This window comes from Paramacrobiotus metropolitanus, unplaced genomic scaffold, assembly GCF_019649055.1.
Source record: "Paramacrobiotus metropolitanus isolate TYO unplaced genomic scaffold, Prichtersi_v1.0 Parri_scaffold0000148, whole genome shotgun sequence".
Classification (NCBI taxonomy): domain Eukaryota; kingdom Metazoa; phylum Tardigrada; class Eutardigrada; order Parachela; family Macrobiotidae; genus Paramacrobiotus; species Paramacrobiotus metropolitanus.
This window is the reverse complement of record NW_026570368.1, coordinates 10193-120598: the sequence shown is the minus strand read 5'-3', so window position 1 is coordinate 120598 and position 110406 is coordinate 10193. Positions and strand designations below refer to the sequence as shown.

The 110406-nt window shown below is 44.1% G+C and overlaps 9 protein-coding genes and 2 long non-coding RNA genes across 13 annotated transcripts; 5 read left to right on the top strand and 6 right to left on the bottom strand.

The window, feature by feature from the left end:
* Positions 1-8099: 8099 nt before the first annotated feature.
* LOC129599562 (uncharacterized) lies at positions 8100-9989 on the top strand. The gene is made up of 3 exons (XM_055497849.1): positions 8100-8360; positions 9361-9648; positions 9720-9989. The coding sequence occupies exons 1-3, from the start codon at positions 8143-8145 to the stop codon at positions 9850-9852; spliced, it is 639 nt and encodes a 212-aa protein (XP_055353824.1). The 5' UTR covers positions 8100-8142; the 3' UTR covers positions 9853-9989.
* A 5941-nt stretch (positions 9990-15930) lies between these two features.
* LOC129599553 (uncharacterized) lies at positions 15931-18693 on the bottom strand. Of its 3 annotated transcripts, XM_055497840.1 has the most exons (4): positions 17883-18693; positions 16634-17416; positions 16450-16527; positions 15931-16377 (listed from the first exon to the last, which is right to left on the bottom strand). In XM_055497840.1, the coding sequence occupies exons 1-4, from the start codon at positions 18537-18539 to the stop codon at positions 16180-16182; spliced, it is 1716 nt and encodes a 571-aa protein (XP_055353815.1). In that variant the 5' UTR covers positions 18540-18693; the 3' UTR covers positions 15931-16179. The 3 variants fall into 3 exon arrangements, with proteins under 3 accessions (XP_055353815.1, XP_055353813.1, XP_055353814.1); XM_055497838.1 differs by having other exon boundaries at positions 15931-16527; XM_055497839.1 differs by having other exon boundaries at positions 15931-16527; positions 17907-18693.
* Positions 18694-29339: 10646 nt separating this feature from the next.
* On the top strand, positions 29340-34610 carry LOC129599546 (uncharacterized). The gene is given in 7 exon segments (XM_055497824.1): positions 29340-29671; positions 30490-31437; positions 31784-31902; positions 31987-32079; positions 32081-32112; positions 32509-33101; positions 33682-34610. Coding segments are annotated over 6 exon segments (2415 nt in total). The 5' UTR covers positions 29340-29671; positions 30490-30542; the 3' UTR covers positions 34365-34610.
* Positions 34611-35210: 600 nt separating this feature from the next.
* Positions 35211-39098, top strand: LOC129599547 (uncharacterized protein DDB_G0271670-like). Its single transcript, XM_055497826.1, has 5 exons — positions 35211-35318; positions 35483-35961; positions 36483-37001; positions 37667-38134; positions 38650-39098. Exons 2-5 carry the CDS (start codon positions 35853-35855, stop codon positions 38853-38855), a joined length of 1302 nt encoding a protein of 433 aa, XP_055353801.1. The 5' UTR covers positions 35211-35318; positions 35483-35852; the 3' UTR covers positions 38856-39098.
* An 11568-nt stretch (positions 39099-50666) lies between these two features.
* Positions 50667-55600, bottom strand: LOC129599558 (uncharacterized). Its single transcript, XM_055497847.1, has 6 exons — positions 55398-55600; positions 54347-55161; positions 52823-53453; positions 52149-52460; positions 51083-51865; positions 50667-50996 (listed from the first exon to the last, which is right to left on the bottom strand). Exons 1-3 carry the CDS (start codon positions 55437-55439, stop codon positions 53351-53353), a joined length of 960 nt encoding a protein of 319 aa, XP_055353822.1. The 5' UTR covers positions 55440-55600; the 3' UTR covers positions 50667-50996; positions 51083-51865; positions 52149-52460; positions 52823-53350.
* Positions 55601-63889: 8289 nt separating this feature from the next.
* Positions 63890-64906, top strand: LOC129599569 (delta-type opioid receptor-like). Its single transcript, XM_055497854.1, has one exon. It carries the CDS (start codon positions 63890-63892, stop codon positions 64904-64906), a length of 1017 nt encoding a protein of 338 aa, XP_055353829.1.
* Positions 64907-69141: 4235 nt separating this feature from the next.
* On the bottom strand, positions 69142-69681 carry LOC129599568 (serpin B10-like). The gene has a single exon (XM_055497853.1). The coding sequence runs from the start codon at positions 69679-69681 to the stop codon at positions 69142-69144; it is 540 nt and encodes a 179-aa protein (XP_055353828.1).
* Positions 69682-72778: 3097 nt separating this feature from the next.
* On the top strand, positions 72779-75497 carry LOC129599556 (uncharacterized). The gene is made up of 2 exons (XM_055497844.1): positions 72779-74518; positions 74980-75497. The coding sequence occupies exons 1-2, from the start codon at positions 72938-72940 to the stop codon at positions 75190-75192; spliced, it is 1794 nt and encodes a 597-aa protein (XP_055353819.1). The 5' UTR covers positions 72779-72937; the 3' UTR covers positions 75193-75497.
* Positions 75498-76033: 536 nt separating this feature from the next.
* Positions 76034-82936, bottom strand: LOC129599567 (atrial natriuretic peptide receptor 1-like). The gene is made up of 22 exons (XM_055497852.1): positions 82604-82936; positions 82357-82420; positions 81214-81515; positions 81034-81116; positions 80611-80691; positions 79968-80114; positions 79830-79880; positions 79503-79685; positions 79292-79427; positions 79106-79190; positions 78917-78980; positions 78691-78840; positions 78455-78625; positions 77943-78219; positions 77574-77865; positions 77442-77516; positions 77307-77376; positions 77160-77234; positions 76893-77080; positions 76634-76782; positions 76370-76453; positions 76034-76098 (listed from the first exon to the last, which is right to left on the bottom strand). Exons 1-22 carry the CDS (start codon positions 82923-82925, stop codon positions 76034-76036), a joined length of 3114 nt encoding a protein of 1037 aa, XP_055353827.1. The 5' UTR covers positions 82926-82936.
* Positions 82937-85335: 2399 nt separating this feature from the next.
* LOC129599564 (uncharacterized) lies at positions 85336-87286 on the bottom strand. The gene is made up of 3 exons (XR_008691922.1): positions 86872-87286; positions 85893-86651; positions 85336-85821 (listed from the first exon to the last, which is right to left on the bottom strand). It is a non-coding gene; the product is annotated as an uncharacterized LOC129599564 (long non-coding RNA).
* Positions 87287-93471: 6185 nt separating this feature from the next.
* On the bottom strand, positions 93472-96654 carry LOC129599578 (uncharacterized). The gene is made up of 3 exons (XR_008691925.1): positions 96519-96654; positions 96262-96369; positions 93472-94098 (listed from the first exon to the last, which is right to left on the bottom strand). It is a non-coding gene; the product is annotated as an uncharacterized LOC129599578 (long non-coding RNA).
* Between the last annotated feature and the right edge of the window lie 13752 nt (positions 96655-110406).

Genomic DNA, 110406 nt, shown 5'->3' with positions numbered 1-110406 from the left:
GCGCTATGAGTTTTGGCTACGCGCGAGAGTATCTCGCGCTATGAGTTTTGGCTACGCGCGAGTTTTTTGGAGCCACTATTTATGAATATAATCAATGTATTGTATTTCGACATAATTTCGGCTCTTGACATAATTTCAGTTGTTTATAGTGCATTAAATTGTCGCATCAGTCAATTTACTTCAAACCAGTCACACCGCAGTCGTTCGGAAACCGGTAGGCATTCCCAGCCGGCGAATTATAAGCAGTACATCAGCTGCCGTTACGACAGTATTATTTTTGGTCACAGAAGTTTTCCTTCGTGCGTTTCTTCCCTGTACTCGAGAGGAGGTGTCAGTGTTCCTGTTTGTATGATATCTAAGAACCGCTGTCGGAAATCCTCGTCCGGGCGTAATTTGCGCTCTGGACCTGTTTCTCAACAAAACGTCATACGCATACGCAAAAGCATATACCAAGCAGTTGTTACTGCCGGGAAACTGGGCGTACACAGGGACGTATTCGATGGCCATCTGGCCTTTGGTGTCGGGATAAGAGAACAGGAAGTTAGGTTTCAATTTCAAAGCATCGGTGGGCATTTGTGGTGGAGCAGTTCGCACCACGCCAGGGTTTTGAGAGTTAAAGAAGGCGCACACATAATGATTATCACCACTGTACAGCGATGATACCTCCATGCATGCGGACATGAAAGCGAATTCTAGCGTAACACTAGTCGTTATGCTGGCACAGAGCCAACTCTGCAGGAAGTTCTAGCCCGCCTCTCTGAGGAAATGCATTGCGTAGCAGAAAAATCACTTTCAACCAAAACGTAAAACAGGTAAGTTAAAGCTCTGTAGCAGTTATTGCGCAGCTTGTGTTATATGTAGGTCACATCAGGATTGCGAGAGAACGTTGGCTTCATGGTAGTGGTCTGAACGAAAACGATGCGCAACGCATCTGTTCCGTCTTCCGCCACGACTACATCACAAGTGCCGGTTGCATATCTCTGCCTGTGTTCCCGCAGAAATTCCGTGAGAATTTCGTGCTCCTCCCGCCCTTGCCTCTTGTCCATTCGTATCTTCGTTCCCCTGTTGTATATATCTTCGTTCCCCTGTTGTATATATCTTTCGTGATGACAGTTCCGGCTGTCCCGCTCGACAGACGGGAAGCATTAACAGTGCTCGCAATAATTCTCGGTGGCACTCGACCGAGGATCAGATGCTCCACGGTCTTCTCCTCCGTGACAGCCAGCCGTTTCCTTTCAGGGAAGTGCTGTGCTAGCGCCTGCGACACCTCGTGGTTGTGATTTTCTGCAGCCGGCACGTGGATGACTTCCAGCATTCCGTTGGCCAGCTGCGGGCGGATAGCTGCTTGACAGTCGCTCTTCGGAGTGGCGGTGATAGTTTTTTTATTGGAAGTGAGCCTCGCCGATGGGGACGATAGACGCCGGCTTTCATGCATACCAGTTTCTCGGAACTGTACGGGAAGGTGTCGTGCAGTGGGTGCGTTTCTGAAGTCTTTGCGTTGCCACCGGGATTTATAAAACTTGTTGCGTTGACTCACTCCATTCCTCGATAGCGCGCAAAGCCGCAGCGTAGGATTCGAATTGATCGCCGATCTTTATTACTGTGTCATTGTGTGGCTAATTATTACAGAAATGCCGGTCAGCGCAGTGTGCGAGATGCCGGTTCGATATTGTGTTACTTCATTTTGTACTTTATGATACTTACCTTCATGTACAAAGGTGACTTTTACAGCATTTAATAACAGGTTGTCATGACATGACAAATATTATAAACTACAAAGTATTGAATACTTTATAACGTTTTGTTTTTAATTTCGTTCGGCCCGAAAACTCTCGCGCGTAGCCAAAACTCATAGCGGGAGATACTCTCGCGCGAGATGCTGTCGCGCGTAGCCATTTCGTTTATTTTTACTGATTGCTTCGGAGGCTAGCTGATCCCGGCTTCGCGGGTCAGCTTATTATCGTGCGTTGTGTCGTATAATTAACTTAAAAATTAATAAGCTATTGAAAATGTCGCATAGCATATGATTATTAGAAAATAGCAATAACAGTAAAACCAACAAAACTAAAAACATGACACAAAAAATGATGTATGTAGAAGGTGCGGTTTCGGTATTCGGCTGAAATTGTGCCAAAGTCTTTAACGGAGGAAATATTAACATCTCACTGCCCAATATACTTTATCCTTCAAGGTTTAGTTAAACAAAATTGTTCAAGCTGAAGAACAGCAACAACCCACAAAATATCACAACGCATCACAATTATTATTTGGTATCCGCTTTGCGTTTCCATAAATTTTGTGTTGAAACAAAGCAAAAAGTAAACGCGGACACTATCCGGTTCCGGGGGTTTTATGCAACCTTTTAAATGTAAATTTATTACATATTCAGTTCAAATTGCTTCGAGATACCAGACAACATTTTCAAAGCGAACTCCAACATATGTTACGGAGATTAAGTTTTACTTGCTTTTAAGCTTTACTGCTGTTAGAGACTATCAGTGGCGTTCTCAGAGCCAGGCTCATTTAGTCACCCGTTTTATCTTAATAGGTCCAGTGTACATAATAAACCCTGAAGGAATCGTAATCACATAATTTGTCCCGGAACTGTGCTTTGCTAGAACTGTTTCCCGTTGCCATGAACGCGACATCGTTGTATTTCCACGAGCTGCATTTGGGTGTGCGCCATGTAAATTACGGCAACACGGTGCTGGTCCGACGTGACAACGGCCAGTGGTGGCTGGGTTACGTTCAAGATATTGACGGCGAGAATTTCTTCGTGGATTTTGATGCGACGGCAGTCACAGCAGAATGGATTCATTCTCGGCAGATCTGGCCACACCATTTCTTCCATGAACTCCCTTGGTTAAGCAACAATTTGCCTGTTCGAATAGCGTTTCGCAGTGTCAGTGGGCAGCCGATGATTTTCCGACCCGGGACGCTCGTTAAGATTGTGGCGCGGAATTTCTATTTGGTCAGCGTGGATGATGACCATGCCACGGGTTCAACGGGACACCACGTCGTACACTATTATCAGTTCGTGAGACATCTGCCGCCGCACGCCAACGAACGGAGTTTCTTCGAGCGATCCAGTGGAATCGTGTACCGCAAACACGTCATTGCATTCGCGAAAGCGCCTTTGCTGTGTGACGTCCATTTTCTGCCGCTGTATCTAGTGCGTACGTGCCGGATAGTGCTGGGCAACGATGATCCGTGTGATGCCAGCTGCCCATTCACAGCATCGGCTGGAAAGGATAAATTTATATTTCGCTGTAGCGGACAGCACCGACAGTTGGGACAGCGCTACGATTTCGATGTTGGTTGTCGCGTGTTTGCGCGAGTAGGCGTTGACACTGTCACCTTTATTTGCGCGGAGGTGGAAGGAGCTGCCGACGGACGCGGTATGTACTGGACTGAAGAGTCCCTGAAGGCTGCCTGCGAAAAACTCCTGACCGAGCATCATTCACCGAAATTAGCCACGTTCCAGGACGGCATAACGGAGACCTTGCGGAATGGTAATGATTCACAGAGCAGCACCCGCCTTTGGCACATGCATGGACGACCAACGTTTTCCGTTTATGTTGCAGGTCCGCAGGACATGCGTTTCGGGCAGCTTTCGCTGGAGCTCGTCCGTTGGATTCTTGGAAGTTTTGACGTTGATACCCAGTTTCGCATTAACCGGTAGGTCGGCAACAGCAACTTTGAAAATTATTGTGGCCGGGTACCGGGCCATTTCCACTAAGTAGACAGCTACTTTACCACTTTGCGATCGACGCAGTTGGCGATCGTTTGGTGGTAAATGGCCGGGTAGGTTGCCAATAAATATTGCGCGGTTGACATTCAGGGTGTGCACGCTGTGGATGCTCCTTCTGCAAGAGAGGGAGAACAGCCGGCATATTATCATATATACTGGCCGAATGTGCGTCCGGGAACAGTGGTCGGAGGGCTTCATAGAACCCTGGGAATCAGACGATCTGAACAAGTACCGAATTCTGGAGGTTGCGGATCGTAGCATCTCCCGCCATACACAGACTGTCCTGCTGCTCGATGAAGAAGGATATTACAGTGATAGCAACGACCGCGGTGATCTCGGAGCAAAAACGTGCAGCATGGTGATGTTGCTGGTGGCCAAGGGCATCCATCTGCGCCGGCTGATTGTCAAGAACGGCTTTGATGGCCGGATGCAGTCGTACGCTGGGTTCCTCGGGCTGTGCATGAGCCCGTTTAATGGGAATAATTACTTCACCTGTCGAGTCTTGGATCTAATGAAGTGTGTGTGTGAGCGGTTGGTGTTGATCAACTACATGTACACGGCATGCGATCGTTCCGGCATCGCAGGGTGTTTGTATCTGCCGGTTCATGGGACTGTTGCTCCGCGGCCCGCTAATGAACGCAATTTCTCCCAGCTGGATGTGGTTATTCCCTTGTTGAGATTCCCCTTGACAGGGACATGTGCTCTTCAATATCAACTATTTTTAATGGCAGTAAGCAAACGATGCCCGGCTGTTACTCAGCGAGTGTACGATAAGGTCGCAAAAGTGCACGCTGGCCGGGTGCAGACGCTAGCTTATCCCAAGGAGTGGAATCGTATTCGTCAGTTTCTCAAACGGTTAGTAAGTACGAGTAAATCCGTCGACCGTCACAATGTCGTATGAATACGGCGCCAACCCGTCAAAAAGTCGAGCAACCGTTTTGCTAGCTTTTTAAATTCCCAAGTTTTCCTAAAACTTTTAATTTTATAATATTCTTTGGTTTAACAGTAGGACGTGGCATCTTCACAATATGGACTCACGTACATACCGGGTATCGGAGGCACGGTATTCTCTGCGTTGTTCCACATTAAAAGCTTGGCACTTTTTTTATTAATCTCGGTACATGATTGTATAACAACCATACTTAATTAATAAATATCGCGTAAGGCAATAATTTCAACCTTTCTCTACACCATTGTAATCAAAATATGCAAGCGCAGCACCTGCGCTTTCATACATATTTTGATTGCAATGGTGTAGAAGAAGAAAATACATTATTCGATTTGAGTATAGTGAACAAGAACTTAACAACATCAAATAAAAAGGTAATGGTTCGAGCGACAAGAAAAATAGCAAAATCAGCTACGCGATACTACGAAATTTCTCTAACTTGAGCGCTGAATCAAAATGGTGCATATGAATCTTTTAATGTATTAGGTGCAGTAGTTTCGGCCGAGATGGTGCAGAATGTTGGACGAATGCCGATTTGCGGCAGCTGAACGTTAAACGGCTGAGCCGGTTGGCTTTGGTCCTGCTGGACGGATATTACGCTGACTGAACCAGGCTGCCAACCCTTGCCAATTCTTTCTGCTGGCAGCAATCTAGCGAAATTAACTTGATAACAGAAAGAAATGTACTGCATTACAGAGTGATGATTAATGTACTTTTTTCAGTGCGTTGTATAACATTCCATGTCTGTTGGGTATCGCTTGTTACCGGGACTTCGCTACTTAGTAATTACTGATTATTACTAGAGTACTAGTGTAATACAATTTACAGTTACATTTAAGCGGATGAATGTTGTCTAAGCGGGTTGACCATATTGTTGTGTTTAGGTGTTACGATCAGCTCACCGTGAACGCAGCATGTTTTGGAATGATGTTAACGAGATATACGTATCTTTCTATAGCATGTCAGCCTTTATGACTAATTTGAAAATTTGTTGTGTGCCTTGGTTTGGTTTGTTCTTAAAATGTATAGGTTCATTAGAAAGCTCATAAATCGCGCTTTTTAACAAATAGAGTTTCAAGATCAGCGCAATAGTACAAACGCGGTAGAGATTTTATGTTGTGTAAGTCATAAAAAAACCCAGTCAAGCACCAGTTTAAGGGAAATCTTCAGGTTTGATGTTTCCAGTGGAGACATACAGCTATTATACACGCTGAGTTTTTTAAAAACATCTTGAACAAAAATTAGAAAGATCTCAATTTTTGGACATTGAACTAATTCTTCTTACCGAAAACCACTTAGCGGTGGAGCTTGAATGCTTTTCCAATCAATTGGAATGCGGCGTCTTAACCGGTCATACGTGCCGGTATGTCTAGCCATATTAGCTGTCAAATTTTTTCAGTTCAGCAATTATGGCGTGAATTATGAATGGCAAACAATTTAGCAGTTGCAAGTTGTACGATATTATGCGCTGACTTTGTTCGTACGTGTAAGCGTTTTGCTGGCTCTGCTAGCTCTTCAGAATTCTTCGTTATCTTCAGTATCACAAAAAAGCAATACTTCGCTTTTACTCGCGTTCCGACCGCTTACAGATTAGACCTTCACGTTCCGTCCACCCAATTGCATTAGTAGCCCCTGCAATGAGCGGCTACGTGGTTATTAACAGCTGACTGCACACTTCACTTTGTTTTTCCCCAACACGTAAAATTTAATCCTTCAAGTCCAAAGTATATTTGTACTTCTATTGTTATAAAACGCCGCCAGTCAAACCGAACAGTTCGATGTGACGACTGACGAGTCTTTCACATGCTGGTTAAATTTTATTTTTACGGTGATTAATTCTAGTAAATTAAAACCAAATAAGGAATTGGTAATTATTAACTAAATCGATGATTTTTAATTGGTGATAATTCCTCGTTTTTATATAGCAAATGTTTTGGATGAATTCGTTGATCTCTAAATTATTCTTGTAACTTTATTTTGTGATAAATTTTTTGTTGTTCCTTGTTGCATTCGGTTTAGAAATATACGTTCTTACTGGTTAAAAATTACTTGTAAAGTATTATAAATTAATTTGTATGTGGGCCGATGCAGGCAAAGTGAAATGGTGGGTGGACGGAACGTGAAGGTGTAATCTGTAAGCGGTCGGAACGCGAGTAAAAGCGAAGTATTCAGCAAAAAGCAATTTCGAAAAGGGCTATTTTGTTGACTAAAAGCAATGCAGCTAAAAGCAATTTCGAAAAGGGCTATTTTGTTGACTTCCCACACATTCTACAAATTAATTATTTTGTACCACGTCCATACAGTCTCTGCTTACTGTTTGGTCCGTTTGATGCGACGAAAACGAGATTTATTCGTTGCGATAAGTGTTCATAACATCTGAAAGACTATATCGGCAAGGGTTCGAAACTTATTGACTCCAATTTTTGACCGGTCGTCTTTTGCATTTAGGTACATACTGCAGTGTTCTTACGCTTCATGACCTCACAAGGAAATTTATGTCAGTGCGGTCAATATCCCTGTTTCTGCTGTTTATGGGTAGTGAATTTGTCGCCGCACTGTCACTGTTCCCAAATGTGCTCACTATCGGTACCCACTGCAAGGCAGTGCTGGTCCACTGTGGTCCCTTCCCGTCGAGGTCGAAAGTTGTGCGTGGTGAACCAGAGAGGCGCATGGCCGTGTCAAACAACCGGCAACTTCAGATGGTTACCAACTTGCCGGTAATACTGTAAATGATTTTGCGTACATTTTCCGGCTTGGTGATTAAATTTTTTATTTAATGTAACACATCTTCAACGCTGTTTTGCCAACAATTAGTTCAATAAACAAAATTTTCTTTCGTGACGCATCATATGGCTCATATCCTTAAGGAAGATTACGAAAACCGTTGCGAGAATGCTACAGCGAGGGAGATACACCGCTCGGAAAACCACTTCTTTGAAGTGCCGATGCAGAGTGTTGAGAATCTTTGAGAATACCAGCCGTCTATCATTCCGATTCGCTACCGCTGCGCCCTCTTCCACTGCGGCACATACTCCGTCGCTTTAACGGTTTCATAGTAGTCTGCATGGCCGAATGTGCGCGTCTCAGAGAACTCCGCCCCTGCTAAACGGAAGTCGGAGCCTTTGTGGAATTGTGGCTGAGAAAAAGAAAAGCCGAACACTGATGCGTTTCGTATTATTATTATTATTAAGACTTATTAAGATCGTATTATTAAGAGCGATTTCGTTCCAAAGTGCAAAATAATGATGCGCCATTCTACAAAACAGGTTTACTTTTCCCCGCGATGTATCGTGACAATTTCACTTCTTAAGGCACTGATTTCCAAAGATAAACATCTTGAATAATAAACGATAGCATCTGTAAACAGAATTCGAAAATATTCACACTGGCACTGCGCTGCAAGCCTGCATACTATCGTTTTCTGCTAGATCGCTGTCCATGTATGTACTGGAACAAAATGGCATTTATTGCGCATATTCTTCTCATGGTGGTATTGGCGCTGTGTACCGGGAAGATACGGAGCGAAGCATGCAGTCCTGACCAGATTTACAAATGCCAGGAACCATATTTTCGGCACCGCAATGTGCTGAAATTGTTGGAGTGGCCAATGGCGGATGCGGTTGTCAATGCCTCGCAGCAACTGGTTCTTAATTACTGCAGGTGATATACATAAGCTTACTTGTTAGTAAATTACTTAGCCTCTTAAATATCTCGATCTGTTAGTTGAGCGTCGTCATCATTGCTCATTTAAAACATTCTCTCGTATTTTAACGTAGCGTGCAGTTAAAATGACATTCCCCTTCCACAACTATGTGGCAATACGGCTTAAAGCGCAATCAAGGGAATGTGTAGAGTACAGTATCTAAACACGTCATGGGCGTGCGAGCTGCATTATGGCACATGAAGCCGGTTTTTTTCCAGTTTTCAGAATTTTGCAAAAAGTATTTTCGTGTCTTTACTGAATTTAATTTATAATGTACATTCGTAAATGTAATAATCAAAACAAAATAGTCAAATAAACTTTACATTTATTCACAATATTTACATCAGCGATCATCACTCAGTAAACAAAATCAAATAAAGAATTTGTCCCAGTTAAGGTGATGAAACAAAAGGCTTATGGTCACTTTGCTAAAAAAATTATTACCGACCGCAATAAGTATAAGCGTTTTGAAACATATTAAAGCATTTCATATTTGAAAATGGCCGAAGTAACCGTTCACCGCAGTGACCACCGCGCACAATGACCCTGCAATGGTTGGCAACATCAGCTGCCCAAAAGTACACAATACACTCATAGCATTACCACGCAAAATCAAATAATAAAATAAAAAATAATAATTTAGTTTAAGCCCATATTTTCGTCTTTGTACTTAATTTATTTTAGTTGTAATCAGAGCAGGTAGCCCACTATCGACTGGTTGACAATCGCGCATTGTTATTTAAACCTGATTGAAACTGCACAAGGACTAAGTGTGGGTATAAATTTCGAAGCGAATCTTGTTGCGGTGCAGCAACTCCACCTCGCGATGTGGCTTCGCCTACCGTATCTGTAGGCGCGGCCACTGCGAAAAGCCACATTGCGGTGTTAAATAACTGCACCGTTACTAGATTCGCTTGGAATCTGAAACCCACCCCAAAAAGAACTCTGGTATCACAGAGCATCCAACGACTCCGCCCACTGCCTGCTCAGTTTACCGGTCCGTTGTGCTCATGACGCGGCGTTTCTCCAGCAGTTTGCACATGAATCTTCCTGGTACGCAGCGGAAATGCTTGGCGTCACGGCTAGGACATGTCAGCTAGACATCAACCCGTTGCGCTTCGCGCGCGCCTCATCACACTGTCAAGAGCAACTTCCCGGTTTCATCGGCGTGCTGCTACAAGGGAACTCGTCCGAGCTCGCGAGGGCCTCGCACAGCGCCACCAGCGCCCAGTATAACGCATGCGAGTAGGTGAAAATCCTGTGCTGCCGTGTTCCCACAACAGTATCGAAAGGCACCGTGTATGTTGTTCTTGCAGAGCACTGCGCCAGATTGCTGCCGGATTTCAGGGCGCGGTCAGAGCGGACCTGTTGGAGAAATGTGGCAGGGAAGCGGTGGAGGTGCTGCAGGATGGTCATCAGCAACTGTACGGTCTTCACTGCGTCACGTAATATTGTTGTTTTGGGACAAGCTTGCATGCACGCGTGTTACAGTATATGCTAGTACGATTGTGCGTTATAAAGATTCGTTGTACAGTGTTGTACTTGAACGTTGGCTATCTCCAGGATACACATAATTAAACTCAAAATTCTGCTGCTACGTATTTCGTTCGCCGGTTGACAGATAGACTATCCACCCAGAATATATAATTCGACTCCTCTAACTTTAGCGTACGAGTGGTCATGACAGGCGAAGTACGACTATAAGGGAAACCGCGACCGTGCCAAAGTATCAAACTTTCAAGGATAGATAATTTGGGGCGCGAGCACAAAGACATTTTTCCAATTTTAATCCGCCATGTGTAAGCAGTCGGATTTTGCGAGTACAAACGTTTTTCACGCCAGCGTATACAAATCGTCTGGCTACAGAATGACAGAAAACAATGCTCAAGGTGTTCAGGCTGCACGAAAGCGCTAAGCACGATTGTTGCCGCCTGCTGTTCTCGTAATAAACACCCCACGAGCCAACGGCCCAACGCTCTTTACTAGCGGAGCCGGTTTGCTTCTGCACTACCAATATCAACAGAGGGCTGACAAGATGCGTGTGTTTTCACCGTTTTAAACGTTGTCGCTCTGCTCTTCAATTGGTATTCAAATTCAATTTGGATTCAGATTTATATTTGTATTCGTGTTGACTTTCCCACACAGAGCAAAGGATTTGCTTGGACTAGAAGTATTGAAAACTGTTTGTGCGCACAACATCTTGTTGTATGGGGCTGAAATCCACGAATGACAATTCCTATTTTTAAATGCATTTCTGCTACAACGACGTGATCTGTTCTTTCCGGCTAGTTCCTCCAGGCTGAGGCTCCAGCAATATCAAGCCGGAGATCCGCGTCCATCGTTATATTAATACAGTACAATATGGGCGTTGGACAGGTTGCAAAGTTTGAGATCGCGAAGCGGAATCAATTACCATAATATGGTAATAGCTTTAATTGGCAATAGCCACCCAATTAACAAAAAATGCACGCGCTGACACCCTACCGCCTACGTAATGGTAATTGATTCAGCTTCACGATCTGATTTCTATATATTATGTTTAATTACTTTATCACGTTCCGCTCCAGTCAGTGAGCACACATTTGACAGTGGAAACTCAGAAACGGAGGAAGGATTCGCCGATTTAAGACAACGCCTACATTAAACCAGAGGCAGAAAGTGACAGCCGGGATGATACAGCCAGGATTTGTAAATCGTTAGAAGCTGAATTATTTAGCAGCTATTTTGTGACACCGTAATGTCGGCGTACGTTAACTTAAAGGTCGCTATGATGGATGCGAGCCCAGCATTCATTTCTCAAGTTAAAACAAAATAAAGCCAAATACGGTTTGCTAAGGACGGCGAAGGCCGCCCTGTGGACCACAGCAGCTGAAAATATAATTATTTTTAAACATCATATGTACTACGATAGTGAATACCTTTCTATAGAAGAACAGACATTTTGTATACGGAGCCTGGCTCAATAATTCCTTAGATGAGCTACTCTGTGATGTTTTACGTGCCGTTCATAGTATTTGCTTCCAACCGTTCAATTTCGTAGCAAAAACATCGGTGCGCAACATTTATTAATATTTGTGCCTTTTTAACGCAGGTTGGTAAGTACTCACAATTACGGCGGAGGCGGTCAGGAACTCAAGCTGTCTCACCTGGGAGGTCGGGACACTGTCATGGCCCCAGTCGAATATTTTTCCGGGTACACTTTTTTTCCCCGTCGACTGTTGGTGCAGGAATAACTAAGCTTTGTTCATGTAAAGTACTCTGTATGAGCATTCTGCCGATTGCACATGTTAATTTTTTGAATAGCTAAATTTTTCCGCTTATAATTCACGACCACAAATTATTAAAATCTGCAGAAACCACAAAATTCGACAACAACATGCTACCTTGGTACGAAGACGGCAGCCGTTCGGTACACGCATGGAATTCGGTGGATGTTGAAGTCAATGGACAGCTGCAGCGTGGTCACGTGATTGATATACAGGAGAACGAGGGCCATGGGTTGCGTCTGCTCGTGGATTTCGGATGCCCGGTACAAGAGCCGGTGCTGGTGGATTACGGGAAGGTTTTCGATGGCTCAAGCAGCGGAAACGATCGGTGGGCAACGGAGCGGGGTAACAGCGGCGCTCTCGCAAGAATGGGCCGCTTTGCGGAAGCGGAGATACCTACAGCCGAGGTGCTACTCCGCGGGTCACGATCAGCCATGGAAATGGTACCCAGCGAAAGTCGTCATGTTCCAGTTGGCCGGGCTGGTGCATTATGCTCTAATGGAAGTGGTGTTAAACGGACATACAATTCGTGAACTGATTCCATACGTGCAGATTCGCCAACCGCTCTTAGTGGAAGAACTTCAGCACCGAGCGTTGAAACCGGGTCACTTCTTCTTTCCCCGAAACAGTGAGGAGGAGTGGTACTGGACGATGATGCGACCAAAATTGAAGCTGCTCGACTGCCAAGGTACGGAGCGGCAGCACCTGCAGTGCCGGTTGATCGAGTCTCCACTGCGCCGCGTCTTGCCGGAATTAAACCAAAATTTGGTGAGTCTCAATGGCCCTAGTACTTCAAGAAATTTTTATCTTCGATCCCTTGGTAATGCGATAGACTCCCTTTCTCTCGCATATGGGGTACACCTGAACCTTTAAACTTGTTGAATTTTTTTACCCTGATTACTCTGCAACAGGATGTTATGCGCGAAAACGAATTTCACGCCTAATTGTGAAAATAATTAGCTGCAGAATATTACGATCTAAATCTAATCCGAAAAAGTGTTTGGAAGTGCGCGAAACGAAAGTTTCCATAGATGTATACGAATTTAGGGCTTAGGTACCGGGTCACGTCCCTTAATAGCAAGCTGTCTTCGGGCATAATTGTAGTCGGTATTAAATTGCCGTCTCGGCATGGCACGGAAAACAGGCAGTCCTGGTTGTGATAGTGGTAATCATGGTAATGGCACTTTCTTATCAATGCCTTCATATGTTTTTCTCAGTAAAAAACAATTTATGGCCAACCCGAAAACCCTAACGCAAACGGCCAGAACGACTTCGACACCACTTTGTTAACCGCCCCTGAGGGCGGCCTGCTACTTCCAGTACGAGGATGCACGCAGTCAAACCGACAGTAAATTTTTTCAGCGAGACCAACCGTGCATATAGTGCAAGCGACTGCCAGCCATCCACGGATGGCTGTCACCTGTTCCAGGCATACAGTGCAAATGATACCTTCCTTTCACGGGTGGCTGTTATATGAAAAAATAATTTGCCCGTATGCGTGGTTGTCGGTTGGTCTGACTGAAAAAATTTGCTGTCGGTTTGAGTGCGTTCATCCTCGTACTGCTTTTGGTGGAAGTTTTCCATTCACTGGAAGTTCTCGATCGGCTGCGCTGCCGACGCACGTGTTGGCTGTGGGACGACATCCTTGCTTCCCCGCAAGTGGCGCAACAGTTTTGTGTGACGCTGCCGCTGTTTTGTATGACTCCATGTGCGCATCATTCGCGGAGTACTACATCGCCACGTACCTTTCCCACAGCTGTATTTTCAAGCAGATCACTCCCGCTACCAGAACAATCTGTCTGCGGAATCATCGAGATCTGAAGGGAGGCGGAAACACCCGGCACCAGACACCAGCTGGTGCCACGATCCAGTTCATCCAACAAATCCTAAAATATGCCGGCGTCCGCATCGAACGTTTGGTGTTGTGCCGTTTATTCCGTGTCGCCGGCACTGATGATCCGGCAGAGTTGGGTGAGAGCATTTCTCGACGACATAGCGCGGCAGTATTTCACTCTAAAGTCTTGCTGTGGCCGGATCCTGTGGAAGAACTGCAATCCGTGGTCTGCCAAAGATATTTCATTCCAGTTTCCCAATGCCGCTTTCTGTTTGAATGACGTTGGTGAAGAACTGCCCTGGAATCGCTCTGAAGAGTACCTGGCCTGTGGTAATCTTTTGGATTTGAAGAGCGTGTCGCAGTTAACAGCGAGGTCGATTGACCGGAAAACCAAATATGGCTGCATCCGGCTACTCAAGGTCAGTGTCGCTTTTGGCTTCATCACAGCCGCGTGTTCGAAATGCCTGATCATACAGTCTAGAACGTTGATTCTCGTTCCGCCGAACGCCAGAGCACTAGTACTGCTGCCCAGAATTTTAACGTTAAAGGACTTTGTGCACGTATGTGCACATATCGGTTGTCGCACTGTTGTGCGTGGGTGCGCATTCTACTGTATTACTGATTATAAAGGAAATCAGCTTACGTACTAAATCAGAGCGCTTTAAGCGGCATGATGTGGCGGAAAGTAAAATTAATGTGGTCTTTTGCAGTACACGTTGTATCTTTGCAGAGTCTACAGCAATGTGAAATCGATGGTCCTCGTTCGTTTGCGCATTATGCCGCTAAAATCTGGATATTGGACAATCTTGGGCCCTTGCTTGAAGTGCATGATTTGAAGAAACCCTGTTTGGACACCTTGTGGCGCTACGTTTTGAGCGACGGGTACGATTTTATCGCTCCGAAGACAGCGAAGGCAGACCACACCCTCGAAAGGGCGCTAACGGGCAGCATTTCATCAGGAAACAGTGAAAGCTCCCAGAATGACCCAGTGCCAGGGGTGGGAGAACCACCGCTGGGCGATTTATTCCACGGTTGGCTCAGACTCTGGTGAATAACGGTTGGGGAATCTGCATTCTAAGGACAAACCATTAAAGCAACAACGGAAAACTTGTTATCTGTTAAAGTTGCAGTTAAAGAAAAAGCTAAAATGACCTACAACATACCCCCGCCGCCAAATAATTCAGTTTGTGTCACAGTTGGTCGCTGCCCATATACATCGCATAAAAAAACTGGCTGAAAGGGAACACCACGAAATGTGCAAGTTGACGCTATTCTCACTGAGAACAGCAAGAAGGGATTGGAATTTCTAGCAAATTTCTTTCAATCATTCCGTTGGCTTCCCGTAAAGGGGCTCCCCAGTCCAGTTTCTCAACTGAGCACAAAAGACATCGTTTGCTTAGACAGCTTCCACAAGTATCCGTAATCTCGAACATTAATGCAGAAATCGATAAAATCTATATGAATTCACACCAAAGGTCATACATTCTTTGATTTTGCTGCATTTCACGAGAAGGATGTTAGGTGGCCGGATACCAGGCCCGTCGCGGGAACCCCGCCCCGCTTTAATCTTGGAAACTCTACAGTCCTTCCAGTTTGCATCGTACATTTTACATCACTGAAATTGCTGTAAAATTAAGCCATATGCAGCAAATACGTGAAGTACTCGCACATGTGGTAAATCCAAAAAAATCTTACGTTGCTGATGAAATTCGGCACTTGCATTAACACCTATACCATCCGGACGCCCGGTCTCGTTCCGCTGACATTGCTGCCTTTCATTATTCCCTGCGTCGTAAGAAGGCCTGTTTTCTGCCTACAAGCGCTCCCTTGTTGAGCACCGGTGTATCCGCGGCCGCCGCGGCAAGGTTGTACTATTTTGTCAGCTATTTTTAGCATCATTGTGTTTGTAGTGCCGTGATAACTTTATATCAATGAATGTAACCTTGACTGGCGGCCTATAATATGTGTCACCTAATGTCATAGAATTAGTCAATAAATATGCGAGCCAGACTCAAAGAACACAACATTGACGATCAAAGAATACATTCTGACACAGAGGCGATCGTGCAGGCTATCATTATCAGCAAAACCGAACAACGTGCAATCATTTTCGCGTGATGAGCACATATGAAATAATTATGTGATTATTCTGTAGCAGAGTGATGAGTCGTGTAAGAAAATACATGCAGTTTTTCTGCTCATCAGCTGCTTCTTCTTCCTTCTTACATTTGATACAGTTGTGCTTGAGGGATTTCTGAATTACCAAATCTTTTTAACGCGTTCTTTTAACGCGTTACGTGCAACATGCAATGACAAGCATGCTTTTTCTTTGCCTCGTTTCGTTGTTCAAATTTAAACGACGAAATAGTGGCTCGTTCTCATATTCCGTATTCCGTGCCATCGGACGCCGCACAGCGTATAGCCCTTTATAACTGCCAATCAACGGTCGTTCGCCTTCTCGACCTGGTTAACCCCAAAGCATATTTTATTTAAAAGAAAACACCAGTGACACACTTTACAGAAAGAAAGTTGCGTTAGCAGTATGGTATACAAGTTGTGGAATCGTTTTTATAACTTTGTCGCAAAGAAACTGTGATACGAGTAGAAACAGACATCATTGCGTACGGTATATAAATTAACCTGCTCAGCGCCTCGAATGCGGTCCTCAGTATCTACTCAGTACTGCATTTCTTTGTCATAGTCGTCAACTTCTTCGTTGGGTTCCTCGTCGTAAAAATCAGTATTAAATTCCTCATCCCAAGCGTCATCATTGGCTTCCTCACCGAATGCGACTACATTGAATTCTCTGACTACTTCCTTGGCTTTGCTGGCTTCCTCGTCGGAATCCTCTGGATTGTTTTCCGCTGATGCACCCTGCTCGCAGTGCACATAGCGAGATACAGCATACAAACAGATTCTATTCAGTTTATCCAGTTCCAGACTGACCAGATTGTCTACAGACCACGTCTGAGCATAATAGTGCGCAAACGGACGCGGATCGCATGTCTGATACATATCCAGTATCTGCAAAGCACACCCTCCGTTAATGGTCACGCATCTTTAAATGAAGCCATTTGCCTATGTAATACTCGAAAGCATTATTGAGTGGGTTTTAAGGTCACTGGAATACCTTCGCCAATTCCAGGCAATGTTTCGCAGATTTCAGTTTAATTTGCTTGTTTGTCCAGCGCGTCAGAAGCGATAAACTCAGTGGTTTCTTAAGCAATAGGTTTTCCTCAAAACGATCCCACATATCTGCCACATCGATGCAGCTCAGGTTGAAAGCCGTCTGCCGAAAATGGAAACTCATGAAAAGTTCGTTGTTACGACCTTCGACGAAGCGCCTGTAGCAATCAGCCCAGACGATGCGTTTACAGCATGTCGCGAAACCGGCATACTGTTTGACCACGTCGTGCAGGCGTTGACTGAAAGGATGGCCGTTCAGGTTAATATCTTGCCAACGCCGGTACATTACCAACCGTTCAATGCGAACACCGGCATCGTCCAAGATCTCCTGAATGAGCTTCAACGCGAAGACTTTCGCATTTGACGGTTCGTATCCTTCTCGTCTGTCTCTGTAGTTGGAACGAGGAATCTCTAAGCAGATCGTGCGTGTTTCGGTGGTAATGTGCTCGAATACGCAGCTGTACGCCATGTAATCTGGATGCCAAACCTGCTGCGCTTGCGGATAAAAAGTGTCCATCACTCTGGCACGAACGATGGCACACAGTTCCGGGGTGTGAATAATTTCTTCCCACAGTACACAAACGCGGCAACAACGCTGCTGGTCGACGGTGTCCAGCGACAGAAAGATCTCCTTCAGTAACTCTACCGGTAGCGGTATACCGTATCCATCGATAACCGCGTTGTTGGTTAGCTGATCGCCATAAGCCCCTGTGTCGTCGCTTTGCGTCTGTGAGGAACAGTGTTTTGAAATAATCCAGTTAAGCAAAATTGCGGATGCTTACTTATTTTTCTTATAAGATTTCTATCTTCCATAATCCTTTCTGGTTCGGAGACTGTATGACTTAAAATGTAAAGAATTAAAATTTATTCTTTATAGAAATTTATTCTTTATTTTAGTTTATTTAAATTTTTATTCTAATCACCAAATAAATCTTTCAAAGTCGAGAGTTAACACTCATAGTTTCAGCATAAGCGTGAGTTTGGGATCACACATTTTCCTTGCGCGAGCTTATCAGAATTTTGCTTATTTTAGGTGCTGAAACATTTCTCAAAACATTCTGAAAAGATAATTGTCGTGCGGATAAAATTGTTGTTTTCCATATTTATGTCTGAACGTTTTAACATCCTTAGAAAGCAAATCGAACCATGGTGAAAAGTTTTACCATGACAGGGTGAAAACTGCAGCGACTCACCAGTCGCTGATTAACCATGCTCACCGCATCGCCACGTGGCCGGTGCACAGTCATGGCTAGCAAGCGGCGTTTGGGCTTCCGTTCTCCCATTCTATAGCGTTGGGCTCGCTTCTTTTCAATGGTAACCGTCGATAAGTATTTCCGAGGAAGATACGGACCATCGGTCTTTACGAAGAAACAGAAATGACCGGGCAGTAGCCTCCGTATCTCGAGCTCGTCTTTACCCGACCGCAACCGGATCTGCTCTGAGGGCAACAGCTCCCGATAGCGATGCCCAGCCATCATCACGTCCACTACAGCGTAATCCGAAGCCAGTGAGACGCGCTTAACAATTGTGGCAGGATACCATCGCCAGGGATGAAGGGGGTGATCCCGCAGCAGCACCTCCACGACCGCCTGAGACGTTGACGGGGGTTCTTGAGATTCTTCCAGCCAACTTAGTCCTGCTTCCTTTGGGACGGAGCAGTCAAAGATGTTTCCGTATTCCACCAATACCGGCTTTTGTGGCGGACTTCCGAAATCGACGAGCAGACGCTGCGAGGCACCTTCAGCCTCGGTGATGTTAATCACGTGGCCGTGCTGCAGCCATCCATCGATCTCGACATCTACAGCGGTGGATGAGTACACAGAACGATCCGGTCTCTCATAAAGATGCATTTCAACACTGGTATAAATTTTCAACAAAAGGGCATAGAATATCACTCTTAAACGGAAACTGGCTGCGTTTTAAGATGCAATACTCTGCAGCTGTATTAGCGAATCTCAAAAAGCGGCGTGATTATACAGTGCGTATTGAATGTAAATTAACCGAGTAATGTACTGTAATGAAGGGGGTTGCTTGCGGATTATGCAAGTATATGCATGGCGGTAGATTACACTGATATGGAGCGTTTTGATTCTTATCAGCTGCTTAAAAGCCTTCGTATGGGTTGCTTGTTGTGGAGATGACTTGATAAATAGTATCAAAAGCATGAATTCATATTTTTTTCTTGCCCACTTACAACAGAAACCTTTGCACCTTGGGAAATGTTAGGAGTAGTACTAGGCAAGCGGCGCAAACTTGTATCGTGGCTCAATATCCCCGACAGGGATTCGAGCTGCCTAGTATAGACGCGCGGTTATCTGTGCTAAGGGTTATGCATTATGCATAATCCTGATCATAGATAACTTGCAGTAGGTTCATTTTGTATAAACACAAAAAACTCCAGCATAAATACTTCCTTCCCAATAAAATTCGAAGGTTGCATAGGAGGTTACGTGCAGTAGAACCTCCCTGCATTAAACACTATAAAGATTTGCCTTAAACACTCTTGTGCAAGATTCGGAGTTGCTCTAGATTGTGAAGTGTTCAAGTTATTTATGTAAATTCAAAACCATGATGCCGGTGCATATTTGAATAACTTGGAAATTACTGGAGCAGGTATACTGTACCAATGGTAGTAAAAGGTTGCACAACGGTGACCTCGTATTGCTTTACGCACGAGCTTATGCATTTATGCAAAATGAAACCATTACGTTTGTCTCTGCCGAGGTTTTTGTATTTATGTGTCTGTGCATTTGGATGCAAAACGAATCCATAGAGTGTACTTTATGCCAGGTTTATGCGCGTATGCAAAGTGAACCGTTTATGCAATGCAATATGAACCCAACAAGTGCATCTATGCACGGGTTTATGGCATAAATAAAAAAGACAACACATCGTGGCAAGCGCAAGATATTCATCCAGTGCTGGTGGCTGATGTCTGTGCAGTACACTTTTCGAGTGAACTATCAGTACCAATTATTTGCAGAGTACTTTACTCGTACTTACTAACATGTGCGACCGTCTTGATCGTAATGCAAATGCCCCGCATCATCTAGCGCTGGTTGGCCTGGAATTAGAGAATAGTACTTGTTGCTCTTGGAGTTTAACGAGATTAGTTGTTGAGACAATTTCATGTGCAGAAGTCAAATGCATTGTTACTAGGAAAATGCACTTTGCGTGCATTGGCAGACCGGAGCGCAGCTTATTAAAGCTATATGTTTTACTAATTTTGGACTCGTTAGGCAAAAAAACAGTCAGTGGTTGGTTGCACTTTCGCATAACATTAACATTTCCGTTGTTGTAAGCTGGGTATGGTGCAACTTATTTTAAGGGACAAACGTTTTAGAAGAAATCCATTTTAAGCGATTTAACCGCTCTTCTTCCTTGATTCGCTGAATCGTGGTTTTTTTTGTCTTTATACTGGAGAGGAGGGAAAACGGAAAAGTTGGCTCGAGGGCTAATCTCTTCCATGACTTGACACGTGATAGAGCCACGTAGATTAAACCTGAGGCGAATTCTTTGAGACCAAGGTGGACTACGGCCCGATCGCAGGTGATACCTTGCGCTTTGTGAACAGTAATTGCCCACGACAACGCTAGAGGAAACTGAGTGCGGTAGCACTTTGACCACCGTCGATCCATTCAGATGTTATTGGACAAATCGGTACGCAGTTATTTGCAAATGTCGGGCCTTTGAACTTATCAAACTCCACGAGAACGGCAAGCGGCATTGAGTTGTCTGGAGCCGTGCCAGGCGCATATATAATGTCCCGAACAAAACCCAACGCCCCGTTCACCAGGCCTTTATGCGTCCACAGGTTGCGTTTAAGCATAACACGAGATCCTCTTGACAAATACAGTATCGAATCTACCCCCATAGCTTGTTGATCGCTACCTATAAAAGAGCATGAAACCAAATTTTGAGAAGTTGAGATATAAGTTGTACACTATGTATTTACCCCTGGCGGCCGCCTTGGTATTGTGTTTGGCTTTAATCTTTGCTACGGGCATTCGCAGGTCAGTGATGGCTTTAATGTTGTACTGGCGCGCTGGCTCACGCTCAGTAAATAGCCGAATAGCAGTTTTAAATGACTCTCGTTCATCTTCCGGAAGTAGGCCGTAATTGCGTGACATCATTTTGTCATAGTCTTCCAGGGTTGACTCTCCAACACTTAGCCGGTCTAGTGCATCTCTGAAATGAGCCTGTTCAGGTTCTGTTCCGCTCTGACGCTGTGACGTGGTGAATATAAAAGCTTTGGTGAATGCTGATCGATAGATCAATTGCCCGTGGTCAGCGAGGTCGCTCTTATATCCGTCCCCATAAAGTGGATGATCCAACACTGGGGGCAGCTGCTTAATATCCCCAAATAGGTAGACTATCAAGCCACCAAACGGTAGATCCCCTTGATCGGGTTTTGCTTGCCGCAGCCGTTTGTCGACTTTTCCCAGTAAGCTGCACCCAATCAAACTGAACTCGTCAATTAAAATTACCTTGACGCAGAGCATTTCTTCTTGAAAACGATGAAGTTCTTCGCCTTCCAGTTCTCTGAAAGGTCGATTGACTGGAATTCGGAGCTTAGAATGAATTGTGATGCCATTAATGTTATCGGCGGCAACGCCCGTTAGCCCAAGTAGAAGATAGGATGTGGCTCCATATTCGGGCGTTGTGCACAGTACACTTTGCATCGATGATAGGAGAACAGATTTTCCGCTCCCTGCTTTTCCTTGCACGATGCAGCATTTATCGGTCACTTCCTCTGCTATTTGTCGTTGGAAAAAATTAAGTGCATTTTGCTGTTCGTCAGATAGCTGGACATTAGGCATTGCCGATGGACCTTCGACAGTGTCAGAATTTTGTCTAGCCGTCTCCAGGAAAGAACACATTTCACCAATATTTTCATATTGATTTGCCGCTGCTGACCAGTCCGTCTCTCGGTCGATTTGTCGTGTGCCCAGTTCAATGGTTGGTAAAGTAGATCTGGGGCCCAGTCCTTGTACCACCATATATTCGTCTTGCTCATGGTCTTGTTCTTGGGCAACAATTTCCTCATCACTGCTGTCACTATTCTGCTGGTCTGCGGCTTCAGGAACGTTAATTTCAGGAAACAGTTGATGCTCCTGATATATCTCTTCCCATGACTGCCCGTTTGCATTAATGGAAGGATCCCGCCATGGAATTTGCAGAAGTACTTGCTGACGGTAATATTCTTCTTTTATGCCAGTTTCTTCGGTCAACTGTAACTTGGGAAATAACCGCACGACTGCTTCTTTCCCCCGGATTCGTTTCTTCCAACTGTTTTTTACCCACGTGTATTGCTGAGCAATTTCCAAAAGAGAAACATTTTCTAAAGAAGGATGGCGCGCGGAATACTTTTGAAGAATGGTTTTATTCTCCTTACTTGCTTGACCTTCTTCGGTTTCCAAGTCTGCCACTGGTATCCATTCATCGGACTTCAGAACAATTGAAACAAACGTACGGGAACTGCTGTAAAGGTCATGTCCGAGTAGCAAGTGACAGCATTCTTGCGCTGAGTAGTCTCGTTCAGATACCGATTTTATCAGAAGTTTCTGCACTGCTTTCCTTCCAAGATCGGCTTCAGTGACTTCTGCGCGAATAATGTTTTGCAGAATTTCGGAGTAGGTTGCAGATCGAGGCTCAGATTTGGACGCATATTTGGAAACGTAGTTCAAAACGGCATACCGGTCAACGATTGGTGAAAAATCAATGTTAGCTCGCCAGATTCGTAAAGTGAATTCGTTATGCCGGTTAACTCTGGGATCATTGCGCTTCAGCTCCAGTTTCCATTTGTTGGAAATTTCCAGCAACTCGGACAGCTCCTTAATATCTTTTGGAAACTCATAACGACAAACCAGCTGTCCATTTTTCTTTCGCAGACAGGCGCCAAGTTTACAAATTGTGTGTCGTTCTAGCCGATTGACGAGACTAATGTAGTCTGCTTTGCTGTCGGTTACTTCAGACAGCTTCTGTGATGATGGATGGACGTTGGATGGTGGACTATCAACGCCGGGATTTATCGAAGTAACCAGTTTGTCGAAGTAGCCCACGACAACCTGTCTTTCTTGAGGAGCCATCTCGCTCAGTCGTGCTGTATCCGGTGCACCCTCTAGCCACAGTAATCCGTGCAGATGGACGCTCCCCCGGTGTTGAAACTCAAACCGGTACCAGTAGTCTACAATGTGTAAATGCGGTTTTAGAACGTCGTGGATGAAGGTTTTCGCTCGTTCAACAAAAAACCAGTCTGCTAAAGCTGGGTTGTTCTGCAGCAATTTGTTTCTTTCTGTGTATGACTGGGCGGAATTGTCGATTACGACCTCACTATCTGGCGCCATTATGTCAATCAATTCCGGCCAGTAAAGATCTGCTGCCGATAGCGTGAAAAACAGTGTGGGCATGCCGATGTCGTGGACCATATCCACTAATTCGCCGCTCCGTTTCATCCAATAAGAGCGAGTGCCACGGAGGTTTGACCCAAAACTGGTAATCTGCTTTATCAAGCCTGGCGATGTCTCCAGTCTGTGGCGGAGTTCAGCTACAGTGACTGTCCCGAAGATGTTCTTCCTTACGAATAATTGGCCAATGCTCATAGCCTGCCATCGCAGTAGACTGTTGAGGGCAAAAAAACGAAAAGTCGGGTGTGATGCAAACCGTCTATCTTTGTACCTCATCAGGTGCTTGAAGTATTCTGATTCTGTAACTTTATGGTTTCGTTCTCGTAAATCGCGAAGGTCAGCTTTGCCCGAGGGAAATAGGCAAGGAAATGCGCAGGCAATGTAACCGGCTGTAGTAAATTCATCTACAGGTTGGGTGGACATTTCGGGATATGGTACAGTAGGCGGCTCAATTCCAACGGAATCTCGAATTTGGTCCGACTGCTTTACTTGGTGAAGCACAGGAACACCAGTATCGTGCAGCCTTTCATCGTCCATTAAAAGCTGTAACCCTGCTGGCACCTGTATAGTCGGTAATACCGGATGCGCATTCCCGGTGGACGGCAGCTGTGACAGAACTGATTCGTTTATAACGATGTCTTTATACCACGGGTTATTGCGCTTTAGGAAGTTTAATGCCCGTTTTACTCTACTGGCGGATACGTTGAATGTAGAGTAGTTGTCGGCGTCATCCCGGTTGACCACTACTACTGAGAGCAGTGTTGAAGGATGGTGGGGCAAACTTTTAGCGAACGTGGTTACATCCTGTCGAAAATTAATAATGTTCCCTGAATAAGCCAGCTGTTGGCCTCTTTGGAGTTTATAAACAGACAACACCGGGTGAACACGGGCAATAAGCTGTTCCTCCAATGGTGTTAAGTTTTTTAATTCTGGTGGTACATCTCCTGGGTCCATATTATTGGTCCTTGTGTATTTTGAGTTACCTTTTTTGCAATGAGAGCATCTATTCTGTGCATCCACTTTCAGCCCTGGCCAACCTTCGCTGCATATAACACACGAGTTCCACTTGAGCTCTGCCATTCTTTTCTCTAGCGTGATCATCTGAGCACCTTCGAATCTTGCTGCGCGTGATACCGCGCGCTTGAGTCTGTCAGCGGCAAGTCGGCGTGATCGCTGGCTGCTAGTTTCTTGGTCTCGTTTAGCTGCACGGCGAACTCTGTCGCCTTGTCATCTCCGTGACCTTTGGCTTCGGGTTTCCTGAATTCTTCTTTCCGCACGTCGGTTCCGATCATCTCGACGCCTCTGAGACTGCTGCGAAGCGGTTTCCTGTGCACGTCTGGTAGCTTTTCGTAACTTATCTTTTTTCTTCTTTGCGTCGGTATCTCCTCCTGCAGATCGTTGGCGATGACGTTGCATGCGAGTTCTGGGTGAATCCGAAGATGTGCCTGGTTGCAGAGTGTCGTCTGGGTTCCCTGAGCACGCGCGTACAAATTTATGCGTGAGAAAGATAACATAACGGGAATTATCGTTCCACTCAAATAGACTGTACCTGCGACTTGTTCATCGTTTTTCTTTCGTTTTTGATGCCGTTTGGAACGTGGAACTTTTCGTTTCATTTTACAGTGCGGTGGAAACCACTGCAGTCAACATTACTGACAAAACCACAACAATGAATGTATTACTTGTATTACTATTGTAATACTTAGTAACACATATAATTTACTTCATAGATGTTTTAATTTAAGTAAGAACTTCATATACAGCTGCGTACGCTTGTTAGTGTTGGCTCCTGTTGTATTGAAGGATTAGTGTTGGCTCCTGTTGTATTGAAGGATAATGTTTATAAGGATTAGTGGTATCCAAGGTAATATTACTGGGTCTCAATACTTCAAAGTATTGTTATCCAGTTAATGCTTAAGAGTAGTGTAATACTGGATTTTGGACTTCCTTGTACTGTCCCGTTACTTCCTTATTTGACCACATTTACTTCCTTGTATGACGTCATTTCCTGCTTCCGTAACGGACAGACAGACAGACACTTTGTTATTTTCTCTGTATTAGAGGACCTTCGCTGCGCTCCGGTCGATAATCAATAATTTTCTATGTAAACAGCAATTGAAACTTCATAAGAAGTACTTACAGTTACAGCGAATTTGAAAGTAACACCCAAACTTCATTATGCGAACGCAAACAACGCATTGATGAATATAAAGTTAGACAGGGTACAAAAGAAAATTTGGATTTACCGTTACCGCTAAAGTGTCGCTAGTTAATAAAAAACTTATACGCATAGGTTCGGGAGAAAGCATTTTTCTAATGCATGGCTGTGTAACGAAATAAAGCGTGGTAACGCAGCCAGCATTCTTAGAACAGTTTAGTGTAGCCACTCTTTTATTGAGATATTTCTGATGTCTTAGTTTAACATTGCATACGTGTTGATGCTATGCGGTTCGTGCATAACATGTAAGACTGATATTCGTACAGTTATTGCGCGCAGCAAATACAACTGTTTTCGTAAAAATTGTAATACTACGTACGTAAATACTTCTACTTAGTACAGAATATTGATAAGTAGATCTGCTATACTTGTATCATTTATAGAGACAACAGTAGTACATAGTTTTATTTACATATACATAACATAGTTTCATTTACATATACAAGGGCCTCTTACAGTGCTACAACGAATCGCAAGCCCTTCCACTCTTTTCCAGGATAGGCAACCGTATTCACCCAGTGCGCATGGACCTGTGCCAGCTGATCGACAACGCACTCGTCAAATGGAGGCCATGAAGGCGCCAATGCCGCTGTCAGGCGACGGTCAACGGTTTCCGATTTGACGTCAGCACACCCAGCATCCTCTGTGAATTCCAAACTAGAAACACGCACTACCAGCTGTGGACGTGGTTGGAAGTCCACATATCCCGGCATTTTAAACACCTCACCGCCCTGGCTAGTAGACAAATACTGGTCCCATTCGGTCAAATCCAGGAGCGAATCTCGAATTATCACCCGTCCGAAAGCACGCGCCGCAAAATTTCGGATACTGAAAAAAACTGATAACCAGCCCTTTCGATACCCTGAGCATCGCGATAATTCAAATGCGATGGCGTTAGAGTCGGGCAAATGGAAGAATTTTTCAGCACTGTGGCTAGCAAGTGAGTGCCGCGCAGCTGCAGAATCTGAGTAATAAACCCTTTCTGCGCTGAAGGTTTGTGGAACAAAACAGGGGAGAGGTTGATCAGAGTGAGGGTTTTGGTGTGTTGGCTGATGGTGCGATCCAGCAGGAGACCGACGGGGTACAGATCGATGAGCGCCGGTAGGTCCGATGGCGGACGGAAGTTGTTGAAGTCAATGGAGATTCCAGTCAACAGCGCAGGTCTATTAGACAGCTGTCGCCATGACGAGCACACTCTGCAGAAAAAACACTTGATTACATGATGCCGATTGTAATATGAATTTCTCATACAATCATGAATCCGTTATTTTTACCATAAACTACAATTACGCTTGAACTGGTCGCTGCCAAGTTAATCCAAAAGCAACCAGGTCTTCTACAGTTAACACGAAAGCATGCGATGGAACTGTTTTAGGCGAAACACTTAAAAGGTGTAAATTAAAAGGATGTGCAACACTAAACAATTACCGCTTGACAGCAACGTGAGAATGGACATCCAAGTGCATCAAAATTTCAGCTAAGGTTTCCAACGGCAGACATGCTAGCCGACGTTCGTCAGCTCCTGTTTCAGGAAAAATTATAATTATCCTAATTCAGGTTTATATAGCCACGAATGGGATACACCAGAGCCGGCAAACCAGAAAAGACTGACCCAAACCAATATTATATTCTGAAAGCCCGTAGTCGAAAACCCGGCCAGATAGTATTCATTTCTTTCAAAACCTCTCCCGCTTTAAACGCCAAAGCGGAGGAGTTTTGACTACCTTCACCAAATGCAACTAAATTATTATAGTAATAACTAATAAGTATTATCGAGGTATTTTTAAGCAGGCAATGTTGCCACGTAAACCAACTAAGATATAGCTGGATGTGCAATGCAGTTCGTGATTCTGTACATTTGCCGTGATCAGATGCATACTCCGCCATGCCAAACGAAGTGCTGGATGCGAAATACCACGGAAAGGTTGGAAGATGGAGTACGGAAGTGGATTTTTGGTTCAAGCAAACCGACCTCTGGTAACCACGGGTCGTCCTTGCCGGTTCATTTGGTTGGATCTGGTGCGTATGCTACCACTATCGTATGCGAGAATAATGGTGTACTACTGTTGTATATCAAAATGATTGTCATTACGTCGACGGCATTGTCAGGGTGCCTGTAGCTATTCAAGCCATAGTCGTAATACCACCCCCTACTAGTTATTATTATAGACTGCAATGGCCAGCACATTTTAGACAACAGATTTGAAATTCAGAGAAACATCACATGGACAGTAGTTGTGTAAAAGCATCGGCTGCTTTCTCTTATACACACTCTGTGGCCTAAGTTGGACAAGAGGCTGCTGTCCAACAAGAAACAGCCTCGGCTTCGCCTCCGGGTTTCTTCTGGTCAACGGCCACTTTATTTAGTTTTCAATGAATAATTATTAAAATAAAATATTTCACCGAAGCATAACCGGTACATCGTATTAGCGCAAAAAACGGATTTTATACCATAAATTCTCACAACTGAATTCACGATTCCGTGAACCTTAACCTAATCAATCTGGGTAGTGGAAGCTCGGTCACTGGTTCTGTATGTTACGAATCTGTGCAATGGACAGAACTGCCAGCTTGGTCACCCGCTTGCCTAACGGGTGCGGTACACTGGACAGTACCGGTAGCTCGGTCACCCGGTCACCTAACGAGTGCCGTACACTAGACAGTACCGGTAGCTCGGTCACCCGCTTACCTAACGGGTCCCGCACTCTGGACAGTACTGGTAGCTCGGTCACGCGCTACCTAACGGGTCGCGTACGCTGGGCTGTACCGGTATATTAGTCATTCGTTCGTCTAATGGGCTCTGTGCACTGGACAGTACCGACTGCTCGGTCATTCGTTCCCCTAACGGGCTCTATATCTGTGCACTAGTACCGGTAGCTCGGTCACCCGCTTACCTAACGGGTCCGGTACACTGGACATTACCGGTAGCTTGGTCACCCGCTCACCTAACGGGTCCAGTTAAAAAGTATCGGTTGCTTGGTCAATCGTTCGCCTAACGGGCTCCGCACATTGGACAGTACCGGTAGCTCGGTCAATCGTTCGCCTACCGGGCTCCGCACATTGGACAGTACCGGTTGCTCGGTCAATCGTTCGCCTTACGGGCCCCGCACACTGGACCCTGGCACCCTACCGGTAGTTTGGTCGGCCGGCACTCGTGTAGAAATTGTCCTCGATGACAACGTTGCATACATAGTCGTTCTTGTCGTAATAACGGTCTGCTAATAATTAAATTCATTCTGATAATTGCAATAGTAAAAATGACTTTCATTTTTGGTTGTAGTTGTCGCCACACTGTCACTGACTCACTGTGCCCGAATGTGCTCATTATCGGTGCCCACTGCCCACTTCAAGGCAATGCTGGTCCGCTGCGGTCCCTTCCTGACGAAGTCGAAAGTTTTTGCGTGGTGAGTAAGTGAGCTGCATGGCCGTGTCAAACAACCGGCAGTTTCAGAAGTCTATCAACTTACCGGTAAATACTGTAAATGATCGTGCGTGCATTTTCTGGCTTTGTGATTAAATCGTTCATTTAATCTTTAATGTAACACATTTTCATCTGCCTTGCCTATAAACAATTTTAAAAAATTTTGTTTTGTGGCGCATCGTATATGGTTTGTATCCTTAAGGAAGATTACGAAAATCGTTGCGAGAATACTACAGTGAGGGAGATGCACCGCTCGGAAAACCACTTCTCTGAAGTGCCGATGCGGAATGCTGAAGGCATCCGCCATAATCAGTCCAATTCTCAACCACTGCGCATCTCCCACTGCGGCATACACTCCGTTGCTTCAACGATCTCCTAGTAGTCTGCAAGGCTGAGTGCGGGCGTCTCCGAGAACTCCGCCACTGTTTCTAAACAGAACCTTTGTGGCTGAGATAAAGAGAAGCCGAACACTGATGCGTATCGTATTATTAAGAGCGATTCCGTTCCAAAGTGCAAAATAATCACGCACCATTCTACAAAACAGGTTCACTTTTCCCCGCGATGTAACGTGACAGTTTCACTTCTCAAGGCACTGATTTCCGAAGATAAACATCTTTAATAATAAACGATAGCATCTATAGAAACAAAACTCGAAAATATTCACACTTGCACTGCGCTGCAAGCCTGCATACTATCGTTTTCTTCTTGATCGCTGTCAATGCAGTGGAACAAAATGGCATTTATTGCGCATATTCTTCTCATGGTGGTACTGGCGCTGTGTACCGGGAAGATACGGAGCGAAGCATGCAGTCCTGACCAGATTTACAAATGCCAAAAACCATACTTTCGGCACCGCCATGTGCTGAAATTGTTGGAGTGGCCAATGACGGATGTGGTTGTCAATGCCACGCAGCAACAGGTTCTTAACTACTGCAGGTAATACCGTAACATACATAAGCTTACTTGTTAATAAATTACTTAACCTCTTAAATATCTCGATCCGGTAGTTGAGCGTCGTAATCATTGCTCATTTAAAACATCCTCTCGTATTCTAACGTAGCGTGCAGTTAGATAGCATTCCCTTTCCACAACCATGTGGTAATACCGTTTAAAGCGCAATCAAGGGAATGTGTAGAATACAGTATTTAAACACGTCATGGGCGTGCGAGCTGCATTATGGCACATTGAACCGGTTTCGTCCAGTTTTCAGAATTTTGCAAAAAGTATTTTCTTGTCTTTACTGAATTTAATTTATTATGTACATTCGTAAATGTAATAATCAAAACAAAATAATCAAATAAACTTTACATTTATTCACAATATTTACATCAGCGAGCACCACGCAGTAAACAAAATCAAATAAAGAATTTTTCCCAGTTAAGGTGATGAAATAACGGCTTATGGTCACTTTGCTACAAAAATTATTACCGACTGCAATAAGTATAAGCGTTTTGAAACATATTAAAGCCTTTCATATTTGAAAATAGCCGAAGTAACCGTTCACCGCAGTGACCACCGCGCACAATGACCCTGCAATGGTTGACAACATTAGCTGCCCAAAAGTACACAATACACCCATAGCATTACCACGCAAAATCAAATAATAAAATAAAAAATGATAATTTAGTTTAAGCCCATATTTTGTCTTTGTACTTAATTTATTTTAGTTGTAATCAGAGCAGGTAGCCGATTATCGGCTGGTTGACAATCGCGCATTGTTATTTAAACCTGATTTATCCTCTGCTACGGATCAGAGAAAGTTCCAGTCGGCATGGGATCGACCGTTGATTGACCAAGAGTGTTGTTAATGAAGCGGACGACCACCGACGAAGCGAACAGAGCCGCACTTTTAGCTGCACTACACCGTGATTCGGGCGCATGGCTAAATGCTTTGCCTGCACCTAATTTGCGCACGTTCTTACGGGATGAAGAAGTGCGTATTGGCATTGCACTTAGGTTTGGACTTCCAGTCGTAGAAGAGCACAACTGTGTGAACTGCGGAAGCCATGTGGAAACAAATGGTCACCACGGCTTATCCTGTTCCAGCAGCCGAGGAAGATGGCCTAGACATGTCGAACTCAGCGACGTAACAAAGCGGGCTCTGGAACATGCTGGGTATCCATGTCAAAGCGAGCCACTGGGACTGTCCGGTATAAACAATACGCGGCCAGACGACATGACTCTCGTCCCTGTACGTGATGGCAAAGCGCTCGTTTGGGACGCTACAGGTTGGGACATAGTAGCCTTATCGCACGTGCGGGCATGCGCGAGTGCATCCGGCAGTGTTGCGCTTTTAGCCGAAGACAGGAAACGTCATAAGTACGTGTTTGTGGAAGAAATGGGATATCTTCTTTATCCCCTGGCGGTCGAGACCTTTGGAACCTTTGGTCCGGCATTTGCGGAGCTTATTCGTTTCGTTAGCAGATATGCCGGGCAGGCGCGGATGCTGGACGAATCGTCGACGGAGTGTCATGTGGGCCGGATCCCGTCCAGCCTGTGGATTACGCGACAGAGCTTCCAGTATGCCCGTTATGCGGCACAGAAATTCTGGGAAATCCATCTGTCGTATCAGTCCAGCGGCCAGCAGAGACCGCAGCGGTTGACCAGCCCCAGTCTCTTTGTGGGCAGCTACAGGGATAACGCACAGCCATCTGGTGTCAATTTCAAGTTTGATACGGTGCTAACCGTGGATAATCATTTGGGTAAAACGATAAAAGTACCTTCTTGATCGATCTGTAAATAAATAGAATAGTAAGGAAGCCGATAGTCGTCACTAATGGAATAATTATGCCAAAAAATTCTAGATATACAAAGTTAATAGATGCTAAATAAATTAGCAATGGTCATTGTCTTTTAAACCCGAGCGCGCATATACAACATATCGGTTGATACTTGATGTTTGTAAACTGCCTTACAATCAGCCTCATAATTTTTCAGCCTCACAAGTTTTCTCGTATCAGTTAAATGACCTTTTATGCTGAAAATAAACGATTATATTAACAGAAAATAAAAGAATGGGATTTTAAATGTGTTCTGTACTTCGTTTAGGCTCGTATAAGGCGTATCTGGAAGATCCTATCGTCTGCAGTGCGTCCGAACGTGCCAAATTGTGTACTACTTCCGCTCTGGAGCTGGAGAGGTGCGGCCTAATGAAGCCAGCGTTCCAGGTAGACTTCATGATTTCTCGCATCTCGGACAGGCGGGTCTACAGATGTATTTATAGTTGGGTGATTTTTAAACCGTCTATTCAGGCACATCGCATCCGCCCTGAACTCGAATGTCAACCACCGGTGAAGAATCCATATATCTGTCTGACTAAAATCAACGCCAACCAAACTGATATTTGCGATGGTCGATGTTGGTGACCTTGCCGGAAGGTATGTAGTAATGGATAGCCACCTCTTTCTTGCTTTAGAAAGAAGTGTCGAGCAGATCAGTCTGCCATTTATTTTGTGAACAAATTACCGTCTTCAATCGTACTCCGTTTAATTAAGCATAAGCAAATCCCTTTTATCAATTTTAATTGGGCGTAATATTTTAATACCTAAATAATAATGATTTCTTTCTTATAGATAGCAAGTTATAATCTTATAATAATCTTTCTTATAGATAGCAAGTTATCCCGATATTAATAAACAATAACTAGTCTTGTTGTTCTTATTGATAATTTTCATTTTTATTTACTGAAGTACCCAATATTATATCGAATTTTACAGTCAGTTTTTCAAGCATCTCTCAAATGTACGAGTATAATTAATGTCTTGTGTCAACAGTCACTTCAACGCCATCCAGCTGGCTCAGGAGCGCTTCGTTAGCCGTGACCGCCTGGGCAGCAGCAGCTCCATCTTCGACGAGGCTTACTCCGTGGCTCTGGTTCGCGATCCCAACATCCGCAGCCTGAATGACCTCCGCGGAAAGCACGCCTGCTTTAGCGGTGTTTTCGAGGCTAACGGTTTCATGCTGCCCATTAACGCGCTACGCCGCAACGGCCTCCTAGGACACAGTGACTGCCAGAATATCCGAGCGGCGGCAGATTTCTTCGGGGACTCCTGTCTGCCATGTCTGTCGGATGCCGAGCTCAATACTAACGTGTGGACCGACGACAAGGCCAAGCTGTGCCGCCGGTGTCAGCGCGGTGAGCAGTCGTGTGCGCGGGGTGGGGACAATAAGTATGACGGGGAGATGGGCGCGTTGAACTGTCTGCGCGACGGAAAGGGGGATGTGGCGTTCGTGTCGCACACGGTGCTGAACGAGATCCCCGATGAGCAGCGGAGGATGTTCTGTTTGGTGTGCGGACAGGCGAATTCTGGAACGGCGCAGGGGATCGATTCGTATTCAACTTGCAGTCTGGCGAAGGCGCAAGGTGGCGTCTAGGGCTGGGAACAGGACGGCTATATTGCCCTGAACCCGTACTTTTTCAATTTTTCTCTTCCTGAACCTGTCCTGTCCCTGAAACTCACCGTGTCGATCAACCTGAACCTGTCCTGAACCTCATGCCCTTCACCCTGAGCCTGACCTGAAAACCTGAGCTTGTTGAAATTAAATTTTAGTTTTAAAATTTTTTGATTGGTGACGATGACGCCACTGGCGTCATCGTCACCAACCGGTAAACTAATGCATTGTTATCGCAGTAAAATTAAATTACAGAGTAGAGAGCTAAATTACAGTCACAGCTTATAAACAGTCTTCATCAATTATTACTTTTTAACTGTATTTGCAGTAAAGCAAGAAATTAGGCATTGGTTTTAAAGTGGAGTCATACTGGTACAACGAAAAATAATGTACATACGTAAAATGATTATACGTTGAAAATTCTGGATTAAGTCAAAATAATGCGGAAAATGCAAAACTGCAAATGATAAATCTTATTACGCTTCGTACATTCTCGAGCACTTGTAGGTACTATGTGAATTTGGCATGCCGGTATAGCAGTTAAATCGACAAAGCTTTATTAGTATTCCATTACTCTTTGCACTGCTTCAGATACAAACCGTTGGCGGAGAAGCGCCGCTTGACGGACATGCTGCTGACCGCTAGCAGCCTCTTCAGTGCCGACCTGACCATCAACAACTTCCAGAACGTCCGCATTGATCTGCCCTCAGGCGCCATGGACCGTGCCCGCAAGACCTACCACATGTTCGGCAAGCGCAACCGCAACGACTCTTACCTCACCTACTCGTCGTCCTCCAGCTTCTACGGCCAAACTGGTCGGACGGGCGGTAGCCAATACAACAGCGGCAACAACCAATACAACAACCAATATCAGAGCAACCAATACCAGCAAAGCACCTCATCGTACTACAACAGCAACAACAATTATCAACAGCAGCAGAATCAGCAACAGCAATCCCAGTACAGCAATCAGCCGCTGAGTACCCTCAACACCGCCGGGCACTACGCCATCTTCAGCCCGTCGGCGTACGATCTGCGCGGTTTCGGTGACGATAACACTACCCACGTGGGACTGGCGCTGGGTTCGTACCGGGAACTGGCCGAGCGGAGTAACTGGCGGGTGTGCATTGATACCGGTACGGCCGGCCGCCCAGCGGTGGCGGGGATGTTTAGTGTTCTTGTGATGGTGGTGCTAAGCAGGATCCTGTTGTTTGAATGGTCAACGGTGGGAGTTTAGTTTTGTATTAACGTTTTTGTCCAGGATTTTATTGGGAGAATATGTGCCACTGATACCAAAATGCGTAGCGCGTTGAGGGGTTCTTCGATTTCGTTTTTTTGTTGCAGGACTTTTTTGTGGAATACATTTATGTACCCAGTAAAAACTAATATTAATGCAATCGCCGGTTCATACGAGATACATATTTGTGCCGAATAGTCGTTGTAGATGTTGTTTCTTGTGTAATTAATAAAGATACTGTCACGACTTGAACGTGGCGGCATAATGTATTTATTATGAACCGCCACTGAGGGCGCAAACAACCAACTGATTGTTGTCATCAGGACAACAGTGGCACACTGCAACCGCAGTTGCCATGCTGGACAACACACCAGATAGAGGTCACAGAGGACACAACATTCTCGTGACGTCAGTGCCACTGCACTACGCCACAGATACCATAGATCGAACAGCCGTTCGGTGTATCGAAAAATCGGGAATGGGCCGGTCAATCTTCGGTCAAAAATTTAATTAAAAAATCGACGAACAATGTGCGAATATATCAGTCTCATAACGCATAAAGCGTTAGAACTGGTCGAACAGGGAAGCGGTTGTTTGCGCATTATGCGTTAAAATGTAATAAAAGTATCTACAGTTTACAGTTCTACGTTGTACCCACCTTTAACGTATGTACAGTACTTCCTGTGCATTAATAATTAAGTGAATGTATCGTACAAACATGTTCCGTGTTAAAACTACCGGAGGCGACAATGCAACGCGCGCGCGCATACATGCTTCGGTTTTTCCGGTTCCGCATAATCGTCGGCTTAAACGAGCGTTTCACACTTTCACTGACTTGGTGATTGTGATCGTTATTTAAGGTTGATTGCCGATTGTCAACAAACTGTATCTGTATTAGCCATCTTTCCGACGCATCGATTTAATTTTTTAATAAATCCACGAGGGAATTTTCCTGTAATTTACTACACAAGCTCTAAAATAATTTCTGTATTTACGTTACAGTTTTTATTTTAATTAAGTATTTATCCTGCATAATTCATATGGCGGAATAAAATTCTACGTGCATGTGAGTCACGCATAATTATGGAACATAAACAGTTGTCTGGGTGTTTTTGTAGTAATATTCATTAGCTATTCTGACATTCGGCGAAGACGTTTGCCAGCGGCGCGGAATCAAACACCAGTGAACGCAGGCCGAAAGAAAGTACCCTGCTGAACAGGATCTTAACGCGTCATGTTTCAGCACTTTTACTGCTAAGATACCGTCGCACTCATAACGCGTGGAAAATCAACCAACGATCCATGAAATTCTGCGCAAAATTCTCCTCTGTTATTATCATTTTTCCATCCGCATCATCCGCGTTTTTGGAACCGGATATCGCATGTTCATCTGCTAACGCCGGTCTCAGCCATTGGCTTATAATTTAATTAAAACAGAAACTCTAAAACGGCGCCTTAATATCCGATTAACTTGTTGTATTATTCAGAATGATTTGCCGATGGAATTATTACCAAGCTTATCTTTTTACATTATTTCTTCCCTTCCTGAAGTCCCATCCCACCGGAAATGTATATACACTTGAGAATTCTTTATCCGGTGAGAAAAACTTTGTGCATTTCGGCTAATATTTACGTAAATCTGAAAAAAATGGTTCAATAAATCTAATTAAGGAAAATCCAAAATATATTGGGAAATCGATGTTTCGATATTCTGCTAAAACAACAATTACGCCTAGAAATTTTCAGTGATTTTTTTTTTAATTTTCAAGCGGTGTTACTCGGAATGCTTGTAGTCAGCAGTACCGAGCGGTCGCCTACATAGCCGTAAATTGCCTAAAGGATTTGGCGGCTTAATACTGTATGTATTACAATTTGTCAGCTTCACTTTAATGACCGATACCATATTTCCGCGACCACCTTTTTTCTCACACTATATTACGTATGATGGCGTGAGATCTGTTGCCCGGTGCGTTGTGCACGGTTCGCCCGACATGCTTCCGCTCAAGCGCTTAAATAATATATAAATTATACAATTTTCGCTCATACTTTATCCTGATTTATTTTGTAACGAAAAATCGGAAACTGTCATTGGGTAAATTCAATAATTATATTTCGCAGGTTATTTAATACGGCATTCCCGCGATCTGACGTTTAAGCCCTTTAACATTATGACGCCGCTCAACTTCAGCGCCCCACACCAGATCTCCATCGAGGAGCTAAAGAAGATGAACCAGAATACCGGCTTCTCCTCGTCCACCTTTACTGCCCAGGCCCAGCGCATCGACACCAAGAATCCCAGACTGGATTTGGGGACATCGTTGTCCGTGGCCATTGATATCAATGGTCCGTTGGGGGAAGTAGGCAGCTCCTTCAAGGGATCACAGAACACCGGTGCGGCGACTTCCCAGGCGGGGGCGTTGACCGGGACCAAAAAGGGCAGCAAGGGACCGGCCAACGCACAGACGGCCGCCCAGGCCAACATCCTGGTGGATGATCCCAACGCGGAGGCCTCGGCATCCGTGCTCAACACAGCCAATGTGATCATGTCGGGGAATGCGAAGGGCAACGCGCAGTCAGCGGGTTCGGTGAACACCAAGTCGCCGGATGAGACAATAACGACGGCAGCGCCACCAGCAGGTAACTGACTTCAGCAGTATGTATGGTCCGAACACCGCGTTCATAAATTTTGATAAGTTTATATAGGTCTACCGTAATTAATTTAACTCTACGAAAAGTAGTTATTAGCTTTGCAAACTGCTGGCCCCTCCACGATACCAAAGGTGCGCCGTCACTCGTTCAAAAACACAAGCGTGATACGAGGTTCTGCCGTTTCGGCACGATCGATCGTGCAAACTGCTGCGCTTAAGCGTAGGCATAGCGCGAAGCGTCGGGTAAATAATCAGGAAGTTTCACTTATCGAAATGTACCCAAAACCCTACCGCGCACAGCAAATTCAGTTTGCGAATGCCAATACGGTTTTCATTTGCCCTACCAACCGCATCGCCGTATTTTCGGCTTTATAAAACCTTTTTGAGGCGTAGAGAAATTGCAGCGCTTCGTTGTTTGGCTTGCTGGAATCTTCTTTTCTATCGCCGGGCAGGCGTTAGCTCTATGCCGTTTTGCGAATTTTACGTTGGCTTGGGGAAACTTTCCTCGTTGTTCATTTTACGGCGTATCGGACAGAAAGAAAGCACGATACCCTTTGTTCCATTTGAAAGCAACCACATGGGAAACGGGGATGGAGGGGCCGGCATAACATCCATATATCCTCTATATGATCCTGAGCTGTCATTTTGCTTTAGCGGCGCCTACAAAATTAGCTGCATTGGAAAGCCCGAAGAAGTTGGCCACGGTGGAGACCACGCAGAAACCGATTACCGTCGCGCGCACTACTAGCACAACAACGACGACGACCAGCACCACCACAACGACAACAAGTACGACGACGACGCCTCTACCAGCTCTGCCTTTAATGAATACCGAAACACAAGGCACGGATGCACCAGCGGAAGGAGGAACCGACGCTGATACCACCACTTTGGCCAACTCAGATCAAACCACCGAAATCGGCGGTGGCGGGTCCGTTGACTCTGAAGACCAGGACGAGCGGCCGCACCGGGGTCGCCACCGTCGTCCCCCACCTCCACCGCGACGACCCATGCACGGGGGCTTTAGTCGTGGAGAGCAATTCGGCATTAATCGCTTCGTGGGACAGCAGCTCAACCGGGGCTATCTCCAAACCGGACCCAACTTTCCCACCAACAGAAATGGTAACATGGTGTTCGTATTGCAACTTCCTTCTGGCGATCACCTGGCATCTCTTTTACTCAGCGCAAATTCAGCCACATTTTTTAAAGTAGACTCCGTTAACAAATCAGCGCCGCTGATGTACCACTCACGAATTACAATTGTCAGAAACTTATCGACGAATATGCTGACCCAAGGTTGTGGAGGATTAGCTTGATATGTGGTTCCTGAAGATACCACATTTCATAAAACGGCTTAGCCATTCCTAAAAACGGTTTAGCTATTCATAAAACGGTTCAACCATTCCAAAACGCTTTGTGCAACACTGAAGCACACTTCGCGCTGTACATTTAGCAGTGCTATAGTAGTATTAGTGTGTAGTTCTAACTGTGTCATTCGGTATTCTTATCGGCTAATCCAGTTGCTTGTATCTGTACAGCAGTAATTTAAGTAATCCTTCTCATACTACTCATAAAACTGCTGTATATGTACTCGTAGCACTTGCAATGAAACAGTTCTATGGTGTTTATTTTTGCAGGTAACACGCCGGTTATGAAAACCTTCCAGCTTCAATTCTCCCTAGACAGCCCGAGCGGTGGCCAGTTTCAAAAGCAAGAAATGCGCTTTGCGCCAGCACCACTACAATTCGGCGCAGCGCGACCTCTTCAGTTCGCTCCGTTTCTATCCAGTTTTGCGCCTCTACCCAGCATTTCGCGTTCCGCCGATAGCGTACCACGTTCATAGAACGTTCCACGCGGACTGTGTAACTCCGAAAGCAGATGTTCATTGCTATCTAACATTTTTCCCGTTTTTCTGGTTGACGCACTACTACACATACTGAATTACGATTGGTTTATACTGCATATTGTATTTACATTCTATATAAGCTATGGAATCACAATCAATCAGTCAAAGAAAACCCGCTGAACCTTACGTAATCCACGGAGAAGATCGGACTATTAGGGATCAATAACGCGCGTTAAAATGAACAACATTGTGCTTATCTTCCGTCGCAATCAGACAACGTGACAGAAACATACACTACTGAAAACCTTCCAGATAAAATTAAAACATTCTACGCACGGCTTCGCGGCCTTGACATTCCCAACATGTACACATAATATTTATAATATTTACCGCACATGTACTGCGCTAAATTGTTTTACGAACCAAATCAGTTCATTCGCGCTGTGCATTACCCAGTATTGGCATTGCATAAAGCACATAACAAATTTAACATAATGCCGGCATCACCTTTTCCTGGATTTCATCTGGTTGTTCTACTTTGTTGTCTGACTATCAGCACGGTGCTAACGAAACCGACGGAACACGATGAACGCGGCGGATATTTCCCTCTAACGGAATTCATCCGCAGCGCGCTGGAGCAGCCAACCTGTGCGCAAGGGTATCGTGTCTGTGACGCAACATGTGTTTCTACACGGATGCGCCGTGTCTATATAAGTCCGTAAGTGGCAGTACTTTCATAATCAGTTCTGGCATTCTGAGTTTGGCAGTGATCGGAGTTTAGAATTAAATAATTATGGGACACAAATATAAATATGCAAAACCAGATAAGCACTTTTGTTTACGTCACAGCGACCTCCCCTTTACGGCAGTTGGTCCATATTGCGTGACGCAGATATGCAGAACTTGCATATCCCGCCCAGGATAAGCAAAATAAAGAAACTACTCCGGAGTAGTTTTTCTGAAATGGCAGATCTAAATAAGTTGCTTATTACTCGTACAACAGCGTAAGCGCGTCGCGTGCTCTTCCATAATTTATCTAACTTACTTTTGTTTTGAAGTTCTCCTAATATTTCTATATGCCATAATAATTTCCTCATAATAAGAGTACTGATTGACTGATTTGATTAATTTGTTGTTGTTTAATAACTTCAATGCTGGCCGTACGCACAGGTGCTCCCAAAGTTAAAAATTAGCCTTGGAAGATAGGCTGCTGATTATTGGATGCCTGAACTTAGGCTGTGACGTGACGAAAAGTACTTATCTTGGTTTGCATATTTATATTTGTGTCCCATATTATCGTCCGAGATGCACTTCTCGCTTCGCGTAGATTGTTAGGCTTAGCTATGCCACATTGATATATTAGCTCATTCTCTGTCGTTGAGTAAGGTCGGTAGGATAGATTATTACGGTAATTATTCCTTTCGTACTGATCTCTCCGTCACTACATAATATAGACATATACGAGTAAAACCACACTATTTGTAGGTAGTAGGTGTGCGAAAGTCATATGCGACGAAGTAGCCGCACCCGCGACAACGTACTCGGTGACCAATCACACGCACAGTAGAATGGGAATACGCTCTGGACTCCGGTGAAGTCCGGAGTCAAACTTCGGTTCCGCTAGTTGCAAGCGGATATCGTGCCTCACGGAAGTTACCGTAACTAACGATATGATATGAAGTTACCGTAACTAACGTTTTATTAAAATTAAACTAACGATATGATTCGAAAAAGCACACAACAAATTTCGACTTTTTTTTAATAAACTGTAATGTTTCTCCACCTTATAAAAAATCTGTTTATCATATTTCTAATTTTTGTTATCATCACAACTCACAAGTCTGGCAGAACCGCTATTACGCCACATAACTTTCTTTTGATTGGTTGTCACTTTCGCCAGTTATCGGGCGTGTTGCTTTGCGAGTTTTTACCATTAGTCGCAGTACAACGAGTTAGATACACTTCGTAGGCGTCAAACGTCTACATTACACCTGTTTCGTCGATTCACTTATAAAGTTATAATAACATTGTCATCTCTCTCACTTATAATTTTATTCGTTATTATGATATTATTTGTGAAAAGGACCAATTATTATTTTCTTAACTACTACTCAGTCGGTTAACTGACAATCTTTACGTAAAAAGACAAGTTCTATTTTCTATAACGGCTACACTTAACTGTTAAACAGTCTAAACTGTACATACTAACAAACTCGCAGCATTACCAAGCTGTCGTTCCACAGCATGACAGCACTACATTAGAAAAATGCTTCAACCGAATTTCCATTTCAACCGAATTTCTTGCTTCCGAATACTTTTTTTCAGATCGAGTACAACCTTTTGCTGCACTCTAATGAATCTTCCATTTTGCGCTTATCAATAATGTTATAAGTAAAATATTGCTGCATAATTATAGGACCATCGAAGCGTTTAAAATAGAGCATACTCTCACATTTTTTACACATTCTATTTTATAGGCATATAAAATTTCTACGTGTTTTTCGAATTCAGTTCTTCATTGTTTTTTTTCGCTTGCAGTTTCGGGAAATTCGAACTTGCGTCTCTACCGGCTATTGGCGCGATCTGGACGTTCGCAATTTCAACCAGTTGCCCTTGACAAATTTGCTCCTCACCGTGCTGGCCAGAGACTACCTGCCCAATTTCTGAAAGATTTGCTTAAATTTTTAAGTTGAATGTTGCATAACTTGTATGTTTTAATTTTTTTCGGCTAGCGGCCCTGCAGCGTTTACAGTAAATTCGAATTCCGTTTTTGGTAGCGTGGGACCCATAACTAACTCTTGGTTCATGAATTCACTGTCTGTCTTTGCATAAAGTTTGGAAGATGCCTTGCTGAAAGTGCTGAAGCTTCGATTAAGTCAATTGCTTTTCTTCGTGTTCACCTGACTTTTTCACATGAGTGTACTTGTACTGATCTCAACTGCTAATCTCGTTCTGAAACGAAAATATCGACTAAAACTTCCGAGCCAGTTGCAAAACCGTGCTAAAGGTGTTACGACCAACTTTTCATCGAATAACAAATAAAAATGCGGTGCGCCGTACTTCTGATTACATAATAATTATTATAATTATACGAAAGTCGGATGAAATTAATTTTCGTATGAGAAGTTGTGATTATGTACTGTATTTACATCGCGATATTAAGGGTCAGAGGAGTCCCCGTTTTTATACCATATTAAGGGTCACAGCAATTCCCTGGACCCAGCGCACTAGCTATAGGTTCCTTTGACGTCAATGGAGCCGACAAATAATGCGGACACTCCAGGTGATTCCCCTGAACCTTTAAATCTGATAAACTCGGGGAGCCCTCTGACCCTTAATATCGTGTAACTACAAGAGTTGCACGCCACATTTCGTTACACAGCATGACAAATAACGCCAACGACGGTACCATTAATTTTTGATGCCATGCACAGAGCTCGGGGTTCGTTGAATATAGAAACTACTTGGGCTACTCGGTCTTGTCAAGGGACCATTGGCAGGGAGAAAGGTTGACTCCCCGTATTAACACGCCATAAAATGTAGACCAAAATTAAAATGTGCCCTTTGCGCAAGTACTCTTCAGCTCGGACATCGGCGGTTCGTCGACGTTGTATCCCGCCAGAATCCTAGATTTCCGCTTGGAATGACTCCGACCGTACGTTATGGGGAAGTAACATGGGCGGGGCAGTTGTTTCACGAAGCCCTGCCAAACATCCAGATTCGGCTGCCGGCAACTTTGGGAGATCTCCGCAGCAGACAACTCCAGCCGGGTAATTTTTTCATCAAGATAAACAGCAGCTTAGGGGGCAAATTGCTGACGACATTGTTCGCCAGGCAGGAAAGTAGTATCCTCGCTATAATTGACCAGTTTTTTTTATCCGGGGGGTCTAAATTGTTTGCCCTAGGGGATAATTAACGGTTTGTGTGTTTCGACCCTAGGGGATAATTAACGACGTATTTTTTGACCGGGGTAGATTTTAACGAGTGGAATGTTTTTTAATATGTGATTTTGTTAAAATACGTCATGAAATTGCAGACTAACTATCGTCTCGTTAGATGGTATTGTGAAAATGGCACACTGATTAGTACATTACCGCTTATTTTTGAGTGAGAGAAACAAAAAAGGAAAAAAGGAAGCTTGTATCTGTGGTCGGGTAAGTATGCTATTGCGGTAACACACGTTCCGAACGACCACGACCCCTGTTCGACCTTGGCTTCCCTATTTTTTTTTTGTTTTACGCGTCAATAAGTTGTACTTAATGGTAAAGCATGGTGACTATTTATAACACGTTGACAACGGGATATTGTAATAAGGAATGACCATGGCTTTCAAGGATCATCGGAATCGGTAATCCCTGCGGGATCAGCGAAATATGGATGGATTATCGTTTTCGGTGACCCATACGAGTGCAGCGGTTAATCACGTACGGACAACACCGTAGCAACAGTATGAGGGATCACCAGAATCGGTGATCCCTGCGGGATCAGTGGACTTTGGATGGATCATCGAGTTCGGTGATCCATACGAGGGCAGCGATTAATCACGTACGTACAAAACCGTAGCAACAGTGTACTTTCAGGTAATCTCTTGATAAATAAATGTAGATATTTTTGCTAGGGAACTGATCTGAACAGCCAAGGCCCATAATGGATTTTTTATTTTTTTACTGAAAGTGCTATAAATCAACAGAAAGATGCATTATTGTATGTGGCGCCACCGTCAGGAAAGAACAGTTTCGTTCCGGAAAGTTGTTGCAGCTTGTTATGTTTTCGCATATGGGTCGATTCAAAAGGTATGACCGGCGTTGATGGTTTAAAGGCACGCCCAATCTTACACTGCTCCATGAAATCCGACCGTTGTATTTTTGCTGTAATATGAATGATGATATAAGTTTCCGGTAAAATTTTCAATCAGACAGAACCACGTATGCATCACTATCGTTGAACGAAATGCTGTAAAGTTCTTACCTAACATTGTCATATTGTTGGATTGTTCGGTTTCGTAGGGTGCTGTTCCAGTAGTCAGTTTGCATAATTTTTCCAACGCTTTCGGTGACAACAAACGCAGCAAAAACTACGAAAACACAACGTACAGATTAATTAACAACACCTTCTCGCATTTTTGTTCTATGTTTCGTGCATAGCACAACATGTGCTGGAGGTTCGCCATTGTAAATTGTGAGTTATTATTGAAACACATTAACATCACTTAAATAGACTAGCGTTGTTTATTTTCCACGAGTAATTAAATCTTTTAAACGCTTTATGAATTATTTTGCATTATTGGTTACTGAAACAATACCTGTTTTTGGCTAAAAGTTATTTAAAATACCCGTTTGTAACAAAGCCTACTTAAGCAGAACATGTTTGGTGCACAAACATTATGTGTTTGCTAAAATTGTTTAGCGTGATAAACGATTATCCGCGCTTTTGCGCTCCCTTTGGAATGTGCATTTGTGAGCCCACAATGTCGGGCAAAACAAACTTTGTATTTACGCTCCTAAAAATCAGCAACTTTGTTCTGGATCAACAACCAACGAGGATATTATACTGTTACGGTCAATGGCAGAAGGGTTTTGAAACCTTACGTAAACAGGCTACTCCAGTTGAATTCCTGCAGGGTCTGGACGATATATTCGCAGTTTTGCAGTCAGTTGACACCAAGAAACATACCTACGTTATTATTGACGATTTGGCTACCGATCTGTGCAAAGATTCTCGATGTTCAAACCTGTTTACCCGTGAAATTCATCACAAGAACGTTTCCGTCATCTTGCTTCTGCAAAACCTGTACAAACAGGGAAAATCCAAGCGCGACATCACATTCAATTCGCAGTACCTGATACTATATAAGAACGTCCGGGATGTCAATCAAATCGCATTACTGGCACGTCAAACCGGACTGAAACATTTGGTCGACGCATACAACAAAGTGACATCGGAGCCTTATCAACCTTTGGTATTGGACTTACGCCCAACGTGCCCAGATTAATTAAGAATATGATCCCATGTTTCACCAGGTGAATGAATGCGGATTTATCTGAACCGGAACTCAACAAACACTTTACCAAAATGTTCAAAAGGGTAAAGGCCTTAGCGCCCTTCATCATCACGCTTCAGCACTTGGAGACAAAGCAGCGGAAAGTCCTTGTGAGCTACCTAACCAAATCGCAACTTAAAGCGCTGGAAGAAGTGGCTGTCAATTTGTAAAAAATACAGTTAACTTATCTCCCGCCGAAGCAGATAAGTGCAAACGGTATCGGAAAGCATTAAAGCTGATTGCCTCACGTCACTACCCTTTGAAAGAAAAACGCAAACTAATTCAGCAAGGAGGATTTATTGGAGCCATCTGACCAGTCATTGCCAGTGTTCTAACTTCTCTTATCGGAAACGGATGAATACATTATTGTTCCACGCCGAGTAATGGAAAGCCGGCTCCATGAAAAGCTACAGATAAACAGAGAACCCCCGGAAGCACAAAGTGTTTTATCGCTGGACGCTCTCGTAATTCGAACCCTCCAACGTACTGATATAAGCGAGTATGAAAAAGCCAGCCAGCTGAGTAGGATCCTGGAACGGTTACTTGCCTTAAAACAGAAAGCCATTCCTGATGAAAATCCGTTACAACTACCCACGGACGTAGTCACACATCCGCTTCCAATAGCTACGGAAAGGAATCCACAGCCCTCGGTATTCCGTCCGTATTCCCGACTGCCACCGCAAGCTATAATTGTTGAAACACAAGAGTCTAAACAGCCAGCTTCTCGAAAACGAAAGATACCAGAAGAATTTGAGGAAGCTGCTCCTACGAAGCAGCCTCGACAACCTTCATTCCCATCCGATTTACCCTAAGGACACAAGCGCGACCCCGAAAACGATCCTGAAGACAGCATCAAACCGCAGACCGCGCGCATTGCTTTGTTTCCGGCATCGCTGCCGAAGAAAGGTTCCAAACACCATCAGGACGAAAGTACCGAATCGCGACCAGCAAAAGCAGCACGCGTAGCATTGTTCCCCCCGACCGCACCGAGGAAGCGTCGAAAGCGACCGACTGAAGCCAACGACAACCAAGGGTCTTCGCGTAAGCATCCTCGTAGATCTTTGTTTCCGGTTACTACTCCCCTACGTGGGAAAAAAAGGAAGGCGGACCAGATTGAAGGCAGTGTTAGAAAACTGTGCTCGAGTACCATCCGAAAAGGAACGGGCCAATCCAGAATTCAGTGGATCACTGTGACGTAAAGGCCGGACTTATCCCCAGCGTTTTACGGTTATGCCGTATATTTAAGATCAACTGTGTCTCTACCTGCTGCAACAAAGCCGATGGAGAAACTAATGAAACGATACCTCAACTCGCGCGATTCCGGCGGACTTGGAGGCGTGGAAAGGTTCCGAAGAAGTCATAAGACCAGAGCCAACAGACGGAAAGCACAGGAGATTCTGCAAGAGATCGATGCATACACTGTGACCAAGGAAAATCGGCGTCGCTTTGCACGCAACCGGATCGTAGTGACCAACCTTCGTCAGTAGTATCAAGCGGATCTGGCTGACTTATCGAAATATTCCAAAGAAAATGATGGGTACAAACACCTGCTGTTTGTAATTGATTGTTTCTCCAAAAAGCTGAGCATTCAACCAATGAGGTCCAAAACGGCCAACGAAACCATGAATGCCTTGTCCAAGGCTTTTGAAGAGCTCGGCGAGCCGGAAACGCTGCAGTACGATATAGGCACCGAAGTCGTTAACGCAAAGGTCAAGACCTTGGAAGAGAGAATTATTCACTTTTTTACATCGGAAAACAAAGACATCAAATGTGCCATGGCCGAACGCGTCATCTGCACCATCCAAACACAAATGTTTCGCTTGTTTCGTGCGCGAGTTTCGACCCGGTATATTGATAAACTGCAAGATCTGGTGTACTCGTATGACCACTCTAAACATCAAGCACATGGACTGCGACCAATAGACGTTACTCAGAACAATTCTTTGGTGGTATTCAACAAATTGTATCCAACCAGAGAACTTCGACAACCTCGATTCAAGGTCGGCGATGAAGTCCGGATAGCCGTGCATAAAACCAAGGTGGAAAAAGGCTATACGTATCAATTTAAGGAGGAGGTGTTCTACATCATTAAAGTCATTTCACATACCGTACCGGTATACCAACCAAACGACTACCAAGAACAACCTATCCAAAGAACCTTTTATGAACACGAGCTCTCCAAAGTATCGCGCCCGGAACAGAAAGAATATACCATCGACAGTATCATTAGAAGCCGTGGTGATAGAGTACTAGTTCGGTGGTAAGGATACGGACCTGAGCACGATTCCTGGATAAAGGCATCATCATGTACGAAGGAGCACCATTCTACGTGACGTTCCCGAGCGATGTCGCTACGGACCCCAGCAACACACCTTCAAACTGGACGACCAAACTGAAACATCCCATTACCTTGAAGGGAAAATGGGAAATGGCCCTTGTCGAACTACAGTGCCTCAATTCCTTTTTCACTCTTCCCGTCGAGCAGAAGATTGAAGTGCACATCGTTAAAGAATTCAGACTAAAGAAAGACGAAGCAAACTTTTTGGAGTCTGCGGACCAAGTTGTGCATACCGACGAGATTACCATCCCTCCTGGAAATTACAGGGAGGCCAAATTGCTATTAAAAACCATCAATTCATTGGTAACCAAAGTTGGAGCGTACATGGTGGACGAAACGGTGCACGCCGATAAGAGCGCCTTGACTGCCGACAGAGCCTTTACCGTTCAGTTGCTGAACGCCACCAATCATCGAGTCCGAATGAATATTGGCAACGGGTTTCCGTCGTCTTTCCCCCGTCGTCGATAGTCTTGCAAAAAATGCTGGGATTTGAACATAATGTACTAAAACCGGGCATACCGATGGAGAGCAACAGCAATGCATTCATTGGCCCATTTCCTATGGAGACAAAGAACGTCAGTATCCAGTACCTGTCATTTCTGGCCAAGCCTCCGAATCCAAAACTGACCAGCTTCATTTTGGAGCGACCGGTCATTACCCTACTGGGGTATTGACCGGTCGCTCCACGAACTCACGAAGAACACTTTAATTCTGATAAATACACGAACTCACGAAGAACACTTTAATTCTGATTTCCGGCCTCGGGTAATACGAGGATCAGACAAGGGCGAAGGTCGATTGTGACACGAGCATACTGCGGTATCCTATGCTAAGATCAGACTTGGATCATGAACATCAAGATAACCTTCAGAACATGCTGTCCCTTTAATCCAATTCACAACGCATTCCTCAACACATGGAGTCAGAAATAAGAAAAGTCTCAAGATCAGTAGTCACGAGAAGGATGCCGATATTAGGAACAACATGAGAACTTATAGGCTAGAAACACAGCATCATACGCGTTAAGAGGATTTAGAGAATAGCAAATCAAACACGAAAGAAAGGACCAGATAACAAAATCAGCAGTGGCGTAGGAGAAGGCGTACAAGTAAACAGTAAGATAAACGGATGAGTACGTACTATCCACTCCTCCCATGTCACTACATACTCTAGTAATTGTTTCCTGCTTGACAGCGCAATTACAACAGTAAGTACAGCAACTGGAACTTCCGCTTAAACTGCTCCCGATCAAACGGGAGCAGCACTGTACTGGTGGGTTTATATTTCAGGACCCACTAATCAGCACTGTCTTTCCGAAATGTTTCGTCTTCCCCGACCATGCAGGATGCTAAAGCGTGCAAACAAATCTTGTTCAGCTTGCTGACTCTCAAACTGCCCAGATTGTCTGATGACCATTGGTGATTCTTGTGATGCGCAAAAAGACGCGGGTCGCAGCTCTGACATCTTTCCAATATCTACAAATGCGGTTCCAGACGACAATGCATACAAGTGAAACTATTTACGCCTAATTGTGCTGTCTTACCTGAACAAGATCGCTCTCTGATTTCTTCCTTATTCGTTCTGCTATCCATTGCGATATCCGCTCCAGATTTACTGGTTTCGGAAAAAATAGATGCTCCTCAAAAATGTCCCAAACCTGTAGGACATTAATGGATCCCAGATGAAAAACTACCAGCGGGAAACGGAACTGAACTGTGTAAAAAGGATCGTCACTGTCAGTGAAACTCATGAAGAAATCGCTCCAAATGATGCTCTCACAACAGGATGCTAATCCTCCATACAATCTGACAATGTCAGAAAAATAGTGTTCCAGTGAATAATTTAATAGTTCGGTAACCAAATATTGTCGGCACAAACTCAACCGCTGAATACGCATACCGGCTTCAGTCAGAATTGGTTTATTAAACCTAATCGCCAAACCGGCTGCCGTGGGGTTCTCGGGTTCGACAACCCGACCATCGCCTTCGTTGCAATCGAAATCGAAGTGATCGAGTAGCTTATCTGGTTCTTGTGCATTTTCTTCTTATCTACTACGCGTGGATATAAAATCTTGCTAGTCGCACAGCAGGTAGAGAGGATGATTACGATATTTTAAAACGTTCCGATAACATAACATTGTTTGTCATTATGTATCACATGGTTATGTGTTCCCATCTCCAGATAAGAAAATGTCTATTCTTATTTTCTGTAATCTTTATTTATTTTTGTGCTTACGACAGCTGTACGGGGGTGCTACGCCAAGTTCGGGCAGTTACAAAAATTCCTCTGCTCCAACCAGTCAAGTTTAATAATTTTATTCTTGCAAGATAGTTCTTGCCCAGTACCAACTTTGGTAGTTTTTGTGTATAATCAAACAGCTGATGTACAAGGAATGCAAGTTTCTAATTCCGCTTTTGTGCAAAAAGCCGCACTGCTTAATAAGAATTAACATGTTTCTTCAACAGAAATTTAAAAATTGGTGGATGTTGAGAAATGTGAGATGTGATGTATGGGCTTATGCCGATCCCATTGCATTTACATAAGGAGTAAGCCATAATCTTTAATTGGATAGTGAATGAGTTTTTATTTCACAAAATGCGGTAACATCACAGTTTTAGAACAACAGATTAAAGAACAGAATTTCATTTAATGCTGCCGCTCCCTCCATTGTTCCGAGCACGGAAGCAGCGTTGCCTCGCTGAATTTCCAGTGACAATCGTTGACGGAGGTATTCATGAGAGCGAGCTCACCCGTATGTTGTTGGAGTCGCTTCCCAATTTCTTTCACTAAACGGCTAGCTGACTTTCCCCATGGTCCAAGAGTTTCAAATGCCAGCGGTACGAAGATGTATCTGCCCTGCAGGTACAAATACAATCCCGCTTTTCTATCCTCCGCCTGAGCGGCGGCGGATCCCGCTGTAACTGAAGTGGACTTCCGATGAGAGACAGCGACAGTATCCACGCAGGTGACGTCCCATGCCAAACACATGCCGCGTTGCCACGCGAACGTGGTGCACCCGTCCGGTCGACGATCTGACGTGTGAGATGTATCTCGCGGCTCTAGTTTTGCGGGGATACCGGCTGAAACTAACGCTCTGCACAGAATGCTGTTCAGGCCGTCGTGGCGTGCATGTCTTCCCGCGGAGAATGCACAGGACAGGCCGTGGTGACCATGTACATCTACGGGCTTGTGGCATTTGGAACATGAATGTGCTTCACAGATATCAACATATTGGATAGTTGTTGTGCATGCCCACGAATTTGGTACCATGTACCGGGTCACTTCACTTAAGCGCGGCGGCATGGGCGTGATGGGTAAATTTCCTTTTTTTCTTAACTTCGATCTCGAATAATGCGAACCCAACCCGTTGCTACAGCGCGACCTTACGACTTGCATAGTTTTGCTTCAAGGTAGAAATGGATGTGGGACTCGTACCTTTCAACCTTCTGATTATCGTATAAGGTTTATTATATCTGTACGTAAACGGTATAATTTTATTGAATATCTGCTAGGTTGACTCTTCTGTCAATTCATCCTTCAGCTATGTCCTCTATCTTCTGCTTCTGAAGTACTGGTGGCGGTGACGTCATCCGGTTCATCCTGTTTCAGAGCTTCCGCTGTCCTCGCCCTCTGGGGAGCAGCGTCACACAGCATTTAAGCAGATTTGGTTCAGCTTCGTGATCTCTAAACTGCGCACTTCGTCCAATGTCCATGTTTTCACAGAAAGAGGTGGATCTCTGGATTGATATTCCCGGAGCATCTGGAAAGAACGCAACACAAGCTGATATAAAAATAGTTTAACAGACGTCGTAGAAAAGAAAATTCTTCGAATTTCGTAACAAAGACCTTGAATAATATTCTCTGTTTTTCTTCGGTCGATATGATCGTATCAGTGCTGCAGCGCAATATTCTCTCCCAATCTAGATGTTCGTTAGAATCCAAATGCGTCTCAAAAATTTTCCAGAGCTGTGTAATATTCACGTCATCAAGATCGAAAGCAGTACGAGGAAACCTGAAGGCCACGCCGACGTAGCGCAGATAACATTCCTTCCATATAATGCGATCGCAGCAGACCGCCAGATTAGAATACAGTTTCAACGTATCCTCTATGTTTTTCGCTAAGGAATACCCTGGATGCATTTTCGTCCAGCGACGGTACAGCACCAAACGCTTAATGCGGACGCCGACATATTGCAGTGTTTCCTGGATGAACTGCATCAACTGATCAACCGGTCTGTCGCCGATCAATTCGCCTGTGATTTCGTGCGGAAGATACTCTCGATCCCTCAAACATATTGTTCGTGTTGCGCTGGTAATCTGCTTCAAGATGCAACTGTACACAACGTAAGTAGTGCTCGAAAAACTGTAACGTGCTATATATTGATTGTATAGTTTCGGCGGAGGTAGGGTGATGCAAACATGTTGCGCAAACTGTGGAGAAACGAGAATTTCCTCCCATAGACGGCAGGCACGCCGGCACTGTTGCTGATAGTTGGCATCCAGTGACTGGAAGACTTCCACTAACAGAATAACAGGCAATATTAAACCGCGCTCGCTGGCGATAAAAGTGCTAGTTTCCATCTCTTCGCAAGCTGGGGCGTCCGGATGACTCAATTCGCTGCTCTTGACCTGCATTAAAAATGTGCGTAAGAAATACGGAGAATTCGGGAATATGTATCAACACGAAATTAAATGGAAAAAAGTTGATATATTTGAAAAATATGCTTTAAAAAGTATATGCAAAGCGCTATCGCACACTACTATGCATATAGACATAATAAAAATACACTGAAATTAATTCTAAATATTGAAATGATTTTCTTGGTACACGGCGTCGCAACTTGCGACTCGCAAGCCGAAGGCAGCTACCTCAATTACTGAAATCGAAATACATAATATAATTCTCGATTACCATATTTTTCTGCTTTGATTTAGTGTAACGGCGGCGTTGCCTATAGCGAAGATGAGCGACCAGTTAGCACTGCTCCTGAACTTCGTCTCCTCTACGCGAAGAGACTGAGTTATCCGCCTTCACTGTTAGATGCCGGTCACCCACGCTGTTCAGCGTAATGAAAAAATGTCCCGGCTGGATGATTCTTTTCCGAAGCTTTGCTGCCGAAGGTGGTACTCGGATCTGTGCGTCTGGGAGCATCTCACGAACTAGTTGACCGGCCAACGTTACTTCCACCACAGCGTCGTTTTCCTTACCTTCCACGAGGGCCACCTTCCAAATGCGTCAAATCGACACAATGAACACTATCTAGCTTCCATTCATTATGCATACTTCGAAAAATCTTTTACATTGTATATGGGCTCCCAGCACATCACAGTCAGATATCTGGGCTCCCTACTCGTTAAAACGCCTGTGAAGCTGCAGGTACAATTTAAGACGAAGTGCATTGTACGACTAACTGGTTAAAGTCAAAATATACGATTCGTGCCAGTTCACTGTGCCTCATGCGTACAGAATGCAGCCGTTTTAATGAGCAGGGAGCCCAGGTATCTCAGTGTAATGTGCTGGGAACCCATATATAAGATTTTTCGAAGTACCAGCTGATGCAAAGATGAAAGGATGCAACAGGTTACCGGGCGCAGATGCAACTTATGGTCCAGTGCTGCTCCGGTCGGGCGGCGATAGTGCACGGAAATGGTACTGTACTTTGCTAAATTAAAACAGAATCACGATCTATATTAATCTTGTGTGGTAACGAGTTAAGAATGCGGTACTGTGGTACTGCAAAATGTCCAGCGGAACTGCAAAATTACACCGCTCTCCAGTCCAGTGATTTGATTAATAGATGAATGGACTTTTTGCACAACGACGTTGATACAGTGCTGCCTCCAGAAAAGTCTGAGTTACGCTCTAGTTATTTTCTCTGATTAGATAACATTTATTAGCTGTCCTGAAAATGATGAAAAAATTAATATAGACTAAATGCAAGTTAAAAGGCTGCTACGATCATCTTGTAATCCATTCATCTGGCCAGTAGCAGCAATTGGCAAAATGACGTTTCGGTTAAGGTTTCAGGTCTGAGAATTGGCGAATCGGCATATCCCACCATGGTTTCCACTTGTTGCGCATCCAGCTGGACAATACATGCAAGCACAACTTGTTCAGTTTCTTGACAACCACACCAGCAAGATTGTCATGTGTCCATTTCCTGCCAAAATACTCTGTGGAGGGCCGAGGATCGGTGCTCTGATAGTACTCCAAAATCTGAAACAATATAAAGCACATTGTTATGTTATTGCGAATTTGCAATGAGCATATCACAATAATACAGTAAATTTTTTTTATTCCAAAATCTTCTCCATATGGTTATATATTTCGATAAAATTAGTGTGGAAATCCAGCGCGGAAACGCGGCTTCTATTTTAGGAACTGTCGGCTGTTCTACAGAGCTACAATGTACGACAAAAAGAGGTTGAACCGATCAGTCGGTCCGCGGTTCAAAACAACCTCGCAACGACACGCCCCACTAAAACTTGGACGCTTACTCAGTACTTTCAGACGCTCGCGCTCCGTGAATATCAAAGTGCCGCTATACTAGTTGCATATCAAAAGGAGTAGAAAAAAATTTTAAACTTTTTGATACTAAACCTGTGGCTGTTTATGGCGAACAGCACAAATTCTAGCCATTTTTGCTTTCCCATAGACTTAAGCATTGATTGCAAGCCAAACGGTTATGCGCACAGATCCTATGCTGTGCCTACGAGAAAGCAAAATGGCTAGAATTTGTGCTGTTCGCCATAAACAGTCACAGGTTTAGTATCAAAAATTTTAAAATTTTTTTCTACACCTTTTGATATGCAACTAGTATAGCTGCACTTTGATATTCACGGAGCGCGAGCGTCTGAAAGTAGTGAGTAAGCGTCCAAGTTTTAGTGGTGGTGTGTCGTTGCGAGGTTATTTTGAACCGCGGACCGACTGATCGGTTCAACCTCTTTTTGTCGTACATTGTAGAAGAGTTATTTTACTTGTTTTAGTTTTTGGAAATATTTGTCTAAGTGTTAAATGGCATTTGCTTGTACAAGTATGAAATTAAAAAAAACACAGTTCGATAACTGCTGAACAGTTTGAATAATTTGCTAAGGCAAGTCTTCTTCTACCTTTGCGAGCTTTTTGCAACCTTTTTACTTTTTGACTTCTTAATTCGCTCGGCTATCCACTGCGTTAGCCGTTCCATATCCACTGTTTCATCCGACAACAGGTGCTCTTCAAAGATGTTCCACATCTGTGCCACCTTAAGGGTTTGCAGGTGAAAAACGACCAACGGGAAGTGAAATTCCGCGACAACACCACACACATTTTCATCATTAAAGCGCATGTAAAAATCAGTCCAGATGATACGTTCACAACAGGAAGCCATCGAGGTGTAGACTTCCACCAAATGTGCGAACCATGCCGGCAAAGAAGAACACGCTAATACGCTGCTCATTTCTGGACGGTAGAAGACCAACCGCTTGATACGGACCTTGACTTCATCCAGTATTGCTCCTGTGTCGTGGATCGCCCAGTCGCAGCGCGAAAAGGTTTCCGTATTGTTATCGGTTTGATGTGTGTCGTCTTGAGCACAGGTGTCGTCGTATAAAAAGATGCTGCGGGTATCGGGCGTTATATGCGTGGAGAGCCAAGACAATGAATCTAAAACGGCAACAAACGAGAATCGTCTTCGCGGAAGATTCGACGGGTAGATATCGGTGCGCAGTTCCGGGGAATTCGCAATGTCGTTCCACAGCGCGCAGACGAGTCGGCAGCGCTGACGATAAACGGTGTCCAGTGAGAGAAAGATCTCTTTCAACAGCTCCAGCGGTAACGGCAACCCGCGATGATCGGCATCGTTCGTTTCCTCCGCTGCTTTGTTATCGTTTAATCCTTTGATCGTATCAGTTTCAGAATTCCCGAGCTGATCCTCGCTGTACGCCTACAGAAACCGGAAAACAGTTATCCGTTCTGTGGTTTAACTATGCTCTACGCGGAACTTCAGAATCACATTTTAATCTGACTCTGCAGTTTTTTTTTGGTACCTGAAAATTTCAAAGCTGTTTATGTTCTGGTTTCGTATCGGCGATTACCAATGCAGCTTATGACATACGCAGATCATGATCAGTTTTCTGTTCTAGAGGTACTTTCAGCGAGTCGGATTTAGAAACGACTTACTGTGCTTTTAGTGAGCATCAACAAATCGTAATGTCCGTTCATTCTTCTACTAATTCGATTTTTCAGGGGTTCTCCCACGCAACGGATGATTCTACCATCAACGGATAATGCTATCAACTATGTTTAAACGTTGTGGATAGTCTGCGTATACTAAAAGACAAAACTTCTCAAGACAGTGTGAACGGAAAAGTACATGTACTCCATCCAGGCACATTCAAACATAGCAAAGTTTGAAGGCAGAAGTTTGCCGGCAGACAGTTTCTTTTTCCTGGCATATCTTATCGTTTGCTGAGGTAACTGCAGTGTTCGGTAAAGACCGTGCACCTGAATCAGTATCGTTATCTGGAGACTGATAAATGAAATTTGATAGCGGTGACACGAAACAACAGAGATTTTAAAAGCATTTGTAACTATTTAGCTGCGGCACTGAAATGGTTTTGTCGGTACAGTCTCCGGCAAGCATGTGCGGCTGCAGCGGACCGCGCTAAAAATGTTACATGCAGGCTTATAGATGGCCTCTTGAAGGTTTCCACTGTCAGTAATTAGCGCTTATTTTCTGCGTGCCAAATCAGAATTTAAGATTTTAGCAAATGCGCATTCGCTGCTTTTCCTGCTTGATGAAGATACAGTGGAGATACCGGTGGAACATGCAAACTGTATAACGCAAATTGTGCTTATCGGTATTTGTCCAATGCAGTTAAACTTGTCTGCTGCGATTCACACGCGTTGTCTACAGTGCCGTAACGCCAGCAAAAGTCAGGAAAATTTACCCTGGACAAGGGATGGTGCGAATCCGGTGTTCGTAGCCTGACTGGGGAAATTGTATTGTTTAGTGTTTGCTCATTGTGAGGCAGAACTAAAACTTTTTTATTCTTGAGATTTTTTTAACAAAATTTTTTTGGGCATTAGGAGAGTTAAGAATTTTAAGGAATTTATTGCTCCTGCTGTCAAATTTCTTCGAACCAAATTTTAAATTGTTGATAATTTGTATACTGGCTGCTTTTCGTGAAAACAGCAGTTTTAAATGCGAAAGCGCCTCAGGCACGAGAGCTGGAAAAATCGTGCAGTTGCTGTTGTTAATGCCAACTATTTTCCCCATTTGCACTGCTGACTGCTGAGAAGAACTTTTCTTACCATCTTGCTGACTTCCTGTTTATCTAGGATACCCATTGCAAAAGCAGTAGTTTAAAACTGGTCTGTCTACCTTTACTTTATTTGACAAACGCATGCTTGTGGTTTTTGTATTGTTTGAAAAGACTCTCTGCGGGGAGTTTCGCAGCGTTTAGCCAGTATGTCTCGGGAGACTCGATAAAATGTTTTGTTATTGACATTAGGTGCGGCGACCTAGTTGTTCTTAAGAATCGTAACCGACCCATCATCACAGGAATCGCGCGAAGTAGTTCATGACAGTTTTTTTAAAGGCCCACAAAAACTGCATTGTGGCAGTTACGCAAGATACGATTGATTTGTAGCTTTTTACTACATACAGATTGAGATACCTATTATAAAAACTTATTTATCAGCAGGCAGCGCACAACCAGGAGCGCTATTTTGTTATTACGGGGTGTTCCTAATAATTATAGAGGTGACTCACGTTATGCAGTGCGACGATTTCTATCGAGTATGTTCAGGTGGATACCGAAAAAGCGGACTGCTGAACGCCAACAGTTTCATTGTCAGTGTCAATGAAAATGCTCTTTACAGCTATCGGGTGGCTTCAGGCTCAAATGGATCAGTGTGCTTCTGCGGTGTTTCCGTATGCAAGAAGTTGCAAACGCACTGCAAGTGAGGTTAGTAAAAACAGCTTTAGGACCACCCCAAGAGATAAATTATGGTATGTAGTCTTACGGCTCGCACGTAGTCACGTATATATTTCGACTTCCGTTCCAGAAAAACTAGGGTAAATCTCTGGACCAATTAGACGGACCTCGATGTAAAGAATTCTTTTAGATCTGGTGCGTTCCTGGATGTGACATAAACAATCACTCAACAGAAAATGCCCGGATACATGGTACTTAATTTGTATGCATGTACGAAACCTTTCACTTTCGCGCACTCCCAAAGCACAATTTTGTTTTGTTTTATGGCATCATTTAGCCAGATAGTTTGTTTACAGTGGCGTGAAAACCGTTTGTGCGCGCAGCACCTGGTTCGGGAGTTATGGCTGTTAGAAAATTCCAAAAAGTTAAATGCATTCAGGTGCACTAAAAGTCTCATTATAGACTAATCTCCTATAAACTGTGCATGGGAACGCATATATTTATGAAGATCGTTTTCACACGGAATCACCGTTCTGAAATTTTTTTGATATCAAAATAATTTTGGAATTCAGTCTTCATACTTACGTGCATTTATGGGCAACATTTAAGGGAGATCTGTTTATATTGACACTTTTGGTGCACCTGAATGCATTTAAGCTTTTTGGAATTTTCTAACAGCCATAACTCCCGAACCAGATGATGCGCGCACAAACGGTTTTCACGCCAGTGTAAGCAAACTATCTGCCTACAAGCCCGTCCGGATGATGAACACGATAGAAAACAGCGAAAAATGTAAATTCATGGGTTACGCCAAGCAACATACTACGCCACGCCGCGCCACACTGTTTACACATGTAACATGCGTTTGGCTGGCTGGTGCCTTGGTACACGCCATATGTTTCAATGAGTATAATCGTGATTGCCTGGCGGAAGGTGTCTAGGAATCGGTCGGTGCAGTAAGGGACAATCTATCTTCGGAGCGCATTTACACATTGTGGTAAACTTAGTGTAGCGGCCATCGTGCTAAGCGCTAATACCGCGCTTAATATGCATTAGCTGTACCTTTACGTGCTCATTATCCGGACGTGCTTGTACAGTATGTCATAAAATAAAACAAAAATGTGCTTTGGGAGTGCGCGAAATGTGTTTTGGGAGTGAAAGTCTTCGTGCACGAACAGAAATTTGGTACCATGTACCGGGTCACTTCCCTTAAAATGCCATATAAACTATCATTAAGCATTGTGAGGACTGTTTTAATTAACGGACTGATACTGGCTGTAAGTAAGCGAAATGCCGCGATTATTACAGACTGACATGGATACCCGGTCAGCATCCGGCGCAATACAATCTTCGTTGGCTGGCCCACCCGTGGATGTGCAGGAAAACCGTGCGGATATTAGTTTGTGTCCCTTATCGCTAAGTTCACAGCGTATTACCGAGTTTGACATGATACCACTGTACTTCTTAAGAAGCTATCGCGTAGACACCCATATTCAACATGTAAAGACGGGTGAAACGGAACCTGTTCTGAGCGGATTAACTGGCAGTTTCGACGACGGTGCCTGGATGTTCATTGGCCTTTTGTCTTCGTGGATAATAGCCGTATTTTGGGTGACCAATATTTTCGTGCGATGCCATTCTCAGATGACGGTTAACGGCGAATACCAGTTGCGGCAAAAATCGTTGAAGAGTTTCCTAAAAACTTTCGTGGAAATTACATACTTAACCTTTAGCCAAGGCAAGACTTACGTTTCAGTTAGTTATGCATCGGCTGAAATGATTAAACGGTTTCTTGCAGCTGACGTCACTCCCCCAAAAGGTGTCGTGACCTACAAGTTCCTGACGATGCTGTGGCTGGTATGGAAGTAATTATAATCGCAACCGCTACGTCATCTTTAACGGCTACCCTTAGTGTCAGTGTTCCAAAGCTTCCCTTTACCTCGCCTGACTCATTGATCGCAGCTGGTTTCCGTGTTCTACGACGCAGTAACGCTGCCGACGATCTTGCTCGAGACGGCGCTGACTTCGCGAGAATGTGGGCACAAGCCATTACGTTTGATACCAATAACACCGACGTCTTGTATAATATCGCCGCGAGCACATCGCGAACGTTGAAAGCCGCAGTGGTATGTTTCTACGGAGATAGCAACGCATGCAGCAAAAAAGGAATCATCCCGGCTTTTGACTTTGGAGTCTACCGATGGGTTAGCATACTGCAAATGAAACGAAGCAGTGAACTGACAAGACCAATCACTTTGAGGTAATGATTGGACACACCGATGCAGTACTGGAGTGTCAACGTTGTCATTTTTGCCGATTCTTTCTTACTTTAATAATTTCTTTTGATTGATTTGTTGTTATACATGACATTTTTATTGGATGTTTTATGTCTGAAAAATCAAAATTTTTAAATGTTCAACAAATTTAAACCGAACATCGCTGCACGGGCCGCTGTATTGACCTATAGGTACTTAAATTCGGCTTCGGCTAACAGATGACACTGCATTGTAGAGTGCAGCAACTTTTGGAAACTGGAATCCTTTCCCATTTCTCCAGTATCCACAAAACAATGTCGTTCAACACGAGCAGTGACAATAACGTGTACAGCCGAAATAAAAAGTATCACCTGGAACAAAGAGGGCCTGCTCAAAATGTAACGTGGAGCCGGCTCGAAAACGTGTTTTTCGCTGTCTTCGGGATGCTAATGGGTCTACCGATAGTTTTCACTGTCGAGGTGCTGTGCAATCGTTTGCGTACTCGCCGGCTTGAAAACCAGCTAAACGGATCGTCATACTGTAAAGATACGAAGCGGTACCAGATTGAAAAAAGGGGAATCCATCCGTAAATTTCTCGCTTGGTGGAAACGAAGATCACTTGACTTACTTGATCGGGAGTATAATCGCTGTCGCAACACGGAGACTAAGCAATCGTTTCTGCGATTCTTTAACCATTTCTCTCTTGAATACAGCAGGATGGAATAGTGACCGGGCGCGAGCCTTCGGCGCTGTCGTTCCGCCGTGGACAGAATTCGAACCTGTCCGAGGGGCAGCAGTTCGCGAATTCGATGCCCATTCAGTACCACTTCCACCGCCTGTCACGTCGATGACGAAGCCATGCCGCAGCAGCCCATCGATTTCCACATCCACAGCGTAAGTGCGGTATATCGAACGCCATTGTCCTTCATACAAATAAATGCATAGTACGGGTTGCGTGAAAGGTGAACGTACACATAGAATCATTGCAAACAGTGCGACAACATGGTGATAGCAGAATATACTGCCAAACCAACCGCTACAGTCTAAAACGGCAGCTGGTATTCTCAGAATAACGGGAATGTGTAGTACTATATCTTATCAGCTGCATACAGAGATCGTTTCGATTCGCAGCAGACACCAAGGAGTCGGAAAGCGAAACAGCAGCAGCCGGTTTCGCGATCAAATATATCAAGCCAATCTTGGCTGATGCCGGTGTGCGTATGCAACGGTTAATCTTGTATGATCGTGTACATATTCTGGGGCAATTACTCCTACACGCCACGCGAGGGAACCGAAGGTGGGCTCGGAACTTTACTTCCTTTGGGCATTTATGCCGAACATGGCCGGAAACGGCCCCGAAGCCATCACAGACAGAAAACAACAACAAACAAAAAATTTTTGCTCTGGCAAATGCAAATGACGCGAGTAACAGTGCACATTTCCCTATTTATAGCCTTCACATGCATTTAACAAGAACACTACAGAGAGACGTGTCGTGTGTCGTAATACGCGGATTCCTTCGTCCGGCTGAATCCGTTCCATTACTCCTACACGCCACGCGAGGGAACCGAAGGTGGGCTCGGAACTTTACTTCCTTTGGGCATTTATGCCGAACATGGCCGGAAACGGCCCCGAAGCCCAAGAAACCCAAGACAAAAAACAACAGGAGCATGATCCGATGCCGCGCAGCATAGAAGACGACGAAGAGTTCACAATTACAAAGGCTGAATCCCGGGATTCCGGGCAATCGGACAAGGATAATCAGAAATGTACGGAATTCCGCGCATTTCCCAATGCATTAATGGGTTACACAATAAAAAAAATAAAGTAATTCTCTGGCGGAAATCACGCTCAGCGCATTACGGTGCTAGGAATGTATGCAGTCGCCGGACCGTATACACAAAGCAGGGTGCTTAGGAAGTCCTGTCGCATCCCACGGCTACAGCAAAACGTTATCAACCGTTGTCCAGTCAATTTGGGAATTCCACAGATTGACCTGAATACACGCAAAATGAGGTCCGCATCGCGGAGGGAAGGCCAAAAGCACACAACAACAATGCACATTAAAAATTCGCACAGATAAGGCAGTGGATCCGGGAAATGTCAAGTAAATGACCCGGTAATGACACGATTGGAGCAGCTGTAATTTATTAATGATGGCAAACTGGCGTAAGCGATGATAAAGTCCGGGTCAGAAGAACAATTAAAATCAGCACTTTGTAGAAATTGTACAGAAAACAAACCAGTACAGGAACTACAGGTCACGGTGGTTGAAGGTTATTTGGCGCTGGTTGCTGGATGCTCGCTGCAAGCAGAAGCACGGTGATCCTTTCGGCAAAACCCGCAAACATGTGGAAAACGGCAAGGGACATCTCGGCAAGGTCGGAGCTCGTTATAATTAAAGCAACAATAATGTGGGTAGCGGGATTCCGTTGTAGTTATGCGATTCGCCTGGGGAAAGTTGACCTTGGCATTACCCGCTTGGAATCCGCAGTTTCGGCGGGAATCCGCTGAAAAGTACCCATCTGCCGTGCAGTCGCGACGCGAAGTGTCCGAAAGGTCAAACTTTTCAATCTCGGCTTCCTCACGAAATTCACAATCAAACGCTACAATAGCTGTGTCGTCGTACATACAGCGTTTGCGAGACAAGTAGACCTGGTATTCCAGGAACTCAATCAGCACCGGTAAGGCGTTGACCTTCCGTGCGAGGTCTAAGGCAGCCATAATGTTGCCGGCAAACAGTTCGTCGCATGAGATTTCATGCGGCTTAACATCCTTAGCGGCTTTGTGAGCTGCCTTCACGAATGGAAGCGTATGTGGTCTGGGTAATTCTCGGGCCTGGACGGACGTTCGGCCGCTCTGGGTGGAACTGCTGGAAGTCCTTCCTGGGCTAATAGAGCCTTCTTCGTCCGAAGCTGACTGGTGGTGCTTGGTGGTGCGGTTTGGGGAACGACTGCAGCGGGAAGGCAGATCCTTGCCGGTTTCCGTCGCAGCAGAATGGCCGGCAGCGTGTTCCATGACAAACACCTCAAGCCGGTTGCGGTCACGCGTGTTGCTGATGAAGTCCAAATTGTCGGGAAATTTCCTGACCTTCGCCAACAGCATAACATCGTCAAGGGAATTGTATCCGTTGTCAAAGAGCTGGGAAACGGACGCTGCCGAAATTCCGATGGCTGCAGTCAGCTGTGAAGGGGGATCACCATCACCTGCTGCTGCGTCCTCCTCAGGTTCCGAAGATTCATCCGGATGAAACAAATCGTAGAGCCGCTTGACAAGTACGGGTTTTGTTTCGTCAAATACCTGCTCGCCTTCCTCTTCGACAATGAGCCGTTTGACCTCTTGGAGGTTCAAGCGGCCCAACTTCTTAAGGTTAAACGTGCGAGCTTCTTCAATAGTTACGGACATGATAACACGGTAAGGGTTAAACTGCTAAACCTAAAAAACGGTGGATAAGAATTAAAAAATTTTTCCTCTGGCAAATGAAAATTTTTGCTCTGGCAAATGCAAATGACGCGAGTAACAGTGCACATTTCCCTATTTATAGCCTTCACATGCATTTAACAAGAACACTACAGAGAGACGTGTCGTGTGTCGTAATACGCGGATTCCTTCGTCCGGCTGAATCCGTTCCATTCCATCACACTTTGGCTTACTGGTCTCGGGACACTGCCGATTTTTACGTCGGAGTGGCAACATACTGTGAGCGTATCATTTGGAAAAAGTTTGTCGTGAGCTTTACTGATGTTGACGAACCCAGTGAAGTCATCGAATTCCGTTTTCCGTTCGTGGTTTTCGAGCTGCAATCGCTTGAAGTTGCACAAATTTGGGACTTGTTTAAGGACAACCTGCTTTCTACGAAACCAGTGAATTTAAAGCCGATAGCGCAAAGGACAAGTGTGCAAAGGGCAAGTGTGTACGGCCACCGAGATGTGCACATCGTGATGTAAGCATTTTGTGGCAGTGTACCACAGACAGCACATTCTGCATCATTGCTGACCATTGTTGGCCTTCGCCACTCTTCGGTTTATCAGATGCTTTTGATGACGCGCTTGTCGTCTCCTGTTTCTAGACCATCGGCCACCACTATTAGATAGTTGTATTAGGTGAGGCATATTGTTCTCGGTTAGTCGGGCATGCGGAGGCTCGGCGACGTGAGCGCGCTACCGAAGATGCTTGGTCATCGTCGTGTTCCTGTTTCCCTAAAACATGACTGAGAATGCTTATAAGTTAATTAGCATGGAGCACGCATCAGCGTCTCATTTTCCCGGCGATCGATGCCGACCTATTCAGCATGCGGTTATTGTGCAAGATTGTTGTCGATTTTTAATCTGGCATTCGCTAGGCGACGACCGAGGTGGACTTCCTGTTATCTCTGCCTTACGTCTCTGCAGCCTGCGTGGATTTTCTAGGTTGCATCGCTATAAAAATATTATGATTTGCAGAAAAACGTTTCCTCATTTAATACGAGACTGCAAGCATGTTCAACACGACCGTGAATTTCTCCGTAGAATTGTCCAACGGAACCACCCTTTCGCCACAATCGCGGGTGGTATGGCCATTCGACTCGATCATGACCTTAACATGCAGCATCCTTATGGCCATCTTAAACTCAGCGCTAGCCGCCATATTTCTCGTTAAACGTGATCTACGTTCCGCCTTCGCATCCTACTTAACCGCCCTGCTCCTCTTCAACGTCCTGGTGTCCATCCACGGGTTCCTGTACGTTATCAAATCCCAGTATCCAGTGTACATGCGCAGTCACCGCTTATGTGATTTCCGCCTGTATGTTTCTTGGGTGGTGACGGGAATTCCGTTGAATCTCCACGTCCTAATCACGATTAACCGCATCTGGGCCATCGCCTTTCCGATGTCCTACCGTAACCACCATTCTCCGCGGTTGGCATGGATGCTGGTCGCGGCAGTGACGGTCTACGTGCATGTTGTGTGCTTGCCGGGTGTAGTACTCGATGGGATTTACTATCGGATGCCGGTAGAGAAAGGTTGTGTAATTAATACTCTAGCCCAGCCGCGGTGGAACCAAACGGCGATGCTGCTCATCTTCGAATTTCCCGTTGCCTTCATCGGCGTTTCCTGGATCTATCTGCTGGCTAAGCAACGCCGGCATCGACACTCGGTGGGGACTATAGCCCTGGTGGCAATGGGAACGCAGGTGCAGGACGGACCGACGCCACCCCGGAATGAAAATACCGGGAAAATGCAGTCGAATAGGAGACGGTTTAGCCGAGGATTTGTTGTGTTTTCCGCGCTAACTCTCAGTGCGGTTTTATGCTGGACACCGTACGAAACCTACTACGTTATCTGGGCGTTTGTGGACCTGAATGAGACGGATCAGCGCTTTGTAATGCTGTGCTTGGGCTTATACTTGATCCAACCGGTCCTGGATCCTGTTCTCATTGTCCTGACCATGCCGGATTTGCGGAGGACGATTAGGGGAATTTTTGATAAAATGAAGGCGGTTTTTACCCGATCTTGAAAGGCAGAAGACATCAGCTGGAAGCTTATACAACCGTCCGCAATATTTTAGTATCCATTTTAAACTTATGTTTAGCACCTTTGTACTCTGACCAGCGTATCTTTCACATGGTACCTCATGGCGTTACTTTTGTATATAATACTACTTCCGGTGATCATTGCTGATCGACGTCATCTAGAAAATTTATCCGTATTTCAAACTAAGCCATCGTATATGCAAATTTAGGCTTCATCTTTCTTGGGTTATCATGAGAATTCTGCCGAAACTTTGTTCTCGTTGCTCTAGTTTCTTTAACCGACTATGAGCCATGGTATTCTCACTATCTTACGCAATCGCTATTCAGTCATGAACAAAATCGTTGGAGACCGCCGAATGATTCTTTATGTATATTGTGTGTTTCCTGTGACGTCATGCTCAGTAGCGCCCACCATCGTTTATCGGTGGAGAAACACGACTGAAAATGTATTAAAGCCTTAAAGGCACTGTACCTACTGCCGAAGATATTCATTGCGGATACGTTTCTGTACTTGTTGTTTATCCAAAGGCAGCGCAGTAATATAATTCATCATGTTAGCAAAAGGGTGTGGGTATTGACGCAAAACGGAACCATGGATGAGCAGCCAGTAAAAGATAAACCGAGACGGTGTACGCAAGGATTCTCGGTGTAATCGACCTTAACGATAAGTGGAATGTTTTACTGGGCGCCGCAAGGGGCATTCGTATTGCACAGTAAAAACGTGGATTAAAGGGAAGTGGACAAATTCTTCCTTAGTGCTTGTCTGATACTGTATTGGATAGAACTGGTTTTTTTTATCCGCATTGCGCTAACTAAAGAACGGCTGTGAGATAAATAGAATTTCCTAAAGAAATGTCTTAGGTTTACAGAGGTTTTACATGTACAGAATGGCAAAGTACCACGGCTTTAGCCATATGTATTTATAAATTGTGATTGACGTTGTAATGAGCATCAGCATTATTTTACGCGGTATCGCTTTAACGATAAAGCTGTCAGTCTTACAGATCCTCTTATAAATGCCACGGCAGTGGGTGTACATGAAAAGAAAACTTATACGTAAAATTCTGCAGCTTTGGTAAAACGACTTATTATTCATCGGACTCGAAAATGGAAGACAATGGCGTATCGGTCGTTCTGAATTTGTTGCATCTGCGAAAGATACACGCAATTCCGGACGACGCACCAAGCACGGTAACATCGCACGGTACCAAGTAACAATTGCCAGACAAACGCACAGAAGAAAAACTTTTTGTACTCCTGAACCGAAAATACACATATTAATGCACGTATTAGAGAGAAAAATACTTTTTGTTACGGTAACACGCTCACATTTGCCATTTAAATTCACTTTTATCCAAGCCCGCTATCCTTAAATTTTCCCTCCGTCTTTTGGACTTGGCCTTGACCGTATCAGGTTATATAAGCACAGATTTTTGCAGAAGATTGAGTACTCTGCAGGACTATACAAGTCCTTCGACAATCTGCTTATTCAGATATTACTAATGTTTTGTTGGCTTGTTATTTTCGTTATCGGAAATGAGCTAGTCCACTGTATACAGAGCCTGTAGATGATTTGCGCTGCAATTTCCCGCAAAATGTTCGACTGTTGCTGAAATAATGCAGGTTTTGTTTTCACATTTTTAAGTACCATTCCACTCACCCTTAAAAACCATTGCAACGCCCATACATAGCGTTAACAATTTATGAAATAACTGCGTATTGTAAAATAGACAGTTTATTCCATTTCAGTTATACTGTACTCTAACAGGGGATGAACGGCTAGTTCACCCCTGTGCGAACAGAAACGGAAACTGAACGACAACACCATTCACACCTTTAACTATCTCTCACATAACACATCAAAGGCCACCGCAGCAGCTTCTGCTGCGCGGCAAAATGAAAAAGCATGCAGCTCAGACGATGAAATCAATCAACTGAAGGAGCTACCAGATTTAGAATCGGCCCACGCTCAAACTCTGGCTCTGACCGCGACTACTCTTTGACAACCGAAACTTTGAAACAGCCCAGTAAAAACAGTTTCTTAGGTTCCCTATGTTATTCTTAGTTTACTCTTCAGGTCATAGGTTATTGTGAGTTTGTTCTTATAATTCTTAGGTCTTTTAGGTTTCTTAGGTCTTCCTTAGGTTTCTTAGGTCTTCCTTAGGTTTCTTAGGTTTCCTGGGTTTCTTAGTTTCTTGGGTTCTTAGTTTTTTCTTAGGTTATTCTTTGGTTTCTTAGTTATTCTCAGATTTTTTAGGTTATCCTTAGGTTTCTTCTTAGATTCCTTAGGTTTCTTATATTTCAAGCGAGTCTTAATGTTTGTTAGGATTTTTTGAAATCCTAAGAAAACTTTATTAACATAATTGACTTTATTCATTTTAGAACAAGTGAAGAATCACCCAAGAAACCTGAAAATCACCCAACAACCTAAGAAGCCTAAAAACATAAGAAATTTATTGTGAACCGAAGAAGCCTAAGAACATAAGAAATTTATTGTGAACCAAAGAAGCCTAACTAGCCTGAGAATGACCTGTAACCTAAGAATAACGTAAAAAGCTAAGAAATTTAAGAAATCTAAGAAAACTTAGGAACCTAAGAAGCTACTACGAGGAGGGGATAAATGAGCTCGATGTACCCGAGCAAGGGGTAACAGAGCTCGTTATCCGTAACCGTGCCTGTGCAATACGGCCAGCCACCAAGAGACGGCAACTTGTTCTATAACGCAAAATAACTGAAACAGCCGCTGAGACCGATAGCTGCTTTTTTCTCCATAGACTCGTATGCTAAACAAAATCACTTGTTTCTTACACATTTCGAAAGAAAACCACTCAACCTACATTTCAAAAGAATAAGAAAAAAATTGCAAGATTTTTGATACCAAGAAAGTTATTATTAAGGATGACAGAGAAAAGTTATCGCCATTCATGTTTCTCGTAGACAAAGCATAGAGTTTGTGCGTGGACCCGACCGTGGATCGAGATCCCATGCTAAGTCTATGAGAAACATAAACGGCGATAACTTTTCTCTGTCATCCTTAATAACTTTCTTGGTATCAAAATCTTGCAATTTTTTCTTATTCTTTGAAATGCATAAGTGATTTTGTTTAGCATACGAGTCTATGGAGAAAAAGCAGCTATCGGTCTCAGCGGCTGTTTCAGTTATTTTGCGTTATAGAACAGGTTGCCGTCTCTTGGTGGCTGGCCATATTGCACAGCACCTTTGCTCGTACATCGTATATATTGCCTATGGCAGCGTAACTCGCGGTTTAAATCGAAACTCGGTTTTCTTGTATAAATAACTCAACTCTTAGCGTAACTCGCACGCTCCCAGTAACTCGTAACTCTAACTTTGGGTAATTCTTCTATAACTGCCCAGGTCTGGAAGCTACTTTTATTGGTGGTCTGTTCTAGTGGTCAGAGTGTTTCGGTCAGTGTTAAACTTTGGTGAGTCAAAGTCAGAGTTTGAGCGGTCAGCGTCTGAGTCAGAGTCAGAGCTTGAGCGCGGGCCTTTGGAATCTGGTAGATAAAGAAAAACACCAGCATAAACAGCAAAACAATCTAACAGCTTCCCGACTCGGGTACGGAGAGGCCACGCCTCTCACAATACCGTCGAAAACACTGTACAGACCGTTAATGGCGAGTGAGTCCAGCACGATGACAATGTAGGGGCTGTCTGGAGAATATTCGTACAAATGGATCATACCGCCGTGGTGGTAACTTCCCTTTCAGCTAGGATCTGTGATGCGGCCGATAAAAACGGGAACATTCGCGATCTCATTCCAAATGATCACCAGGAACGGGTGATTCGCAACGAAGTTCGGTGAGGAAGCGCAGCTAAATACGAAATCACAACACATGACGTCTGCCGCTTTCACGCCGTATTCGTTCACTTCTGCAAAATTACAGCTACATGAAACACTATCCAGTGCGTTTTCTATGTAACAACGCTTTTTCACAGTACATGATTTCCTCGCATTTTCCAAACGAAAATCATTTCTATAACCAGTGACCACGCTAGTAATTCTTGCGACAATTAGAGGTTTTAATCCAGTGACAGTGCATATAAAAATGCAGTCGTTGGTTCTTTCAGCCATAGTTGCTTACGTGGCCGCGCTAGAGGGTCTGATAGCTCCGGCGAGTGTTTAAAATGCTATCTTCAAGCGCGAAAGTTTTTAATACAAAAGCACGTTTTTTAACGGTTCTTTAAAAGCAGTTTTATTTTAAAAGCTGGTCGAATCGGTTCCGCCGACGCCGATGATCTTACCTAAAACCACTTCCTGTCGGAAAAGGTCCACCTGTTTCGGCCGGCGATCGTCCTCAAACATGTCGCTAAAGTTTATTTCCGACGGCTGAAACATTTCCTGAAGGCCCATCGCTTTAGCGCGCGGTATCAAATCAACACCGTAGGCGATACGAAACTTTGGTATACTGATAGACAACAACTCTACGGAACATTTTTCGCGCCAAAATAGCAGCTTCTCGATGGTCAGGTCCCTCTCTAAGCTGTTTATTCCTTCGGTATTTTTGGATGGCAGTATTAGCATAACGCTGAATTTCCTCTCTTCAACGTCAAGAATAATCACCTCCGGGTCTCCCGTTTCGTCGCCCGGGTTGGTAAGAAACGCCCGGAGGATGGCATAGTCGTTCTTCATAAATTTCACCGTCTTTTCAACATCGTTCGGACAGTAGAATATGCCGCTATTGGTGTCGCTTACGCTAAACGGTATTTCCCATTGACCGGAGAAATCAATGACATTCATCAGCAATAACAGCGTCAGCGGACTGACTTCGCTCAACAAATTGGTTATTTTCCCATCAGTCTTCTCCGTTGCAAAATTATTTATCGCCCTCACCGCCTCACCGGGAGATTTCTCAAACGGCGTTTTGACCGAACCCGAATTTCATTCGGCTCTCAATTGCCTCCTAATATTGTGGAACCAGGCAGCATTTCTCATCGTAAAAAGCAACATTCACTGATTTCAGTGCCCCCTCCGTATTTACCGCCTCCAGATTCGTTATCAGTTCTGAAAAGTCTCTTCCATATTGGCATAATAATGCTGTTAGAGCGGATTTCAGTTCACCGTTGGTTCCGGGAAGAAGTGCCGCCAAAATGACCTCCGCTGAGTATGGGCTAAAGACGATATTCGCATCCGGAGCATTCGCCGTCGCAATAACAGCCTGGAACATCTTCACCGCAAAACTGCTCTCAGGGTTGACGCTGAAATCTGTCGTGTGTGGTCGGTATTCATTTTGCACGTGTTTCGGGAATTCGCGCGGCTGGCGTCCCAAGCAGCTCTTGAAAATATCCATTAATTTTGCACATTTTGCTTCTGCAAATTTTGCTTTTTATTGGGTAATAGAAGCACCTGTTGGATTAACTATCCATAAACAGGTTAAATATAATGGATTAGTGCTTCAACATGAAAAATGACAAAACTCGTAACGCATTTACAGGTACGAGTGTTTCTGCAGTGAATATTGTTGCAGAACGCTGATGCGATGTCGGTAATTTTGTTACAACATTAACAAGGGATTGATTCAACCACGTCTTAATGGTTAAAGGAAAGATGCGAGAATGCACTTGTGTGGTACCGGGGAAAAATCTGAACCACAGTACAGTGTACAAGCTTTGAGATAATCGCCAGTGGGAGGGAAGCAGTGATACGTAGCAAGGCGGTTGCCGCACATGACCTAACACACGGCAACTGCAGCGAGCCAAGTAAGTCCAAACAAACTTATTTAGCCGAGAACGTCTAAACAAAAATCACAGTAGTCACACTGTCTGCAGTCACAAGCATGAGTCGATCGTAATCAATCGCATTATTGGGCGTGTCATATCATCACAGGCAGCCTTTCTGCAATAAACGAAATTTTAGGAGGCAGGAGCCGGTGACATGTATATGGTGAGTATTACGTGAATTGGTAATCCCATTACGGTGATTGGCCAGCAAGTTGTCCTAACAATTAGTTTTTTTATGACAAATAATGCGTGTTTAATTACGGATTAAACCACTCTGTCCAACCCTCACCAGTGACATAAACCCGTTAGTCTGGACTCTGAAGTAACACTTGCACACATCCATTCCGAACCGGGAGGGGCAGGGTGTAAAACCTGGCAGTGGCATCTGCCACTGGCACTGCCAATGGCATGGCGAGCGATAAATCTGAGACTATGGCAACTGGCAAACGATAAAATTTGGCAGATGCCGCACAAAATGTGGCACACTTAAAAACGAGTCAAAAGTGGTTGGTCAGCTGCATAATTCCTTAAAATGTCAATTTGCATATGAAGCGTTGTCAGCATTACTTGTCATGCACAAAGTGCGTAAGCAAGCGCCGACATACAAAGTTTTATAAGGTCACATTGTGTTTCGCCGGTGCGAAGAGCACCAAAACACACAAGGGCGTTAAAAATACAATCGCGGTGCTTCCAGATATAAGAAGCACACCCAAGAAATACGGCTTCCGATTAAACGCGGTGCTGTATCGCTTGATTACCATATAAACATGTTGATCACCTACTCTCACCGGGTCGGTGCCTGCACGGTAGACGAGCCGACACACTGCTTGGGGTTTCTTTTTACTTGCCTTTCCTTGCATTCCTTTTACCTCAGGAAAACATGCAACATAAGCAGATGAGCGTTGGTTCCTATAAAATTAAGGGAAGTGTGCTGGTACATAGTGAAAAATCGGTGTACATAAACGGTCACTATCTTTAGCGTAACCCAAACCTTTTTTTCCTTGTTCTAAGTAATTCTATAGTCAAATGATAGTATACAATTGCGTGAAAACCGATTATGGGTGCAGCTTCCGGTGGGAGAGAGAGTGATGACGGGAAAAATTTCAACAGCTTGAACGTACAAAAATCCACAAATTATACACGAGTTACACAGCTTAGGACGAAATGGTCGCATACCCAACATCTCTACATTCAGTATGAATGCAGCACAGTGCACTGTACGACTGAGTTCAAAATATCCGTTTCGTACAAGTGCACTGCACCGCTTGCGTACAGAAAGCTGGGTATGGGGCTATGCGACCATTTAGTCATTACCAAACCGGGGACCCGCGTTCGTTTCCGTGCTATTCCAATAGCAAATGGACACTGGACAACCTAAGTACCTAATTTGGATATCGAAAAGTGGAACAAAATCTGTTTTACGGCGTTGTCGCAGTATGTGCAAGACGACCGAGGCAAATGCAAGGGCACTCAGCCATCGGAAGGCATGAAATATAGTAACAGTTCGGACGAGGAGTGATTTGATAGCGAGTTGCCGTCGATGGCAGTGGAAACGCCGAGGACGAATCAGCAACCAGCTTCCTGAAAGTGAAGTACTAGTAGTAAAAGAAGACAACAGAAAATTGAATTATAGCGCTTAGTATATGTGTCTTGCAGCGTTTTAGCCTGAAAGGTAATACATATTGCCCGTAGCTGTTTAGCTCTCGTATTTTTCAAAACTGCTTTTACTGCCTAGGTGGATGTTTTAGTCAAAGTAAGTATGTACCGTACAGTCTGTACGTAAATATGGTTTATTGGGTTTTAATGAAAACCGAAGCGAATGAAAAAACTTCCGTACGAAAGAACGCTGTAAATATGGAAGCATACGGAATGCAACAGCACGGCCATGCCATCGACTTCGGATATTTTACCGACAAGGCAGTACAAAAACAACAGAAACAATCGCATAACCACAACGTGACACGATCACATGAACTTCACAGTATATATCACCACAACCAGTACTACTGCAGATAATAAGTGCATTGGAACTGCTGCCGGCAATTGTGAGAGACATGCACTGTTCAAGAGACATGCACGTAGTTACCTACTAATATTACTGTGGAAAACAAGGCTTATGGACCAAATTTGCAGTACGTTTAGCTTTACCATAATAGCAACACAGCAGACTGATTTTTGTCAGTTCTCAGACTAGGAGCCAGTTAGAAGGCTGCTTCTTGTGAATATTATCATAATAAAAAATTTAACTATTCCCATGAAGATCTGCCTGACTCATCATGCATATATATGAAACCAATAAACGAGCAGTACACACATGGACGGCGGTTGACGTGGATGTCGACGGACTGCAACAGCACGGACACGTGATCGGATTGAAAGATGCCGTCGGAGGTGCGCAGCGTCTTATCGTGGATTTTGAATGTCCGGGGCAGCGTGCGGTTCCTGTGGAATACGGGAGAATATTTCACTGCGCTGGCGAGGAGGGCATTATGGGAAATTTATTGCCGGTGTTTTGTGATTATCGTATGGCAAACAAAAAACTGTCTCCCGCGCCGGCAGGTAATGATCACGCCGACGTAGAAGTGTTGCTCCGTGATCATCCCCGTCGTCCGTGGATATGGTATCCAGCCAAACTTCTTATGATCGTGTTCGGCCAGATCACCGCATTACGTTCAAATCCGCCGGATTTCGTTCTCGTCGAGGTGAGTTTGTCCGGTCAGTGTTGCCGCGAACTGCTTCCTTTGTCTCAAGTGCGCCGGCCAGCGACCTTAGAAGAACTCCAACGCAATAAACTTGACCCGGGTTTTTTCTTGATCCGCTGCTGTTGGGTCTCGGAGAAGTACTGGGCACCGTTGGAAGGAAGAACGGCAGTGCAGTTGGGCCGACAACTGGATGGTCATGTTAAATCCATGGTATCCAACATTCTCCGCCGCGGCATAGAAATGGAGGAACTGCGGATGCTACGCATGCGGTTGCTAGCCCTCGGAATGGTCGAGGGTAAAACGGTACCTGTGGCAGATCTGAGGGATTTATTCAGGCAATATCTGGCTTACAGATGGAGTGATTCACTGCTGAAAGGAAATTCGCGCGGAAAGGAAGAAAGAAGGAAAGCAGAGAGCCGCGAAAACCCAGCAATGATGCTAATACCGGAAATTCTAAAGGAGATCTTCAAAATGCTCGACACTATCGCGCGGCTGCGTTGCAGGCGAACCTGTCATCTTTGGGAGGCTATCTTGACATCACTGGAGCTCTGCCGCGATGTTCATGTACGACTGAACGAAAACGATGACCTGATTGGCGAAGAGGCTTGGAATACTAATTTTAGCGCATACGCGTGCATCTTCAAACACATAACGTCGGCCACGCGTACAATCTCCATCCGGGGTACGTACAGTGACCGATTAGCAGTGGAAAACAGCGCCGGCTATATTGGCCAAGTTGTGCAAGCCCTTACAATCCGCCTGGATCGTTTGATTCTGTCCCCAACCGCCACGGGCATCGACGGGATTGAGCACGACGATCCGTTTCACAACTATCAGCAGGAAGTGCTAATCCGGGACAAGACACTGCGAGCATATTCTGACGATTTGACCACAACGTACTCGCGTATAGGATCCTGGTGTGATCGCATAATTTGGACCAACTATTCCCTGTGTATGTACTGTCCAGCCAGATACTTCCTTAAACTTCGCATTCCGCGGGCAGTATTCGATCTGCGCAACCTCTGCGCCGTCCAGTTTTGGAACGTTTTTGAAAAATGTCTGGTCGACACGCAGCCGTTAGACGTGGAACGTATTACCTGCTGGATGGATCAGATTGAATCACAGTCCATTAGGAACTGCCGTCGAATCATAAAGGTATTGCTTTTTGTTGTACAGCCCTGCCGGGCCAAGTTGGGTCAGTTGAATAAAATAAATTATAAAATGTCGTGTATTCATCGTTCTACTTTATCTTTTAACATTGTCAGTATGACGTTTTATTACGAATTCAGAACTGTCAAAACCGGTCAGTTCGGGTGTGCTAGTTGCGAGCCAAGCGGTGATTTGTATTAAGCAGAGTACTGTAGAGTAACCCTGCACTTGACAGCTTTTTCGTACGATATGAGCTATACGGCACTGTAGTACTGACAAACGTTCAGCTGACTCAAAGCCGACTGCGCTGCACTCACATGTGCTGCCTGTCTAGTCGCAGGCAGCACATGTGAATGGTGAATGTGCTCGTACTCTGTACAGCGTACGTCTCTCTGAGCTGTAAAAAAAGCTGTCAAGTGCTGGGTTACTCTACAGTACTCAAATTGCAGCTAAACTCTGTGATGTAGACTTTGAGGGAGTACCAGAGCTGCGATCCGCGACCATTTGCGCAGTATTCACAGCAAGACTGGACGCTGGACACTCTGGACAGTTTGGATATTCGGAATCTGAACGGAATCTGTTTGTACGTCCTGTCGTGTTGCACGGAAGAGTCGAGCGAAGCGCCATCGGCAACCAGAGAAAACGATGAGCCCCTGACAAAAAAGATAAAAGCGGTCTAATGTGTTTCAGGGCTAATTTGTACGTAAATATCTGAAAACGCGTGTGATTCAAGCGCCTAAACGAGTCAGAAATTTGCGAAACGCTGCAAACGTGCTTGTATATCTGTATGTAGATAATACAAGGGACATCTCGGACTTAGGTTTCCATATCTTATGTCTGCCCGTACTAACGCATAATAAGCATGTCCGATATGTGCCGGTGTATGTCCAAGTTTCCAACGCAGATTACAGAATGTAGCGACTTTGGTTCCGAGCACTGTCGTCGTTATTCTCGTCGGCTTGCTTGTTCGCTTGAATAACGTGATTTAAACCAAGTGAACCAGTCACGTCCTAAAGTATTGGCATATACCCATTGAAAAATGATTTCCTAACTCTACTGATTTAAATTAAATAATTTAAATAACTAATTAATTTAAATTAATTTCCTATGGAGAGCGTGCATCAAATCCATAAGCACAGCCTTATCTCGCAATGACACATGCAGACAGCTCACAATTGCCGCACCGTTCGGCTTGACGGTTGGTTGTATAAGTACTTCGTAATTGATTCTTGAATTCCTTTGATCAATGTTGCGTTGACTACGGCGATTCTATCAGCGTTTGTCTGCTCCAGACACTGTACGTATGTAACCGACCAAAACAACCGGTCGTCTGAGACGACCGCCGGTCGTTTTAGCCTCTCAACCGGACACGAAATTACATTCCGGCAGAAACGACCGGATACGACCTTACACTCCGGCAGAAACGACCGGACACAAAATATGCTGTAACTGAAATATGCTGTAACTGTTTTAATTAATCATAAAATAACTGCTGTTGATTAATTAGCCACTAACAACCGATCAATTAACGTAACTGCATGGTTCACCATCCCGGCTCAGCATCTTGTCCAGGGAGCTGATGACCACTGGTCAATATAAATAAAGCATTTAAATCGCTAAATGGTAAATATACTGTGTGATTGCGCACTTCAGACCCGTGAACACGTATATGATGACCAATTTGACCACCGGCTTCACCGGGTGGTAAAGCACGGTTTTCTCCATAAGAATGTCTTATAAGTATCTTAAGTCGTTTTGGTCCACCCGGTCCCCCTGGACCATATTCAAGCTCTACTGCGATTATGTTGCTTTTTACTTTTCGCCTTATTACAAAGTATTAATATTATTATCCAGTACTCTTGGTTTTAAACAGCCCGCCCATTTTAGCATGGCGAACAACTTTGACACATACCAACATATCGGGAAAGTGAAACACCTCGGCTAAATCAGAACACGAGTGAGTTATACATTACACATCATTCTTTATCCAAATTAGTGCAACAGCGCACGAATAAAAGCGAACGTACGCATATGCTGCTGACAACTAAGACAACAACCTTAACGGATCAGCTGCATTCATCTGTGCCGAAGAGACAAGCAGCCAAAAAGTTTGCAGTTGACCTTTTCCTTTGACCTCGATCAATCCACGTTCCTGCACCTTATATGGCGAGTTTCCCGGCAGAAGCTGGGCGGCGTTCTTGCTGAGATGAATCCTTCCATCAGCGCCATTGGTCAAAATTCTCGATGCCGTGTTGACGGTGTCTCCAAATCTGTATAACAATAAATAATGTTTTAACGGATGCTGTAGATAGACAGGGTAAAATATTGCACACTGTTCACAAATCACAACGAAAAACGGTTAAGGTGTAATAATTCATACAAACAATAGCGGGGCACTTTGTGTCCGACCACCCCGGCCGCGCATATGCCGCTATGGATCCCGGCACGCAGTGATGTACCAGGGAATACCGTATCCATACTTCTGTATTCTCCCAACATTTCCATGGCTAACGCACAAATTTCTTGCGCGTGAAGATCTCCGTTGCGTACGGGTATCCCACTGACGACCTAATAACACGCTGTTGCATTTTCGATGTGGTTCGTTTATTTTCTTGAACAGACCATCGTGACTTTTGATACTACATACCATATAAGAGTCCTTGATTGTTTCCACTTTGTACACGTCATAGGATGCCACAATGCGATCGAACGAAGTGTACACCTACTCGAAAATCATAATATTTGGTATGGAGGGAACCTTGTACCTGTTTTATGAAAATCATCTTCCACTCACATTATTTAGGAACAACATTACAGTTTTCGGATCCGCTGCATACAGAATGTTCGCAAAACCTCCGATCTCGCTGTGAAAATTCGTACATATTACGATCGTTGCCGGATTTGCAATAATGCGGAATAAGATTCTTACGTAAACATTATTGTGGAGGAAAGAAACATTTCGGCATCCGGTACAATGCCTCTCCGCAGCTGCTCAATCACGATGCTAAACACAAGCATTTCAGAATTGTGAAAAAATGATGCGTAGATAAACTATGCAAACCTGGGCAGCATTTCCCTTAAAAGAGCATCACATTTCTTCCGCTCATCCAGCAACGCCATGGTGCGCAGGACGACCAGTCGATCTAGCTCGTCCGTGTAATTTTCCAAACGGCGAACGATCCTTTCGACCAGGTTCTCGTTGTCCTTCATTCCAAGGCCAAAAAAGCAAAACTTCAGCAGCTGGCCCACACTCGGTCTATCCTCCGGATTGGCTGATAAACATTTGACCAATACCGGAAACAGTTTGCTGAATTTGTTTTCAGAATGGTCCGCGATGCGCTTATGCATAAACTCTGCACAAGAATCAGGTCAATCAATTGAACCAGTTTAATTTAAACTGGTTAATAAAAACTGTGGTTTTTGCCCTGACCTAGTGTATCCAACGGTTCCTCTTGGATAATGATTTGGTACAAGATAAGACCAGTTGTAAACATGTCATGTTTTCGCCCTTCTTCGTGGACGGCTTGGTTGCTCGTACTGTGGTGGTTAGCAGGCTCGAGAATGGTACTGTTGCGTGTTAATACGGTCTGGATTTGCGTATGACCGGTTTTCCCAATTTTTAGGCTAAAATGCTTATTCAGTAAACAGCAGTGGATGTTGAGAAATCCATGAAACTTTACGGCAGACCGGTGAATTGCTTGCAAGCCCTGTAGAATTAAAATCACAGTACTTAGAAACTTAGAAGTATAGAAAAACAAAATATACTCTGTAGATATGGTATAAAAATAAAAATCTACTACTTAGAAGTACAAGAAAATAAAATGCAGTATACTATGCAGTTATGGTATTATCATATAAGGGTATATGGTATTTATATACTTCACATTTACATTTGCATAAGATATGGTTTTCGCATTACATTCACATCCCTGTTTCCTTTACCTTGAGTAAATCAAACAAAAATGACGCCTGCAAATCAAACTCCAAATGGGTCCTGGCCATAAGTTCCAACACAGAGCCACGCGGGCAGTACTCGGAAACCAGCAACACCGACTTTTCAAGAAAGCACAATCCAGCGAAGCGACAGACATTCGCGTGGTCAACTTCAAGTATCTATTCCACATAAAAACGGACCACTGACTGAGTTATGAGAAGAATAAACTGATACCGGCATTTACCGTTTTTAGCAATGGCAACAGAGGATTGTTGAAATGGGGGAACGGCAATGCAGTTTCGGCAACGGATGCGGTGGCGGCACACACCGGTGTTATCCACACCATTTGGTTGCGCTTAAGGTATATCCTCACGCGATCTTCCTTATCTTCCAGCTAAATTTAATAGCGGTTTGATCTTCTATGATTTATAATAACTACTAAAACGTTTTAGTGGAATATTCTGTTTTACCGGTTGTAGTTGCTCGTATCGGATCCGCCACGCATCGGAAATGGAGGCGTTGTGCGCGGCACGTCTGTAATTATTGACCATGTTTATTACTAGTATATTGTGGAAGCATAGACCGATAGATATTAGCCTTCGGTCCGGGAACGGTTAAACTTACTTTCAATACAAAAATGCAGTACTTTAGTCACATACCTCACAAAAACCGCGGCAATAAATATGAAGAATAAGGTGGCAGTGGCGGTACCTACGCTAGCTCCAATTATGGTTTCCAGAGCACCTATGAAAATAATTATTATTTGCATCATGGCCCGTAATATATAATACTCGTGTAGAACTCGGTCTTTTTTTTCGCATAGCGTGAATTTCCGCAAGATTCACCTTTCGGATGACAAATCGGGGCGTCTCCACGGAATCCACACCGAGGTTCATTCGGTGGCGGCCATGGAATTAACCAGCGGGGTTCTTCGCCCGTTTCCACGAGAGTAAACTCGGGAACTTTTAGGACATATAGCGTCTACGCATAAATCAATTGTTCTGTGAATAAATAACTATCTATCAAAATATGTGAAAAATTAGACCTTTTACTTACTCGGACACGCGTCGAATTCCACTCCAGCTGGGTCAGACTCATTACCGGCAAACGCTCGCCAACCTCATCAATCCAAACATCTCCAATCTCAGTCGTGAAAGTGCGATTCCAGAACTGCTTGGCTAATTTTCTCCCAGACGACCACACTTCTTGATTTCCGGTCGAGCGCAATTCTTCCATTACCTATGGTAATTTCCTTTCCTTGCAAATGTTGCGTATCAAGTGGAAATGCCAATGACTGAGTATGACGCAGATCAGCATTGGTAGCATGGTAAGAATGAGTTATCTACTCGGAATACAATTTTGCTTCGTCATAAACTGCAATACCTGTGCGAGAATCAGCATCGTCTCATACGTGGCTGCCGGATGTGGGGTCACCTGAAAGAGAACATGCGGTATGCTGATTATTCAGTAATGTGAGCTGCTAATTGAGGTGCTGATTTCTTCGTCCTCAATTATCTTCACCCGCTCGAAAGGCTTGTACGTGTAATTGAACATTTCCCTGGATCCTTGAATCATTTCCTGGGAGAAATTTCTTGATCCGTTGGTTTTCCCGTAAACTGCTTCGTTGAATTCCATCAGCAGAACGGAACGATAAGCTTGCTTAACAATCTGCATTTCCGAATATGGATTTTGTTAGGGTATGTGATATCAAGAATGTACTGATGATGAGTAGTAAGTATTAACCTTAACTTCAATTATCCAGTATTACAGAAGTACTAACTCCATATTATAGGGGGGAGAACCATGAAAGTCGAACCAATTCACGCCACTGCTACCGTCACCCGGCTGGAGTGTGACGTTACGACAGTACATATGGTTAAATCAGGCGCGGTATATAAGCACCATGTTTAGCCACAACGTAAAACGCCAGCCGGCTGACGGCAGAAGAACAGGGGAATGGTTCGAGTAGCCTGCTTTTTCCTTCTATATTTTATTAAGTAAATTAGTATTAATTTCACTTATAGTGTAAAACGAATTTGTCGTTTTCGTGTTAGGTGTCAGGACACATTATCAAGGACTGGCAGAGTGAATAATACTGAATTTTAACAACGCGTTTAGCGCGTAGCAATTTTAAGAATCTATAAAAAAATAAACCATGCTGTACCTCGTCGTCACTGTCGCCCTTGTCCCATGAATAATAACCGGGTTCTCTGCTTTTTCTAAATCCTGCCATAGGTATGTAGACCTAGTAGAACAACTTGACCACATTTTTATTGGTAATGAAGTAAAGAATATCTGTACTTGTTTCAGAATTAACAACAGCTACCGATTAAGTTGTGCTTAACAAGTTAACGTCTTTCTGTGGAATATTCGTATGAGCGCCGGGAAAATATCGCTATATACAGAAAAACCCGCTCCATTTAATAGTATATTAATTTTTATAGCAGAGCAGTAACTGATTGCCACAGATACCGTATTAAAAACATGTGAATTTATGATTGTAGACCGTTTTCTCTACACCACGTTGTCTGCCTGGTGTAATAAAACATTTAACCAGGAAAAAATTATCCTGTAACTAGCTGCTTACATGCTCGCCATTGGTCATGCTGAGATTTGATGCCGCCAATAACAACCGCCGAAATTCACCGAAATCGCCATAGTACACGTAGACTGCAACCAGAGGACTCTAATACGATTCAACCACTGCTTCTATTCATAATAACACTACGTAGCTCATGTTATACTAGGTTAGTACACGCATTAGCACCTCGAGCTCGATCATTCAGCCGGCGAAGCATAGCAGTCCGCTCGGCATTGGTAATAATCGTGGAACTGTATGATTCCTGATAACCTTGGCGGCCATTTGTATTTAGAATATTAGCCGAATCTCCGGACAACTGCTTATAAGCCGGATTGGCACTGAGATCGGCTACAATGGCCACGGACGTCCAGTTAAACTTTTGCGCTATACGGAACACCATACTCAGAAAAACTTGGAAGGAATTGCACGTTGTTCCGATCCATGTGGGTGTTATTGTTTTCTTACGGAGAGTTGGGTTAGTTGCGACACTACGGACAGTAATAAAGATCAGATAAAAATGTTACCAAGCAGTTGCTTAGCCAAAATTACGATCGTACGCATGTCTAATGTCCGGTGATAATAAGCAGAAAACGAGTGCTTCGCGATCACGATGTACCGTACGAGTACGTAGGTACGTACCATAATGGACATAATATGATCACCACACAGCGGAAAGCAACAGCCAGGGTGGCACCGACTCACAGTTACACGGAAAATGGAAGCGTTTCGCATTTTTAAATGCATAGGTACATTAAGTTATCAGAAAAGTTTTGCATTTTTTTTAGTTAAATGTTCTATTACTTCGGTTACATTTTAAGTATGTTAATAAATTTTTTTCGAAAGTTACATATGCTTTGTTACTGTCTCGTACTATTGAAAGTAGTTTGAGTTTGAGCCTTGGTTAAAGTAAAGAATTAAACATCGGATCACATTACAGTGTGATTACACGTGAGAAGTAATTCAGTGTTCGGTAGGCCACTGCCAATATTCAAGCACAAGATAGTGATGACCATCCATAATTTTAATGTCGCTGCTGCATGAACGTGCAAACAAGGGTTTAGACTTATAGTCCCAGAAATTTAATCTGTCCGTAGTCTTAGATGTTTATTGAGCCTTTTTAACTTTTAATCTTGTATCCCAAAAGAACTCTTTCAGGCAGTTTAATAAGACTTCCCTACTCTAGTAACTGGGTGTTAAAAAACGACTTAAAAAATAGTTTTTTAACAAATTTCAATCGGTTTTTGAAGCTGAGAATCGAGCCAAACCCGGGCCATATCCCGTGTTTTCCCGTGCTACAAAACCGTACAATATAATATTGATGCTACGCACGTTGTTATTATCAGCTTGTCCAGTTGCGTCGCGTAGGGAACAATTTCTTGAATTTCGGCACATCCTAAGAGAAATGAATAATACTCGAAGTAGGCAGAACTGTTATTTCATTAGAATATTTCTATAGCCTGCAGAAAAGTTTTGCATAACTCAGACGATAACTGCTCTAGGACGTGAATGACATAATCAACAAGTAGCAATTTTTGAACTTCCGAATACACGATTTAGTTTTGAAATGGCCACTTACCGCTAAAAAGCATTACACTGGCAGAACATTTGTCACGGTGTTTCCCAGGAGCAAGCTGCGCGTTAAGATGCTCCGCGGTAAGATACACAACATCGGTTGCAAAGGCAGTGCACTCGTTGTATTTCTTATCGGAAATGATCGTCTGCGTGATGTTCAAGCGGGGATACGACTGCCGGATGGTTTCCAGTGCCATGCGATAAGCCGGCCCAACGTATGGCATGGATCCCAGATTGACCGGATATAGAAATGCCAGTGTGATGATTTCCAGATTAACCACACTGCACACCGCTGTGGAATTCAATATGGACTGCGAGACATTCATGGTGGCGCGCATAAACAGCAAACACAGATGCTGTAGCTACATCTGACTTCCAGAGGTTAAACATCTGCGAGAAAACTGACGTGTCAACAGCGGAATAAGAAACACTCGTCTCCACCAAGAGTTGATATTCAATCCGGAACTCCACATCTCGGAGTCGCTTGAAGCCCTAACGGAACGCATACTGCAGGGCATTTCCGCAGTATTAGCATTCATATGGCTTTATAATTACGCTGCGCTCCAGAACAATCATTTTATGAATTGAGGTTGTTTATTTGGCAGTTACAAGTTCTCGTACCATAACAGACACGCGCTAATAGAAACCACATAAACCAGTTGGAAATTTGAACAGGGAAGAAATAACTAAAATTGTTCGTGTTATTTAAATTCCCAGGCCGAAAATTTAATCTTCAAGGTGATCTTGATTTTGTCTGTCATATCCGGATATGTTTGAACGGCCGCATGTTGAGATACAATTATCCATCACGACGAACGGTAAACGCTTGGAAAGGAACCCGGAGCCGATATAATTGCGTGCTGCCATATGATATCTATTATTGTTTCTTTCGTCTGCCGGGAAGAGTGGCGGATTGCCGGTGCGGATCCATATGAACTTGTAATTACATCTCACGGCCATCATAATTACTAAGGTGACATGGCAAACACATTTATGTAAATGTGCCGCCATTGAATATCGCAGCAGTTGGGTCAATGTCGATATTACTAAGTATGCCGCATTATTGAATACCCAATACGTCTCATCTAACTTGGTTCGGAAGGGCAAAGCACTGCAATTAAATTATAAGTATTATCTAGCTAACACGATTCCGAAATTACTTTCCATGAATTTTTCTATTATATTGTGAAATGATTGGTCTTACTAGATTAATTCTGGTCAGTTAAATATTTGAAACTGCTCCCAGGCGACAGTACTTAATATAAACATTTGAAGCGCAAACAGTGCAAAATGTACGAGTATTTGCGGAGACAAAAGCTTCTGCATCCCGATACAAGCCAACAGCGTAAACAAATATTTACATATATACCCAGCATCAAAATTAAAATATTATTATTTTACTATATCCAAGCAAAAAATGAAGTGCCTGTGAAAGCCAGAGTATCACATGAAGGGAAGCAGTATCACAAGAAGGGAAGCCTACAGTCGACCATCCACTTTAATTTCTTGACGGAAGAGTAGCTGACTTATCAGTTATCCACGAGCACACAAAAGGAGGGTGATAAGATACTCGCACACTGAGATGTTAAATGCAATTATCTACCTACATTGAGCGATTTCCATCAAGCATTTATGACTTGTCTGTCGGCGTCTGCCCCGGGGTCGTTGAGTCACTACTAGCGCAAATTCGATCGCCGCGCATATTACATACTCGTACTTAAACTGAGTGACTCTCGTTTTTGGCTGACCCTATCCATGCCAAAATTTACCAAGGGTGCGTATAAGGTTTCCTCTGGTCAAGGTAGTGCGAAAGAGGTTTTATTTTTTAAAACAACCCAGTAAGTCAGAATATTGTATTAAGTTAACAGGTATCATTGTAAGCTCAGACCCATGGGTGCGCACTGCGATTATTAAGAACGCTGCGGTATAAACGAAACCATACGATTAGCGACCGTATTTAAATGTCGGGGTACGACTACCGACGTTTAAACGGAAGGCACCACCTGAAGTTATTAACAAAACGAAGGGGTATCAGTTGGTTAGTTATGATGGGGAGATTCAGTAACGAAGATTTGTTTCACATACATGTAGACCAATGAGCACGAAGACTGCGACGACAGGACAGTGTGCCTCTGTTGGGTCGACCCGGTTCGGCGGGGAGGCCAGGTTCGAGCATGTGTGACGGGGCTGTCGTTTACTCGACCCGGCCCGGATGCGGTACAACAGAGCTTTGGAATGCGGCAAAGAGCGTCCAAAAGTACAACATTTATTCCTGCTCTGACATTCAGTCCTGAGTTTTCCATTCGACTCGAACTCAAGAAAATTATATCAGTCGACCTGACGTTTGCCAGTGGTTTTTCGCCAGCTAAATGCGTAAAGGTTACCTGTTAATTGCAAGGTTTGATATCTAGATGAAACCTCAATTATCGAAGTCTGGTGTAGTACACAGCACAGTTAAACGAGTATGTACATACACTGACGGCTTACTCAGTGGCCAGTGAGTGCACTATAAAATTTCTAAGGTCCTACAAGTTCTGTGTATTAGCAGGCACCGCATGAACTACACTGCAAAACGCACCTGAATATTATCACTGTTCCAGGACTCTCAAGGATAGTTTTTGTATACTTATCGCGAAGCAAAGCAACAACTTGCAGGAACACCAGAACCGCGAGAATGTTGTGTTGTTTCCTTACGGTGTCTTCACCGCAATTATACTATACCTATTCGCCGGAAGATCCAAGATGTTTACAAATTAAAATGCGCATAAACCGGTGAACACAGCACAACCATGCTCGCTAAGAGATATCACTGAAGATAATATTATAGGAAAATGCGCGAAATAACAAAAACTCAAAGGACCACAAAACAGGGATTCTTTCAAGCATCTGGCATAATAGCAATTGTCTACATTAAGAAGTGCACGGGCACGGCTAGCTTTCACAGCAGCAGCACCAATACCACTCTACTCTTTCATGGAATCCGTTCTCGGGCTGTCAATTTCTTCTGAAAAGTCTCCTCGGATAATTCTTCTTACGCATCTACGCTTCCGCGGATACATTTGTTATCGTTGCCTGGGATACAAAGTGATACACCTTTTAAGGAGATTTTGTTCAGCTTCGTGATATCTAAACTGCCCAGGTTGTCCAGCGTCCACGTGATATTGGAATAATTCAATAATGGGCCGATGAACGCGGATCACCACATTGGCATTTTTCGAGAATCTGAAGAGAACCGATCACACTGTGGACATGAACATACAGAAAAATTTACGTATCACTAAAGAAGCGTTTACCTGGATAATACATCTTTTTATCTGGTTTAACTGCCTAATGCAGGATACCATTGTATCCGTTACCAACCGCGATATGCTCGGCAGATCTTCCGGCTTAACGGTGGTGTCTAAATGCGCTTCAAAAATTTCCCATAGCTGTGCAGCATTAAGGTGATTTAGGCTGATAACAGCGCGAGAAAACTCAAACGAAACACTTGAGTAGCTCAGGCAATATTTTTGCCAAATAATCCGGTTACAACATGATGCCAGACCCGAGTATAAGTTCGCAATGTCGTTAATATTTTCCGCCAGCGAATACGTCTGTTGCGGCATCTGCAACGAGCGCCGTTATAACACCAAACGATTAATGTGGACGCCAAAAGTTTGCAAGACTCTTTTGATATACTGCATCATTTGTCCGGCCGGTGTATCACTGTCCAGTCGGGTGTAGGCTTTCTCCTGATTGTATTCATGGTACCGCAGACAGATTGTCCGTGTGGCGCTGGTAACTTGCTTCAGGATACAACGGTAGGTTTCCAAATATGAAACCGGTGGCGGCATAGCTACACAAACTTGCCGAGCAACTTGCGGAAAATTTTAATCCTCCCACAGTCGACAGACGCCCCGACATGTCTGCTGATGGATGGAATCCAGTGACTGGAAGACTTCCGTCAAAACCACAACGTGCAGTATTAAACCGCGCTCGCTGCCCGGAAAAGCATCTATGTCCACTTCATTTTTAGCGCCCGCGTCTGTCTGGCTAAATTTAACGGCGGTTGCCTACAAGTAGTTTATTTCAGAAAGAAAGAAAGTAACCATTTTAAGAGTTCAATCAAATAACATTCGAATAAAATTTTTTTAAAACTAAAAAGACGGCTTCAGTCAGCTGTCGGTTCTTCAAGCCATCCAAAGTGAAATTGTACCACAAAGCCGATGACCGTTCTTTACGCAAAATCTGAATTAACGAAAGCATTTCTTTTACGTATGCTTGCCGCATTACCTCATTTTTGTGTATTGTGTAGTTGTCACGGCGTCTTTGCATGTAGGGGAGATATTGGATCAGTAGGCATTGTTGGTGTACTTCGGGTTTTCGGCGCGAGGTAATGGACTTATTCATCATCACCGCTAGATACCGGTCTCACAAACTGTTCAGCGTAATGAAAAAATGCCCCGGACGGAGGATTCGAGCCTGTACATCCGTAGTCGAGGGCGATCGTCGAATCTGATAGCGTGGAAGCAGTTCGCGAAGCAGGTGACTGGCACGCGCCACCTCCACTGCCCCAAAGGTCTTCAGACCTTCCAAGCGATCCATAACGAGTTTGGCTGGATACCATTTCCACGGCTGATCAGGTGCAGGGTACCGAATACGCATTGAAGGAATTTAAGCTAACGTTAATGGCAGCCGACAGGGTTACATCAGCGTAAACTGGTAGATGCATACTCATAACACGTACTCGTATAAGAGCTATAATCCGAATTGGCAAGCATGATCGGTTGGTTCTCTAGACGGTGTTTACTGTCCCTTATCTTATCAACTAAACTGTTGATTAGAACGCTCATTGAAGTACAATATTCGATAACGGTGGAGTTGATAATTTAGCGACCTAATTTAATTTGCAGTATAAGTTGTAAGCCTTTATTTTGTCCGTTTAGATCGTGAAACTGCGAAAACATCAAAACTATTTCCAAGGGCTTTTATTTTGTCCATCAAGCAGACAAGTGACAATGTATCTTTATAGAGCTGCCGGCGGACGAGTTGACGCCTGGAATGGTGTCGATGTGGAAATGGACGGATTTCTGCAGCACGGTAATGTCGTCGATATCGAAAGGACGGTTCAGTGCGACTAATAATTGATTTTGGGTGCTCGACGCAGCATTTCGTGCGTGTTGAAAACGGAACGATCCACCACTGCAAAACACCGATGGTTAAATGGCCAAATAACTCGTATGATCGGCAGAGTGCCGATACTCAGATACGTCCACCCAATGCACAGGCGCTACTGCGCGCTCAACCTGATAGTCCGCGGAAATGGTATCCTGCATTAGTCCTTCTGCCTAGCTTTGAAGGTCTTCCGTATCACGCGTTGGTTGAAATACTGTTGGCAGGGCATTTAATTCGGGAAGTGGTTCCATACCAGCAGTATATTGACTTGGGTCCATTTTTGTAGATCCTGAAAAGATACCAGACCTGTGATCCGCGTTCGTCCGATCAATTTTCTGAAAATGTGTGCAGTTTCGTTACTGCGCGCTGTTTGGATTTGAGAAAATTAAACAAGTTTTCTTTGTCCGTCATATCGGAATTCGTCCAAAACGCTTATAACCGGTCACCATAAGGCACTGAAAACGGTCGGTCGATACAGTCCGGTGGCTGAACTCCGGCCGGTGAACTGAAGAGTTGCAGACGCTGTTCAAAGAATAAAAATAATTTTCTTTACTAAATCATTTCTAATTTCTCTTGCGCACGACTCTTTTCTTGGATAAATTTATTCTTATTTTTCAATTTTTGTAATATCGCATTTAACTTTCATGTTGCGATGGTCTACGAAAATACTCAGAGTTATTTTGTGTGCTGTAGTAAACTGTTAATTTAAAAAAAGACAATGCTCATACAACGGTACGATGACAAGGAGAATAAGCTGATGTGGCTGCATTGCGTGCTGGGCATGTCACATATGCCACATATTTCAGTGTACATGAGAAGACGTTTAATATGGTGTTCGTGATCGCAGCGGCAGAAAAGCGTTCGTGATCATAGCGGCAGAATTGCGATACGAGGAGCGTCTTAAGCCAAACAGTTACTACATAATTATTGTTTCACAAAAACGGCCGTCATCACGTTATGAAAGAGGAAAAATAATATTAGCTTCTTGTAGACAAAAGAAATTAATGTAACCCACTACAAATTCCTAAACATTCGAAAAAATTTCGCTGATTATAAATGGCCATACTTTTTAACGCAAAAGCGCCGTACGCTTAAACTATGGCATGCCTTCGGACATAAAGCATTTATCGAGTTGCTGCATGATTGCTTCATATGGAAATCCTTGCGCGCGCAGTTCCCGAATTATGGACTGCAGTTTCCGGTACCGGCTGTTATTCTTGTTCGTTTCCATATCACGCGCTTGCAAGACGGATTTTCTTGAAGAGCCTATCGTTTTAGCGCTTGGCTCGCTGTCAGCGCCGGTATGCCGATGATTAGAAGTGGTGTCTGCCCCGGCTTGAACGGGTGAAAGCGGCTCCTGGATATCTGCTGGACGGATGATGTGGTCGCTGGAAGCAGCAGCAGAATATTGCTCGTTTACGGCATCTGTGGTTACCATGGTACGCCGGTGTCCAGTGGGATCTATCACTACATCCGCTGCACGGTCTTCGACAGACTCCGAAATGAGATAACTGGTTTTCTGCGCCTCTTTTTCGCCCTGCTGTACTCGAGTCACTACTGGAGCTGGCAACGCTGTAAAACCAAGTGCAATTAAGCTCAAGCAGCCGGTTCACTTGTGACGCTTACCTTAATTACAATTATTATTATAAACACTTCTGCGACAAAAACATCAGCAAGAGTTCAGAACGATTCTTTGAACCAGCAGAGAAAGAAATCATTTCGTTATTGTAATAGTACCCACTACCCAGTACAGTTGATCTGCGTTTCACGAGTTTTTTCACACGCGTAATGTACAGGCGTTATCGATGGGAATCATAATTTTACTTTATGAACCTTGTTTATACTCTAGCAGGTTAGGAACGCCAGCACGTGCACCTAACCGCCAAGGTACGCCTACCGTTCTGACAATCCGAGTCGTGCAAAGAATTGCTGTCTTTGGGCTCCGATATTCGTGTGGTTTGACTTCGGCGCCGTGACGCAGACAAATCTGGTAAGGCCGGGCGCTCCTGCTGGTCCATAGAGCTTTCGGGGTTAGCAACAGTGGCGGAGTGTGTTGCTTTGAATGCTGGACAGCACATCAGGCACCTGTTGTTCGAAAATAAAAAATAAACAGTAATTTTTCGTATTGGAAATTGGAATCACATTTAACGCTAGACACCTGTTGCAGTAATAGACATCCGGTAGTCATGACTGATGGGTTAACGAGCAGCATAAATGATAGAATAGTTTCGCCCACACCCAAAAGGGAAAAGGCGTGTAGACACCCGGTTTAGACCGCGGTTTCAAGTTTTGTTAAATTTCTACGAGGTATGCTATGCTGTCTGTCTTCCGGTATCTTCCGTACTTGAACTGATGAACGTTGTGACCGGCAAAAATGTCCCCCTTGTCCCCCCGTACATTTTTGCCGGTCACAGACGACCTACCGTGAATACACATACGGTTGGCACACCTGTAAATGCAGTCTGGTTGGGGGCGTCCGCTACTGTTGCCTACTAGTGCATTTATACAGGCAGCGCACTTGATGGACATGATAAAGAGCAGACGCTGTCTATCGTACCTCCTACTGATTGCTCTGCCTGTATACATCGGTCGACAGCTATGGGCAAGGGTAAAATCCAAGCGATAACGGTGTCACCCGGTGTCCCACTGGTGATTGCCGGCATCGCAAAAGTAGGGCTACCAATGACCAGCGCCGTTTCGAGCTCAGTGAAGGGGGAAGGGACACGACCGCGCGCCTGGTTCGCCATTTTAAAATAGCCCGGTACTCCAAGAAAACGTAGAAAAATGGCTCGGAAAGACACTTCTCTATCCTTTTAATGGTTTCAGTTGCGCTACCCTGCGCTCAGCCCCATTTCCGCGCACCGAATTTACCCGTTTTCTTCCTTTGCGACGACCGTGTCGATGTCGCCGGTTTTAACAGCACGATCGTGCAGTAAAAATCAAGTAACGTTCTGTTGCAATATACAAGCTGCCGGTGTCGCCAGGTGTTAAGCAGACGAAACTAGGACAGCAACACAAAAAAAAGGTTATCCAGTTTTACCTGTGGTACGAAATATCCCATATATATGGATAGCGCTGACGCCCTGGCGCCCAGACTGGTTGTGACGTGGGAACGCTAGGTCCTGGAGTATCACACAGCTGAAATCCTGGACTGGACAGGAGAATACTGCGGGCACGCTCCGTCGTAAGCCCCGCTGTCTTAGCCATATCGGATAGGTGATAATTCTCGCCAAAGAAATCATCATAGTAATTCCCTTCCGGCTCGCCCTGACTGATGACTTCTAAAACATGTTTTCTTTTTATAATTAAAAGTCTTATCAGCGAACAAAGGGCTCGGGAAGCGGGAAGCAAAAAACAGGTGCAAGTAAAGTCAAGTAAACGAGTACAGTCAAGTAAACGAAAAACGGCAAGTTCTGCAATAAACAGGGAATAGTAGTACCTCTATTTATTAATAAACAGGGAATAGTAATAGTGCCAGTATTTATGCAAATGATAATGAATTATTTATAAAATTTTATACGGGTTCCATTTAGAAAGATATTCCATTTCCACCACGTATAACTGCATCCAGGTAATTATGTATTCGTACAATGCGTACTTTGCGTCTGATACAAAAACCGGAGGTTTGCAAGAGTAATTTGGTCATCTGATTAAAATTTTGGTCATCTGGTCTGTTATCTGGCGGACTGGTGAAACCGTGAAAGCGGATAGTTTTCCTGCTTTTAAGAAGTAACCCGTTATACATTCTGAACCGAGCATTACCGCACCGAAACTTCCAAACACTAAAGAAGATACTCTATTCTATGCCCACAAATCATGTTAATGTAACTCAGTGTACCCACCTGGAGCGTGTATCCCGGAATTCGGATCCATGACAGATTGCGAGATGTCATTCGAAACGTCTGCAGCTAATCTTTCTTCTTCGGTGGCGCCTGCAGTTAGCGCAACATCTGCTGATGTTCCTTCGTCCTGCCCACGAGTAGGGGGATGGTCGGAATTAGAACGGGAGAGATCCCGCTGTCTAATGCCTGGATCACCTTTTTGCCGGGCCTTCAAGCAAGCCGATCGGCGGCAACCGAAACCATTGTCGCTACCTTTATTTGCTCGCGGTGCCTGAGCGACATGCTTGTTATCCTTCCTTATCGATTTAGGGATGGACCGAAGCGCAGAATCAGCTTTGCGTTGCGCTACTTCCGCTTTTTTCTCATCACAAACAAGAAGTTTGTCACGCGCAGGAAAACGACAGCGTCTTTTTTCCGCATGTGTTTCTTCGTTGTTTGATAACAATGTAGGGACTGGTACCTCTGCGAATAATTCGACGTATGGTACTAGGGATAACGTTTATTTAGTAGTAAGTTAGAAAACATCCAGCAACTACTAAAATTGAACATTATTATGACGTGTTATAATGATTTTTTCAAAGAAACGTACCCATACCATTCATGTTTTCCTGATAGGAGACTGCTTCAGTATATTCGCTTGACCATCCAAGAAGGGCACTGCTCATAGTGGATGATTCCGATGGAGGCGGTAAAGTGGCATCGTTATCCGTGCCACTCATAATGCAGGCGCTACCTGCATAACTCAATATTGGTAAAGGAGGCGGTAAATCCAGGAGGTCTCGCGTTATAACGGTATGATTTCGGAGAAACGCATCCTCAACATCTTCCATCAGGGAAGTCGGAAGCTCGCATGCTGCTTGGGTGCCATTGATTTCTGTAGAAAAGCGAAATTTATTTTATTTGACAATAGCCCGTCCTTGAAGCAAAATAAGACTGTGCTGGTGACACTAATTAAAATGATACAGACAGCATAAACTATTTTAATGGATTTGCATATTCTAGGTAATGTACACGATAATGAAGGCAGAGAAAAGCTCTCTAACTGGCGCCGGCTGAGCTTCCCACTGCCCACGGAAGGAAGCATGTTCCGGTGGTAAAATAAGATTACCGTCCACTCGGTTTGCTATGATATGTTCTTACAATATAGGAAGTGCGTAAATAAAATCGAAGCTGATTGCGATGTTGCCAGTTTACTGTGATTTCTGTCCAGTTAATAAAAATTAATGTTTTTTCCAGTCATGATATGATGCGCTCAGATATACGTACCAGCCGGACTTTCTTCGGAATCCACGTTCATGGCTGTATCTTCGACGGCCGGTGCAGACAAACGAGTAGTTTCGGCGTCTTCTTCGTCGTGGAAATTCGTACCATCAGTCTCAACGATTTCCGGTTGCTGAGTGACCGAGCCTTGCTCCGAAATATTCGATTCCTGTCCGCGAATCGCTACCTTCTCGGCGTGGATCGGACGTGGCATCTCCGGAGTGGTCAACTCTAACAGTCGATCAGATTGGTCAATGTTATGGGTGCAAAAACGAACATCTGTGGTGCTTGCGTTGTAAGTACGAGCACAAGTATGATTAAGAGCTCGATAAGATGACTGTCTGTCTTCAGCGCCTGGGCCAGCGTATTGCGTCACCATTACCCGGGCAGCGCATTGACATGCTTGTACCGTGTTGCTACTATCGTTTTCATTAACTTCCGATGCCTCAGCCACCATGTCTTTCTGGACAATTTCTGACTCCAGAATGCTTTGCTCGTCCACCTCCGCGTTGCTCATCGGACGCTCATCTGGTGGGCCCGTCTCTTGCTCGGCCGATCTCAGTAGTAGTGTAGCCCTTTGGTGTAGCAGTGCTTGTGCTAGAAGCTCCTGGTAATTGTGCCGCGTGCGGCCTTGAGGAATTATCCCATTTTGTCGCAACAGAGATCTAACAGTCTTTTCCGTTAAGCCGAACTTCTTCTGGATGTGCTGCCGACTGTGGCCCCCTTTAACGCAGTCCACAATTTCCTTTTCTAGCTCACAGCTGATAGCAATCTTGTCCAGCGCGGTAAAACTTCGTTTGGCGGACTGGAGAACAGCATAGGCGGCGTTAGATTCTACGTCAATCTCGCGAACAATATCCGCCATGGAGTACCCGCGATCGAACAGTTGGATGATGGATTTTTTTTGCTCTTCTGTAACGCCGACCATTCGTAGCGCTTTTCTCACAGTTGTCACGGTAATGTTGAGCTGCATCGCAATTCGTTCTGCAGTGTACTTTCCTTCGTGTGCCAGTTGAAGGATATCCATTTCGAACTTCTCGGGCAGCGTCGGTTTTCGACATATTTTTTCTTTAGCAACAAATCTCCTCAGCGTACTTGGCCTGACGCCCGCGCGTTCCGCGATTTGCTTCAGAGTGCAGCCATCATCGCGTAATTGGCAAATCAGCCGTTTTTTTTCTTCATCCATTCCTTCTTTGTGTGGCAACTTTCGTATCAACTCGTACCGCCGCCAATGGTTAACCCTCTACAGAAAACCCAATAACAAATTTAAACATAAAAGAAATATCTCATCATAATAATTACCAAAAAATCATTTCCGAGACAGTAATAAATATAAAGAATACATAAAAAATACAATGCACATACGTACGATAACAAGGTTCGCTTTAAATGAAAAGGTAATTTACGCAAGGCGTAGCACGCCTTATAGTGGCTTTAGTTTTGCCGGGTGTTTAAAATAAATTCTTTTACTTTCGGTAATGTAGGTCGCCGTTTTTCCAAACTGATTTGATTGCACCAAACTGCAGCCGATTAATTGTTGAGCGCATGCAACCGAAGCTGACGGTTATGCCGAGGCTCTCTGTACCGGCGAGATTCATTTCTGTTCCGTGAAAAGTATATCAAAATCTTAGAAAAAGGTGACTGCTAGAAAGGTGAATACTCCCCTGTGTTATAGTCTACTAGCCAAACCGGATCCTTACGGCTTGAATGTTACGGAGAAGGGAATCAAAACACTGATTGTTGAGACATCCCAAACTGGTCAAGAATAGGCGTACCGCAGCGACGGTGCAGAATGGTAAGGGCACAACGAACAATACTACGCTAGAGCTGGGATACATTCAGGGAAGAGCCGAAATTTTGGAAAATGACAGAAACACACTTATACATAAAAAAATCATAAAAAAATTAATAAAAATATCAGCAAACATTTCAATAAACTCAAGCCACAATTAACGGTCATATACAGTGGATGCCGTAAATGTGGTTACACCTAATGCATATGTACGGCGTCCTTTTTCTCACGGTTTCTTTTAGAAATGTTTTTGAAAACTTGATAAATCAAACTGCACGTGGGCCTCGGTTTTATGCATCGACCCCAGCGTGATCGTCTCCCTCCCATTTTGTTTTCCACCATAGTCCATCGCGTCAACTTATCCCAAGTAAGATAAAAATGTTTACTTCCGCCAGTATGCATCGCAGAGTAACGCTTTGCTGTTGGCTGATTCTACTAATGCTGATGATTGTGATTACACTTTTCAAATTTCAATGTTTTCCATTATTTCGTTGTTAGACTTCTGTTGTCGGTAGCCTAGAGGAGGAGGCATCTGCTCCAAAACATTAATTAGCTGTACTATGGTCTAAAAACCTTTTTGGTTGCCGCCTGGAATGTTCCATCATGAATGAGCTGTGGGAAATTCCGATCCTCATAGGTATGTCAAACGCGCTTATAAATCTCATAGCAATCCCAGTCTCACGAGCGTTCAAGCGGTTCTCTATCCGCTATAGAACGCATATCGATTTATCGCTATCGATTATTTCGGCCGTTTAGATTTCGGCTTCGCTTATTTTCGGCTAAAATTTTTCGGCCGTCATTCACTTCCGCCACATTATGTTTCGGCTTATACGCTAGCCTATGTGGCGTATTTAGGAAGGAGGGGGGCACCATCGCACGAACTTCTCAAATTTTTCTTAAAAATTAAGTGCTTAAAAAATATTGGGGAGTACTGCATAGAAATGGCAACCATTCAACCAAGGTTCCCAAAACCCCCAACACAATGATATATTTGGTTAACTTCCACAATTTTTGCAACGAAACTGATTGTTAGCTTAGCGCTACGAGCGAAATGATTACTTTGTGTAAATGAATAATTGAATCTATATTTCTTGTGAGAAATGAGGGTATAGTTCGCCCAGGTCCTATTCCACAATACCTAAAATGCGTTTACTTTAGCTCAAATTTTAAATTTGTCTTCTATTTTTAATAGATTTTCTTGCATTTTCCATCATTGGCTTCACTCTTTTCACGAAATTTGGCAATTGATATAATTTTTAGCTCGGCACGTTGTTACAATATCTTGGGCCAATATTATAGGCTAACAGAATTAGTTTAAATAACTTAAAAGTTTGAATATTTTCCACAGCAGATTATTCCTCCGTTTTGTGGGTTCCCGGGTTATCAGTGCCCCTCCCCGCCCAGTCGATATAAATTCGCCTACGTCAGCAGTAGCCTTCAGAACAATTGAAATTGCATTCACGGGGCTGTAATTAAAACCTTTTTAATTTTAGAGTTAGAAAACAACCAAACTCGTACACTATGTTTTACTGCAAAATTAATAAACAGAAAAATTTGCGACGTTAACACTTCCCAGTAGTACAGACTGTACTTACGAGTTCGCGTGCGACTTACGAGTATTTCAGGTCTCACGCGCGGTCCCTGTCACATTATACGGCCGATAAATCATAAGTAATTTTATTATTTAGCCTTCTGCATCCGTTTTTTATCCACCGGACGTTCCTGAAATGATAGATAACCTCAATATGCCATTAATTACAAAAAGATGGAAAGTAAATACTACACAGTTTGCATTCTTCAGAATATTATCTCTATAACAGATTCTAGGAAGGCTTTCCAAAAGGAGCAACCGACGCCGAATTGCTAAATACCTTATATTTTGCAATAAACTTCGAAATGATGTGGGTTCGGCCACCCATTGATCGGGATTCCGCGTTTTTAACTGATAAGGTCTTATTAACGGAAATTGCGACTGACAGACTGTAAGCCCAGAATGCGGGGCTCTTTGCACCAAAAACGCAACGGCACGGCTTGGTAGACTGAACGTGAGTAATGCTTAGGTTTGGGTCGATATTCTCTACATGTGCGAATTAGCTCACAATAGAGCGGACAGACTAAAGTCACTAAACCGGATTTGCGGCCGGTTATACCTCTACATCAACTCGTTGCAACGGCCTACTCGGCAGGAGCGGCCATCAGTCACTCTGTCTATGTGTGTGCAGTTCCGTCAACCACCACGGAATGGCAGCGTGCAAGCATCAGTTCACGAAAATTCTAGATGTGTATTACAGTGTACTACCGGGAACTGTTAAACTGGGGAATATTTCTCTGCCAGCACGGGAAACAGTAAGAAGAACAAAAGTGAATATTTTTTTAAAACGTCGACCGCTTTTGGAAAAAAAATGCAAAAATAAATATTTTTGCTAGTGATATTAAATTGAAATAAAGCCGTTTGTTGACTTTGCGCAAAATTAGCTCTTTATTGGATTTTAATGAGAAAATCTTCAAAATCGTTGGGCAAAATATAGGCATGCAGTTTACCATTTTCCACGAAACTGGCATAAAGCACATCGTTTTCTTTTAATAATAATTCATACGCCACAATTACTTAATTTTACCAGAAACTACAGAGTAGTAATACCATACTATTTTTATCGATTCCTAGTCAGCTTCGGTCTTTGCGCGTAACCTTATTGTTCTCTGAGCTATTTCGTATGTACTTTGTATATGATATGGCATTTGTTTTACGCTTGAGAAAAGCTACATTCATTTTAGGAAATCACTATGTATAGGCACCCCCAAACACCCTCGTTTATTATAGGCACCCCTTCTCGCACCCCGTAATTTATAGACACCCTTTTCTGTTTATTAAATAGAAACACCCTGTCAGTGTATTTTATAGGCCCCTTTAATAACATATCATTTCGGATACAGCATTTGAAAATGATTTCATGTACGTGCGTCAGTCTCATACAAATACTCACATACAGACAGAATCAGGCTTTCCATCCGATGATCGGGCGGTGAGGCCGATCTGCTAACTTAGATCTACATAATGAGGAAGGCATCGTCGGCGGTAATTTTGATGTTTCGTTTTGCAATCGTAATTTCGGATGCCGGTTTTCTGCCGGTACTTTTCGGACAGCGGGTGGCCTCCTCTTTATTCAGCGCTTCTGATAACCATTTTCGGTGCGGTTCGGCTTTTGTAAAAACCGTACCTTCTGGTGCCAGGCCCGCGATGATTTCGGCCATGAAGGCACAAACTAACGGGCCACACTGATTCGACCCCTGTAATGTCGTACTGAATGACCTTTGTATTTGTTGTTGTATTCCTGCCGTAGCAACAGGGATTTGTGATATTTGTATTATCTCTATATTTTCATGTCATCCTACATTCGGGCTTGTACCGTGCATGTCCTATTAAATTACATGTACTTAAAGACGTGACACCCCACATTCTGAATTTGAACAACAGGGAATATAACATCGTCGCTGCCGCTGGTTAAGCGGGCCGATATCTGCAGCTGGTTCATCGTCTTCAAACAGCTCTGCATTTGTCAGCGCCCTTTTGAACAGCGGAAATGCCTCCTTAAGGGTCCGAGAGTGACGCTGAATTACTTCACCCAGATTTGTCACAGGTTCGTTCCTGAATTTGTGCACTGCCATCATGCGTCGGCAAGTCAATCCGTATGAACAAGGAAAGTCGCAGTCACATTCCAGCGTTCCTTCTGCTATTTCTTGCACTGAAACTCGCTTTGACTGTTTTGACTTGTTACAACATACGGTCCTTTGACTGCTTCTACTTCATAAACAACACTTTTCAGGATGGCTAATTGTTTGAACAAAAGGCGACTGGCGAAATCACTTAACGATTTTCCCAGCACGTCGAATATTAATGATGTTCTGGTGCATGTACTTTGACTGCCTTTGTATCATGTATATAGTCCAGATAGTGCGACGTTGCAACTGATTCACAGGAAAATTCGAAAACAATACGGACACATTCCGCAAGGTGAGGCCTCGTTCTTCTGGTTAGTTGTATTGAAGCCTTCACTGTCCGAAAAAATGCTTCCACGAAGTTATTAGTGTTATTCCCCACCAAACGGAAGCCGTGTCTGTACGCCAAACTCCACATATGCCGGCAGTCGAACCAGTTTTTGGTCATGTAATCGATTAGGTCCTGTGGTAGTATTTCCAACATCTTATTCCATTCCACATCAAATTCGGCATCAGACTTTGAGTACAAAGCGTCGTAGAAATGACCGCAAGCTTCCGCTTTGGCGGGTCCAAACGTTTTCACCATATGTTTTCGAATATAGGCCGAAACGTGCCAAACGCATAACAGAATGCGCACTTGTGGAAAACATCGCTCCAAGGCACCGATCTCGTTGTAATCTTTGTCAACAAATACAGTTTCCAGTAGCTTGTGAAAGGTCGCGTTGTAAGCTAGAGCTGGTCACTTAGGAATTTGAAAGTTTTTCCTTACCCCCAGTCTTTGTGGCAGTTTTTAAAGGCGGTGAAAAACGCGTCGATATTTTCTGCCCTCTCAGATGACATAAAACCAAGCTCAACTGGTCGACCTTTCCCGTGGCGATCTTGCACAACGACAGCGTACAAGCAGTAGTTTTCAGCATTGATCTTGTATGTGCCATCCAAAAATGCCAGTGAAGGACTCTCGGTGAAATTTCTTTGCATTTCCGACGTGATTACTGTAATATTAGTGATCTTCCCTGCGTCCGAAGTGACTACATCCACAAACACATTCGGATCTTTGCCCCGGATTTCGTTAAGGACAACGTTCAGCATTTCCTCTTCTGTTTGTCCGCCTCTTTCACTGATCTCCGTTTTAGTGCGGATGTTCGCGATATCGGTAACCGTAACCGCTTTGCCAGTGTCTTTGGCCAATTGACGTTGGATGGCTTTTAAAGGCATCAGAGATTTTTGCATTGAAACCACGGTTTTTACTTCCGCTGAACTTCACCTTCGATTTTCTGGCAGGTTTTTCCATCTCTCTTCTGTGAGGGGGTGATTATGGCCGACATCCTTTTCGTTGACCTTTAGAATTTTTTCACACCCGCCTCCTAAAACTCGGATAGAAGCCGGACACTGACTCCGTGTGCTGTGGGTGAATGTTGTTGCGCCGGTACCTTTTTTCTCGTATTGTGTATGATGGACGCATTCGTACACCAACTTCCTGTATTTGAGGGTCTTAAATAGCGGGTCTTCGATGGCGAACTTCTCCGACCGACCGATGACAAACGTCTGGAACGTCTGTGTTTGGTACGTTTTAAATGCCTCTTCGAATCGGTCAAAGGTTTCATATACATCGACCAGGTCATTCTCAGGGTTTACTACAGGGTACGTCAAGGGACAATTAATATCTGTCTGATTTGGTGCAGGTAGGGAATTGGACGACATTATTACAGCACAAAATTACAAGACAAAATTATTGCAGTGTGTTAAGTGTTTACTTTCTGTTAACATACGAGTAACATTGTTTACAAGGTTTGTTTACGTTTTTGGAATGTAGTATCCTTAAGTAAGTACTAATCTGCCTCTCCATACTTTTGCGATCATAGTTACCGTATCTAGGTTCTAACACTAAAATTACAATATAATATGCTAAAGTTTCATAGGGGTGCCTATAAAAAACAAGGTGCACTAAAGAATCAATTAGTAATATAAGGGTTGCCTTTAATTAACGGGGTGCGGAAAAGGGGTGCCTATAGTAAACCGGGGTTTTTGGGGTGCCTATAGTGTCACCCTTCATTTAACCATCTTTCAGATGGTACATGCCAATTTCGTGGAAAACGGTGAACTGCATGCATATATTTCGCCCAACGATATGAAGTTTTTCTCATTTAAATCCAATAGAAAGCTAATTTCGCTTGCAACTACGTGCAATTACGTGCAACTACCGCATTATCCCCAAAGCAGCTTCCACGTGTGTAACCGTCCAAAACGTCCGGACGTCTGAGAAGTCCGGCGGACGTTTTGGCGCCTAAACCGTCCAAACCGTCCTGGGGCCGCCAAAACGTCCGCCCTAAACTTTCCCAATTCAGTTTTTTTTTTATTTTTCGTTGTACCGAAGCCGGACGTTTCTGCCCGACCGTCAATTCGTAGCCGGACGTTTCAGCCTGACTGTTATTTCGAAGCCGGACATTTCAGCCCGACCATTAGTTCGTAGCCAGACGTTTCTGCCTGACCGGTAATCCGGGCACGTTTTAACAGTCAGGCTGGAACGTCCGGCTACGAATTAACAGTCAGGCTAAAACGTCCGGCTACGAATTAACAGTCAGGCTAAAACGTCCGGCTACAAATCACCGGTCAGGCTGAAACGTCCGGCTACGAATTACCGGTCAGGCAGAAACGTCCGGCTACAGATTACTGGTCAGGCCAAAACGTCCGGCTACGAATTACCGGTCAGGCAGAAACGTCCGGCTACAGATTACTGGTCAGGCCAAAACGTCCGGCTACGAATTAACAGTCAGGCTAAAACGTCCGGCTACAAATCACCGGTCAGGCTGAAACGTCCGGCTACGAATTACCGGTCAGGCAGAAACGTCCGGCTACAGATTACTGGTCAGGCCAAAACGTCCGGCTACGAATTACCGGTCAGGCAGAAACGTCCGGCTACAGATTACTGGTCAGGCCAAAACGTCCGGCTACGAATTACCGGTTAGGCACAAACGTGCGGCTGCGAACAGACGAAAACACAAAAGAATCGGGTGGGCAAAATTTACGGCGGGCGTTTTGGCTGCCCCCGGACGTTTTGGACGGTTACAAACGTGCGCGGTGGTGCCGAGACCATAATCCACGCTACAAGGCAGTACCTGAAAGAGCCGCCCGATACTGTTAAGGTCATCGTGACGTTTAATTTCCGGATACGTTTAATATTAATACAGTGTCCCGAGAAGCCGCACTTAACGCTGCGAAATAACACTTTCGGAATACTCTGACTTCTTTCGGTCTTCGTACGGATATTACACGACGTTATACAACGACGAACACGTGATGTCTTCGTAGATGGGAGTGCAACAAAGCGATCCGTTGGGACAGTTGTTATTCCGTCTTGCTTTGCATCCCGCAGTAGCCGTTTGAATAACGAGCCTGGTTTCTGAATTCTGGACGACGGGACAATCGGTGGATCTCCTGAAAGGGTGCTCGACAATTTCGACCTTGTAATCACAAGCGCACAGGCGATCGGCTTGGCAATAAAGTTTTCAGTGTGAGCTGTACGTCACAGGCGGCCTTAAGAGCGGGAAGCAGTCGACGATTTCCGCAATGGAGACGTCTGACGGCCTCGTGCGTATGCTCAGTTTCTGTAATTTTTGACTGGGTCTATCCAGTGCAACAAATTTTAGTTCGGTTTCGCACTTTATGTAATTCTTAACAGTCTTTACAACAAGTTATTTTATTGTCTTTTGGGATCTAAGGCGGCTGGACCCTCATTGCCCCTCCCGTCCTAACGAATTTATAGCCCTTATTCATGGTACTTAGCGTCGAATTCGTGTGCCAACACACCAAACTTTGCTTTGGCGCATAACGAACTTATCTTTCACTCTTTCATGGAATTCCATTGCCAGATGATATGTGTGCTTTGGGGTGGAAGTTGTTTGTATGGGTGGCATCGTAGTGGAAAGTTAAATCTGAAACGGAATTTCCGAATTCCTTTTTAATGATTCAATATCTTTTTAATAATTTAATCTTTAATAATTCCTTTATAATAATTCCTTTTTAATAATTCCTTTTTAATAATTCCGTTTTAATAATTCCTTTTTAATTATTAAAATCTTTTCTTCAGCTTCGTCAGGTGTGTAACCTATTAACTGCTGAACAACCGGTCAATTTGAAATTTCATTTACGCGTTTTGGTTAACCTGTTACTACAGCTCCCATATCGATAAGAAAATGTCTCTGGTGTATCTGTAAGTCCCTCCGACACCCCGATAGTTTCAGATTAATAAGATGAAGTTAAAATTTTGGTTGTCTGGAAACTCGATGTTAAGCCATGTATCTGTACCAGCAATATCAACCTATCCGTAGACCGATCACTGATGCCTTTGGCTATGGGGCGTCTAATGCAACAGGAAAATGCAACCGGCTTTCGTTAACTACCTTTACGCAAAGTCGAGCTGAATGCGACGATATGGTAAAAAGCCACTGAATATTAGGAACTTGCTAACAAACAGCGGTAATAAATTGCTGCTGCGTAGCCGTTAAAAAAGCCAGCAACTCGCTTTGTAATTTAGCCAAAGGGTAAGAAATCGGATAAATAGATGTTCCAAGCAGTGCCACGACAGCCAGCCCCAGTTTGCTAGGTTTTATCACAATAAGAACACTGGCAATTACATCGCAGTCTCATACCCTTGCTGTCTTTTAAATCGAAAGATAACGGATAATTTTTCTGTTCCTTCCTTATCCACATTATTCTCTGGTGAAATGCATCTATTTAGCTCGAACATGAGCTATATAGACCTCATTCTATGGCTAGATAGCCATGGAAACTTGAGCGTGTTAAACGATGGTCATCAGGAGAACACTTCAACTGGCAAAACCATTGAGAACCCGTATTTTACTGAAAGTCAAGTGCGTGACGCGTACCTTGCGTGTCGAGGCGTGCACTTTTGCCTGTTGGTTTTGTGTACCGTGGGAAATGGGTTGAATCTTGTGGTGTTAGTGCGCAGCATGTCTACATGGAAGACGTCGGCGTGTCATTACATGATCGGCACCGCCGTTGCTGATTTGATAGCAGTGCACGCTGGCAAGTCCGATAACGTTACATACGAGTAAATTGTAAACAGCGCACAGGAGCGCACTGCAGCTGAATTTTTATATGACTGGAATATCTGAGTGTACCATTTTTATTTCACAGAAGCTTGTATTTCACAGAACCTCGTATTTATTGCAGGATTCAAAGCCAAAGTACTCCTTGCATGCACCTTACCTACTTTAAATGCAGTCCCTTTGCTTTTCAGATGGCTCGGTTTACCCCAGTTTTGGTCGTTGGATGAAAAACATTTATATACTACTCAGCTCGGGAATGTACATAATCATCTTGTACCATGGCTTCGCAATGCTTCGATGATCTTATCCGATTGGTAAGGTCCCAACATACTTGGATTTCAAGTAATATAGCACAGATCTTGCTACAGGATTCTAGTGGTATTCTCTTGGGAACGTCTGCTGGTTATTTTGAGCCCTTTCCGCTTTGGGATTTTGCAACGGGTTGTGGCGGCTCGCCTTGTTATTGTCGCTCTCGTCATCTTATCGCTGGCATGCTAGTAGTAATATGCCTGTCTCGACCGGCTTTTAGATGTGGGACGCTGATAAGAGCGTCCCGGGATGACGTCCCGTTTTTCAAAATTAATTTAAAAATTCTGAAAAAATTCCTAATGACCTAGAAAAATTCGTAAAAATAGGGTAAATATGTGTTAAATAGAGAAACGTGTTTGAACATGAAAGCTTGAATGCACCGGTGGTATTTATAGCCAGAATAGGAACTGACGGAAAATTAATTACTAGCTGATGGACTTGTACAATCGTATATTATCGTTCCTTGAATGGGGGTATTCATCTTGGACCCCTTTGGAACTGGCTAAGGCTGGCTTTGAATGTACTGGTTATGAGGACTTAATTACGTGTAGTTATTGTCTTGGAACTATTAGTGCACGGAACATAAAGGGTACACCGGTTGCAACACATAAAATTTATTTTCCGGATTGTAAAATGTCGAGATCAGAAAGTGAAGTTACCAGCTGTAGTGACACCGAAGCGGACGCAGACGTTTATGATGGAGAGGCTAGTGAGGAGGAATTTGCTGGATTCGAGGTGTACAGCAAGGACATCATTACCAAGGTTTACTGCCCAAAAATGCAATCCTATGAAAGCCGCTTCGCTACTTTTGCTCGTTGGCCAAGCAGTCCACATCAACATCCACAAGAAATGGCTGCAGCGGGTTTTTACTTTATAAACTATTGTATACTGACACGCTGTTTTTACTGTGGCATGGGAAGAGATTGCTGGAGAGAAAATGAAGACCCTTGGGAGATTCATGCTGCCTTAAGACCGCAGTGTCCGTATTTGATGGAGCAGAAGGGGAAAGTTTTATAAATACGATTCAGCAGAAGAAACAGAACAAATATAGAAATGCATCTAAAGAAGGTTAGATTGGCAGTAAAAGAGTAAATACCGTATTACAACTAAGCTTTCGATATTGTAGATGAAGACGCGCTGCTGTGGCCAGACAACGTGGCCGAAGAAGAAAAAATTCTACAAGCTTTACAGTTCTATAGTTGGGAGCACGTGATGGAAGCCTTACGCCGGCGTCCGAGTGCGAGAATCATGGCCCAGTCGGAGCTGGGTTTCCTGGTCTGTTCCCTGGCTTGAACAGGGTTGCCGGGACAGCGAAAGGCGTGAAAGGTTATTGGCTTTATATAGTGGCCCTGCATTGCTGAACGGTAAATCAGTTTTGTGGTATTAACAGAAATGCGAGAATGAAGGGTAATAGCGAGGAACATCTGCGGGCAGTAAGAGAGCATTGGCGACGAATATTCCTACGTTCTCCAGCAGATCATCTGGCCGAAGTGAAAGACGAAAAGCTGTGTAAAATTTGTTACACAAATGTCATCACGCAGGTTCTATATCCATGTGGTCATTTTGTTGTTTGCAACTGTTGTGTGAAGGACTGTGATGGTTGCCCAATGTGTCGTTCCGTCATAAAAAAATCTTGCCAGTGTATTTTTGTTAAAAAAAGAACAAGCTGTGGCTTGCTACTGAAATTTTTTTGTTTTATGTTAAGCTACCAGGGATTGAACCCCAGACCTTATCCTATAAAATTGTTTAGTTTACGAGTAAGCCACAACATGTTCTGGTGAAAGTTGATTAAAGTTTTGCATCTATTTGATTACTTACTGGAAATCCACAACGCACTCTGCGCAAAAGGAACCGGCAACGACGGATTCGACCAATAGTTATTAAGAGCAGTTGCATTACTACCAGCGTTATGTATCAGCTTTCACGGAAGCTAGTCAAACATTCAAGTTTGTTACAGGACATACAAGGAACAAGCAGCATTGGACATGACCAAGATATGGTAACGTCTATTGCTGAAGTTCCGTGGTACACGTCCTCCCTATATTTGCAAAGCCAATACTTTTTAAGTTCCAATTCACATTGAGGTGTACATGGAACTGGTGGCTATGGAAATGACCAATTACAATTGAGGTAATTTCCATTACTACCAGCGCTACGTATCAACTCTCATAAAAGTCTGTCAAACATTCAAAAATACTGCAGGACGTACAAAGAACCAATAATAATGATGGATATGACCAACGTGCGGTAATGTCCATCATTATGGCTCCTGCTACAGACCGTCGACTTATTTATGAAGCCTATACCTTGAGTTCTGAATCGCATTGAGGTGAACATGGAGCTAGTCGCAATGGAAATGACCAATAGAAACTACGGTGATGTCCATTACTACCAGCGCAATGTACAACTCACACAAAAGTGTAACGGGAATTACGGATAGTAACAGATTAGATATTTGATCACATTCCTTTCAAAGCAGTTCCTGGTAACTGAATTGGTTTCGGTCCTGCTCAGTAGTCGTAGTAAGCTACATGGATTCGATCAATCCAGTTTAACTCAACCACGATTACAGAGCAATACCGTATATATGAACAAATAAACAAGTGAAAACTCTGCAGGGTCATAGTATGAACCCTGCTCAGGTCAGTAAAAAAGAAATATGGAGCCCAAAAGGTCACGACGCTGACGGTCCTGCTTAGTAATCGTAGTCAGTCCAAAGGATTTGGTCAATCCATTTTGAACTGATCTAAAATATCCAAGCAATACCGTGACGGGGAATGGCGGGCGAGACAAGGTCGCTAGGGCCATAATATCCAACTGGCACCGAACAACTCTGAACCACTTTATACACCAAAGTTGGTTCAAGAACGGAAGACGACTGAATTTTGCTGTTGGAAATATTGGGCTTTATATACCATGTTTGAGAACTGCTGACCGGAAATGGCAGATACTATCTTTGTTGTAACTGGTATATAAGAGCTGAAATGTTTGCAACTGTGGCTACCATGAAGCATGTCAGTACCATGGCGCAGATGTACGACAACACATTAGCGGTAATGTACGAGGCCGAGATTTTGCCTTTTGCAGGTTCCTATAGCCAACTGCAGTGGAGTTTGGCTGGTAATGTAAAGGCCAACGTGATAACGTTCAAGGGGAAGTTTGATTGGATGGAGATTGAAGGTCAACAGGGAGAGCGATTAGTATTCATCCATCTCTTACCGATGGAGGCAAAGAAACTACACGAAGCGTTGACTCCGCGAAAGACATCCATCCGGCTGAAGTCCGTCGAAGGATTAAGCTGGGACATGGAAGTGGAAGCTACAACATACTGCTCAAAGTTATTGTTAAATCATCCAGAGATGGTGCTGGAGCTGCCTTTATTGGCCCAAAAGAAGTTGTGTAACATTCTACAGGCGTATGAGCGCGAAATAAATGAAGCGTGTGCTGGCTAGCTGTTATTGATGGCAATATTGAATAAAGTCTATTTAAGGTGGTTGTTGTATATAGTACAGAAAAACCATATCGTTAATCAGAGAATATCTTTACACTGCAAAACAAAACGAACGCCATATCGAACACAATGGACGCTACATCAGATATAATGTACGGAGCGGTGATTAAACCGTTAGACCAGGGAGAATGCGAAGCGAGCTGGGATTTGAAACGAGGTACAAAAGTTAATATCATAACGGGCAAGGGAGGCCGTTTTAAGCGATTGCAACTTGTGGACGAACAGGCAGGGGCGAGAGTGTCCTGGACGTTTGGTGCTGCAGAAGCATACGACATCCATGAATTATTAAAAAAGTCCAAAATGGTTAAAAATTTAAAGATACACAACCGGAATCACCTTGGACATTGGAAATAGAGTACGAACTGGATTGTTCAAGAATGGCATTAGTCAACGCTCATGGGTTCTCCATCCACTTTAAGAGTTACGACCAGTATATGCTGTATCATATACTGCACGGTTTCTTGGAAGAAATTAAGATAGCACTAGAGACCGATACGGCTGCGGGTGTAAAGTCTATTTAAGGCCTTAGGAGTTCAAGTTTCAGAGTATAAGGCAACGACCTGCAAGTTTCTAGAACGTCGTTTTTTTTTTATTAAAAACAACCATGGAGTTCAAGACGATTGTTTTCCTCCTGTGTGCTCCATCGGTGTTCGGCGGTTTGGCAAGTGATAATTCAACCTTTAATAGTGACACTGAGATGTTTGTCAGGGACGTTGTGAAGGAAATTCACGGTAAAACAAATATAAAAACAGAGGGTCGTCTGAAAGTCAAATAAAAAAAACAATTGTTTAGATTTGGCACCGGGTATGAACATCATGGTCGATGGCTGGTTATGCAAAATTCTCCACGTGGGGTATGAAGTCCCCAAGCCTAAGAAGCCAGAAGATTTTTTTTTCTAGTCTACCAGTTAACCCGAATTGTTCAAGCTGGTGGGAGCCACAGTTTTTGAGAGGTCGCTATCGGCTTCCGCTACCCCGACCTGTGAACGGTGACTCTGACCTAGGCCTGTATGTTGGGAAAGTCATGCAGGTCGCACAGTACTGCTGTAAAATAGTATCGCGTCGGGCTGGTTATCAGTCATGGTGGGAAATGATCCTTGAACGGTATCGATCCTATAAAGGTGACCCTAACGCTACCATACCGATGGCCGGTATATAAACCGAGAAACATGCAAGCGGTTAGTACGGCAGTGTAAAAATGTCTGAAGTCAACGAAGACTACGATAGTGGTGGAGACTCTCTTCTGGTTGAAGATGGCGAATTGCAAGATTCTCCAGTAAGCTCAACAAGGTCTGTTCCACCGCAAGTACCGGACTCAGCTTCAGTACCAAGCGCTGAAACCGGAGCGTCACCAGCCACGCCAACTCCGCCACAACCACCGCTACGGCCAGAACCAGCAACTGCGTCGACTTTAGCGCCTGCGGCGGATAGGCCGTATCGTCTACCATTGGGCGCTTTGAGTGGATACACTTTGGTTTGGTTGGATCCCCCGGGAGCGCCTACCAGAAGAACGGACACAGCGACTCCTGGGCGTGCTGCAGCAGGCTATCGGCTGCAACATGAATTCAGACGGTTCGTATACCGTCTGCACTCGTTTCAACACCGGAACTGGACACTGCGTACACCGTCAGCGGCGCGTTTTGCGAGAGCCGGCTTCTTTTACACGGGATTGCGTGACCTAGTGAAGTGTATTCATTGTGGACTAGAGTTAGAAAACTGGGAGCCGCATGACGACCCACAAGCTGAGCATGACTGGCATAGCGGAACGTCCTGCAGACCAGATCGCCCGCCGCAAGAAAACTGATGTTAAAACTGACGGTTTTGTTTTTTTTTAAAAAAAAAAAAAAAAAGAATATCGTTTTTTCGTATGTTTATTAGTTTATGGCAGAGCAGTGGTCTATTAAAGCGGAGAAGACTTAGTAAAAAAAAACAAACAAATTGAACTTTGATAAGATTCATGTGAACATTAAAACAGTAGCAAGCGAAGTTCGGCTGCCGTACTACGCACAGCCAATTCCGACTTTGCACCCAAAATATTAACTTTACCAGAGGTAAAAATTACACAAGTTGCTTCCGGTAGATGGACGCTTAGACCAGGAAACAGTTCAGGTTCATAACACGGGCGGTAGCAGTGCAGCTTTTAAACACGTTATCTAGTTTCAATGGTCGATACATGTCCCAAGACGCTACTACATTAACTATTTCGAAGTCCGTAACGTACGCATCGGTATAGCCTAAAATGTGCATATCGTTACAATAGAGTTCGAGAAGCTCTTCAGCATTACGCTCGGTAACAGCTCCGTTTACTGTAATCCGACCATTGCTGTATAGTTGACAGTGACTTTTGTATGGACGCGTTCGGCGAATAGTAAGTCCTGAAAAATGTTGGGATCGTACGGGATCTGGAGAAGGTCTGCGATATCTTGAAGATCAAAGCCACAATTCAGTTTACCAACTGCGACTATATTTTTTATTGATGCCGCCATGACAGCAGTAATTCAAAACAATTTCGTGGAGCTGGAAAGTCAGCCAAAACTCGTAACTCCTTTTGGAATGATGATTTGCGGTCCTACAATGGTTGGAAAATCGTCTTTTGTCTTCCGCCTAATCGAGCAACGAAAAAAACTGATGACTTCGACTCCGAGAAGAGTGGTATATGCATACAATCAGTGGCAGAATGGATACGATGCTTTGAAAGTTCAGTGTCCAGAAACAGAGTTTGTGAAAGGACTGAGTGACCTTTTTTCGGACGAGGATTTTTTCGATAAAGAGGTGACAAATTTACTGATTGTGGATGATTTGGCACACGAGATGGCAAAAAATGAGCAGGCCAGTAATCTGTTCACGCAAGGAATTCACCATAAAAACCTGAGCGTTATTTATATTACCCAAAACCTGTACAAACAAGGAAAAGCGATGCGTGATATAACACTAAATTGTCAGTATATGGTGCTGTTTAAGAATGCTCGGGACCTCGGCCAGATCGATATCTTACAACGTCAAACAAAACTAAAGTGCCTTGCGCAAGCGTACGCGGCTTGCACGTCAGAAAACTATCAACCGCTCTTAATTGACCTTACCCCAGCTTGTCCATCTTATTTAAGGCTGCGATCGCATTTGTTTCCTAAAGAGACAATGAGAATTTATACTGATC

Bases quoted from the DNA above. Each gene is read 5' to 3' on its own strand.
- LOC129599569 (XM_055497854.1), top strand. From the start codon at position 63,890: ATGTTCAACACGACCGTGAATTTCTCCGTAGAATTGTCCAACGGAACC.
- LOC129599547 (XM_055497826.1), top strand. From the start codon at position 35,853: ATGATTTGCCGATGGAATTATTACCAAGCTTATCTTTTTACATTATTT. The intron at 35,962-36,482 runs GTGAGAAAAACT...TATATTTCGCAG, and splicing joins ACTTGAGAATTCTTTATCCG to GTTATTTAATACGGCATTCC. The intron at 37,002-37,666 runs GTAACTGACTTC...ATTTTGCTTTAG, and splicing joins GACGGCAGCGCCACCAGCAG to CGGCGCCTACAAAATTAGCT.
- LOC129599558 (XM_055497847.1), bottom strand. From the start codon at position 55,439: ATGAACGGACATTACGATTTGTTGATGCTCACTAAAAGCACA. The intron at 55,162-55,397 runs GTAAGTCGTTTC...CGGTTTCTGTAG, and splicing joins TGATGCTCACTAAAAGCACA to GCGTACAGCGAGGATCAGCT. The intron at 53,454-54,346 runs GTAGAAGAAGAC...ATATTGTTTCAG, and splicing joins GTTGCAAAAAGCTCGCAAAG to ATTTTGGAGTACTATCAGAG.
- LOC129599567 (XM_055497852.1), bottom strand. From the start codon at position 82,925: ATGAATGTCTCGCAGTCCATATTGAATTCCACAGCGGTGTGCAGTGTG. The intron at 79,686-79,829 runs GTATTGCAGTTT...AAATTACCATAG, and splicing joins CGATGCTGATTCTCGCACAG to GTAATGGAAGAATTGCGCTC. The intron at 76,454-76,633 runs GTCAACTGCAAA...GTTCTGATTTAG, and splicing joins GATCGAGGTCAAAGGAAAAG to CCGAGGTGTTTCACTTTCCC.
- LOC129599562 (XM_055497849.1), top strand. From the start codon at position 8,143: ATGTACTGGAACAAAATGGCATTTATTGCGCATATTCTTCTCATGGTG. The intron at 8,361-9,360 runs GTGATATACATA...CTGGTATCACAG, and splicing joins CTGGTTCTTAATTACTGCAG to AGCATCCAACGACTCCGCCC. The intron at 9,649-9,719 runs GTAGGTGAAAAT...TTGTTCTTGCAG, and splicing joins GCCCAGTATAACGCATGCGA to AGCACTGCGCCAGATTGCTG.
- LOC129599568 (XM_055497853.1), bottom strand. From the start codon at position 69,681: ATGAATGTCATTGATTTCTCCGGTCAATGGGAAATACCGTTTAGCGTA.
- LOC129599556 (XM_055497844.1), top strand. From the start codon at position 72,938: ATGCATATATATGAAACCAATAAACGAGCAGTACACACATGGACGGCG. The intron at 74,519-74,979 runs GTATTGCTTTTT...TCTGTGATGTAG, and splicing joins ACTGCCGTCGAATCATAAAG to ACTTTGAGGGAGTACCAGAG.
- LOC129599553 (XM_055497838.1), bottom strand. From the start codon at position 18,539: ATGCATCTTTATGAGAGACCGGATCGTTCTGTGTACTCATCCACCGCT. The intron at 17,417-17,882 runs GTGAGTCGCTGC...TGTTCCTCACAG, and splicing joins GCATGGTTAATCAGCGACTG to ACGCAAAGCGACGACACAGG. The intron at 16,528-16,633 runs GTATTCCAGTGA...TGTGCTTTGCAG, and splicing joins ATTGCCTGGAATTGGCGAAG to ATACTGGATATGTATCAGAC.